At 43.0% G+C, this 144,179-nt stretch overlaps 4 protein-coding genes and 2 long non-coding RNA genes across 8 annotated transcripts; 5 read left to right on the forward strand and 1 right to left on the reverse strand.

Moving 5' to 3' along the window:
- The first annotated feature begins 249 nt into the window (after positions 1-249).
- LOC118388740 (voltage-gated hydrogen channel 1-like) lies at positions 250-10,635 on the forward strand. The gene is made up of 6 exons (XM_035778158.2): positions 250-581; positions 6,806-7,031; positions 7,296-7,400; positions 7,725-7,956; positions 8,164-8,276; positions 8,417-10,635. Exons 2-6 carry the CDS (start codon positions 6,855-6,857, stop codon positions 8,471-8,473), a joined length of 684 nt encoding a protein of 227 aa, XP_035634051.1. The 5' UTR covers positions 250-581; positions 6,806-6,854; the 3' UTR covers positions 8,474-10,635.
- Positions 10,636-34,337: 23,702 nt separating this feature from the next.
- LOC118389517 (uncharacterized) lies at positions 34,338-35,240 on the forward strand. Its single transcript, XR_004826746.2, has 3 exons — positions 34,338-34,576; positions 34,882-34,962; positions 35,088-35,240. It is a non-coding gene; the product is annotated as an uncharacterized LOC118389517 (long non-coding RNA).
- A 266-nt stretch (positions 35,241-35,506) lies between these two features.
- Positions 35,507-41,684, forward strand: LOC118388186 (phospholipase DDHD2-like). The gene is made up of 16 exons (XM_035777002.2): positions 35,507-35,513; positions 35,594-35,790; positions 36,194-36,283; positions 36,452-36,575; positions 36,859-36,948; positions 37,175-37,316; positions 37,487-37,695; positions 37,993-38,054; positions 38,167-38,295; positions 38,535-38,624; positions 38,895-39,041; positions 39,495-39,650; positions 39,756-39,861; positions 40,096-40,254; positions 40,830-40,989; positions 41,096-41,684. Exons 1-16 carry the CDS (start codon positions 35,507-35,509, stop codon positions 41,160-41,162), a joined length of 1,935 nt encoding a protein of 644 aa, XP_035632895.1. The 3' UTR covers positions 41,163-41,684.
- A 367-nt stretch (positions 41,685-42,051) lies between these two features.
- On the forward strand, positions 42,052-83,627 carry LOC118388741 (transforming acidic coiled-coil-containing protein 1-like). 3 transcript variants are annotated; one of them, XM_052527039.1, is made up of 14 exons: positions 42,052-42,211; positions 63,453-63,486; positions 63,727-63,796; positions 70,288-71,659; positions 73,005-73,065; positions 73,689-73,881; positions 77,874-77,926; positions 78,929-79,069; positions 79,411-79,487; positions 79,641-79,684; positions 79,906-80,072; positions 80,686-80,792; positions 81,062-81,182; positions 81,452-83,627. In XM_052527039.1, exons 4-14 carry the CDS (start codon positions 70,317-70,319, stop codon positions 81,518-81,520), a joined length of 2,376 nt encoding a protein of 791 aa, XP_052382999.1. In that variant the 5' UTR covers positions 42,052-42,211; positions 63,453-63,486; positions 63,727-63,796; positions 70,288-70,316; the 3' UTR covers positions 81,521-83,627. The 3 variants fall into 3 exon arrangements, with proteins under 3 accessions (XP_052382999.1, XP_052382998.1, XP_052382996.1); XM_052527038.1 differs by lacking the exon at positions 42,052-42,211 and adding an exon at positions 51,364-51,673; XM_052527036.1 differs by lacking the exon at positions 42,052-42,211 and adding an exon at positions 59,735-60,489.
- A 10,773-nt stretch (positions 83,628-94,400) lies between these two features.
- On the forward strand, positions 94,401-141,507 carry LOC118388743 (lysyl oxidase homolog 2A-like). Its single transcript, XM_035778161.2, has 14 exons — positions 94,401-94,559; positions 99,832-100,170; positions 101,553-101,728; positions 125,603-125,811; positions 126,994-127,210; positions 127,856-128,039; positions 128,756-128,907; positions 130,735-130,902; positions 135,010-135,175; positions 135,393-135,633; positions 135,930-136,045; positions 136,152-136,288; positions 137,843-137,954; positions 139,200-141,507. The coding sequence occupies exons 2-14, from the start codon at positions 99,876-99,878 to the stop codon at positions 139,271-139,273; spliced, it is 2,247 nt and encodes a 748-aa protein (XP_035634054.1). The 5' UTR covers positions 94,401-94,559; positions 99,832-99,875; the 3' UTR covers positions 139,274-141,507.
- Positions 132,701-142,375, reverse strand: LOC118388744 (uncharacterized). Its single transcript, XR_008144617.1, has 3 exons — positions 141,944-142,375; positions 141,668-141,792; positions 132,701-133,735 (listed from the first exon to the last, which is right to left on the reverse strand). It is a non-coding gene; the product is annotated as an uncharacterized LOC118388744 (long non-coding RNA).
- Positions 142,376-144,179: the final 1,804 nt, after the last annotated feature.

Consider the following 144,179-nt stretch of genomic DNA (forward strand, 5'->3'; position numbering starts at 1 on the left):
ACTAGCCTACCCTGCCGCACCGATGACGGGTTGCCACTGGTGATGTGTGGTTATGGAACATCAAAAGGTTCCTGCTCGATCAAAAAACATTTAGGGCTGAAGCCCAGCCCTAGTGATGCCACTGGACAATGGCCCATCACGTCATCGGGAGCTGCTCCGTCATTTTGTCAACAAGGCAGCATGGTCATCATTCAGAAACATTACATCTCTTTTCCATAAAATACATTTTTGCATTTTCAAACTTGTTTTCATTGGGAAGGCAGATAAAGCGTTTATCAAAAGCAATCACATTTGCAAGAATAACACATAATCCTACTCATTAATACACGTGCGTAAATTAGGCTACATCACTTTTGTTTTGAGCCGACATAGCCTTTGAATATCAGGCTCAAATCTGGGAGGCGGTGCAGTTCCACATTTAATGCAGTCAACTTTCGTCTACACGGGCGCCGTTCCTCTTGGAATGTGCTGGTTCTGAGACAGAGGCGGAGTTGAGGACAAAGGTTTTATGGGAAAAACGGAGGACATCAACAACTTTTCAACGGGACTATAAACTATTAAAGCTCTAGGTCTACATTAAGGTAAAACAAATACTTTATTTGTTGAAGGTGGTTATCGCTTTACACTGCAATAGGATTTGGTGTTGCTCAGATGGTATTATATTAGTGAACTGGCTTTCTTTGGTGGATATGAACATATTTTAAGGCGCTACTCTAAAATAAATAGTTCAAGGATGACACGAATGATACACTATGTATTATGCCAGTTAATTCAGTTGATTTGCACATAGTGTAAAGTGCAGAGCGGGCGTTGTTTTTTTTTTATACCAGCAGGAAATCACGAGTTGTCCTCAAGATGCCTGGGTTTGAGCTGTAGATTAGACGGTCCCCGCAAGTGTCGCTCAGTATTCCGAAACATTGTTGCCAACACATTATATGGTTCTACAATAGTGAGTGGCAATTCCAGTCCTCCGTGGACTGAGTGGTGTCATTTCTCGTGTGGCCTCAAACTGATAGCCTGGTCCCAGATCTGTTTGTGTTATCATGTCAAAGCCTTGTCACTCCGGAGTGGTATACTACGAAGTAAGGTAGATCTACTCAGGATTTTATAATACTAGCCAGGTTCACTTAGTTTAACATTCCAGGTCAGGCTTCATCCATACTACGACGGTAGATATGGCTTTTCTACGGATTCACTGCCTGTTCACCCCACCCGGCTACCGCGTAGAAGGTGGAGACAGTACAGGTGCATCAAAGCTGGGACTTAGAGACAGACAAACAGCTTCTTATTTTTGATTGTGTGTATTACTGTAGTGTTGGACCTCCACTGAACACAAATATTACCGTAAAATATGGGTTCCATGTTTCATGAGCTGAAAAAAAGAGCCCATCCAGACATTTTCCATACGCACAAAAAAACGTATTTCTCTTAAACTTTGTGCACACATTTGTTTATATCCCTGTTAAAGCATTTCTCTTTGCCAACTTAATCCATCCACCTGACAGGTGTGGTATATCAAGAAGCTGATTAAACAGTATGATCATTACAAAGGTCAAATAAATCCAATTGTAATGGTCACATACACATATTTAGTAGATGTTATTACTGGTGTAGCGAAATCCTTGTGTTCCTGCACCTTGTCCTGGGGACAAAGTTTTGTCACACAACACAATGCAGCAGATGTGTCAAGTTTTGAGGGAGCATGCAATTGGCATGCGGCCTGCAGGAATTTGCACCAGAGCTGTTGCCAGAGAATTAAATGTTCATTTATCTACCATAAGACGCCTCACAACCACAAGCCGCGTGTGGGTTAGCGGTTTGCTGACGTCAATGTTGTGAACAGAGTGCCCCATGGTGGCGGTGGGGTTATGGTATGGGCAGGCGTAAGCTACGGACAACAATCACAATGGCATTTTATTGATGGCAATTTGAATTCACAAAGATGCCATGATGAGATCCTGAGGCCCATTGTCGTGCCATTAATCCGCCGCCATCACCTCATGGTTCAGCATAATGCACTGCCCCATGTTGTAAGGACCTGTACACAATCCCTAGAAGCTGAACATGTCCCATTTCTTCCATAGCCTGCATACCAGACATCACCCATTGAGCATGTTTGGTGTGCTCTGGATCGACGTGTGTTCCAGTTCCCAACAATATCCTGCAACTTCGCACAGCTATTCCCAGTCATGTGAAATTGATAGATTTGGACCTAAATCGACTGATTTCCTTATGAACATTTACTCGGTAAAATCTTTGAAATTGTTGCATGTTGTGTTTTTATATATTTTTATTCAGTATAGAAACACAAACATTTTGCTGCACCTGGGTTATCTGCATACCTCTGTACGCGACCAATAAACTTTGATTTGAACCTGCTACGTTTATTCTCCTAACCTGCTATGTTTGTTTCTAACCTTCCACCTTAATGATCCTACTCTGCCTAACTGGCTTAGCTAAAATATTGTCAGGTTTCGACACACACCCACTGGTATTGATGATCCGACTTGTTTCGCAATGTTCACGTTCAGACACACCCCAAGTAGGCCTATGCAGTTTCCCATATTTGCGTCCACCTGCCACAAGCACACTTTTTACTGTGCGTGCACATTACAAATGGCTAGCAGCATTTCCCAAACTCTGAGCACATTTTGTTTTTTGCCCTAACACTACACAGCTGATTCAAATTATCAAAGCTTGATGATTAGTTGATTTGAATCAGCTTTGTGGTGCTAGGGCAAAAACCAAACATACGCCACTTGTGGTCCCGAGGACCGAGTTTGAGAAACACAGGAGCTAGTGGAATGCCTGAACATCAACAACCCATGGGACAAGTCCGTGCCACATTTTCATTTGTGTCAAAATGAAATACAAGTTATCTTGCAAATTCATCAGAAAGTAGGCTTTATTTTAATACTTATTGTTAATGGGCATCTTGTTGTGTGATTATCAATGCACAAGCATCATTTCCCCACGGCTATCGCTCCTTCTTCTACACGTGGAACAGCTTGTTGCATTGTGGCCATAGACATACCATCCATAGAAGGGTATGGAAACTGCCATCAATGGATTATAGAGTATGTCTATGGTTGGTTGCAGCTGTGTTTGCCTTTCGCAAATTTCAAAATACAATCTCGTGAAAAACGTACAGTTTGGAATGCAAATGCTGTCATTACTAAATGTGTAATGTGATAGGTATTAACAATTTGTGACCCACCACCTGTATTTGATCCTATGTAGCAAAATTTGAAATGTAGTTTTTTAAATTGGATAAAATTAGAGACTCTGGGCCAGAAAATGGTATGGTACACTGCAGTTGAGGAACAATTACAAAGTAAACCTGTAACCCTACTGTTGAGAAAATGGCCTGGTTCGAGTACAGGCTCTGTCGCAGCAGGCTGCGACTGGGAGACCCATGGGACGGCGCACAATTTGCCCAGCGTCGTCCAGGTTAGGGGAGGGTTGGGCTTTACGTGTGTAGAGTGCATGTGTGATTATGTGTCTGTCGGTCTGTCTCTTCACAGTCCACGTTGTTCCGTAAGATGTAGTTTATCTGTCTGGACTTTCTTGGGCGCCCTGAAGCCTTCTTCACAACAATTGAACCGCTCTCCTTGAAGTTCTTGATGAGCCAATAAATGGTTGTTTAGGTGCAATCTTACCGGCAGCAATGTCCTTGCCTGTGAAGCCCTTTTTGTTGCAGAGCAATGATGAAGGCACATGTTTCCTTGCAGGTAACCATGATTGACAGAGGAAGAACAATGATTCCTTTTGAAGCTTCCAGTCTGTTAATCAAACTCAATCAGCATTAACGAGTGATCTCCAGCCTTGTCCTCGTCAACACTCACACCTGTGTTAATTTGAGAATCACTGACATGATGTCAGCTGGTCCTTTTGTGGCAGGGCTGAAATGCAGTGGAAATGTTTTGGGGGATTCAGTTAATTTGCATGGCAAAGAGGGACTTTGCAATTCATCTGATCACTCTTCATAACATTCTGGAGTATATGCAAATTGCCATCATACAAACTAAGGCAGTAGACTTTGAAAATTAATATTTGTGTCATTCTCAACTTTTGGCCACGACTGTACATACAGTGGGGCAAAAAGTATTTAGTCAGCCACCAATTGTGCAAGTTCTCCCACTTAAAAAGATGAGAGGCCTGTAATTTTTATCATAGGTACACTTCAACTATGACAGACAAAATGAGAAAAGAAATCCAGAAAATGACGTAGGATTTTTACTGAATTTATTTGCAAATTATGGTGGAAAATAAATGTTTGGTCAACTACAAACAAGCAAGATTTCTGGCTCTCACAGACCTGTAACTTCTTCTTTAAGAGGCTCCTCTGTCCTCCACTCGTTACCTGTATTAATGGCACCTGTTTGAACTTGTTATCGGTATAAAAGACACCTGTCCACAACCTCAAACAGTCACACTCCAAACTCCACTATGGCCAAGACCAAAGAGCTGTCAAAGGACACCAGAAACAAAATTGTAGACCTTCACCAAGCTGGGAAGACTGAATCTGCAATAGGTAAGCAGCTTGGTTTGAAGAAATCAACTGTGGGAGCAATTATTAGGAAATTGAAGACATACAAGACCACTGATAATCTCACTCGATCTGGGGCTCCACGCAAGATCTCACCCCGTGGGGTCAAAATAATCACAAGAACAGTGAGCAAAAATCCCAGAACCACACAGGGGGACCAAGTGAATGACCTGCAGAGGGCTGGGACCAAAGTAAGAAAGCCTACCATCAGTAACACACTATGCCACCAGGGACGCCAGATGTGTCCCCCTGCTTAAGCCAGTACATGTCCAGGCCCGTCTGAAGTTTGCTAGAGAGCATTTGGATGATCCAGAAGAAGATTGGGAGAATGCCAGATGGTCAGATGAAACCAAAATATAACTTTTTGGTAAAAACTCAACTCGTCGTGTTTGGAGGACAAAGAATGCTGAGTTGCATCCAAAGAACACCATACCTACTGTGAAGCATGGGGGTGGGAACATCATGCTTTGGGGCTGTTTCTCTGCAAAGGGACCAGGACAACGGATCCGTGTAAAGGAAAGAATGAATAGGGCCATGTATCGTGAGATTTTGAGTGAAAACCTCCTTCCATCAGCAAAGGCATTGAAGATGAAACGTGGCTGGGTCTTTCAGCATGACAAGGATCCCAAACACACCGCCCGGGCAACGAAGGAGTAGCTTCGTAAGAAGCATTTCAAGGTCCTGGAGTGGCCTAGCCAGTCTCCAGATCTCAACCCCATAAAAAATATTTGGAGGGAGTTGAAAGTCCGTGTTGCCCAGCAACAGCCCCAAAACATCACTGCTCTAGAGGAGATCTGCATGGAGGAATGGGCCAAAATACCAGCAACAGTGTGTGAAAACCTTGTGAAGACTTACAGAAAACGTTTGACCTCTGTCATTGCCAATAAAGGGTATATAACATTGAGTATTGAGATCAACTTTTGTTATTGACTAAATACTTTTTTGCCCCACTTATCTACCTGCCTTCATGTACATATCTACCTAAAATAACTCGTACCTCTGCACCTTGATCTGGTACTGGTACTCCCTGTATATAGCTCCATTCTTGTGTATTTTATTCCTCTTGTGTTACAATTTGTTATTATTTTTAAACTGCATCGTTGGGAAAGGCTCGTAAGCAAGCATTTCCACGGTAAAGACTACACCAGTTCTATTTGGCCAATATGACAAATACAATTTGATTTGATTTGTAGTATAGGGCTCTGGCATGACAAGGAGTTGACATGACACAAACAGATCTTGGAAAATAAAGGAGAGCCACACACACTAGGAGCTCAAATGCAGAAATGTTTATGTCCAACATTTCGACAGACAAGCTGTCTTCATCAGGGTACAATGACAAACATTGCGGGGTGACTCATTTATATAGTGTCAAAAGACACACATACAGGTGTCTGTAATCATGGCTGGGTGTGGCCTGATATCATTGGTTAATTCTCATATTTTAAAATAGCATACAAAAAACATGAATGGATAGCGTATGATCATAGATACAATTTGGCTACATAGGCCTACAAACATTTACAATGAATAGCAAAATGACAACAATCACAAGAATGGCTTCAGATCAAAGTCTATGTTGAGACCGAAGGGAGCAAAGGTCTTTAAATTAAAGATCCAGGCAGCCTCTCGTTTTAACAATAAATTGTCGAGGTCACCCCCTCTCCTAGATCTTGGACCAGGCTATAGAATTGTTGACATATGCTTATTATTAGCCTACTATTTTACACTTGTTACATTGTTAAAACCATTTGTTGACCATTATCACTAAATGTATTTAAAACTTTTTGACAAAATAAATAAAACAATTATTTATTGTAATGATAAAATCTATTGGTGTAGATTTTCTTAGGAAATTCAACGTAGGTTGGCCACACAGTTGCATCTTGCATCTTGAGTCAAAGGGTTTGGTATGTTGACATCTTGCATGCTTTTGTAATGTTTAAAAGTAGAAGTATACTCGTATTGTACAGTACAATGAATTACTGTTAGAGCAGTCGGTCATAAGTTGCAATAGGCTGTCTATTCTTTGTGTATATGAACATTTGAGGGTTACAATATGTATCCCAATGCCTAATCAACGTGCTGGGGATGATATGAACCTTGTTAATGCTAGTAAATTGGTTAAACTAACAATGTCAATGTTAGGAAATGAAAACCTTAGATAAACACTAGGGCTATTGAGTTATTGTACTTCAGACAAACTTGTGACATTTGATAGCTTTGGCATTTAACATAGAGTTAACTTCTAACCAGGAAAACCACAGTCTCTTTGTGGTGGGCCACCCCACCCCCCTGCAGCACCATGTCCAAGTACCTGAGGCATTTCACCACGGTGGGTGATGACCACACAGCCCATTGGCACAACGAGGGGCTGCATGAGGCTAGAGAGGAGACGGGACCAGCCACAGGACAACTGCCCCACTTACAAGTCACCTTCAGAGACTCCCTGAAGAGACTCTACAGCTCAGACAGATTCCAGGTATGTAATATGAGTGGAGTAGGCAATGCTCATACTATCTATCCAACACAGTTAGTCAATGTTACCTTTGCTCAAATCAAATGTCAACTGTGGATGGGGAATGTGTGTTTCTCAGTCTAGGCTGCAAATGTGACGGTAAATTCACTCCCCTTCTCTTTTTGTACATTGTCAGAAGGTTGGTCTTTACTGATGTTGGGTGTTTCACTGTGGTTTGGATCGCTATGGTGTTGGTCTTTGATGTTGAGTGTTTGCCTTTTGGTTTAGATAGCTGTGGTATGCCTGGTCATCCTGGATGCATTCTTTGTGCTGGGCGAGCTACTGATCGACCTGTCAATCATCAAGTTGGAGCATGGACACGTTGCCCCTCAGGTGAGATATGTCCACCGAGTGGCGTAGTGGTCTAAGGCAGTGCATCTCGGTGCTAGAGACGTCACTACATACCCTGGTTCGATTCCGGGCTATATGACAACTGGCCGGGATTCGGAGTCCCATAGGGCGGCGCACAATCGGCCCAGCGTCGCCCGGGTTAGGGGAAATGTTGCCTGGGGTAGGCTGTCGTAAAATAAGAATGTGTTCTTAACTGACTTGCCTAGTTAAATTTAAGGAATAGGTTGCCATTTGGCACACGGATCAAGAAATGCGTGACCCAAACCTTCTTTACAACTCCTCCTCTGTCCTTTCCCTCTTCATCAGGTCTTCCACTACCTGAGTCTGGCTCTTCTCACCTTCTTCATGGTGGAGCTGGCTGGAAAGCTCTTTGCCTACCGGCTGGAGTTCTTCCATCACAAGTTTGAGGTGTTTGATGGGCTGGTGGTGATTGTGTCCTTCATCCTGGACATTGTGTATATCGCCAGTGAAGATGCCTTTGACGGCATGGGCCTCCTGATCCTCCTCAGGCTCTGGAGGGTGGCCAGGATCGTCAACGGTGAGAGATCCCCCACTGGTCATGTTCATTTGGCACTCCCTGGACATTTCCAATAACAAACACAAATTTTAAGGTTTCCATTGTGAAACATGTTAAAGCTTGCCCTAATGAACACAACCTTTTATGTCACATACAGTAGCTAGCTAGGTCACCAATGTCACAGAATGGGTTTGTGTCCAACATGACATGGTTTCTTCCACCACCCAGGAATCCTGATGTCTGTGAAGTCACGGGCCGATCGCGAAGTTCAAAAGCTGAAGGAGAGCAACGATCACCTGGTCCAGCAAGTTAACGACCTACAAGAGCACAATGGCAAGATGGTGAGTTGGGCAGCCCCTGGGAACCCAAAACACCACCTGCCCGAGACCTGTTAAGGCGTTTAGATTCTACATCTTATGAAGAGCATCAGTCAACAAACCTGGTTTTAACCCACTCTTCAATCTCTTTCCCCCTTTTTTAGGAAAAAGAGAACAGTAAACTACGAGCTCTCCTCCGACAGCATAAAATTGAGTTCTGATGCAGGAAGAGGAACATGATGGCATTTTTCATTATCCACTTATAGTGTCATTGGAATTGTTCAATAAACAAGGCTATATTCTAAATAGTGTTCACCATCCATACACCATTTCAGTCATTCCACAATGACAGGAGCTTACACTGAGTTACTAGCCTGGTCCTAGAGCCGTTTGTACTCTTGCCAACTCAATTGTTGTCATTGTCAAGCCAAACCTTTGGCATGAAAATAAGTTGGTATGATAACACACTGGCACTCAGGCTAGATACAATTGAGGTTGAAAGTTTACATACACCTTAGCCAAATACATTTAAACTCAGTTTTTCACAATTCCTGACATTTCATCCAAGTAAAAATTCACTGTCTTAGGTTAGTTAGGTTCACCACTTTATTTTAAGAATGTGAAATGTCAGAATAATAGTAGAGAGAATGATTTATTTAAGCTTTTATTTCTTTCATCACATTCCCAGTGGGTCAGAAGTTTACATGCATTCAATTAGTATTTGGTAGCATTGCCTTTAAATTGTTTAACTTGGGTCAAGCCTTCCACAAGCTTCCCACAATAAGTTGGGTGAATTTTGGCCCATTCCTCCTGACAGAACTGGTGTAACTGAGTCAGGTTTGTAGGCCTTGCTCGACACATGCTTTTTCAGTTCTGCCCACAAATATTCTATAAGATTGAGGTATGGGGTTTTTCACACCAAAGTATGTTCATCTCTAAGCCATTTTGCAACTATGTTTGGGGTCATTGTCCATTTAGAACACCCATTTGCAACCAAATGACTGATGTCTTGAGATGTTGCTTCAATATATCCACATAACTTTGTTTCCTCATGATGCCATCTATTTTGTGAAGTGCACCAGACCCTCCTGCAGCAAAGCACACCCACAACATGATGCTGTCACCCCCATGCTTCACGGTTGGGATGGTGTTCTTTGGCTTGCAAGCCTCCCCCTTTTTCCTCCAAACATAACAATGGTCATTATGGCCAAACAGTTCTATTTTTGTTTCATCAGACCAGAGGACATTTCTCCAAAAAGTACAATCTTTGTCCCCATGTGCATTTGCATACCGTAGTATGGCGTTTTTATGGTGGTTTTGGAGCAGTGGCTCAGGTTGATATAAGACTCATTTTACTGTGGATATAGATACTTTTGTACCTGTTTCCTCCAGCATCTTCACAAGGTCCTTTGCTGTTCTGGGATTGATTTGCACTTTTCGCACTAAAGTATGTTCATCTCTAGGAGACAGAACGCGTCTCCTTCCTGAGCGGTGTGACGGCTGCGTGGTCCCATGGTGTTTATACTTGCGTACTATTGTTTGTACAGATGAACGTGGTACCTTCAGGCGTTTGGAAATTGCTCACAAGGATGAACCAGACTTGTGGAGGTCTTGGCTGATTTCTTTTGATTTTCCCCTGATGTCAAGCAAAGATGCACGGAGTTTGAAGGTAGGCCTTGAAATACATCCACAGGTACCCTTCCAATTGACTCAAATGATGTCAATTAGCCTATCAAAAGCTTCTATAGTCATGACATGTTTTGGAATTTTCCAAGCTGTTTAAATGCAACTTAGCGTATGTAAACTTCTGACCGACTGGAATTGTGATACAGTGAATTATAAGTTAAATAATCTGTAAACAGTTGTTGGAAAAATTACTTGTGTCATGCACAAAGTAGATGTCCTAACTCACTTGCCAAAACTATAGTTAACAAGAAATATGTGGACTGGTTGAAAAACAAGTTTAATTACTCCAACCTAAGTGTATGTAAACTTCCGACTTCAACTGTAGATTCCACATCATGAGCCAATGTTAGGTCAACCTTCCAAACATTATCTGCATATTCAAGCTGATTTTAGTTGATTAGTAGGATTCATATCATATGCCAGTATCCTGCTTTGCAATACAAAGTTACATTTGATATTTGTATCAAAATGTATGGATTTGTATGTGCTATGCCTGTATTCAAATAAGCAATGAATTATCATCTAATTTGTTGTAAATAAGACCCTGTAATGAATGTACCATCTGGCTGTTTTTCTGAATACCACTGTTGCCTGCTATGTAAAGACAATACAATTATGAATCACTGAAAATGACATTTTATTAGAAAAAAAGTGTAACTATGTACAAATGAATAAAAACAGGTATTTGCTAACAGTATTTACGTAAGTATTCAGACCCTTTACTCAGTACTTTGTGGAAGCACCTCTGGCAGGGATTACAGCCTCGAGTCTTCTTGGGTATGACGCTGCAAGCTTGGCACATCTGTATTTGGTGGACTTTCTCCCATTCCTCTCTGCAGATCCTCTCAAGCTCCGTCAGGTTGGATGGGGAGCGTCGCTGCACAGCTATTTTTAGGTCTCGAGATGTTCGTTCGGGTTTAAGTTTGGGCTCTGGCTCGGCCACTCAAGGACATTCAGAGACTTGTCCCGAAGCCACTCCTGCGTTGTCTTGGGCTGTGTGCTTAGAGTCGTTGTCCTGTTGGAAGGTGAACCGTCTCCCCAGTCTGAGGTCCTGAGTGCTCTGGAGCAGGTTTTCATCAAGGATCTCTGTACTTTGCTACGTTCATCTTTCCCTCGATCCGGACTAGTCTCCCAGTCCCTGCCACTGAAAAACATCCCAACAGCATGATGCTGTCACCACCATGCTGCACCATAGGGATGGTGCTAGGCTTCCTCCAGACGTGATGCTTGGTAGTCACGCCAAAGAGTTCAATCTTGGTTTATCAGACCAGAAAATCTTGTTTCTCATGGTCTGAGAGTCGTTTAGGTGCCTTTTAGCAAACTCCAAGCAGGCTGTCATGTGCCTTTTACTGAGGATTGGCTTCCGTCTGGCCACTCTACCAGAAAGGCATGATTGGTGAAGTGCTGCAGAGATGGCTGACCTAGAAGATTCTCCCATCCCCACAGAGGAACTCGGGAACCATCGGCTTCTTGGTCACCTCCCAAGGCCTTTCTCCATCGATTGCTCAGTTTGGCTGGGCGGTCAGCTCTAGGAAGGGTCGTGGTGCTTCCAACCTTCTCCATCATTCTTAAATGGAAGGTCGCTGTTCTTGCAGACCTTCAATGCTGCAGACAATTTTTGGTACCCTTCCCCAGATCTGTGCCTCAACACAATCCTGTCTTGGAGCTTTACGGACAATTCCTTCGACCTCATGCCTTGCTTTTCGATCTGACATGCACTGTCAACTGTGGTACCTTTTTATATAGAAAGGTGAGTGCCTTTCCAAATCATTTCCAATCAATTGAATTTACCACAGGTGGACTCCAAGTTGTATAAACATCAAGGATGATCAATGGAAACAGGATGCACCTGAGCTAAATTTCGAGTCTCATAGCAAATAGTATAAATAATTATGTAAATCAGGTATTTCTGTTTTTTATTTTTAAACATCTTTTAAAAACCTGTTTTCACTTAATCACTATTGGGTATTGTGTGTAGATTTGAGGATTTAATTTGTAAATATTTTTTAATAAGGCTGTAACCTGGGGAAGGGGTCTGAATACTTTCCGAATACACCGTAACTGCCCTCTCTTCCGTCTATTGGTCATTTACACAAAAGGGAAGAAGTCGTAAGGCAGCTTGGTGTTGATAGTGGGCCAGGCCTTGTTGCCTGGCCGGGTGGCTGCAGACAGGTAAGAAGGTCATGGAGCTGGTGACTGACATGACATGGCTGCCTCCAGAGAGTAATGCCCAAGGACAGGGAAAACTGGCAATAAAACATATCTAGGGTGTTACATAAAGGTGTCATGACACTGACCAGAGGTCTGGAAGATGGACTCTATTGTGCCATCACTTGGCAACATGTTAAGACAATGCAACTACTGTTGATTGGAGGGAATCTATCAAGGCTTTAACAGTAGCTTACAACCTCTATGGAATCTATTGTTCCATGACAGGGTAAATAATGACTTTGGACTACATTTACATTATGGTCATTTAGCAGACACTTTTCCATAGCGACCTACAATCAGTAAGTCAGACACTTAGCAGTGATGTGTGCTGTGGTTGCTTTTAAGCACTAGTAAAAAGTGTTAAACAAATACAAGCTGATAAAGTTAGATTGATGTGTTTGCTAAGGGTTGTTTTTAAGCACTTAGTGACACATGTTTCTATAAAGAGCACTATACAAACAATGTGGTATACAATCAATATTACATTGGGCATCTCAAATCCAAGCATTAAAACTCATGGATGCAGACTGTTTATGTACAATTGTTGTGTGTTGGTTGTCCTGAAAAGAAAATGATAAAACACTTCATTGTGAGGCGAAATACAAGGGCTGGACATGCAGATAAATACATTGTTTCTGGGTTCTAGGGACTGATAGGGTTCATCTATTACGTTGTGTTGTCATTGGTGTATGTCGAATGTAATGGTCGTTGTCTCAGTATCTCATTGAAAACAAGCTTTTTTTTCAAGTTACCATTATGCTTTATAAGCAAAGAAAGTACAACTAAACCACTGTATGTGGGATAACAGCAACATCTACAGTGCCTTCAGAAAGTATTCACATTCCTTTCATTTTGCAACATTTTGCAGTGTTACAGAATTTTAAATGGATTCCATTTAGATTTTTTTTGGGGTCACTGGCCTACACACAATACCCCATAATGTCCAAGTGAAATGATACAGTTGAAGTCAGAGGTTTACGTACACCATAGCCAGATACATTTAAACTCCGTTTTTCACAATTCCTGACATTTAATCAGAGTAAAAATTCCCTGTCTTAGGTCAGTTAGGATCACCACATTATTTTAAGAATGTGAAATGTCAGAATAATAGTAGAGAGAATGATTTATTTCATCACATTCCCAGTGGGTCAGAAGTTTACATACACTCAGTTAGTATTTGGTAGTATTATCCAAAGCGTTTGACACAGTTGGTCATGTAATATTACTTTCTACATTGCATTATTACATTTTCATGATTATACATATAATTGGTTATATAGTTTATTTATGCAAACGGCTGTGCCATCTACCAGGGCCAAGATATCCTGTGTCGTGCCACAGGGTTCGATAATTGGACCTATTTTTATTCCTAATATATATCAATGACCTTGGTGCTGTGTCTTCTACCGTACTTCCCATTCTCTTTGCTGATGATACCAATTTGATTTTATCACACAATAATATTTATTCACTAATTAATGAAGCCAACTCAACCATCACATTTTGTGAATGGTTCCAGATAAACAAAATGATCTTTAAAATGTTAAAAATCCAACTTCATTGTATTCACGAGTAAGAATAAGAAATATTGTAAAAAAATAATAATAAAGTTTTTTTTAAGAGCCAGAATCTCAATTGGTGGAAATGAAATGGAACAGGTCACATCCACTAGATTCCTCAGAGTTGTAATTAATGAAAAGTTATCCTGGAAAGCGCATAATCAATTTGTCTGCAGCAAAGTGATGAAATCTGTTGGTATCATCAGAAAGATGAGTGGTTTGGTTCATTAGGCTTGCTTCCTAACTCTATAGTATAGCTTAATTTACTCATATACCATTTACAATAAATATTGTCTGAACCAGAACACATGCCTCCAACCTACACAAATTATTAATCGTACAAAATACATTTTCAAGACTAGCCACCACTAATTACCTGGCTCCATCTGTACCTTTGTTTAAGAATCTCAATATCTTGTCTATTTCTGACATTAATGTACACCAACTGTGCACTTGCATCTACAAATACTCATACCTCCCAGACAGTTTACCTAAACCCTTCAATGGATTCTTCCAGGTTCATTCTGAAATCTTATCAGAAACCAGCAACATGTTGGGTCTTTCTATCTTTCTATTCCCTTACAACCAGTTAAACAAATGTCATTTGGAAATGTACCAACAACAAAAAAGCTCAGTGAAAGAAGCAGAGATAACAAAGAAATGTTTAATGAAATTGAAGCATTCATTCTGTAATTTATGACATTCTGGTGAGCGAGAGTTTATTTAGTCTTTTAGTGCAATGTACTGTAATGACAGAAGTTGTGTATAATTAGATACATACAAGTGTCACGAATCCCGCCGAAGATGGTGCCTCTTCCTGTTCGGGCGGCACTCGGCAGTCGTCGTCGCCGGCCTACTAGCTGCCACTGATCCCCTTTTCTGTTTCATTTAGTGTTGTCTGATTAGTTGCACCTGTTTCTTGTTAAGGTTTTAAATTTTGGGCTATTTAAACCCGGTAGGCCCGCCGGCTTTTGTTCAGGCTTGTTTCTCTGTTATTGGTGTGTGTGATTTTTGTGAAATACCTATTTCTGACTGCACATTAGGTACCGAGATGAGATCCTCAGACCCCTTGTGAGACCATAGTGTGTGTCAGCAGTTCCTGCAAGAGGAAGGCATTGATGCTACGGACTGGCCCGCCCGTTCCCCAGACCTGAATCCAATTGAGCATCTGGGACATCATGTCTCGCTCCATCCACCAACGCCACGTTGCACCATAGACTGTCCAGGAGTTGGTGGATGCTTTAGTCCAGGTCTGGGAGGAGATCCCTCAGGAGACCATCCGCCACCTCATCAGGAGCATGTCCAGGCATTGTAGGGAGGTCATACAGGCACGTGGAGGCCACACACACTACTGAGCCTCATTTTGACTTGTTTTAAGGACATTACATCAAAGTTGGATCAGCCTGTAGTGTGGTTTTCCACTTTAATTTTGAGTGTGACTCCAAATCCAGACCTCCATGGGTTGATAAATTTGATTTCCATTGATCATTTTTGTGTGATTTTGTTGTCAGCACATTCAACTATGTAAAGAAAAAAGTATTTAATAAGAATATTTCATTCATTCAGATCTAGGATGTGTTATTTTAGTGTTCCCTTTATTTTTTTGAGCAGTGTATTTGGCTAAGGTGTATGTAAACTTTCCACTTGAACTGTAGATATATTTATACATAAATATATGGCTGTGGATATGTATTACTACACTATATGTCAATGACCAAAAAGAGGGATACTTTTTCTAAGACCACCATCTAAGAAATGTGTTCTCCAGACAAAGATCCACAATTTACAAAGCCAATCAGTGCAAATCTATTTTTGAGAAGATGTCATTATGTTAATGTCTGAGATTGCTATTTGGATCAGTTGAGTAACAGCATCAAGATGCTTCCTTTAAGACAATAAAGTAGGACATAGGTTTGTTGACTGAAATGGTACTTTTAATATTGCAATTAAACATCTTCCATTTTACTGGAGGCATGTAAGCTTCTTATTGATCAGAAAACTGAAGATTGTACCATTTCTGACTGTAATTCACTTGAGGTAGAAAATCACAAGTTAAAACTTTCTGGAAGTCTATACTTGAGATCCCGAGGTATTGAGTTAAATGGAACAAGCACCTTTTGCCTCAGGCTGAAAATTACATTTAAAAACTAAACACCAAAAAGAAAGAATATATAAAAACTGTTTGACAAAAGGTCTGTTTTTGAGCCCTTGGGGAAGCAAACATTGAGTTGGTGGCTTTCCATAGTTGTAATAATAGGTGAGAAATTACATTTGACTTCTGACTAACTTCAAATAAATTATACACATCTAAACCTAAAGGGCAATTGGACAAGTGGTTCTCCCCGAATTAAAAGCATTGCCAATTTATCAACTAAACTTTTGAGTCTCACATGTTTTAGGCAATTTACAAACTTGGAATTGAATTGCAGAAAGGTTAATAAAATAAATGGGTTGTTTTTATAGTGACTTATTGATATTTTTCACATATTTTTCTACATATACATTTTTTTAAATAAACGTTTTTTATATTATGATTTTAAAAACTATATTTTTTAAGGTATTTATCTACATGGTACACAGCATATCATGTTACCCCTTTAAATAAAGCAAACCCAAAATATAAAACCCATTTTGATTCAGACTGCAGGTTTAGCCAATACGCAGACCTGGCGTACATAGTAACCTGGCAACGTAGTAGCAGCTAGCAGGCTAACGAAAATGTCCCAGAGGAGTGAACATTATGTGAACATTATATTCCCCTGTATGAGGGAAAACTCTAATAACATCAAGCTTACCATTAACAATGTGTTCGCCAACCAATAACAGGAACATCCCATAATTTTGTCTTCATAAAACTGTAGTAAGACTGACACCCCTTAGACTAAACTTAGAGTATAGCCCAGTGGACTGCACAAAGCAGACGCGCGTATTTCCATATCATACATTCAACAAATTAAAAAACGTACAGGATACCATTCAGCTAGCATAAATGATGAGACTGGTGATTCTATTAAACATGATATTATACAAAAGATGTGCTGCCGTTACAGTGCAATGTTAACCGTAGTTCAAATCACAGAACATTATGTTCTGATCCAGAGTTAAAAAAATACTGATATGATACAGATCTTACAACTGTAAACACATGAGCAATATCCCGCCAGATGGAGTGCAGCAAATTAACAGTTCAGACGATGAAGGAAGCAATACATTTAAAGTGACCCTCTCACTTCTTCTCCATTGTCGTTTCTTGGGATTTAGACTCGTCCTTCTGGATGACAAGCAGCAAGCCATGTCCGCCTCCAACTGTGTAGCTCTCTCATCCTTTCCTTGGTTTACTTGACTAAAAAGTGTGCCACGATTTCTTCCCTAAACCAGAAGTGAAAGGGGAAATGGGGGTTGGGATTGCAGCTTCCTTCGGCAGTCTATGCAGCTAGTGAGTGTGGGACCCGGTAGAGTAGGCATTGGCAGCCAACTCAGCACCTTTTGCCTGAAAATGGACGATAGATAATATGAGCAAAATCGCAAAGAGCTAAGGCAAGTATGTTCTATTCAAGAACCATTAGGTTGACTAGATATTAATAGATGTTAATGAAAATTATCAGTGAGAACAGCAGAAAATCTAAACTTGAAATGTAATGGTATATAACAAATCATTACTTCCAAAAAGAGTAGCTAACATATTGATGCAGCTTTGTGAAATACAACAGATAAGGGTGGACTCTAACCAAAGGGCCATTACAAAGCCCACTGAATGTCCCTTGGACTTGCCTACCTTCTGCTCCTGTATCACTTTCTTTCCAAAAACTTTGTACACAAAACCATGGAATGAAACATCCCCCACTCAAACTTACATGCATTAACTGAGCTTCTGGTGACGCCATCTTCGATTCCACAATCCTGGCTTTATCCAAAACTCTCTCCACCTGGAGAAAGAAGGGATTCTAAGAATAAGGAAATGTGGGGTGGTGTCAGCGTGTCTGTATGCTTGCACTTTTTGATTTTGGGATTTAATTTCCTAACTTGGGAATCAGAAAACGTTACTGCCGCGCAACAAACACTGCTAGGAAGTTCTCCTGGTGTTTTTCTTAGAGAAGAAGCATCCACATCAACAGAAACAATCAATCCCCATCAATAAAGACACAAATGGACTGAATGGAAGTGGACCCCGTTGACCGTGCAATTTAGAAGTGCGTCCAGCGTGTACCTTCCTGTCCATGATAATGGGGGCAGAGTCCACCAGGACTTCTAGCGACGCAGACACGGGCTTGTCTTTGACAGGGGCCTCGATCTCTGCGGGAGAGGGGGCGGCGACTTGCTGCAGGGAAGAACAAGAAAAGAGGGGGTCAATTCAATGTTGAAATTTAGCCTTCAGTTGCTCGGTCTACTGGTTGATTAGGGCATTGGGTCATTTTAGAGTTAGCAGAAGGAGTGGATGATGCCACAATACAGTTGCGCCTGGTAATGTAGCCATTACATAACTATAGCTCAACACTTTGCCATTGGTCTTATTGTGTCAGATTACTTAGCAACGGTCTACTCTGAGGCATTCTTATCTAGGAAGGTTGTTGAGAGCATTTACAGAAAAAAAATACTTCTCTAGTTTTGCCTTGTCAGCAACATGACTTGCCATTTTCTCCTCAGGTGAAACATTCTCTTTAAGGAGTCACATGTTTCAGGACACAGTGTGCCTAAAATAACCATTATAAAACCTTCCAGTACTATTTCCTCCTCTTAGTACACTACTGTCAATCCCAGTTTGTCAGAGAAAAGGAGTGGTCAAGAAAACATTCACAGAAGATGCTTTCTGTAAGTGAAAACTAAGTTTATATTGAGGCCCTGCTCGGGTGGCAGGGCCAGCACACGCTGCCCAAAGGTAGATTAAATTATTACAATTGAGAGTGCGTTAATAAGTACAAATTCACAGCGCCGACTCGTCCAAGTAGGAGAGGAAAGGCTGCCAGATTTGATCAAATGTTGATAATTTATTGTTCAGAATATATCTAATTCTTTCTAAGTGTACAGTGTTTGCCAATTCACTGAGCCATAATTTGGTAGAGGGCGCTTCCCTCCTTTTCCAAAACAACAAGATTAGTTTTTTTGCCGAGATGAGACCATACGAGATTAGTTGTTTTTGGGGGTTGGTTAATCCGTTTAGGGACTCAGATACTGCCAGGATTATCAGAAGCGGGTCTGGATCTATTGAAGTCTCCAAAACTTCAGAGAGGATCCTAAAAATTCCACACCAATAACCATGCAAGCTAGAGCATAGGGCAAAGCAGTGGAGTAGTGTACCCTGCGTAGCCTGACATTTATCACATGTAGGGGATGGGTCAGGAAATATCCTATGCAGTTTAGTTTTGGAATAGTGTAATCTGTGTAATACCTTGAATTGTATGAGACGATGTCTGGAATTAATGGAGCATGTGTGGATATACTCCAAGCTCTCTTCCCAGTCTGCCACCGAGATGTCAGTCCCTAGTTCTTCCTCCCATTTTGCCTTGATGGCATCAGTAGAAGGTGTGCTAACAGATTGAAAAGCATCATATAGACGCGATTTCAGTTTATCTGAGGTGGGGCATATTTTTATGCATCCGTCAAACATGGAAGGTTTAGCATTCCCAAATGTTGGGAGGTGTTTTCTAACGTAGTCTCTAATTTGTAGGTATCTGAAAAAATTACTTCTGGGAAGATTATAAGTTTCCCTCAGCAACTCAAAGGAAGCAAAGGTCCCTTCTATGTATAAATCCCCTATGGTACTTATCCCCAACTCTCCCCATCGCTCAAAGGTGTTATCAAGGTTAGAAGGGGCAAAGGAGGGATTCCTGGCGACAGGGAGCATGAATGACATTGGTCTAAGCTCAAAGTGGACTTTAATTTGCTTCCAGATTCGGACTGTGCTATGTATAATAGGATTGTTACAATAAAGTGACCTCCAGATTGACAGGCGACAAAATCACAGCGCCACTAGAGAAGGGGTGACACTCCTCACGCTCCATACTATGCCAGCTGGATGCCGGGAGTACGTCATCCAACAGAAACGTAACAATGCGGAGGTTAGCGGCCCAGTAATAAAATATAAAATTTGGGAGAGACAATCCTCCTTCCATCTTGGATTTACAGAGGTGTTTTTTTTTACCTATCCTGTGTGTTTTATAATCCCAGATGAAAGGATTGATTATTGAGTCCAGTTGTTTATGAAAGGATTTAGGTATGAATACTGGGATGTTCTGATATAGGTAGAGCAGTTGTGGGAGGAAGACCATTTTAATGGCATTAATTCTTCCGAGCAGAGAAATTGGGAGAGTTCTCCAAAATAGTATGTTTGCTTTGAGTTTTTGTATCAGAGAGGGGAAATTTTCTTTAAATACTAAGGAGTATTGTTTGGTAACTACAATTCCTAGGTAGGTACATTTTTCTGAAGATACCTTAAATGGGAGATGTTCTAGCCAGGAGGTATTTTGCGACCGTATGGGCATTAATTCACTCTTGTTCCAATTTATTCTGTATCCCGAGGAGGTACCAAACAAATTGATCACATCAAGAATAGCTGGGATACTAGCCTGGGGTTCTGTTACATAGAGGAGGATGTCATCTGCGTGTAGGGAGATCTTATTTAGAGTATCTTTAGTATTATAGCCGTGTATTGCTGCATGAGATCTAATCGTCTGAGCGAGCGGTTCGATAATTAGGGCGAAGAGCATAGGCGACAGCACACAACCCTGCCTTGTCCCCCTGTTGAGGTTAAATCGGGGCGACAATGATTGGTTAGTGAGTATTCTGGCACAGGGGTTCCTATATAAAAGCTGGATGCAATTTATGAACCTATCTCCAATATTAGTGTCAGCTTTTTTAACACATAAGACCAATATGAATTCAAAATAAGTTGTTGCTGCGGTCTTTTATGGATGATGCCATCACCCTTTCTTTTTTGGCCCTGACCTAAGTGGTTGTATTGATCATAAACCTTGCTATAGTTGCCAACTTCAGACCCTTACCTCCAGTTTGACGATGGGGAGGATGACAGAGGACTTGGGTGTGAGGTCGGTCTGGTACATGGCATGGGACAGCAGCAGGAGAGATGGAGGAACATTCTCCTTCAGGTGAAGAGCCAACCACTGACAGAAGAGAGACAGAAGTTACTTCAATTGCTAGAGCATGGCTGTCCCTGGTTGAGGCATGCATTGTCTGTTTTATGTGGTTGTTGTCATCTATGTCATTGAAGATGACAATGAATAACCCATCAGACCAACCCCTGCAAACTCCTTGAAGTTTGCATTTGTGTAAAATAAATAAATACAATTCCACACACACAAACACATGTTCAGTGTGTGTGTGTGTGTGTGTGTATATATATATATATATATATATACATACAGTGGGGAGAACAAGTATTTGATAACCTGCAAAATCGGCAGTGTTTCCTACTTACAAAGCATGTAGAGGTCTGAACTTTTTATCATAGTTACACGTATACTCTGACAGACGGAATCTAAAACAAAAATCCAGAAAATCACATTGTATCATTTTAAAGTAATTCATTAGCATTTTATTGCATTATATAAGTATTTGATACATCAGAAAAGCAGAACCTAATATTTGGTACAGAAACCTTTGTTTGCAATTACAGAGATCAGAATGCTGAGTTGCATCCAAAGAACACCATACCTACTGTGAAGCATGGGGGTGGAAACATCATGCTTTGGGGCTGTTTTTCTGCAAAGGGACCAGGACGACTGATCCGTGTAAAGGAAAGAATGAATGGGGCCATGTATCGTGAGATTTTGAGTGAAAACCTCCTTCCATCAGCAAGGGCATTGAAGATAAAACGTGGCTGGGTCTTTCAGCATGACAATGATCCCAAACACACCACCCGGGCAACGAAGGAGTGGCTTCGTAAGAAGCATTTCAAGGTCCTGGAGTGGCCTAGCCAGTCTCCAGATCTCAAGCCCATAGAAAATCTTTGGAGGGAGTTGAAAGTCCGTGTTGCCCAGCAACAGCCCCAAAACTTCACTGCTCTAGAGGAGATCTGCATGGGGGAATGGGCCAAAATACCAGCAACATTGTGTGAAAACCTTGTGAAGACTTACAGAAAACGTTTGACCTCTGTCATTGCCAACAAAGGATATATAACAAAGTATTGAGAAACTTTTGTTATTGACCTAACACTTATTGTCCACCATAATTTGTAAATAAATTCATTAAAAATCCTACAAAAATCCTACAATGTGATTTTCTGGATTTTTTTTTTTGTTTCCCATTTTGTCTGTCATAGTTGAAGTGTACCTATGATGAAAATTACAGGCCTCTCTCATCTTTTTAAGTGGGAGAACTTGCACAATTGGTGGCTGACTAAATACTTTTTTTGCCCCACTGTAGGGGCGATTCCATGCCAGCACGGCCCTAAACTATATTGGTATCTCAAAAGTACCCTTTTAGATTTAGTTCATTTTTTAGACAGATCATTTTAAAACAATATACACTACAAGTACATCACATACTCTACAAGTACATCAATTTCTATGTATAACATTCATCATTTCTTCAAGCAGCAGAAAAAGAGTATATCCCATCATGAAGGAAAAGCGTTGCCTGAATCAACGAGTCTCCATGGTGATGGATAAACTTTATATCAACGGGCAATTGTATCGGGACTCTGGAGTAACTCCCTGGCTATTTTAATTTAATTTCATTCAAATCTGAGTTTGTGTGTTGTAGTGTACCATGACAACTTTAACTATAACAAATACATGCTCTATTGATCTTCACTTGATAAGGAAATGGTTGCATATAGCTCAGGCTAATGTATGTAGCCTTCCTAACAAAATACATGAGGTTTTTAACTTGGTCAACATAAATCATATTCATATTTTGGCTTTGACTGAAACGCATTTAGATGCATCTGTAATCGATGGGCAAATGAACATTCAAGGATATAGTCTACTGAGAAGGGACAGGAATAAAAAAAAATGAGCTCCTGTATATATTGAGATTTAAATGGTTTTTTAGAGTGAAGTACATCGAAAAAATCAAGAGAAAACTGCAAGACTCAATAGAAGACAAAACAAGGAACAAACCAAAAAAGACAGGCTTTTGAAAAATTAACTATTTTTCATAAAATTGTACAGTTATCTTAGCTAGCTGAATTGCTAGCAGAATTGTTTACTTGTTGCTAAGCAGTTGCTAGGGACTCTCCTGGAAGAAGCTAGCTAGCTTACAAAGAATAACAACAAAAATATCTAGTTAACAGAAGAAAGGAAGACAAAATAAGGACAAAAGAAGGACAGAAGAAAAAGGAAAAGAAAGAGGACAACAAAGTGAAACAGTCAGCACTTCTATTGCAACTTCGTATTTCGTCGTCCTAACGTAGTCTACACTGCTATCTGCCCAGCAGCTAGCCAGCTACCAAACGTCCACCGTCTACCGAATAGCAGCACTGTAGAAACTATTACACTCAACTGAACGACTTGATTAGTGTAGTGTTAGCTAGCTACATAGTTGTCTTTGCTGTCTTCGTATCCAAGATAATTGTGTAGTTTAGAGCGTGTAGTCTTAGAGTGATTATCTTAATTTACCGAGGTTAGCTAGCCAGCTATTTGTCGTCCTTAACGTAGGAGACACTGCTAGCTAGCCAACAGCTAGCCAACGTCTACTGAATAGAACTTCCGCACTCAACAACCCGGTCGCATTCCGCTTCGCTCCACAGGTAGTATCACATTTTCATTTCATTTCATTACAGCACAACGGTTTGATTTGTTTGATCGTAGCTAGCTACATAGCCGTCTGTGTATCAAAGATAATTGTGTAGTCTAGAGCGATTTTCTAGGTTAGCTAGCCAGCTATTGTCGTTCTTTTAACAACGTAACGTAATCAACACTGCTAGCTAGCCAGCTAGCCCCGAATAGCAGCACTGTAGAAACTATTACACTCAACGGAACGACTTGATTAGTGTAGTGTCAACAACGCAGCCACTGCCAGCTAGCCTACAAAGTCAACAACGCAGCCACTGCCAGCTAGCCTACTTTAGCAGTACTGTATCATTTTAATCATTTTAGTCAATAAGATTCTTGCTACGTAAGCTTAACTTTCTGAACATTCGAGACGTGTAGTCCACTTGTCATTCCAATCTCCTTGCATTAGCGTAGCCTCTTCTGTAGCCTGTCAACTATGTGTCTGTCGATCCCTGTTATCTCCTCTCTGCACAGACCATACAAACGCTCCACACCGCGTGGCCGCGGCCACCCTAATTTGGTGGTCCCAGCGCGCACGACCCACGTGGAGTTCCAGGTCTCCGGTAGCCTCTGGAACTGCCGATCTGCGGCCAACAAGGCAGAGTTCATCTCAGCCTATGCCTCCCTCCAGTCCCTTGACTTCTTGGCACTGACGGAAACATGGATCACCACAGATAACACTGCTACTCCTACTGCTCTCTCTTCGTCCGCCCACGTGTTCTCGCACACCCCGAGAGCTTCTGGTCAGCGGGGTGGTGGCACCGGGATCCTCATCTCTCCCAAGTGGTCATTCTCTCTTTCTCCCCTTACCCATCTGTCTATCGCCTCCTTTGAATTTCATGCTGTCACAGTTACCAGCCCTTTCAAGCTTAACATCCTTATCATTTATCGCCCTCCAGGTCCCCTCGGAGAGTTCATCAATGAGCTTGATGTCTTGATAAGCTCCTTTCCTGAGGACGGCTCACCTCTCACAGTTCTGGGCGACTTTAACCTCCCCACGTCTACCTTTGACTCATTCCTCTCTGCCTCCTTCTTTCCACTCCTTTCCTCTTTTGACCTCACCCTCTCACCTTCCCCCCCTACTCACAAGGCAGGCAATACGCTCGACCTCATCTTTACTAGATGCTGCTCTTCCACTAACCTCATTGCAACTCCCCTCCAAGTCTCCGACCACTACCTTGTATCCTTTTCCCTCTCGCCCTCATCCAACACTTCCCACACTGCCCCTACTCGGATGGTATCGCGCCGTCCCAACCTTCGCTCTCTCCCCCGCTACTCTCTCCTCTTCCATCCTATCATCTCTTCCCTCTGCTCAAACCTTCTCCAACCTATCTCCTGATTCTGCCTCCTCAACCCTCCTCTCCTCCCTTTCTGCATCCTTTGACTCTCTATGTCCCCTATCTTCCAGGCCGGCTCGGTCCTCCCCTCCCGCTCCGTGGCTCGACGACTCATTGCGAGCTCACAGAACAGGGCTCCGGGCAGCCGAGCGGAAATGGAGGAAAACTCGCCTCCCTGCGGACCTGGCATCCTTTCGCTCCCTCCTCTCTACATTTTCCTCCTCTGTCTCTGCTGCTAAAGCCACTTTCTACCACTCTAAATTCCAAGCATCTGCCTCTAACCCTAGGAAGCTCTTTGCCACCTTCTCCTCCCTCCTGAATCCTCCTCCCCCCCCTCCTCCCTCTCTGCAGATGACTTCGTCAACCATTTTGAAAAGAAGGTCGACGACATCCGATCCTCGTTTGCTAAGTCAAACGACACCGCTGGTTCTGCTCACACTGCCCTATCCTGTGCTCTGACCTCTTTCTCCCCTCTCTCTCCAGATGAAATCTCGCGTCTTGTGACGGCCGGCCGCCCAACAACCTGCCCGCTCGACCCTATCCCCTCCTCTCTTCTCCAGACCATTTCCAGAGACCTTCTCCCTTACCTCACCTCGCTCATCAACTCATCCCTGACCGCTGGCTACGTCCCTTCCGTCTTCAAGAGAGCGAGAGTTGCACCCCTTCTGAAAAACCTACACTCGATCCCTCCGATGTCAACAACTACAGACCAGTATCCCTTCTTTCTTTTCTCTCCAAAACTCTTGAACGTGCCGTCCTTGGCCAGCTCTCCCGCTATCTCTCTCAGAATGACCTTCTTGATCCAAATCAGTCAGGTTTCAAGACTAGTCATTCAACTGAGACTGCTCTTCTCTGTATCACGGAGGCGCTCCGCACTGCTAAAGCTAACTCTCTCTCCTCTGCTCTCATCCTTCTAGACCTATCGGCTGCCTTCGATACTGTGAACCATCAGATCCTCCTCTCCACCCTCTCCGAGTTGGGCATCTCCGGCGCGGCCCACGCTTGGATTGCGTCCTACCTGACAGGTCGCTCCTACCAGGTGGCGTGGCGAGAATCTGTCTCCTCACCACGCGCTCTCACCACTGGTGTCCCCCAGGGCTCTGTTCTAGGCCCTCTCCTATTCTCGCTATACACCAAGTCACTTGGCTCTGTCATAACCTCACATGGTCTCTCCTATCATTGCTATGCAGACGACACACAATTAATCTTCTCCTTTCCCCCTTCTGATGACCAGGTGGCGAATCGCATCTCTGCATGTCTGGCAGACATATCAGTGTGGATGACGGATCACCACCTCAAGCTGAACCTCGGCAAGACGGAGCTGCTCTTCCTCCCGGGGAAGGACTGCCCATTCCATGATCTCGCCATCACGGTTGACAACTCCATTGTGTCCTCCTCCCAGAGCGCTAAGAACCTTGGCGTGATCCTGGACAACACCCTGTCGTTCTCAACTAACATCAAGGCGGTGGCCCGTTCCTGTAGGTTCATGCTCTACAACATCCGCAGAGTACGACCCTGCCTCACACAGGAAGCGGCGCAGGTCCTAATCCAGGCACTTGTCATCTCCCGTCTGGATTACTGCAACTCGCTGTTGGCTGGGCTCCCTGCCTGTGCCATTAAACCCCTACAACTCATCCAGAACGCCGCAGCCCGTCTGGTGTTCAACCTTCCCAAGTTCTCTCACGTCACCCCGCTCCTCCGCTCTCTCCACTGGCTTCCAGTTGAAGCTCGCATCCGCTACAAGACCATGGTGCTTGCCTACGGAGCTGTGAGGGGAACGGCACCTCAGTACCTCCAGGCTCTGATCAGGCCCTACACCCAAACAAGGGCACTGCGTTCATCCACCTCTGGCCTGCTCGCCTCCCTACCACTGAGGAAGTACAGTTCCCACTCAGCCCAGTCAAAACTGTTCGCTGCTCTGGCTCCCCAATGGTGGAACACACTCCCTCACGACGCCAGGACAGCGGAGTCAATCACCACCTTCCGGAGACACCTGAAACCCCACCTCTTTAAGGAATACCTAGGATAGGATAAAGTAATCCTTCTCACCCCCCTTAAAAGATTTAGATGCACTATTGTAAAGTGGCTGTTCCACTGGATGTCATAAGGTGAATGCACCAATTTGTAAGTCGCTCTGGATAAGAGCGTCTGCTAAATGACTTAAATGTAATGTAATGTTAAATGGAATAGGAATGGTGGGGGTGTAGCACTGTATATTCAGAATCATATACCTTTTAAGAGGAGGGATGATCTTAATGTATGTCAAATAGAGGCACTATGGGCTCAAGTACATCTGTGTGTGTATAGACCACATAGCTCCAAGGTGTCCTATCTGGATGATTTATGTACTGGGTTTGACCAGGCCACAGATACCAACAGAGATGTATTTATCTTGGGTGATTTTAATATAAATTGGAAGGATCACAATAATTTGAATAGAACAAAATTGATGAGATATGCCAAGAACTGTGGTTTGAAACAAATGGTTAATGATACTACTAGATCTTCAATTAAGTTGGGTCATCGTTCAGACACATGCATTGATCTGATTTTCTGAAATATACCATTGCAATGCTTAAAAGCCAGATCAATGCCAGTGGGCTGGACAGACCATAATATTGTGACCATAACCATGAACACCAAGGTTCCAAAAAAACCTCCCCCCCTAGGATTGTGGTCAAAATACATTTTAAAACATTTAATCATGAGCTATTTCTAAATGATTTGGCTGCTGTACCCTGGGAGCTGATTTATCTAGAGGATGATTTAAATCACGCCGCAGAATGTTTTATTGATTTTCTCACTGAGGTAATGGACCATCACGACCCTATAAGAAAGAGTACTGTTGGTGCCCGTCCATTTCCATGGATTGATGATGAACTGCGTGAGGCTTTTTCTCAAAGAAATATGGCAAAGGTCTTTGCAGCCAAATCAAAATTAGAAATTGATGAACAGAATTATAGAACATTACATAATTATGCAGTTAAATTGAATCGAAAGAAAAAAAAGTAATTTTACAACGATGCGTTTATTGATTGTAAAAACGATTCTCAAGAGGTATGGAACACAGTAAAGGGCTTACTTGGTACATCTATCTCATCATGCTCATCTAGTGTGGACGTTGACGGGAGAATAATAACAGAACCATTTGATATTGCCAATCATTTTGCAGATTTTTTTACAAAGAAGATTTTCTTCCAAATTTTCTTCTAAACAAGCTATTGTCCAATGGATTGATGATCCATTGGATCATCAAGATCTGCTCTTTTAGTCTACAAACGGTGTCAGTGGAGGAGGTGTTACACCTATTGAAGTCATTACCTGATGGTACATCTACAGGTTATGGTCTTATGGACAATTTTTTGCTTCGCTGTGCTGCTCCCCAGATTGCAGTTCCACTGAAATACATATTTAATTGGTCACTTGAAAAGGGGATGTTTGCAAATGTATGGAAGCATGCGAAACTGTGTCCTATTCCGAAAGACTGCAAAGAACCCATTACTCCTGCCTATAGTCAACCAATTAGTCTATCCCCTACACTCAGTAAGATATTGGAGGGTATTGTGAGTAGACAAATGTGGGAGTACATGGAAAATAATTATCTGATTACAGCCAATCAGCATGCTTATCATAAAAAAACATTTCACTACCACTGCATTGGTTGACATGACTGACCAGTGGCTCAATGCTATGGATAATGGCAGGTTTGTGGGTGTACTATTTTTAGATTTCAGTGCAGCATTTGATTTAGTGGATCATGAAATAATTTTGACAAAATGAATGCATTATGGTTTTAAGGAGGTAGCATTGAATTGGGTACAGTCATATCTAACTGACAGGAAACAGACCACCTATATCTATCAATGGTTCATTTTCTTCCCCTCATGTGATAAACTGTGGAATACCGCAGGGCAGCTGCCTTGGGCCACTTCTTTATTTAATATATACCCAACAATCTTCCCTATGCCTTAGCTGAAACTAAAGCTTCTATATTTGCAGATGATACTACAATTTATGCAGCAGTTAAACAGGTACAGCAAGCTATACAAGGAGATTTGGAGAATATCAGGGAGTGGGTTTGCCAAAACAAACCTGTTTTAAACATCAAGAAAACCAAAGTTATGTTGGTCTGTTCACCTAGGAAAAGGCCAAAACAGCATGGGATACAATTAAGTTTGGGAGGAGTACAAATTGAAGAAGTGGCAGAAACCAAACTATTGGGAGTGCAGATAGACAACTGCTTATCGTCTCAAATAACTAATCTATGTAAATGAAAATATGAAAACAGCATGCATAATCAGAAGGATAGCTAAATATTTACCAGGAAAAATCAATCGACAGGATAATTGAAAAAAACATGCTTATTTTATTTCAGAATATACATCATTTAAAACGGCCAAGTTCTATTCACAACGGTTCAGTTGGTAAGAGACAGACATTCCGTAAATACTAGGAATAGATTGTCCACCATCTATGCGTTATCCAGACAGAAAAGAGAAATAGGCAAAATAACATTTCGATTTAGAGCAATAAAGAAATTGAATAAATTAACTGAGCAAACTAGAAACCTTTCAATTAAACATGTGTCACGTTCTGACCTTAGTTATTTTGTTATGTCTTTGTTTTAGTATGGTCAGGGCGTGAGTTGGGTGGGTTGTCTATGTTCATTTTTCTATGATTTGGTATTTCTGTGTTTGGCCTGGTATGGTTCTCAATCAGAGGCAGCTGTCAATCGTTGTACCTGATTGAGAACCATACTTAGGCAGCCTGTTTTCACCCTTGAGTTGTGGGTGATTATTTTCTGTTGTGTGTCTTCACCACACAGGACTGTTTTGTTGTTGTTTCGTTCTTTCACTTTGTTGTTTTGTATTTCAGTGTTCCGTTTGATTCATTAAATACATGGCACCAACCCTACGCATGGTCTCCCCGGTTCGCCAGCACAGCCCAGTGCGGTCTAGTCCATCTCGCCGCACTGGCCTGGCTACGGGGAGCATCCAGCCAGATAGGGTTGAGCAGGCTCGGTGCTCGAGACCTCCAGTGCGACTCCACGGTCCGGTCTATCCGGTGCCTCCTCAACACATCATGCCTCCAGTGGCAGGCCCCCACACCAGGCTGTCTCTCCGTCTCCTCCCTACAGGTGCTCCCGCCTGTCCAGCGCTGCCAGAGTCTCCCGTCTGTCCTGAGCTGCCAGAGTCGCCCGTCTGTCCTGAGCTGCCAGAGTCGCACGTCTGTCCTGAGCTGCCAGAGTCGCCCGTCTGTCCTGAGCTGCCAGAGTCGCCCGTCTGTCCTGAGCTGATAGAGTCGCCCGTCTAACCTGAGCTGCCAGAGTAGCCCGTCTGTCAGGAGCTGCCAGAGCCGCCTGCCAGTCAGGAGCTGCCAGAGCCGCCGGTCAGCCAGGAGCTGCCAGAGCCGTCCGTTACTCCGGTGCTGCCGGAATCTCACGTCACTCCGGAGCTGCCGGAGAGAAGAGGCCACGGAGGCGGGTAAAGAGGCGGGCAAAGACTATGGTGGAGTGGGGTCCATGTCCCGTACCAGAGCCGCCACCGCGGACAGACACCCACCCCTATAGGTTCAGGTTTTGCAGGCCGGAGACCGTACCTTCACCAGACAGGACTGTTTCGTTCTTTCACTTTGTTGTTTTGTATTTCAGTGTTCAGTTTGATTCATGAAATATTAACATCATGAACACATACAATGCTGCGCTTTGGTCCTCACCTTCTTCCACCAACAACGGATGTTACAACATGATTTTCAAACAATTTAAATATAATACATAGAAATGTTGTGGGACTATAGTAGATGAAGAATCACTATTATTTAGATTGAGTATTTATTGGGTCATTGTGTTAGTATATTATGTATGTTTGTAATAGTGTGTTATATGTGAAAATGTGTTTGTATTATAAATAGTATTTGAATGTTTAAGGACTTTTGGAAGATTCGTCCAAATGGGGACTAAAAGAGATCCAAATCAAATCAAATCAAACCCACTCTGAAAATTTGATGTGCTGGATGAAGAGTATATAGTCCCAAAGAATTGTATTTATTTTTTGCTAAATTAAAAAGGGTACTTATGGGATATGAATAAATTAATGTGAATTATTATATATTTTTCAGAATATAGACATACTACATATTTTAAAGCACACTATTAAGGAGTTTCATGACACCCAGATGGTGTCTATACCATGTATGTTTCACGGATCATAGGGTCTTACAAGAGGCATGTATAGGTCTAAAAAGGGCCTGAAAGGGACACTTTCATCACGATACAAATGTAAAAAGAATGTTAAACACCCTTCCTCCCAATTACGTTTCTATGTGAGAATTGCCAGAACAAATCTGCAATACAAAAAATATATATTTCGGGCCATAATGGCGCAATCGCCCATAGGTGACATACCGGTAGTTGCTCCGCAGCTTTCGAATGGAAATTGGCAACAGTTACACGACTGCAGTGATAGGGCTAATAGTACATCAACAGGCAACAGGCTGACAGCCAGAGAATCACTCCACTCAATTCTCTAACCTTTCCATGAGTATCAATACAGAGGTGTGCATAGAAGGTACCTGTGGATTAAGTTGCCTTACCTTTCTGCGCTCTCTCCTCGTGAGTGGTTGGCCGTGTTGTAACCTCCACACCATCCTCCTTGCGATGTTCGTGTCAATCCCAAGCAACCGACATCCATGATAGTAGTGCTTTAGTTCGTCCGCTACTCTCTGCCCAATTGATTTAGGCGCTACCACTCAGTCTGGGGAATGTTTGGAGTAGGGGCAGCCTGCGAGGATGTGGCAGTGGGGACTGGGACTCTATTCTCTGCTGGGGACGGGGAAGTTTCAGCTAGAGAGGCCTTAACTTCCTTGAACCTTGCGCAGGACTCATGAAGAATGCGAACTGGAACGCAGCCATGGCGCCACGGGTAGTTTGAGGTACATCCGTATAAAATGAGCCTGGGAGCGTGTGATTGTAGGGCAGTGTAGTTAGAGACATCTGATAGGTAGCGAATGCGTGCCGTGGATGGGAGAGTGGCACAGTTGGGCCTTTTGGACAATACATAGGATCCCTAACAAAAACATGTCAATTATTAGTCCAATATTGTCAGATTGGCATTGTAAATGCAAATGTATCCAAATATACTAATGAATATATTGGAATAAAACATAAAAATAAATTAAACATGCATAACCAATAAGAAGTAGACAACCAAAACAGGGCTCTACGTTGACTTTTTACTTTTAAAAAATATATATATTTTTTAAATTAAACAAGGAGCACCTACGATAAAAAATGTAGGCACTCACAAAGAAATTTAGGAGCACAATGAAAAATAGAGATACAAGTTTAAATCCTTAATTTTTCTAGGTGCACTGGTGCTATGGGTGGGTGTTGCTTGTTGTGACCAGGTAGGGGGGTATACAGAAGATTTTGTAAAAGACCAAGTCGATATTATGGAAAGGTTAGTCCTCTATTACTTAAGACATGAAGGTCAGTCAATCGGGAATTGTTTTTGAAATTTGAACATTTCTTCAAGTGCGGTCGCAAAAACCATCAAGCGCAATGATGAAACTGGTTCTCATGAGGACCGCCACAGGAAAGGAAGACCCAGAGTTACCTCTGCTGCAAAGTATAAGTTCATTAGAGTTCCCAGCCCCAGAAATCGACAATTAAGTGCCGCCCAAATGAATGCTTCACAGATTTCAAGTAACAGACATCTCAACATCAACTTTTCAGAGCAGACTGTTGCAAAGAAACAACTCCCGAAGAACACCAATAATAAGAAGAGACTTGCTTGGGACAAGAAACACGAGCAATGGACATTAGACCGGTGGAAATCTGTCCTTTGGTCTGATGAGTCCAAATTTGAGATTTTTGTTCCAACAAAACGTGGAAATTCTAATCAATAATGAGTAGAGACAGGATCAATCACCAATCAGGATATTACTTTATGCAAACCTTATTAATAAGGAAAGCAGTTCACGCCACACACACAAATTAATGATGTGAGTGCTCTGCAATAACGATGCCTGGTTGATACAACACTATTGACTGTTGGGTTGAGGGCCCAGACACAAAGAATACAAAGATATTTTATATGGCAAAGACACACTCCCGTAGTCTACATGATAAACAGATGTGTGGAATGGGTCACAGGGGAGACTTGGTATTTGAGAAATGAGTATCCTCCAGCCAGACAGCATTTGCTATGAAGACTGTTCTTATTGTACAGAGTTTGGACCCTAAGTCAAGGCTCTTATCTCCATGGTACCTCACAGTACAGAAACACCAACTCATTCTATGGCATAAATCAATTGTCAGCAACAGATACCCCTATCTCAAAAGCTATGTCTTCTTCCAATTACTCTTATGTGTAATGTAATGGAACTGAGAGTCATGATCAAGGGTAGATTTGCATCCACGACAGTGCGTGTGCTTGGCCGGTGAGCGCGTTCCTGTAAAACGTAGAGTCGCAATCTAGTGCGAGGACGCGCTCTTTGAAAGGAGGGAGTAGTGTAACGACCCTGGGTTTATAAGCGCGGAAATCGACTCTGCCACACGAGCATGCTTTTGCGGCACAGTGGATAGCGCGCCGGAACTCGGGCTCAGAGGTCGATGGTTCGAGACCTGCTCCCTGCTGTTTCATTACAGTATGATATTTCGTTTCGTATGTATTCATTAGGAATTACAATCCGTACAATGTTATTGATGCGGCGTTGGTTGAAGAGACCAGACAACTCCGTGTCGGCTTTTCAGGATGTTTAAAAGAAATGCACAAACATAAACATTCTCTTAGACATGTCCATGGGCTATCAGTAAGTAGATATGAGCTTTTCATGTAAAAGCAAACTTATCTTAGTTCTTGAAAATGTCAATAATTTGTGAAATTGTTTATTGCCTTAAGTTGTCTATAGGAGGGGAGAGACTGCAAGTCAACAAAGACTATATGGTCTCACCCCTAACCATCAACAACAAGTAGCCCACTCTCCTAACTTAATCTGTGCAGTCTATTGCAAGAGGTAAAGACAGGGTTGCATTTCTAGATGCTAAATAATATCAATGTTTCTGATCTGGTGATTTCATGTCTATGCACAGTATGCCACACAGGTGGAACATTGTCCTTTGTAAGAGATGATTAATGGAAAGCAGAACCCACTGACCCCTTGTCTGAAATGACCAGGACCATTCAGTTGGCAAGCACCTTTTACACTTTACTCCAACATGTGTGTTGTACATCTGATTTAGATTTGACTACCGTGTAGATGTGGACTGACTGAAGTTAAAGTGTCAAAGACGGACATTAATGCTTATCTTTATGTGATAAAGCGATAGTCATGTAAAACTTTGCATGTGTTTCCATTCCCCACTCTAAGCTTGGAACCAAATTAGCAAATTATTATTAATGAGTTAAAACACGATTGTTAGAGAGATTTGGGTACTTTCTCTCTTCTGTGATTATAGCCTACAGGCCTACTGTTGTGTTGCTATTTCCCCACACCTCTTCATCGTGATTGTAATTGACCTTTGATCCCACTCTGAGTCACTAAACCAGTGAAGTCATTCAGAACACATGAGTGTTGAGACAAGCTTGCAAAGTGTGAAGTCAATCAGAGGACATTCCCCCTTGTTGGAAAACTTAACAAACTGTGCTGTTTTTGTTGTTGCCTTCAAAAATATCTAAATGCTTTTGGATTTGGATATATTCCAAGGACGTCTATTTGAAACTTTCAACAGAGAGATCCACTCAGGAGGAACCGCCATATTTGATGGAGTCCCATACTATAACATTAGCTGTACATTGAAGGTATGTAGCTATTTCTGATGCCAGCTCTCTACTTTTAAAGAATGTGAGTTTCAATAGTATGAGAGGAATTCACGATATTCACTCCTAGCAAACATTCCCAGTATGTTAAGAGATGGTATGTTTTTACTCAGCACCGTCTATCCACGGATAGGACAGAAACATGTGCTTGCTATGTTTCTTGTATTTCAAGGATACAAAATATCCAATTGCCAGCTCTTAGCTAGCATCTAAAACAATGATATCTTCCCTGAAACTTAGCATCAGATGAATGTGTAAATATTAGAAATGCTGTTTGTGCCTCCCAGGTGGTCCGTTAAAGCTGCCTGGGTGATCAACCCGAGCCTCTCAATTTACCCCTCCATCCTCATACAGTAGCCAGACAGTAGGTGAGCTTCTCTCTTTATCTCTTTCTATATTTATTTGATTTAAAAGCAGACGACACATATGAATGTTCCCTATAGAGAAAATCTAAGAATTCTGTTCTGTTCTAATCACTTCCACTTTTTCCTAGCTTCTCTTTATCTAGCTGCCATGAACAGTATGATAGAAGGTGTATATGAGCCGGTGGTGCACCATTGGTTCCACTGCGAGCAGCAAGTGGACTGTAAAGACTCCTGGTTTCCTTTCAGCAAGGAGGACTCACCAAGGCTGGAAGAGGCACACAAACATGGCATGAGACAATTCATCTTACTTTTACAAATAATACAAATAGTTATTGTATTGTTGCCCCTTCGTACTATAGCACCGTATTATGTGGGATGTATTACCCCGAAACAAGAATATAGTTACACTGAAATTAAGGACTATCTAGGCAAGTAATGTTTTCATTGTTATTAATTATAACTTGTTACCATACTATGGAATTACAACTTTTGCTGTAATGTGGAGTGTTATGGTTTTGTTCATTTGGGCTGTGCTGTTCAATCAGACATGGGATGTAATGAGTGATCCCTGATGATAGTAGCAATGATAAAGATGACTATAACCATATCATAATTGTGGGTTTGCTCCTAACAGGGGAGACCCGTGGGGTGGAGGAGATTGTGGTAGCCACAGAGGGTAGGCGTTTCGATGTGAGGCTGAAGGAGAGGCGGCGTTACGCGGTGTACTGGGAGCAGCCCCCCTCGGAGGTCAGGCGCTGCTCCTGGTTCCACAAAGGAGACAAGGATATCTCCTACACCCCTTACCCAGAGCACACCAGTCTCATTCTGGAGGTAGGACACAGTCTGAAACAACAACGTGTTCCCTATATAGTATACAGGGCCTGAACAATAGAAGTGCACTATATAGGTGCCATATCGGACACACACAAATGCCAATCATTACAAATTGATACAATATCTACCTTGATACCTTGGTGTTTATCTTTGTACCATAGTTTTGCGGGGCCAGTATTTACTTCTTTCTACCGTCTGAAAGGGGTATACTGCGGATTGGTAATGACCTTGTTAATCTGTCAATCAAAGCTTGGTAATATTGTCAATAACATATACAGTATGACTGACCGGGTTTGAACCTTGGTCAACCACATAACCCAATACTTGTGTTACCTCCCGGGGCTAATGCCTGGAGTGCAGGAGACCAGGGTCCGTTACATTTGTATCACTGTATTCACAGGAGGCTTACATGATATCAGTGACGCTGAATGACTGGACGAGGAAGTTAGAATTCCCTACTGGAGAAACGGTGGTGTTGCACAGCCGTATGGTATGACCCCCTCTCCCATCCATAACTGACATGTACAGAAGCACAGTATATCTTAGTGACACTATCTTACTGTCACTAGTACCTGCATGGTTTGTCTGTAGAGATGCAAATATTGGACTGTAAAATGAAATGCAACAAAGTTTCTATTCCTTGCTCTGTCTCCATTAGCTTATGACACAGCAACAGACAATCCCCTCGAAGTACTGGATGAGCTTCCCCTCTGCCTCTGAGCAAAGTCGACCCAGGACCGTCAAAAGGGGGCTGGAGGGTATTTCAATAGAGATACCTGAAGGTAAGCCCACAAATGTATAGGCCTACATCTTCACAATGGGCTTTGATTTCTACACCTCTGTGTGTGTGAGGTTGTCACACCTGTACTGTACTTCTATTTGTGTTTCATGCAAACAGTACTGGGAATTGGCCTGAACAATGGATATTGCATTGTTTACAGAGAACTCAAGTTGTGGAGCATCCAATGCATTGGACCATGTGCACGTTGGTGCACATGGACACCAAATTACACCAAATTACAATTCCTTACACAGTAGACCCTATTTGTGTTGTTGGTCATTCAGGAGAGCCTTACCAAGTCGACCACCTTGTCTTCATGGTACATGGCGTTGGACCGGCCTGTGACATCCAGCTGCGTGGGGTCGTTGAATGTGGTGTGTGTATAACCTTTGACCCCTACCTCTAAAACTTTACCTGCACTCTGCTTTTTCCCATTTTCACAATTCATTTTTTTTCTCACAGACATTCCCATACATTGATTAATGCAGACTTGATAGGTTAAGATGACCATATTACTTGAAACAAAAGGCCTACCAGTTAACTGTACCAACATGCCAAAGCATATCATAAACATACTAAAGCACTCTCTACCGCCTGTAGTGAATGATTTCCGCGATGCTTCACTCAGCCTGCTGAGCAGTCACTTCAAGCAGAGCCAAGATGGCACCCACATGGGCCGCGTGGAGTTCATTCCTATCAACTGGCACCGGGTGCTGCATGGGGACGCCACTGGGGTGGATGAGTAAGGCCTTGGACTGTTCCATCATTTGGCTTTGAGTGCTGTTTTTGTGTTGTTGTGTTTGTTGTTTAAATCGTCTGTTATCTGGGTTTTCTGGTTTCTCACACAAAATAATGGCACGCACACAAACACACACACTAATACAATCATTCTTAACTTCCTCTTACCAACAGGGATATCCAGAGGATCACACTGCCCAGCATCAGTCGTCTGCGTCAGTTCAGCAACGGCACGGTGCTGGACCTGTTCTTCTACAACAGCCCCATCTACTGCAAGACCATCATAGACACCGTGGCCTCAGAGATCAACCGCCTCCACCACATATTCCTTCAGCGCCACCCACAATTCACTGGTGCAGTGTCACTGACTGGACACAGTCTGGGTCAGTACCTCATAGACCTCTCCTAACTTTTTCTTCTGACTTTATGAGGAAAAACTGCACTCTTCAGCTGTCCCCATAGGGGAACCCTTTTTGGTTACCAGGTAGAACTCTTTTGGGATATGTGTAGAACCCTCTGTAAAGGGTTCTACCTGGAACCAAAAAGGGTTCTTCAAAGGGTTCTCCTATGGGGAGAGCTGAAGAACCCTTTTTGGTTCCAGATAGTACCTTTTTTTCTAGGAGTGTAGTATTAATAACCATTATAGTAATTCATATTCTTTATTAATATGACTTTTCTAGGTTCTCTGATCCTCTTTGACCTTCTGACAAATCAAGAAATACATAACACAGATGAAAAGATAGTAAGTAGTAGGCAACTGACAAAATGTACAGCTACATTTTGGCCATGGCCACAACCACCAGCATTTTTATTCTGATTAGCTCAATGTTGATCCTATATTTCTTCTGCTTCAGAGTAGCGTCAGCAGCCCAAGTAAAGCAACCTCCATTAACTTTGAGAGCTTTGAGGAAACACTTAGGAATTTCGGATTGGGCAAGTTTTTCCAAATGCTTACAAAGGAGCAAATGGACTTAGAATCACTGGTAAGTGTGTGTGTGTGTGTGTGTGTGTGTGTGTGTGTGTGTGTGTGTGTGTGTGTGTGTGTGTGTGTGTGTGTGTGTGTGTGTGTGTGTGTGTGTGTGTGTGTGTGTGTGTGTGTGTGTGTGTGTGTGTGTGTGTGTGTGTGTGTGTGTGTGTGTGTGTGTGTGTGTGTGTTGTGTGTGTGTGTGTGTGTGTGTGTGTCTGTGACTTTCTAACTGTGTGTCCTCTGTCTATTGACTAGACTCTCTGTTCGGAGACAGACTTGAAGGACTTGGGAATACCCTTGGGGCCTCGCAAGAAGATCATGTGCTTGTTGAAGAGATGGAGAGAGGTATGAAATCCTATCCACTTCCAAATGGTACCCTTCATTGTCAAACATAGCCATCATGTGAAATTTTCCCCAAGCTTCTTTGATCTGACATTCCAGTCTATTGGATCTATTGTGCGTAGCTTCCTATCCGTCTGTAGTCTTAACCCTGACGATATTCCATCCTAACTGTTTGTAAATGGGCTGCAAAGCTGGAACCAGCAGCCTGATGAAGTTATATGGTTTAGATTGTTATTGGAGCTATCTAATCTATACATCCATCCTTCGGCCCAGAAGCAGCAATCCAGGACAGGAACGTCCCAGCCAGTTCCTGGCATTCCAGGTGTGTATTCCCAGGTCCAAGAACAACCAACGCTCCTCTCAGACGCCCCCTCCACCAGCCCAGTGGATTACAAGTACTTTGACATTGGCATTGGCCAGGTAAACAAACAACAACAGTGACTGCATACTGTAACATGTACACATGCACATACAGTGGAGCGAGAGAGAGCAATGCCATGGTGCACATATCTGCACATTTGTGAAGTAGTACACAATTTTTGGGGACCTCTTATGGTGAGCACAACTTTCAGAATTACTGGCTAAAAAGTATACATTATTTTGTGTACAAAACCCAGTGAACAGATGATTTAAACATCAAACAACACAAAAACAGCACTCTAAGCCAAATTATGGATTAAAGAGAATATATTTAATAGAATGTCTTGATGCAGTTATTACAACTGAAAATCTAAATGAATTAAATAAAATGTTAAAATGTTGGTGAGTTTTGATATCCATGCTTAGTTCCAGAAAGTGAAGAAATATATCAGAATTTATACATGGAGCATACTGAATTAGTATTAATCATGTACCCCTGCCCTTCCTGCCCAGGTGTCCATTGTGTACCCTCAGCTGGCCTTCCAGCCGCAGGCCTTCTTTGCCTTGGGTTCTCCTATAGGGATGTTCCTAACGGTGCGCGGCCTGAAGAGGATCGACCCCAAATACAGCCTCCCCACCTGCAAGAGCTTCTACAACATCTTCCATCCAGTATGTTTATGGATCATATGTTAGTAAAAATGCTTATTGGAGCTAAAGTCAATCAAAGCCATGAATATTCATAATGACCTGACAATGTGTTTTTCCTCCTTGCAGTTTGACCCGGTGGCCTTCAGGATTGAGCCCATGGTGGTGACTCCAGGGGTGGACCTGCCCCCAATGCTAATCCCACATCACAAGGGCAGGAAGAGGATGCATCTCGGTGAGACCTGAGGCGTGAAGCTTTGATCTGAACATTACAGAAACATTTCAAGATATGGTAGCCCCACATGTCATGAGCTTTTTGTTAAGACCCTAAGCGAGCATTACTAAAGCTCTGACCTGCCTGATCATTTAAAACACTGACCTACATCGTTGCTATCCAATGAGCGTGTGGAAACTTTCATTCACCTTGTGCTCCCATGCAGTGACCCTGTGTTGACATTGTGTCCCCCAGAGCTGAAAGACAGCTTGAAGCGAGTCAGCTCAGATCTGCTGCTCTCCATCAGTACTCTGCGTGATGTGTGGCAAACCCTCACCACGCTACCAGTCAACACACTGCCCCCAGTGGCCAGTGTAGGAACCACAGCTGCACTGCCACCTCAGGAGTCAGAAGGTGAGAGACTGGTCTCATTTATTTATTACTTTAGTTCGCTCATTAATCTATTCACTCATTTATTAGGAACCATGTGCAATGGTTTTCCATACATGCATTACTTTGTTCTTCATATTCCCTAAAACAAATTCCACTGTTGTTACTCTAGTAATTACAGCATTACTAAACAGGTAGGCCTTTAAAAGCAACTTAATGTTATATTATTATTTTTTCGGTGTAATTTGTCCTTTATGTGACATGTTTTTTGTATGTACTATGTGTATTATCATGTTACCAAATGTCCCTTTATTTTTTATTTGACCTTTTATTAATACAGGTTTTTCTCATTGAGATAACATCTCTTTTCCAAGAGAGACCTGGTCCAATAGCAGCAGGGGGAACAATGTTTCAGACAAAACAACTTACATACACTAACACAATGTTAAACAAAACTATAAACACACATACAGCACAACAATTACATATTACGTTAAAAACACGAAAGTCTTGACTAAAAACAGCTGTCCTAAAGACAAAAAGGAGACAATAACATTTGAACTGTGTTAGCGGAATGTTCCATCAATACTCTTTTCCAGGTAGTAGGGCCCAAAACGGTACCGTCTCACCTACAGAGATGAAGAATATCAGTTTTGGAATGTTGAATGGTGGACGTCGGTTTGATTACGTCCTTCAAGAGAAACCCCTAGAGAGCTTCAATGAGTATCTGTTTGCCATCCAGAGCCATCTCTGCTACTGGTAATAACAACTGAGCTAGTGTTGACTCTGACTCATGCTGTATTGAACAAGCTTACATGTTTTCTTTAGCTTTCTGCAGTATCTCATGTTTTCTTGTGTGTTTCAGGGATTCTGAGGATACCGTGTTGCTGCTTTTGAGAGAAATCTATGAGGGGAAGGGAATCCTTCTCTAGCTTCTCCAAATGTCCATGTAAAGCAGGGGTGGGCAATTCCAGTTCTCGAGGGCCTGATCAGTGTCACAGTTTTGCCCCAGCTAACACACCTGACTCCAATAAACACCGAATCATGATATTCGGTTTAGAATGCGATTTGATTAGTCAGCTGTGTTTGCTAGGGATGGAGAAAAAGTGTGAGGCCGATCAGGCCCAGGAGGAGTGGAGTTGCCCATCCCTGATGTAAAGAATGGATCTTTTGAGTTGTGTATCTACTAGAGGAGACTCTGGATGCATCACATTTTTATGGCTTCATTTGTATTTATTTTTCTGTCAAGTGTATTGAGGCTTCTGGTAAATGCACTTTGAATAAATGGTGATTTTTAATCTGAATTGTGATTTGATCTGGAGATGGCAAATTTACAGAAACTGTTATTTTTACCTAATGCACTGTTTGCATAAGAATGCATTTAAAATGTACTGTAGGATTATGGGCTTGTTCTAATTTGTTTACAAATATGGAAACTGTGACCAACTTTTAATTAAAGCTGCTATTCTGCTTATTCCCACTTTTTGCTGGACCATGTCCTAGTTGCAATTTAGCACGTGTGTGTGTGTGTGTGTCTGTTTACTTTCAGCAAATTATGAACAACAGAAATAAATCCTGCAAGGATTTGACTGTTTTCTGCAGCCAATAGGATTATCTAATAGCTACTGTAGACTCCATGCCACACTGTTGCCTATTTAGCCTTGTTCTCCAAAGAGAGGTGACCACTCATTGTGTTCCTATCTGTAAGATTCATGTCTTACATAAACCGACTGTGTCTTTAAGTCACATTCCTGGCACATAGCCGCCAGAAAGTTAATTTCCCATTTATCCGCGTCACCCACCGCGTGGAATATACGCCACAGGGCAGTTCTCTTTGAAGAACGCGTTGGGACATTGGACTGCCCATCACATCGTGCTTTGCAAGGAACGTTTTCATAGTGAAGAAAATAACTTCATAACACCATCTTTGACGTCTCTTGAAAGTTGGGTTGCGGATTTATCCGGTAAATTCACTGGAAAGGTAGGACATATAACTTTTGGACTACTGGCTATAATCGCCAGCTCTGTGTTGACTGTTTTTGCCTGTAAAAATGTAACGCGCTATACTGTTAGATCGATAGTGATACCGTTGTGTTATGTATCGTGATGGTATCTACTAAAATGTAAGCTCACATAACACATTTAGAATATTAATTATATTACATTTTGAAGTATAATTTTGCTTTAAAAGTTATTTAACACCAAAGACTAGGCTATAACGTAAACTCGTACATCGCCTTGGTCCGTACAATTGCCCTTATTTTAGCGCCCCAAAAACGTAATACTTCCAGATCAACTGTAATGTCAATAGCATTGTAAAGCACAATTTCTCCACTTTCCAACAGAATCAATTACATGACCTAAACGCTGCCCGTTTCTGCATAATTCAAGCAGGCAATGAGCCCCATCCGGTCTTTTTAAAAATTGCGGGTGGTGAAAATTGCTTTTTTTCACTCGATCTGTCCAACTTATCACCTTATCGCCTCTAAAATGTAAATAAAACACTATAAAGAGTTTATATAATGTGTCATTACATACCTATTTAAAGGTTTGTGTCGAATTTGAGGATGCTAAAGTGACCTTAGAAGTAAACAGCAGCTTGTAGAATGATGATCGCTTGCAGTGATGACGCAAAAAATGACTAGGTATCCCCCCCTTACCCCTGTCACTGTCCATTTCTTGTTTTTAAAGGATGAGAGAAGTGTCACACCTGGTGGAGAGAGATTGTAAGACAGAGATAGTTTCTTTATGCGTGCTGTACGTTACGACATGACACGTCAAGATGTAACGGAGGGTCCGTTTTTTCAACTTTTCTCCAATACTATAGAGCCATTACCATGTCGATCAACGCTTGAATAGAAACCTAGTTCACACCCCCGATTTTGAAGTCAACACAGTCGCTACACTTTTCTTTGTAGCCTCGTTTGAATGTTGCGGTTGCATCATTTGTACGGAATGGGGTGAGTTTACGTTAATCGCAATATCCACTTATAGAGTAACGTTCCATGAGAGCAATTCATTTTTAAAACGTGATTTGAAACCATAGTCTCATCTGTTCAAGTTTCCTATGAATCATACATGGACTCACACAGGCCCTGTAGTTTCTTGTTGGATATATAGTTGTGTTTTATTGAAAGTAGGCTATTATGACCATGTAAAGTCAGTTAGCATAAGATCACACAAGTTGGCCAGTCATGACTGTTCATTTGTTGTGTCATGATTATAACAGTTCTTTTGTAGCCCATATAACATAGGTTCAAGTAAAGTGCAACCACATAGGGGAATCAATGGAGCAAATGCATCACGTTACATTTTCACATGCAAATATCTTGTTATTTCTATAATATATAGGTTATCAGTAGTCCCCGAGGAATGAGCCTCAATGAGAGCAAAATATGTCTCCCACTGAATCATTCTTCTTTTTGTAGCCTGTCCATTCTGCTTGAATCAAATGCAAATCCTAATTTTCCAAAACTCTGCATTAACTGTCTAGATGGGGGTTCTGGCAAGGGAGGATTACTATTCAAGCATTTATCCTTTTAATGACTTTCTTTCACTCTTACAGTGTGAGAGTCTGGCTATGTTATAAGCTCTTTAACTCTGGAAACAACTAGCTGAGCTGACACCACAGCCGGTGTCGTGGATCATGTGTGAGCACTGCTAGTTTGTACTTTTTCATGCCCGTAAGCCTGTTGTTTTCGACTTTTCTAACACGTGTTTGTATTGTGTTTATGTAAGTCTTATTCAACCACGGGATAATTCATCCCTGCTCTAATTAAACACACTTGAAATGCTTTCCTTTATTTGGATGAAAAGGGAAGGCTGTGAAATGAAAAAGTCTGAACCAGATTTCTGTGGGGGCAACCCATTATTTACCTAACACCATTAGTTCATGTTTGAGTGCAGTGGCTTAGGTTTCTGCAGGACAGATTTGATTGAATTCTAGGCTAACACAGCCAGGCTGCACTGTTTCAATCCTGCTAGTAAGAAAAACCCATCTGACTGAAAGGTGACTTCATGTAAGGGCAGGTAGCTTGAGATTCTTTGAAGTATGGGAGCTAATAAGAGGACTGGCGGATAGAGTGATAACGTCACTCTATCTGAACAATGTAGAGGGGTTCTAAAACCTGGGTTTTGGTCAAGGATTTCACTTTCGCGTGTACACGCACACGCACGCACTCACAACACAACCGTGTATTTGCTTTTCTCAAAATGTGATTCTCACATAGTTTGATTAATCATTCAATTTATTGTGGATATTGTCTATCAACAGGAAATTCTTTCCACAGATTTTCCACTTGTTGACCAATGACCAACGTTCCAGTAGCCAACACAAGGCAAGGCTCAACCATACACACACAGCACTATACATAAGGCAATGTAAAGTCTGTCTGAAGTGAACAGGGTGCTACTCAGGGCTTACACACGCTCACACACACTCACATACACTGACACACACACACACACAATCCTCCTTCACCGCTCACAAAAACAGCGTATATCCCAGAAAGAGCACAGCTCAGACGGAGGGTCAAAAACTGACAACCAGCATGCTGGAACGTTCATTTCCTTCCATGTGTTTTCTTTCAGTTACATGACTGAATGAATACGGGTGAGGAACTCATAGAAACAATACATTTTGGCTTACTGGTTGCCTCAAACTTGCATTCACATTGCATCATGTGCTGTAGTGTTTTTGGCATTTCTGAGGCCCTCAGAGCTGGAAGGAAGATGAGGTCACTCTCAGACACACCCCAGGCAGAGGCTGAGGCTCAGCTGAACAGGAAGTGGGGGTTAAATGGGCAGGAGCAGCCAACATATGGCTGTGTCTGAAAATGTTACTAAATGCCAAAGCTTTTCTTCCTCCGTCATTTTCTTTCTGAATTCCTATCAAAGCTCATTGAAGGAGGTCAGAGGGGGGATCCTCTCCTCCAATGGGCTTTGAGAGGAATTGAGGAAACATGGCTGGAGGAAGTAAGGATTTGATGGCACATAATAGTTTTAGGTACAGCCCCAGTCCGCTTTTTCACATGTGGAATGGAAGCAAGCTGCGGTTTCTGGGAATCAAAAGAAATTCCCACAAATGTTCCCATTTTGGAGAACTGGAATGTAGAAGTTATCTTGGGAGGTGAAGGAATCCCATTTAATGTAATCCATTTATATTGAGCTCATGAGGCCTACCCTGTTGAGTAACAACTAGGGGATAACAATGGATTATGTGATCAGCATTATAAAATAGTAATTGTAATATGTGAGCAGGCAGTATTAGAAAAGGGAGCTACAGGGAGAGATTCCCAGACTACCATGACCCTGCCATTTATAGACTTGTGGTTTGTGGAAGGGACTTCAGGAGCATGTTGTTTTTAAGTGTTTCCCCTAGCAGTTTGGCTGCGCTGATGTGGGTGAGTTATCATTTGTTGAGTAGGAAGTGCTAGGGAGACGTTGAATCAACACTGTGCTGTTTCACATCCACGCATTGCTCATGGTCCCCTGCCTCGCAATGGAAATGCTGAGTAAGACTGCACTGTCACTGCCCCTGGCCAGGATGTACTGTAGGCCTACACCAGATGTGTCTGGTCTGTGTGTGAGGTTGCCTAGTAACCTCCCCATCATAACACCTTTAAACACGTTCGGAATGGATTTGGATCCCTTTAACATGATGTCACACTAGACCCACACTAGTGGTCATTATTAGTTCCATCGTGGCAAATAGGCCGACTGTATGAGTAGGGGAGTCAACGTCCCTGAAAGCAAGTACACTATAAAGTGTAAAAAACGTTCCGTAATTAACATGTTGAAGATCTTGATGACAAACCTTGGGAAATCATGTCATGCCTGTAACAACTACCAACAATGTTTGAACGGAGCTGAAGGTTGGGGCTAATAACAACAAGATAACTAATGTAAAACATACTGTGTCTGTAAAAAAGTGCATAGGTTCTGAACTTTTTTGAAAGAGCACAGTTTGAAAGATATGACAAATAGAAATCAAAATGGATGGACATCATAAATATATGGGAGGGGTAGAGGAAAGTTAAAAGAGTTAAAAACAAACAAAATAAAACGATTGTAAAATAGACTGTGTCCATAACTGTATATAGACCCAAAAAACAATGCCATTTATCTTAGTTTACCACTAGATGTCAGGCTGTTCATTCATACGTAGTCTTTGCTGACATTTCTTGTCAACCTGTTTAATGCCGCTATATGTAATAACACAGTCCCGAACTGATTACAGTAAAATAACGATTCACTAAATCGATTCTCAAATGGATGGATGGATAAAAAGTTTAAGCAAATTAATTTCAAGCAGTGTTTGATTTGATGTTCTTAAACATGTAACTGAACGTGACAATGATCTATGAAGATCATTGAGCTTCTTTGAAAATAATTCTAATTGTTCTGTGAAAGCAAGGTGGCGAGGTGGCAATGCCATGCCGTGTGCTAAAAGGCTATCTTTGTCATCGGTATTGGGACGAACTGCACAGACAAATAGTCCTCCTACCATGATGTTATTATTGGTCAATGAAGATGCGTTCTTCTTCTTACTGTATCTCTGATAGGTAGTGTCTATAGGAAACATGGATAGGTATGTCTGTAGCAGAGATTTTATACCTTTAATGGCTAGCTATGCATCTTTAGTATGCAATCGGTACAGTAGAGATGGCTAGGTGTGTGTGTGCATGTGTGTGTGTGTGCGTGTGTGCGTGTGTGTGTGATAGAGAGGTGTCTGGTATTTACGACTACAATGTGACAGTGACCTCACTTTGACCTTTGTTATTATGCACAGGTCACCGGAGCAGCATTGTGGCAATGTTGTTACAGTGCTAAGGAAATCGTGCTAATGTTTTCAGGGATTGATATTAATGTCTGAAAGGTCATTTTTGGGTTGCCCGATGATTATGATCGTTTGCACGAAAATACAAAGTAGCTGGAAGACGACCAGACTTACTTCATCTTGGTTGTTATCAGTAAACAAAAAATCACAGACCCAATGGGGCAAACACGGAGCAGTCTCAACTCGCGTGACCACTCAGGTCACCTGCCTCAGGCAATAGGGCAACCCTTAATCTCAATCCCTGTGTTTTGTATTTTCTGACTCTTGAAACTACTGATGAATTCATGAATTGATTGAATTAACACTACCCATTGTTCCCACGAGGGCTCTTCATGAATGAATAGAATTCATTCACTTTCTAAACTGATTGTGTTTGACAGGATTTGACTGCCCAACCCTGCCAGATAGACTGTTAATCTGGAATGAAGCATTATGCTGTGGTAAATTAAAAGCAACTAAAAGGATTAGTCAGTGTGATCAGCCTGAACCTGTTTTTGCTGGCTTGTGTGAGCTTGAATCCTGAAACACGTTGCCTTAAAGTTTTCCCATGGTTCTTTGACAAACAGATATGAGGTATTGGTTTTATTCATGGCATTGATCCAGTGTGGGTTCATAACTGTAAGAAAGGAAGTACATCTTGTGGTACATATGTCTTCTCCTTGTCACACCAAGTTGCGCCGTTTGTCTTACTGTATGCTAACACGTATGTTTTGTTCACGCTAAAGAGCACATATCTGTGCAAAAAAAAGTACCGGAACATTTGAAATAGATGGGAAAAGCATCTATTCCAACGGGGTTCTAAGTACCACAACTCGCAATCGCATTGCAGGAATTGCATGCGACGCATTTTGGTCAGATAATCACTCCCTGATAAGGGATGGATCGAAATGGACATGGAGGGAAATGGGGGAGGGTCATTGCTTTTTCAATTTCAATCAAGGGGAAGGGTTTGGGTATTTAAAAAACAAACTAGTCCAGGGGAGGGTCATGTCATTTGTGATTGATGACATTTCAATATTTCTCAGTGTTTTAGAATGAGTTGCTTATTAGGCTATATATCGGCGACTGTGGGCTATTTAGTGTGGTCACAATCAAATGATCCATAGCCTATAGGCTACGAAGTGCATGCTGGGAGAAGCACAGAGCAAGGTTCCATTTCTAAGATAGCTGCCGGGATGGTGTAAATAAAAGTAGGTTGCATTACACAAGGCACTGGATATTCCAACCCTGAGCCCCGGCCTGCTCTGCTCTTGCTAATCAAAAAAGTTTTTGTGTGCTGCTTAACTTACAGCTGTGCTGTGTAGGGCTACAGTGGCAGTTCAGGGGAAGAGTCAAAAGGTTTCTTTCGATTTTCTTTGAAATGATTAGAACTTGTTCGCAGACTAGCCTATGGCCTATTTTCTCTTCCGTTTGAGAAGGGGAGCGTGAAGTTGAGAAGGAGGACCAGAGGTCAACTTTGATAGCTTGCTACAATTGATTTTTTATTAAAAACAACATGTTTCTTGCCCATGATCTATTCATCAGAGTTACTGACCTTACTGATAAGCCAGATTCAAGTAACTTACATTGCGGTGCTGAAACTTGAAGCGGTAGCCACGGCACAATCAATAGGAAATGGACAGCTCATGGTGCTGCAAGTAGGCAAAATCGAGTAGGTATAATTCAGTTCATCGTCTTCATTAGGCTATAGGGTGCTATATCCATGGATTTGTCGGTCAATTCCTCCATCCACCACGTAGTCTTGAAATAGCCTGGCTCCATGTCAGTGAAGGGCTGTTATGTTAAAATCAAGACTCGAATTGAGCTGGTATGGCTTAGGCCTAAGGAAATGGCTAAAAGCACAGGCCTATCCCTTGTTAGCTTAAGATTGTGAAGAAAATAAAACAGATCTGATGATATAAAGTGATCTATAACAGCGCGTTGGGCCACAATGCTTTATGCTAGAAACAAGCTGTAAAATACCCACGTAAGATGTCACTCCGATGCATATGGGGATATCGTTGTTTCCTTTCTTTTCATTAAGAGGCTGAGCTACAACCTTCTATAGCCAAGGAGACAAAAACATGACTTGGCTTGGGAGGTAATCTAATTCTGTCACTATCAATTGATTAAGCTATTCACTTTCTGCTCAGCAGAAGATGTTTAAACACAGACAGTTTTCAGTGAAACACTTGTGACCTCTCGTTGGGTTAAGCCATGGAAGAAGAGTAGCCAGCAGTTACAGTTGGCATTTTTCTGCATTGGTAGGCCTACTCTGTCTGGGGTGGAAAGGTAGGCTTACTGTCTGGAGTGGAAAGGTAGGCCTACTCTGTCTGGGGTGGAAAGGTAGGCTTACTGTCTGGAGTGGAAAGGTAGGTCTACTCTGTCTGGGGTGGAAAGGTAGGCTTACTGTCTGGAGTGGAAAGGTAGGTCTACTCTGTCTGGAGTGGAAAGGTAGGCCTACTCTGTCTGTAGTGGAAAGGTAGGCCTACTGTCTGCAGTGGAAAGGTAGGTATACTGTCTGGAGTGGAAAGGTAGGCCTACTCTGTCTGGGGTGGAAAAGTAGTCCTACTGTCTGGAGTGGAAAGGTATGCCTACTCTGTCTGGAGTGGAAAGGTAGGCCTACTCTGTCTGGAGTGGAAAGGTAGGCCTTCTCTGTCTGGAGTGGAAAGGTAGGCCTACTCTGTCTGGAGTGGAAAGGTAGGCCTTCTCTGTCTGGAGTGGAAAGGTAGGCCTACTGTCTGGAGTGGAAAGGTAGGCCTTCTCTGTCTGGAGTGGAAAGGTAGGCCTACTCTGTCTGGAGTGGAAAGGTAGGCCTACTCTGTCTGGAGTGGAAAGGTAGGCCTACTCTGTCTGGAGTGGAAAGGTAGGCCTACTCTGTCTGGAGTGGAAAGGTAGGCCTACTCTGTCTGGAGTGGAAAGGTAGGCCTACTCTGTCTGGAGTGGAAAGGTAGGCCTACTCTGTCTGGAGTGGAAAGGTAGGCCTACTCTGTCTGGAGTGGAAAGGTAGGCCTACTCTGTCTGGAGTGGAAAGGTAGGCCTACTCTGTCTGGAGTGGAAAGGTAGGCCTAACTCTTGAAAGTACCATGCTCAGATTCATAATGATGTCTCAGATTTAATAATTTCCAAACAGGGACAATTTCGTTTGTAAACAATACACACTGATTTAGCATTGGAGAAATAAGATAAGATGAACACAGGCCTATCTCTCTAATTTTGGTCATTTGTGGGGGTATTAAAAACATATTCTGCTAATATGTACAATTATGTAGAATTGCATGAAATGTTTATAAAAGGCTTCCCCCCCCGATTGACCTGCAAATACAATGATAGATTCATGCAATGCTTTTAATAATATAAAGGAGATCTTTCCACCCCTGCTCTTGTCCACGGTGGTCTACGAACCCACAACCTTCTGGCCTGCAGCCCTGTGTGCTATTAAAATGTCTGCGTTGCCATGTAATGTTTACAGGACGGAGAACAGTTTCTAAAACTGTGTATCTAAGGCTCTGGTCTGTCCCGGAAGTGAGGGTAAACGGTATACATATCCTCTGCTATCCACTTGGTTTCTAATGATTATTTTGGGTATAGGGGATGGGTCTATTGTATCTTTTTTCAAGCGTTCAGGGAGGGTTTAGGTCAAATATATTTGTATGTTTTTCTCAAGGTAGGGTCATCCATTTTCATTTCAGAGAAGTCCGATTTTCTCCATGTAATAAATGCCGTTCACTCACTAACTGTAATGCTTTGACTGACTGGACTGCTGTTGACATTTAGATTTGAGTCAAAACATGGAACCATCCATCCTTACTTCTGGTTCAACCCGTTGAGCAAGTAACACCATGTCGTCACATCAAGCAGAGTCCTGTTTGCTCTAATGAGTTGTTGTGTGCCTGCTATCTGGGGTCCCAAATGGAACCCCTATTCCTTAAATATGGTCTTCTAATTTTGAACAGAGCCATATGGATAGGACACTATAGTAGTAGTAGTACACTATAGTATAGGGAATGGGGCGCCATTTAGGACGCAACCTGGGTTACCCCTACATGACATCACTTTACGACGAAGAAACTTGACCTGGTTTACGTACTGTACCTTCTAGCCTCCTTCCTTGATTGTCCCCACCTGGATTTAGTATTAGTGTGCAAGAACTCCCAGTCGAATGTTTTACCACAGTCTGTTCCCCGGTGTTTGCGCGTGTGCCGTGTGTGTGCGTGAGGTGAAGGAGGAGGGGACAGGGAGAAAAAGAAAGAAAGAAAAGGGAGGGAATGAGGGAGCAATACGTCTGTGGGAGGGAGGAGGCTTGGGCCAGAAGAGAGAGCCTGGCAGGATATCAGGGCTGTTTCAGATGGACATTGCAGCGTCATTCACTGCAGCAGTAGTGAGAGAAACACGGATGGGACAATACGCTGGGTAACTTGACCTGGGATGACCCACACCCGCACACACACACACACGTGCACACTTAAAAGGAGCACGCACTTGTATAGACTTACAGACAGACAGGTAAAGACCTAGTTCCCTCAGAGGGGTAAAGAAAGCTGCTGTCAACATGGGGGGCTCTCAGTCCCAACAGAAGAAGACTGGAGGGGCAGCAAACTCAACCAAGAGGAAGACAAGTAACATGTGAGTGAAGTAATTGTTCTCTAATACCTGTACTTACAGTAACAGCAATGGACAGTTTGACAACTGTCTAATAACAGTACTTGTCAAAATGGCCTCACTCAGTTGTGGAGTGGACTATTTTAGATTGGCTATTGGGTCAATGAGATTCATGCGGAATGTTTCAGGAGCTATTGTTTTGTCAGAAGTTGTGGCGTCTTGTAGGCGGAATTGACGGTGTACTTGGATGTTCTGGTTTGTCAACTTTGTTGTGGCCTGACGAGGGAAGAAGCTATGCATAGGCTATGATGCATCTGTGACCTGTCACAGTGTTTGTTGACCAGAAAGGAAGTAGCTTAAAACATAGTATATTCTTTGTGTCGGGGAGACTTTAGCTAATCAATGTCTACATTTAAACTATTACAGTATAACAATATCGTCACTATGCTATATTCTACGGATTGATAGTGTAACGTAACGATACAGTCTTTGCTAGTTATGTGTCTTATTATTCAAATCGATTGATATATATAATGACAAGGTAGCTGTGGGAAATGGATGGCGATCAGTTGCTTGTTATGCTGTGTAATATAGGAGTTATGCTGTGTAATATAGGAGTTATGCTGTGTAATATAGGAGTTATGCTGTGTAATATAGGAGTTATGCTGTGTAATATAGGAGTTATGCTGTGTATTATACGAGTTATGCTGTGTATTATACGAGTTATACTGTGTATTATACGAGTTATACTGTGTATTATAAGAGTTACACTGTGTATTATAAGAGTTATACTGTGTATTATAAGCATAAACTATAAGCAAACAGTCAGTGTATGCAGTGAGTTGTTACCTCCATGTGTTTAATACTAGTGTGAATGAATGTTCTGTTCAGACAAGCTCTTGCACACACATGCAAATATTCACACACCCTCACTCACTCAATGATAAGGCTTCAAACAGCCTGGAAATGTACAGTGTCAAGCATGTTTGTCTACTGTACCCTCTAGTAAATCCTTGCCTGTTTTTGTGTGTGTGTGTGTGTGTGTGTGTGTGTGTGTGTGTGTGTGTGTGTGTGTGTGTGTGTGTGTGTGTGTGTGTGTGTGTGTGTGTGTGTGTGTGTGTGTGTGTGTGTGTGTGTGTGTGTGTGTGTGTGTGTGTGTGTGTGTGTGCATGCGTGCGCATGTACTCATCTCCAAGAACTGAGATTTGTCATTTTACGGATGTTGATTGAAACAGAGACCCTCAGTTGTCTCGTCATGTTTTGTTGCCGAAAGGAACATTTAGCTGTACGACTGATTGATCTCAGTAGCTCCCGGGTTTCCTCTAGTCCCCCCGGTACTGTCAATGTTTATATGAGGAGTTGTCTCTCTTAAAGGGGACCACTCTGCCCCCTGCAGGTTATACCCACAGAAATAGAATTAATAGAATAGAGAATCCCACATTCAAGTCAATGTACTGTAATTCTATTTCTATGGCTAATGCCGTCTCAATAGTAGATGAGACAGCGAACGTAATGGGTGCATTTGACCCTCATGCTTTTACCAATACAGTAAACTGTACCTCACACTAGAAGATAAATACATGCTGCATTACTGTTTGTGTAATGGAGGTGTTTGGGAACCTTGCTCGTTTTATGAATAAACCTTGCCTGAGACCCGAAGAGTTGTGTTGGCTCCCAAGGCTTTAGTTCATTGGGCTACCATAGATCAATATTGTGGTAAGCTGTTACTGATTGACTAGGTTAGATAGATCCATATCCGATCACAGTGTTCAATTGTTCAATCCATAAGGTGCTCAGCTAATTGCATGTGATGAATGTGGCAGTTGGAAGTTTAGAGTCGATCACTCTTGATTAAAATAAGTAATTTGTGTATCAACAGAAGTTCTACTATAGACAGTCCTGTAAACCCGGTTAGCTGATCTAATCCAGGCTTTGAAGGGGGGACGACGACGACGACGACATTGAGAAAAGGTGGACCTTTCCTTCTGAATCTTCTGCCACAGGGGACCTTATGTTCCTGCTGTGTGTCAGGTTCTTCCACTTTCTACGGTCAATCTTATAAATACTGTTGCGGGGCTGGGAACTGCCAGAGACCTCACGATACGATATTATCACTATGCTTAGGTGCAGATGCGGTATGTATTGCGATTCTCACGATCCTCACGATTCTATATCGTATTGCGATTCGATACTGCGATTCTATTTGCGACTTGATGTTCCAAACAGATTGCTCGCTATATGTCTGCTTTAGAGAGACAAGAGCGAACATGAGATAACGAGTTTAGGTCAGTCTGGGAAATAAAAGTGCTGAAAGCACGTTGGCTTACAATTTAAAAATAAGATGCAGATACAAGCTATAGGATGAACAATTTCAGCGTTTGGGCGCAGGTACAGCCGACTAGCGCTAGCTAACGCAAACTACAGTAGCAACAAACAAAACAAATTACAGTATATATTGTTTTACAAATCGAGTCAAATATTGATATAATATCTGCCAAAAATAATATTGCAATATGTAACTGTATTGATTTCTTTTGACCCATCACCAATACATAAAGATAGCCGCTAATACTTTACTAAACTCAAACTGTGGTGACTTATTGCTGTATCATCTAAAAGGCTTTTACTACATGGATAGTTGACCCAATTTATACAACAAGTCAGATGTTACCCTGGGTGAGCTGAACTATCCTTCTAAAACAGGATATGCCTATCATTTGATTCCATGGTGTTTACTCAGGTAAAAAAAAAAAAAAATACAAAGGCTCCCACTATAAAAGCATTGCAAACATGGGTCACATCAGACAGGAAGTATCTGTGTGTGCTGTCACATCAGATAGGACTTTGTCCTCTTAGCATTTGCCTCACACAGTGTCCTGGATTGGGCAGGGCTGGCTGGGATAACACCAGTCACACTGCATATAGGTGCTCAAGACCTTGGCTATGTTCCAATATCCATACTAGCACACCCACGGCCTGGTTCTTATAGGACTCACTGTGGTGATTTAGCAAATGTATTTCTCAAGTGCAACACTTGATAACCACCTCCGTTCTCAATTTTGTTCCAAATAGCTGAGTGAATACATCACAAGACTAGTGAAGTACGACTGCGTGAAACCAAAACCAACCTTATTTGAGACTGTTGTATGATTTACCACATTCACATATAGTATCATAAGATATGATTCCATATAGCTGTATATTATTAAAGAGGTAAACAGAAATGCAATTCAGGTCAGCCACAGAATTGGGGTAGAGGCCACTGGAGCAGAATCAGAACTGTTTCTGCCACCAGATGGCTCTCTCATCACACGAAGGTGATTTTCCATGGGGAGACCGTACAAGGCTTATCGTATTTAGGTTTCATCCAAAATGGCACCCCATTCCCTATAAACCTGTAGTTCACTACTTTTGACCACCAGGGCCCAAAACATGGCTTGTCCCAGATCAGTTTGTGCTGGTGTGACAATGACCCTAGCAGCATTTCACGGTAAAGTCTACACCAGTTTTTAATTTTTAATTTGATTTAACCTTTATTTAACTAGACAAGTCAGTTAAGAACAAATTCTTATTTACAATGGCGGCCTACCAAAAGTCCTGCGGGGACGGGGGCTGGGATTAAATAATATATATATTTTAAATAACATTGTAAATATAGGACAAACCACACAACAACAGAGCAAGGCAGCAACACATGACAACACAGCATGGTAGCAACACAACATGGTAGCGGCACAAAACATGGTACAAACAGCTGTATTCGGTGCACGTGACAAATCAAATTTGATTAGATTTTGAGTTGGAAGACGACAGAAACAGATCTGGGACCAGGCTAAATGTAACCTTACATACTAGGTAGACACATGGCTGATAGAACAGACGGAGGCATAAACAGGAAAGGTGGTTGGTCTGCCTCAAGTCATGCCTCAAGTCATGATTGGATAGCAGTTTAGATGTCAACACACACATAGTCATGTCTGTAGGCGGATGTGGTCTCCTCCACTTCCTCAAACTGTGTAGACTAGAAAAACGACCTACATTTCACCCATTTTTTTTTACAACTCTCCAACAATATATGAAGAAAAGAAAACTAGTAGGCAAATGTTTTGTTACAGACACCTGTTATAAGATGTTGTGTTCTGAGGCCTGTGTTTTGCAGTGGGTGGTGATTTTCCCTGCCAGGTTTTTGGACAGGTGCAGCATGTGCTGTGGGAGAAAAGAATAATCGTCTTTATCACTGCGCTCAAAATAGAGTCACTTCCCCATATGCCTATGCAAAATAGGGGCTTACAACAGCCAGCAGGTGCTGGCATAAACTAATAAAATACATATAAAAATGTGTTACTTATTATTATCCTGTCTCTCTCTCTCCCTCTTGTTCTCACTCTTTCTCAGAGACAGAGAGAGGTCACATCCCCTTATGAATACCGTGAATCACACCAAGCAGCTACAAAGTTCCCATCATGAGAAGTTTGGAGAGAAAAAAAAGACTTAGTAAAGGGGAGGACATGACTGTGACTGCAGTGGAGAAGTAGGAAAATAAGGGCCCTGCCTTACATAACAGACCTTCCCTCTGCCTGGAGACAGAAATAGCACCAGTGAGGGCAGACAGAGGGGCTGCCTAATACAAAACCCCACTACGAATGCAAGCATTGTTTGTGTGTGTAGTAAATGAAAGAGTGAGTGAACCTGTTTGAGTGGGTGGCAAGATCAGAGAAAGAGAGAGTTGGGCGTCTCCCAAACATGCCTGTGTGTATGTGTTAACGAACGCGTGTTATCTGTGTTGCAGATGTATTCACCTCCCTAACTAACGGACATCTCAATCTAAGTTCCGACCTGTTTGGTAAAAGAGGACAAAGGAAGTAGCACACGAGGGCATGCAGCCAAAGAGGACTTCTTGTTAATGTTCCTCCCATCTGGGCTCACTGGAGACACGATGTTAGCAGGCTGGGCTGTTGTGCAAGGCCTGCTATACCAGGTTGTTGTTGTTGTTATTGGATGTTCAGTAAGACTGACATCAAGACTCAACATAGATGGGTTTTTAGTTTGGTGACATCTGTGATGAGAAAAGCAGAAACAAGTGCGATGTTGCTGAGGTCAGTGAGGACGTGCCTTGGTGAGACAGTGAGAACGTGTTAGGGGATGTGTTATATTCCTTTGCTGTCTTCTTTACACTGTCTGTCTGTCTGTCTGTCTGTCTGTCTGTCTGTCTGTCTGTCTGTCTGTCTGTCTGTCTGTCTGTCTGTCTGTCTGTCTGTCTGTATTTGGCTCACTGTTGTCTCAGAGAGGATCCCTTTCACCCATACATCTGGAGTCAGATGGTAGTCAGGCCACTCCTCCATTGAAACTGGCTTGTTGGAATTCCTCACATATAGAAACGTCCACCTTTATTCCCCTGCCTCCCCAACAGCAACAAAGGGATCTAACAGATGAAGCCAGGCCAGTGGCTGCAGGCTGGGTGGAACCTGTCTGGAGCTTTAATAGCTAGGGTCTGGTCTGCTCCACTGGAAACACCCTTCAGCCAATTAGATACACAACAAACACATACACACACACACACACACACACACACACACACACACACACACACACACACACACACACACACACACACACACACATACTACACTCCCTTCTTTGAATAGTTTAGAAATCCCCCACAAAGTTGAGGAAAGTCGTGTTTTTTATAACAGGTTTCTTGAATATATTAGACTAGTACTTTGTCTCCAAGTGTATCATCTGTCTTTCCCAACTTTGGGATGAAGTGCTTTGCTCAAGGGCACAACAGTAGATGGTAGCTGGGAACAGACACCAGCAGCAATCTTCAGATTACTACTTCAATTCCTTTTAATGTGAGCCAGAACACCAAATACAATTTTTCCATTTAAGTGTAAACTTAAATGGACAATAAAAGTTTTCTAATCTCTAATCTAATTGCCACTGTCAGCAGTCCTAGCACCCCTTAGTTATTCTACAGGCTTTATGAAAGCTTTACGACAGCTTCCTTAAGCCTCAACAGATATTGTTCGTTTAAAGTGGGACATGATTTCGTAACTGCTCATTTCAGTGGCATGTGGCTTCTGTTTTCCTCAGCTTCATAACTTTCGGTGTGTGTTTGAAATAGGAAGCATGTCTACGTGGCTCTCGTCGGGTTATATAACAGAACGTCAGTCTCAGATCCTCCTGAGCAGCAGTAGTGGACAAGCAGGTAACAGCAGCATACCTTACAAGACTGGGTAGCATCCTGTTTGGAACGGGGCCCATGTGCCCCGCAGACCATTGCCTCACCATTTTCATTGATGTGTATGGCTGTCGTCTTTATACTAGAATGAACAAGCACAGCCTTAGCATTTCAATCAAACGATCCGTTTTTTGACGTTTCGTAATAAAGCAGTGAAGTGGCCATGTGTGACGTGTGTGCGGTTAACCTCAATTATTTTTGCTTTGATGCTGATGAACGTTGTTGATGGAATAGTATGATTGGAGGTATGCTAATATGTATATGGTTTATCGCTAAATTTAGTTCAACGCTTTGGACAGGCTGTTCAGTTGGGCAGTTTTGAATGGATCTCATTGACTGGTGTAGATTAGACGATAATGTGGATCTCCGGTGGCCGTGAGCGGTACATGTATCTGAATGCTGTACAAACCTGGGTCACCATGTGTCACAACTCTCTCTGGATCACTTGGACCTTTTCCTGCTTTTTGGGTTGAACTGTTCTTACACCCCCCTCACTTTACTTCCTCACTGCAGTAGTAGTCGGTAGGAGACGACAGCATGTTGTCAAGACGGGTATTTCAGACAACAAACACTTTTGAGAGTTTGCTAAGGCTTATTAGTCTTTTAATGTAACACAATGGAAAATACCTGGAAAACTGATCAGAAATACAACATTGATAGAATCACCAATACCTCTCCAATGTAGGAAAACACAATAGAATGATATATATTATCAATTGTTTTATTCTGAGTTAGAAGTTCGAACTCTCTCTTTCTCAAGCACATCTTCAAACCAGACGGCAAAAATCTCAACTAGAGAGAGCCTTCACCCTCTCCATGGTGGAAAGAATTCTGGGTAAACAAGTTTTTCTCTTCTACAATGGACAGGCTGCGCTCTCGTGGTTCTTTAACTGAAGCATAATGATTGATGTCAGCTTGAGCATAAATCACTGGAGGGGAACAAACAGCTAGCATCCCCAGGCTCTTCTATTATTTCAAGCAGCCATCAGTGGTATCAGTGAGGTTGTGTCCCAATCATTTAAAATGGCTTCGTCTCCTTTTCTTGGTGACAATTGATCGGCTTGAGGGAAGGGAAGGGAAAGAGGATACCTAGTCAGTTGCACAACTAAATGCATTCAACCGAAATGTGTCTTCCTCATTTAACCCAACCCCTCTGAATCAGAGAGGTGCGGAGGGGCTGCCTTAATCGACTTCCACGTCATCGGCTCCTAGGGAACAGTTGTTGTTCACTACCTTGCTCAAGGGCAGAACGGCAGATTTTTGCACATTGCCGGCTCGTGGATTCGAACCAGCGACATTTTGGTTACTGGCCCAACGCTCCATTACCGATAGGCTAAGAAAAGATAGGGTCAGAATTCGGCCGATTTATTTTGCCAATGAAGACCTTTTCATGTCAGCGTTCATGAAGGACAGGAACATTTCCTAGGGAAATGAGGAAAGGAAAATAGCATCCTAAGGAAATGAGGAAAAGAAGAGAATCGATGACTATTGGGACAATGAGCCAGAGAGTGGCAAGGGGGCCATTGAGTCCGTGAACCAGGGAGGAACTGGGGACTATGAGAAAGAACAGGTTTCCCCGGTCTGGTCCAGTCATGCATGGCTGGCTGTTGCCGCCTTGTCGGGTCGGAGGAGGAGGGAAACGGTTAACGGTTTAACAGCCTGATGGCGGGGAGCTTGGGAGACTACATTCCAAAACCCTCTGCGCTGTAAAACGTGAAGCTCCACCGACTCCACCACTCTGCAACACCAGACTCTCCTCAGCCCCAGTTCGTTTTCCCTCTTCTGCTTTTTGCATGAGTGGAACAGCTGCCTGACTGGGAGCTACCACTCTGTCACCACAGGGGCCGCCACACTCACTGGCCCAGGGAGCACAGCAATCTTTTGAAGATGCAAGCTTCCTTTCTCCCCCATGTTCTTTCACAGTGGACTGGCCCTGATGTAGACAGCATGGGGGAGAGTGAGAGTGCGAGCTAGGCAGCACTCTGGAAGCCAGCAGATCATTGCTGTGGTATTCTGACTGCCACAGAGGCAGAGAGAGAGGGAGCGTGACAGACAGTAAGAGAGAGGGTGAGACGGAGCAAGAGAAGACAAGAGCACTGGAAGCCTCTGAGAAAAGGTTGCCAAACAGAACATCAACAGCCGAGTGGAAGGAACGCCTTCAGGGGAAACTGACTAACATGAAGAAGAGAACAGCCAGGAGGAGCTACTACTAAAGATGTGAAGAACAACTGGTGGTTTATTTTGCCATCTTTAAGAGGGAGAGAAGAAGATAGAAACAACTGGTTAACCATTGAAGACAACTCAAACAGATAGGGTCTATTCAGACACTACAGAACGGATTTTGTCTATCTAGACACGACACAAGGAGATAGTGTCGAAGCTATTCAGACCAAGGGAGGAAGCCGAAAACAGTGCCAAGGAGGATGTCTTGGCTGTCGCCCGTGTCTTGGGCCAAGTGGACGTGGACGGCAGTCCGGGGAGCAGGGGAGGGAGAGGACAGTGAAGAGGAGGAGGGCCAGGGGGTGAAGGAGGAGGATGGACGGCTGCCCCTTGGAGGGAATCGAGAGGAAGAGGAGGAAGATGGTTCTCAAGGGTGCAGGCGAGTGTGTTTGTTGGCTACATTGGAGCCTTGAAGCAATTCCAAATGAGACCCACAATGCAGCTGGGGGAAGAGGGGGCGTCATATGGGGGAAGGATGGGGTGAGGGGGTGTCATGTTGGGGAAGGATGGGGTGAGGGGGTGTCATATTGGGGAAGGAGGGGGAGAGGGGGTGTCATATTGGGGAAGGAGGGGGAGAGGGGGTGTCATATGGGGGAAGGAGGGGGAGGGGGTTGTGGGGTGAGGGGTGTCATATTGGGGAAGGAGGGGAGGGGGGTGTCAGGGGAAGGAGGGGAGGGGGTGTCATATGGGGAATATGGGGGAAGGAGGGGGAGAGGGGGTGTCATATGGGTGAAGGAGGGGGAGAGGGGGTGTCATATGGGGGAAGGAGGGGGAGAGTGGCACCTGCTTTGCCTTTCCACCTGTGGGGTTTGTGAGTCGGTGTTGTTCTAATGTTTCAATCACACCAACAGTGTTGTGGCGCAAAATGGTAGGCAGCATCATCTGGATATGTGTGCAACAAAAGTTCATTTCTGTAATGACGCCTACGCATACAGTTTGACACATACGTTCGATAAATCCAACGTATACACCACAACGAACACACTGCAACTGCCTCTGCAACACGATGCTGCAAGGAAAACACAGCGTTTCATTGGAAATAAATGTACTTCTGGCGTACCAAAATGCAATGACGCTGTCGGTGTGATCAAAGCATAAAGGGGGAATGAGCAGAGAGAGAGAGAGAGAGAGAGAGAGAGAGAGAGAGAGAGAGAGAGAGAGAGAGAGAGAGAGAGAGAGGGGAGAGAGAGAGAGAGAGAGAGAGGGAGAGAGAGAGAGAGAGAGAGAGAGAGAGAGAGAGAGAGAGAGAGAGAGGAGAGAGAGAGAGAGAGAGAGAGAGAGAGAGAGAGAGAGAGAGAGAGAGAGAGAGAGAGAATGCATTTGACCATTACACCGTTTTGTTCTACTATGTGGTTCTTCCAAACAGACATGCCTTTTTGTTGTTTTAGAGGCTTACTGGTTAATGTGTGCGTGTGTGACGTTCGTTGGAAGTATTTCACAATGCCTCAGGTACTTTGTTATTCCCCAGCACCGCAGACAGGTACAACAAGTGATGTAGAGCACACAATGTGCCCTCTGTCTCCTGTTCCTTGTTGGGGCAAAACACTATCCTGCCTTTGATGATTGTGTTATCACTCACGACTTTGTGATACCGATGGAGAGAGATGATCGTGCAATATATGTTTTTATAGCAGTGTTTAATTGCTATACCTATAGCACAACATTGGATCTCACATATACTACTGTGGGTTGTTTATCAGTTGTAGCCAACTGGTTTTGCACATGACAGGTATGCAAACACATTGCATTGAATGAGTACACATACTAGAACATCTGCACTAGTACACATACTAGAACATCTACACTAGTACACATACTAGAACATCTGCACTAGTACACATACCTGAACATCTACACTAGTACACATACCTGAACATCTACACTAGTACACATACTAGAACATCTACACTAGTACACATACTAGAACATCTACACTAGTACACATACTAGAACATCTACATTAGTACACATACAAGATCATCTGCACTAGTACACATACTAGAACATCTGCACTAGTACACATACTAGAACATTACACTAGTACACATACTAGAACATCTGCACTAGTACACACACTAGAACATTACACTAGTACACATACTAGAACATCTGCACTAGTACACATACCATCTACATTAGAACATCTGCACTAGTACACATACTAGTACATACATGCAATTTGCACTAGTACACATACTATCTACACTAGACATCTAGAACATCTACACTAGTACACATACTAGAACATCTACACTACAAGAACATCTACACTAGTACACATACCTGAACATCTGCACTAGTACACATACTAGATCATCTGCACTAGTACACATACTAGAACATCTGCACTAGTACACATACTAGAACATTACACTAGTACACATACTAGAACATCTGCACTAGTACACACACTAGAACATTACACTAGTACACATACTAGAACATCTGCACTAGTACACATTTTAATCACCTTTATTTAACCAGGTAGGCTAGTTGAGAACAAGTTCTCATTTGCAACTGCGACCTGGCCAAGATAAAGCAAAGCAGTTCGACACATACAACACAGAGTTACACATGGAATAAACAAACATACCGTCAATAATACAGTAGAAAATATCTATAAACAGCATGTGCAAATGAGGTAGGATAAGGGAGGTAAAGGCAATAAATAGGCCATGGTGGCGAAGTAATTACAATATAGCAATTAAACACTGGAATGGTAGATATGTAGAAGATGAATGTGCAAGTAGAACATCTGAACTAGTACACATACTTGAACATCTACACTAGTACACATACTAGAACATTTACACTAGTACACATACCTGAACATCTACACTAGTACACATACCTGAACATCTACACTAGTACACATACCTGAACATCTACACTAGTACACATACTAGAACATCTACACTAGTACACATACTAGAACATCTGCACTAGTACACACACTAGAACATCTGCACTAGTACACACACTAGAACATCTGCACTAGTACACACACTAGAACATCTGCACTAGTACACATACCTGAACATCTACACTAGTACACATACCTGAACATCTACACTAGTACACATACTAGAACATCTACACTAGTACACATACTAGAACATCTACACTAGTACACACACTAGAACATCTGCACTAGTACACACTAGAACATCTGCACTAGTACACACACTAGAACATCTGCACGAGTACACATGCTAGAACATCTACATTAGTACACATACTAGAATGACATTTCCACAATAGTTTGTATTTCCAGATATTCTAGTGGTATGACCAAACTCATCTACCTCTCTCTTTATCTGTTTCTCTCTTTCTCTCTTCCAGTTCGGACTCAGAGGGCCACTTTGCGACCCCAGAGGCTCAGAGTCCTGTCCACGCGCCACTCAGTGTCCCAGGAGAGCTGACATTTCCACAATAGTTTGTATTTCCAGATATTCCTAGTGGTTCCATGAGAGCCAAACTCATCTACCTCTCTCTTTATCTGTTTCTCTCTTTCTCTCTTCCAGTTGGAGAGAGCGGACTCAGAGGGCCACCAGACGGGCTGCGGCGTTCTGGATGAGTTGTAGGGGTTTAATGGCACAGGCAGGGAGCCCCAGAGGCTCAGAGTCCTGTCCACGCGCCACTCAGTGTCCCAGGAGAGCTGGAGAACCTCGCCACTGACGGAGCAGGTGAGAGCACTGCTGCTTGCCTTCAACACACAAGGACAGAAAGAGAGAAGTAGGCACAAAACATGCTGAAAATCACTTGCACGTATTTCATTAAGGTCAACAACAAAATTAAAATGAATGAATGTTATCTATCCCCGAAGGGCAATCACTTTTGGCAGTGAGTCAGCAACAAAAACAGCAACATGACATCATACAACTATATCATAATGACATTTACCACACAGAGCAGCTTCACAGTAAGGGATATTGTTGGGATATTATAGCACAAATTGTCCCTCACAACATCTACAGTACAGGGGGAGCCGAGTTTTGACTGGGCAGAGTTGTTGGGCAACCTTGCGAGATAGGGACTTGGGGACATCTGGAGGGGAGATGCACCGGAGGAGGGTGGCAGGTTGAACACCAGAGCAGAACTGAATGAGTTGTAGGGGTTAATGGCACAGGCAGGGAGCCCAGCCAACAGCAGTAATCCAGAACGAGGATCGGATGTCGCCGGACCTTCTTTTTACAAAATGGTTGACGAAGTGCAGAGAGGGAGGAGGGGGGGATGGCGAGGGGGAGGAGGATTCAGGAGGGAGGAGAAGGTGGCAAAGAGCTTCCTAGGGTTAGAGGCAGATGCTTGGAATTTAGAGTGGTAGAAAGTGGCTTTAGCAGCAGAGACAGAGGAGGAAAATGTAGAGAGGAGGGAGCGAAAGGATGCCAGGTCCGCAGGGAGGCGAGTTTTCCTCCATTTCCGCTCGGCTGCCCGGAGCAGCTCGCAATGAGTCGTCGAGCCACGGACCCCAACCACCTCTCTACAGTACATGGCATGGCCTCCACACACCCAACCACCTCTTCAGCACCACCACTGACTGATACTCACGTGTAGAGAATGCATTAGCTGGCTGGCTTCCTTTGGAGTTTCCATGGCAACAAGAGAGATTTTGTCTCTCTGTCTTGCACTTCTTGTGGGGAACCGTGTGTGTGTGTGTGTGTGTGTGTGTGTGTGTGTGTGTGTGTGTGTGTGTGTGTGTGTGTGTGTGTGTGTGTGTGTGTGTGTGTGTGTGTGTGTGTGTGTGTGTGTGTGTGTGTGTGTGTGTGTGTGTGTGTGTGTGTGTGTGTGTGTGTGTGTGTGTGTGTGTGCGTGTGTGTGTGTGTGTGTGTGCGCGCGCGCTATCATGGTGCTTCAACTTTTAACAGTCACCTCAGATGTGGTTTTCAATATGCTGTTTTCATTAAACAAAATACAGTGTTTGGTGGAATCAAGTAGATTAGTCCTTCAGACCTTTTGATGTCGATCAATAATGTTTTCTCAACTGAAACTGCAGATTGCATTTGCTCTCAAAGGACTGCTACTGCATTAGATTAAACTGCGCCTACTGTAAAGCTATTTTAACTATGTTCCGTCTGACATGTGGCCAAACGGAGGGAAGTGTACCTTGCCGCTGTAACTGAAGACAGATGTGCTTTGTTTGCCTACCGTACTTCTCTAGGTATGCATCTGACTGTTAGACATTCACAAAGACCATTAAAGTTACACAGCACTTAAAGCTTGATATTAAACTACACAATTACCTTATTCACACCAACAATTAACGCTAGTTGTGAGAGAGAATCAACGTGGTTGAATCAACGTTGTTTCCACAGCATTTCAATCACTTTACCTTGAACCAACGCAGAATAGACTGTGAATTGACGACTGTGAATTGACGTCTGTGCCCAGTGGGAAGTCATCGGCTGAATACAGGACTTATATTTGCCATTCAGGTCAATCTGAGGTAGGCCACTCCAAAACAATAGCATGTGTGGCTCAAATAAAATGTTAACATTGGAGAAGGGTAGAGAACTGGATCACGGCCTGCATAAGAATTTGCTTTGGACTAGAGGTTGACCGATTAATCGGAATGGCTGATTAATTACGGCCGATTTCAAGTTTTCATAATAATTGGAAATCAGTCATTTTTTTACACCTTTATTTCATCTTTATTTAACTAGGCAAGTCAGTTAAGAACACATTCTTATTTTCAATGACGGCCTAGGAACGGTGGGTTAACTGCCTCATTCAGGGGCAGAACGACAGATTTTCACCTTGTCAGCTCGGGGGATACAATCTTGCAAACTTACGGTTAACAAGTCCAACGCAATAACGATTGCACTCCACAAGGAGACTGAATGCCTGTTACGCGAATGCAGTAAGCCAAGGTAAGTTGCTAGCTAGCATCAAACTTATCTTATAAAAAACAATCAATCAATCATAATCACTAGTTAACTACACATGGTTGATGATATTACTAGATATTATCTAGCGTGTCCTGGGTTGCATATAATCTGACTGAGCATACACGCATACAAGCATACAAGTATCTAAGTATCTGACTGAGCGGTGGTAGGCAGAAGCAGGCGTAAACATTCATTCAAACAGCACTTTCATGCATTTTGCCAGCAGCTCTTCGTTGTGCGTCAAGCATTGCGCTGTTTATGACTTCAAGCCTATCAACTCCCGAGATGAGGCTGGAGTAACTGAAGTGAAATGGCTGGCTAGTTAGCGCGTGCTAATAGGGTTTCAAACGTCACTCGCTCTGAGCCTTGGGGTGGTTGTTTCCCTTGCTCTGCATGGTTAACGCTGCTTCGATGTGGTGGCTCTTGTCATTGTGTTCCTGGTTTGAGGCAAGGGACAGAAGCTATACTGTTACACTGGCAATACTAAAGTTCCTATAAGAACATCCAATAGTCAAAGGTTAATGAAATACAAATGGTATAGAGGGAAATAGTCCTATAATAACTACAACCTAAAACTTCTTACCTGGGAATATTGAAGACTCGTGTTAAAAGGAACCACCAGCTTTCATATGTTCTCATGTTCTGCGCAAGGAACTTAAACGTTAGCTTTCTTACATTGCACATATTGCACTTTTACTTTCTTCTCCAACACTTTGTTTTTGCATTATTTAAACCAAATTGAAAATGTTTCATTATTTTTTTGAGGCTAAATTGAAAATAAGTGTTCATTCGGTATTGTTGTAATTGTCATTATTACAAATAAATGTTTTTTAAAAATCAGCCGATTATTTGGCATCTGCTTTTTTAGTCCTCCAATAATCGGTATCGGCGTTGAAAAATCTTAATCGGTCGACTTTGGACTATGGAATTCGGGAGGTCAGCCGTGAACAAAAGCAGTTGGTCCTCTTTGTTTTCAATTGTCTGTGGGAGGGGTTTCAAGTCATGAGAGTGACTTACCCTGTGAGGGATCTAGAAATATCTCCAATATATTGATCCGGTTTGGATCTATGAGCCCCATTACAAGTCAGTGAAGCAACAGTGGTTTCTATATTACTCCCAGTCCCACTATTTTGAAGGAACCTACTTGAATATACTTGAAACACTTAATTTCAAACCCTGTTATTGTATGATGTCCAGTATATGTTGGCGATAATTTAGATGGTCTCAAAACTCATAGAGAGTGCATGCAATGCAACCACATACCCGTTGGATTTCAGTTTAGTTGGACAGCCGTGCTGCTTTTCACTCTGTCAAAGTTACTTTTAATAAGTATTTCTTCGTCTCTGAGAGCTTTGTTTCGGTTCACTCCACTGTGTTTTGTTATGGGACTGTAAAAGCAAGAGGTCTCAAATTGCTTTGAGTGGGATTGCGTAGCGCAGCCTAGTATGTGTCCAGGCTATCTTTGTTTGCTCTGGCCTGGGGTAGTGAAAGTGTCGTTCGTGAGCCGCGGATTCTGAGAAGGCTGCATTCGCTGGCAGCACGCACCGAGGGAGTTGTCTTCAGTTCTATTCCACAACCACAAACATTCTCCTGATGTTTCCTCACTCCTCCTCTTCCTCACGCAGCCAGCTGTGGAGAAGATTGAACTCTAGCTCACTGTCCCGTTTTGAAGGGACTGTTCTTGGCAGCATGAAGCTAGCCTGTTCCAGGATTTGTTTGTGCTGCTTTGCTAATGGTCCCAGATCTGTTTGTGCTGTCATTCCAATAAAGACCATATGAGTTGGCAAGACAGCACAAACAGACCTGGCAACAGGCTAGGATGAAGCTGCAGGTACTTTTAGAGACGTTTAGTAGTGTACACAGAAATAACCTTGTTGTTTGTCCTACTCTCTGAATACTTAACTCTTAATACTTATCTCTGGCAATAAGTCAAGTAAAAGAATGTTGTAGGGTTTATAGACAGAAATAATGTCTATACATCTAGAAATCCCACACTCCTCCCAGGAGTGGTGCAATTTAAAAATGTGGTGCAATTTAAGAATGTGGTTAGTTGTAAACTGCACATTTTTCTCCGCCCCATGGCAAAACAAGTAAAATTGCATGAAATTAGTTATAAAATTGCTAAATGTTCTCTCCGCCCAATGGCAAAATGCTAAAAAATTGCAGGACATTTTCTTTCAAACTAAAAACAGTATGGGCTCTATTTTAACAACCTAACGTAACGGCTAATCTAAGCAGGGGTGTGTCAGAAATATTTCTGCTATTTTCCCTATCATAATTATCGGCGCACTTGCGAAAGGACTGGGTTTTGATGAATGCACAAGCATTCGCTCTGATATAGGGGCTAGGCCTACTGTAAATTGCATTATGGCTGTGCATGGACATGCCAAACATACAACTTACAAGCACCATCATTTCTCCCTGTGGGCATATAATATTAAAACAGGGCAGACTATGGAGGGTTTTACACACATCCAAACTTTTCACAGTAGCAGGACAAAGATCCAATGTAAAGAGAAATGTCCACTCACGTTGTACTGCTCCCAAATAGGCCTATGTTTTATGAACATACCGGAACCATCTTACAAATCAGATCGCATTCATTCGTTTTTTTTATGTTTCTAAATACAAAGTATACAGGCACCAAAAGCACATTAGGCTACTGTTGTTCCATGCACATACGGGCAGTGTGCATCACGACTGGATAGGCCGCCAAAATTCATGCCATAACCCACTGCCTTACCGATAAAACCAGCTTTTGTTTGGTCTTAAATAAGAGAAAGTCGATTGCCCGTGTTCAGACCTGGTGAGAGAGCTTATATAACCACTCTTAACTTGGGGAATGTATTGTCTTGCCCTACTGTCTAGTCTTGTTCTACTTTAGGTCCTTAGTGCTGCATTTGGCTACTGCAGGAAAAGAAGCGACTGCTATATTGTTTTAGGGTTGAACTAAAAACCCTAGTGCCGACAATAAGTATAACGTATATTATCAAATACATAACTGCATTTTACTTTATACTATGGGTATTTGTATCAAATGAGTACAAAAGTACTTCTGTCCAGTGAGAGTTAGTCTTAGTATTATTGCAGTATCAGGACCGAATGTAATAATGGCATAATAGAGACTGAAAAGTGATGACGCTACAGAAAAAATTCTTATCAGAAATAGGTGTTCTCTCTTGATAATATAGCAATATAGCCATGTTCACCATCTCCACTAAATATGGATTCGATAACTTAACCTTGAATTCCTGGGTACAGGGATCTGAACTTTGATGAACTGACTATAGAGCAGTTCATCAGATCTGCTCTGTCCAAGCTGTACAGATGTAGGATCTTCATTTCATTTTCCACTTTTCAGACTTAATTTTGCCTTATGAAAAATGTATCAACCCCTTCAATAATGTCCATTATTTATAATCTACATAATAATTCACATTTCCTGTTGCTGCAGGATTATTTTCCTACTGTAGCAGACTGGCTCAAATCAAGATCCTATATACTGTACCTCTCTCTGCGGCCCTCTCTTGTTCTCTCTGTCCACACACACACACACACACACACACACACACACACACACACACACACACACACACACACACACACACACACACACACACACACACACACACACACACACACACACCACACCCATTCACATGTACGTAAGCATACTGATGGAAAGATTTGACTTTGCTTAGTGATGATTAGCTCTAAATATTTTGAATAGGAGAATCAACGCTGCATTAAACACTGTAGCATATTAATTCTTCCACTCCACTGAATATAAATAAACTAGGGCCTTTGCTGCCCCCTGTCTCTTAGCAACAGACTGTTGCATGAAAACTGTGACGATGACGGCCATCAGGAAACATTTTGTACATTCCTCTGGGCAGTGTTGCAAAATCAACAACAGCAACAGCTCCCTCAAGACATACACTCTCAATCTGACCTGTTAAGGCTTTTCCATATTCCCTTATTACAGTTTCCTAGTACAAGCAAATGTATTGTTATGTTATTAGGCCTTTAAAAAAAAGCGTAACCATGGAAATAGATGCAACTTTATGTTACTGTGAGATTGGTAGCAACCAAGGAATATTATCATCTCTTAATATTTGTTGCAACCTGCCTTGAGAAAGCTTTTTTGTTGAAATTACATCACACTCCAAATTACATTTTTGATCGTCGTCTTTTGCATTTGTGGCTACGTTTAAAAAAAAAAAAAATTCTGGCAGCTACTACTGGTTTTTGAGTCTTGAGACTTTTTGTATCCTCTCTCCTGCTTTCACCAGATACCCTGGAGGAGGAGGATGAACAGCTGATGGTGTCTGGCCTAGCCGGGGATCCAGTTCATAGCCTCTTTAACCAGAACATGGGCCAGGCTGAGCCCCCCTTGGCTCCTGAGGAGGAGGCCCCCGTGGACCCTAAGGAGGAGGCCCCCATGGACCCTAAAAAAGGGCCCCAAATGCTTCCCAACACAGACACTACCGAGGTTCAACCCTCCACAGCAGACCCACCAGCACATGCCAATGGAGAAGCAATGACCAGTCCTGCTCTGAACTTAGGTCTACCCGATGAGAGGCCAAATGCTACCTCTCTGGACTTAGGCCTACCTGAGGAGAAGCCACTGGCTACTTCTCTGGACCTAGGTCAACCCGAGGAAGAGAGGCCACTGTCCAGCAGCACAGAGCCCATTTGTAATGGACACCCCAATGAGACCATCTCTGAACCGCAGGCCAAACTCACTAAAATCCCTAAAACCACTAAAACCAAGCCCCCTTCCCTGAAGATAAAGGGAGCCCTGAGCGATGCTAGCACACAGGGGGACGGGGACATTGACATCATCACAATCCCTAAGGCTAGCTACAACTTCGACCCGGACCAGTTTGACGACAGCTTTAACCCGTTCGCCACTGGAGGCTCCAAGATACAGAACTCCCCCCCAGCTTTTGCAGCTGATGCCCTGCCCACACTTGAGACGCTACCTTTAAGTAGCTCCTTTCCCAAACTGGAGCCTTTACCTGTACGTAGCTCTTCTCCACCGCTTTGTGGGACTAGTTCCTCACCTAAAATGGAGGTTGAGGAGGTCAAAGAGCCCAAGCCTGTGAAGATGGAGTTTGGGTTAGACGAGGCAGGCGAGGTAACAAAAACACAGCCAAGGAGGCTGGGTAAAAAGCCTGGCAGCAAGCTCGCCACCAAGAAACCAAAGGCCAAAGCAACAACGACTGCACCTGCCCCGATGCCGACACCCGAACCAGTTGTAGCTGAACCGGTAGCAGAGCCAGTTTCAGAAACCGCTTCGGAACTGCTTTCCGTGCCAGGTGCCTCCTTAAGTTTGGATGACGTTCCAATTCCCAAGTCAACTTATAAGTATGACCCCAACCAGTGGGATGACCCTAATTTTAACCCCTTTGGGGCTGGTGGTTGCAAAATGAGCAGTTCCCCAGTTCTTCCTAAAGAATCCTACAGCTTTGATCCTCAGAACTTTGACGACTCAGCTGAACCCTTTAAGCCATCGAACGCCCTGGGCAGTGAAAACCCAACTTCTCAGGATACCCCTGAGAGGCCAGCAGAGGAAGCAGTGAAACCAAAGCTGGATCGCCCCCTGGAGGAGGAGAAGAAAACGCGCCAGCCTCCAAAGAAAAGCAAGGACAGGGTCATCAAGTAAGTCTGCTACACCCACAGCTTGGCATTTCAGCACGTCAATCCAAAACATGCGTTGTGTTCCGCCACTAGTGTAGCCTTCTTCAGGGTAATTCTGTATCCAGAAATGTGTTTTGTCCTCGCAAGAAGAAAAACATGAAATTGTCGTCCTTGTCGTTATCCTACAGTATGTGATATCATGCCTTCCTTTGTGGTTTTCACACTAGTTTAAACTAGTTTTAGATGGTGCTGCAGTTACTGGATCTCTTTTTGCCTTTTGCGAAGTCACTGGCATCCTAATGTTTGGGTCAGTCGCCCGCTGCCAAACCCTCAGCCCTCTAGCCAGCCCCCTAGAAACCTAACTCCATCACTAATGCTGAGCAGAACACCTCGACTCACTCCTCCTTCTCTCTCTCTTTCATCCATTCCCAAAATGCTCTCTGTGCCACCGCTGTACCCCCTCCCATCTACCCAACCAACCTCCACTGTCTGTCTATCATGCACCCCTTCTCTGCTTCTCCTTCCACCTTGTGTTTGTTCACCTCAGGACCACTGAACAAGTGAAGTTTCTCTGTTTTCTATTGTAAGTAGTACTCGCTCTTCCACCACTCAATCCCTCGCTTGGTATGCCGTCTTTGCTTTCTGTCCCATTGCATGTGTTGTTATGATGAGAGCTCAGTGTTGTCATGATGAGAGCTCAGTGTTGTCATGATGAGAGCTCAGTGTTGTCATGATGAGAGCTCAGTGTTGTCATGATGAGAGCTCAGTGTTGTCATGATGAGAGCTCAGTGTTGTCATGATGAGAGCTCAGTGTTGTCATGATGAGCTCAGTGTTGTCATGATGAGAGCTCAGTGTTGTCATGATGAGAGCTCAGTGTTGTCATGATGAGAGCTCAGTGTTGTCATGATGAGAGCTCAGTGTTGTCATGATGAGAGCTCAGTGTTGTCATGATGAGAGCTCAGTGTTGTCATGATGAGAGCTCAGTGTTGTCATGATGAGAGCTCAATGAAGATGCTTTTAGTGACTTGCACTCCTGCTTGTTGGCACGTGAAACCCTCCTTGAAAAACAAAGATTCATTAGCTAGTTGGCTATTTCCTGAACGGTTGCCTTGTTACTCTTTGCAAAGTTAAATAGCAGATTTCAATCAGCATAGGATTTTTAACAGTGTTGTAGTGTGCATCACTGACAAGACCAATGGTACCTGTAGTGTTTACAGTATAATCCATATTTAGACAACAGCTATTCATTAGATACCTGTCCTGAACAATTACATGTCAAGTAAAACATGTCATCTTGGCTGATTGCCCCAATAACCAATGCTATATTTTTTATTCACAAATCCTCTGCCTGTGTTCTTCCTATAGGAATTCTTGTAAGGTGAAGAAGTATGAAAACCAGTCCCTGGTCCTGGATGTCTGCAATCAGGTGTGTGTGTGTGTGCAATATTAGCTGAATATAACCTTGCTGCAGTGTCACTGCAATTGTTATTACTCAGTAGGTTACCTCATCTCATTTACACACACACTTCTCTCTCATGCTGACCAGTGCCTTTCCCTTTCTCACACACTCATCAGTGTGTCTCTAGCACTGCAGTACAACCCTGGCGTGTTGACAGATGCATTACCCATCTCTCAGCACTGTTTATAGAGGCCGTGTGCCATCAAGTCCTTTGACCTCCATTGTACTTCAATAGACTATCAAAACTACTTCAAGTGACCCCCAAATGTAACGCTTTGAAAAACAAAACAAAAAAAACTATAATATCAGAGAAATCAACTACTATTTGCATGTTGAAATGCATATAGAATGCAACTTGCAATATTGCTGCATTGTTTGATTTTTTTGTTGGTGGACTTATTCTCCGAGGGTACAGTATGCACATTTGACAGATTATGGATTTAATTATAGAATGATCTTCACCGCCTATCAGATGGAATACATTGAATTGAATACGGTAATGACAGTTAGTACCATCACGTCAGTGTTCTATCTTCCTCTAGAGTCTTCTAGACTGACAGCACGCTGGCACTGCATTCTCTTGTTTACAGGAAGAGGATGCGGTGGTGTCCCAGGTTCAAGGAATGCCCCGCCGTGTTCGCCATGCCACCGACGAGGAAAAGTTGGCTTGCAGTGGCATCATGGGCCAGAAAGCCAAGAAGGAGGCCGAGGTGGAGGAAGACTCAGCATGTGCCAAAGGCCCAGCCAACCCATCCAATGTCAAAAGCCAGGCGCTGCTGGATGGTAAATTTGGTTTGCTCTCAGGCAGGGGCGTCACTTGGGTATGGCTAGCTCAAGACCAAAAAAAATGTACAAGTAGGCTACACATAAGTAGACGCAAATCATTCCAGTCCCGATTCAAATGTAAAGGCTGTTTAGCATATTAGATGGCTTTAGGACCATGCAGAGCATCGTTCGGAGAGAAGCTGCCAGCCTGCATGCATTTCTCGTACTTTTAGAAACCAGAGACAGAGTTTGCTTTGTCAGTCGGCGTTGAACTTGGCCTTGTAAGCCTCGAGGCCAGTTGTTTTATGCACAGGTCACTTTCACATTGATGTCGGCACAGGTGACACGTCCAATAGCCTAGGGGAAGATAAGCTTCCATTAAAGTAAATTGATTTAAATCTGCCCAAATTAGCGATATAATTACCCGTGCCTATACAGAAATAAATGCAAACTTTGAAAATACTACACCAGAGAGCATGATTTGACCACAGAGAATTATTAGCTTCTTTTTCAAATGAGCTGTGAATCATTTTAAGCGCGCAGCAAATAGCTGATTGTTGAGTTGCAGCTGTCAGAAAAGCAATTAAATAGACCCTGGCCTAATCGCAATATTTCAAAATAGGAAAAACAGTTTAAAAAGCAAATGGCTATTGCTGAAAAGAGAAGACAGAGAATAGACGAATCTGTCTCTAGTTATCAACATTCTCAACTCCCAATTGAGCAACACAATTTATTGGCGCCAGTGAAGATCATTGGCCATATCCCCCGAGTACAAGCATATTCACTGTCTTTATCATTGGATCAGTACCACTGGAATGTTTTGGGGGGGACAATAATGTCCTCCTCCAGGCTAGATAGATGTCATATTGTACAATTTGTGTCTCCCCTTTTCGTAGGCTGTAGATTTCTTTTGCATTCAAGTCATATAAAGTGTAGTAGAATGGCATTTTTCCAGCGCAAAGAAAGAAGAAACATAGCTGATTGGGTTTACTCTATAGGCCCTATTCCCATTACGAGATAAAGGAGAGTCTGAGGACCAGATTGGCGAAAGAGATTTCCAATTTTCACTTCATATTTCACATTTGCCTTACCTTTCGTTGTCGCTGGCAACGTGACATTCTTGGTCCGCAGCGCAAATTGACCGTAAATATCACAGGAGCCAGGAAGCACAAACGATTTAACAATCCAAGCAATTTTTCTTCTAAAACACATTATTTATTTTCTCATCCATACACATTAAATTAGCATCAAATAATGAATGTTTACCCCTCCCTAGCTGAGGAACCATCAACTCCGTTCTCTTATGGTCGTGGGATTTGTTATCAACAACATTTGAGTCACCATCAGTCAATTCTTAACTTCTTGCGGCGAGCCATCCCGGATCCGGGATCGTGAATACAGCCTCAAGCTCATTACCATAACGCAACGTTAACTATTCATGAAAATCGCAAATGAAATGAAATCAATATGCTAGCTCTCAAGCTTAGCCTTTTGTTAACAACACTGTCATCTCAGATTTTCAAAAATATGCTTCTCAATCATAGCAAAACTAGCATTTGTGTAACAGTATTGATAGCTATTGATAGCTAGCATTAGCATTTAGCATTCAGCAGGCAACATTTTCACAAAAACCAGAAAACCATTCAAATAAAATCATTTACCTTTGAAGAACTTTGGATGTTTTCAATGAGGAGACTCTCAGTTAGATAGCAAATGTTCAGTTTTCCTGAAAGATTATTTGTGCAGGAGAAATCGGTCCGTTTGTTGCGTCACGTTTGGCTACCAAAAAAAAAAAAAAAAAAATCTCTTCGATGATATATGGTTCGTGGAAGTGTCCTTTCCCCTCTGAATCGCAACAATTTAGACAAAGGACACCGGGCGGACCCCTGGCAAATGTAGTCTCTTATGGCCAATCTTCCAATGATATGCCTACAAATACGTCACAATGCTGCAGACATCTTGGACGAACGGCAGAGAGCTTAGGTTCATTCATCACACATTCACAGCCATATAAGGAGACGATGGGAAACAGAGCCTCAAAAATTGGAAACAGAGCCTCAAAAATTCTGCTGATTTCCTGTTTGAGGTTTCATCTTGGTTTTTCCTGTAGCATGAGTTCTGTGGCACTCACAGATAATATCTTTGCAGTTTTGAAAACGTCAGAGTGTTTTCTTTCCAAAGCTGCCAATTATATGCATAGTCGAGCATCTTTTCGTGACAAAATATTGCGCTTAAAACGGGCACGTTTTTTTATCCAATAATGACATAGCGCCCCCATAGGTTGAAGAGGTTAAAAGCTTTTAGCGCTTTTTCCTCATTGCGCGTACTACGTAAACTAAGATTCAATTGGGTCCTTGGGATGTCCCTACCCCATTGAAGTTGAAATGTTAAATTATTAATGTAAGGGTTGAGGTTAGGTAATGGTTATGGTAGGGTTATGATTAAGGTTAATAGTTAGGGTCATTTACGTAGCACGAGCAACGATTAAAAAGTCGGTGGTTGTATTCGTTAAATGATTTTGATTAGAAATAGGAATTTCAGCACGCCGAGGAAGGACTGCAAGTTGTACAGGACAAACATCAGTTCAGTGAAGCGTATTCAGAATGTTTTTTTTTTTTTTTTTTTTTACAGAAATCTACTGATTGTGACTCAATGTTGTTGCTAGCAAATCCCACGACCAGTTATCAAAACTCAACACCACCTCAATATAAGAGAACAGAGTCGGGGGTTCCTCAGCTACCCACCCATACGAATAGAAAAGTACAGTAAAGCTAGCATACAGTGTCATGCATATGATATTATAATATAGGCTACACAGCAAGGTAACATTAGCTAGCCAGTTAGCGAAACAAAATATGTTCTGCATCCTCACGTAAACGTGCTAGCTGTAGCTGACGTTTAGCTGAACCATTGCTAGATGTGAGCTCTTTGGCTTACACTAGGTACCGTATTAAAGTTATCTCAGAACAAACCAGGTTTCATTTTTATCAATATCATGGAAGTCATTGTGAGATCCAAGCAAATTGTGAAAATGCTGATAATTCCCCGGAGAGTTACTTCTTGTTTGGACCTCAGTAGCTCAGTGCAGTCAAGCAGAAAATAAACAGGTTCAAAGTCTCAAAATTAAGGAAAATGTCTGTACATTTTTAGCTGTTTCAAAAACATTGCTATGCTATCACTGTAAGAGTGTTGGCTCAACGAGACAATTCTGTTTACACAGCCCTGCTTAAAGGGGGGCAACTGTAGGCCGGGTGTTGTGCGCTCCCTCTGAAGGTAGCACTCGAGGCTTGACAAGTTCGCAAGTTTACATTGCAGTATATGTGTAGCCGAGGGACCCTAAAAGTCTGCTCGCTCAGGCATGCGTTGTTCAGAACTGTCTGTTTTGCTAACAGTGATTGAGTTTAGTTATATTATTAGCTGAGTTCCTTTTTTAAGGAACTCAGTCGGGCTTTCAACTTACTCTTGAACGTTATAATAGTAAAATGCACAAGGTGCAATTTCGAAACTGGGTAGTACATAAGCAGTTTTCCTCTTGTCGTGTTAGTCATTGCAGACCTTAGAGAGCTACAGTATTTTTGAACTTGTCCAGATCAACTAGCCCATTTTTTAGCTAGTTTTTCTTTTACCCATTGATTTTGTTGTGATGTTTGAGTCACTCAGATATCACATGAACACATATAAGATGTACACGATGTTCCCCAACGATGGAAGGGGAACATGAGTGAAAAGCTTGTGAATCCCGGTTTTAGATGTATCCAATAATCAGCAGTCAAAGTATCCAATAGTCATAGTCAAGGGGACCCTGCTTAAAGGGGCAAGAAAACAAACAGCTAAATGCAAAGAAGCAGTCCTAGACAAAGCATCAAAGCAGCTTCTGGCGAGCCTCTTTGGATTGTTGAATCTCACATTAGGTTTTACTGCCACCTATTGGCCATTGAAAATCAAGTGTTGAGTAAAATGACTTTCCATCTCCATCCCCTGATTCAATATTTATTTTTTTTCCCCCTCAGGTCCACAGGCGAGGATAACACACTGTATGGATGAGAAAGACATTTGCACTTCGGTAAGTAGGCCTAGATCAGGGCTGGCCACCTTTGATGGGGGTGAGGCCACAAAGAATTTGAACTCGTCATGAGGGGCCGTAGTGGCTCGTGGGTCAGCGTACCCTCATCCATACCCAGACATACAGTCAAGTGATTTGTGCAATCAATCCATTTGTGCATTTAAACTACTTAACTCTCCTAACTAAATGCATTATACCAATAGCCAAGGTTCTAGCCTTTTGGGGGCCCTAAGCAAGATTTGGTTGGGGGGTCCTCCCAGCTCGCCGACAAATCATTTTACTGGGCCTCTTCTTGACGACGGAGAGAAATGTAGCATTTCTTTCAATTCTACATAGTTTGCCATGGGGCGTAAAGAACATTTTGTCGTTTTAAAACACATTTTCTGCAATTCGACACATTTTCCCATGGGGCAGAGAGAACATTTGGAACTGTTTTAACAAATTTCATGCAATTATAATAATTTTTCCACGAGGTAGAGATAAAACTAATTCTACACATTTTGCCATGACTTACGCCATGTCAGTATGATCTCTGAGTGAGAGCGACTTGCAAAATCAATGGGGAGGTCAGGGCCCCAGGGCACGTGCCCTGCATGCCCGGTCAGCATTTGGCCATGATTACTATTTTAGAAAGCTGTCTAGACTAACTTACCAATCTAAAAATTGTTAGCTGACAAGGCTAATTGAGTGACTGTCAGTGACTAACATAACAAGAGAAAAACTGCTGATGAACAAAGAAATTTCGAATTTGCACCTTTTCTATTCTACTATTTTAACTCTCAACAGTAAGTTGAGACCTCGACCCCAAAATACATTGTGGTCGAGGGCCCCATTTTTGGAAATTGATCCGCGTGCCTTAAAAAGAGGGCCTATGCGGTACACGGGCAGACAGTTACCCATCCCTGGCTTAGGTCTTTTGATTTGTTAGTTGTCATAATTTGTCAATAGAACCCAGTTTGCATTAGAGCTCAGACTGACATGTTTTGTCCTTGGTATCTACAGAGTGAAGAGCTGTCAATCACCCCAGAGCCAAAGTTGATTGGCTGTGAGGGTCATGATGATAAAGGCAGTCCTTCCTCCCTGGAGACCATATCGCAAAGTGAGATGGACAAAGCAGCAGTGCTCACCTTGATCAGAGAGGAGGTACAGTAACTGACTGATTAAACCTGGGTCGTGATCATTAGGCACCAAACGGAAATAGAGAGGGACTACTTTGACTAATAACAAAACACAAATTTTTTGTTTACATTTTTTTTTTCCGTTGCCTGCCCTAATGAACACAACCTAGCTAACACCAAGCTAGTCCTTTGATCTAAAGGCTCAGTTCCTTGATCGCAGACTGTCACTGCAACACTGAACACACACTACAGTGCTTCTGTTAAATTATACAATAGTAAACATGCTTAAATAATCAACAAGTAGCGAGCAAATGGATGCCTGGCTGTCAAGCCTCTTCTAACCCCAGAGTGTTTTCTCCCCAACAGATAATTACTAAAGAGATAGAAGCCAATGAATGGAAGAGAAAGTATGAAGAAAGCCACATAGAGGTGTTAGAGATGAGGTATTATATGGCGCTGTTGCTTTAGTTTGCCATAATTCAAAGATAATCATATTTAGAATATAACAGAGACAAACTCACAAGAAACCTTTTAGACTGAAAAGAAACCTTTTCATTTTTATTTATATCTCTCCTGTGTTTATCTGTCTCTTGTAGGAAAATAGTGGCAGAGTACGAGAAAACCGTTGCACAGATGATTGGTAAGTTCTTGAGGAGTTCATTTTATCTGCACTGATATGAAATCATGGGAGAGGTGAAAGCAATATGGTGGATGTCTACCAGCTTATGGCTTTCACCAGCCCATTTAATTCCACATCAGTGCAAATCCATGGAACTAGATGATAATAACAAGCCGATTTAGACTTTTGAGACACACCCTTGTTTGGATGTCCCTCAACTGTCTGACCTGTGACCTTTACAGAGGACGAGCAGCACAAGAGGAGTGTCCTGGGCTCCCAGAAGAGCGTCCAGCAGGTGATGCTGGAGCGGGACCAGGCCCTGGCTGACCTCAACTCCGTGGAGCGCTCACTCTCTGACCTCTTCAGACGCTACGAGAACATGAAGACCGTCCTGGAAGGCTTTAAGAAGGTAGGCTACGTGTTAACACTAGACTAGAGAGAAGGTTAAAGAATGTGAGTGTAAGGTTAGATGAAGACCAGAGAGGTTCTGTTGAAGAAGTGACCCATTGGGCAAAAACTGGTTTAATTAATGTTGTTTTCACGTCATTTCAACCCCCAACAATGATGTGATGACATTGAATCAACCTTGGAAACTAAGTGGATTTTCTAAAAGCATTCAACATAAGGGAATTTCGTATTTTTTTCGTCCAACCCTTTAACTTAAATCCAATGACATGGCAATTTTTTGTTGTTGATTTCACATTGAATCGCGTTAGATGACAACTCAACCCAATGTAAATCAAAACTAGACGTTGTACTTAACCTTTTGTACTTCCTGTTTTTATTCTTTTGTTGATGTTATGATGTTTGGAAAAGCACTTATTAATGGGATGAAATGGTATTATTAGCATCACTGTTTTTTCTGTATCGGACTGTTGCGAACAAAATTACTATCTGTAATGGAGATACAAGGTTATTCAATTCTCCGTTTTTTTTGTCTGTCTGTCTGTCTGTCTGTCTCTGTCTGTCTGTCTGTCTGTCTGTCTGTCTGTCTGTGTGTGTGTGTGTGTGTGTGTGTGCAGAATGAAGAGGTGCTGAAGAAGTGTGCCCAGGAGTACCTGGTCCGCGTCAGACAGGAAGAACAGAGATACCACACACTCAAGATCCACGCAGAGGAAAAACTAGACAAGTAAGGATAGTTCAGTATTTCTTGTATCTAGACTGCTTTGATTTGAGTCTTGACTCTAGGGATTGAGACGGTAAATGTCTCAATGTTAAATATCTGAGCATGTTAAATGTAAATATATCACTTTATCTAGTCTATTGTTCGTTTGGCTACTATGTACTTTTGAGGCGAGCGACATTATCTTTCAATGGTTCACTCTCTCATTTCTTTGTGAGGTCTTCTATTTTTCTTTCTTTTCTTTCTTTAATGTTCCACTCTCTGCTGTGTTGCAGAGCAAATGAAGATATCGCCCAAGTGCGCTCCAGGGCCGACTCAGAGAGTGTGGCTCTTCATGCCAGCCTGAGGAAGGAGCAGATGAAGGTGGACTCTTTGGAGAGAGCCCTCCATCAGAAGGTACTTGACTTGACATTAGTTAAATTGACTTGACTTGGCTTGACTTTATCCCTAAGGGATAATGTGTCAGTAGGAATCATTGATAGTAAAAGAATAATTGGATACAAGAATTCTGTTTGTTATCAATGGCTCCCAATGAGAGGCACAAGATGGCACATTTCGACCAGGAAGTGTTTCATGATGTCGCATTTGTTAGTGACAAAAAAAACTATTCAAATGCTGAATCTTTGATTGAACAATCTCTGCCTATATCTCTCTATTCTTCACAGAACCAAGAAATTGAGGAACTCACGAAAATCTGCGACGAACTAATAGCAAAGCTCGGAACATTAGACTGATACCTGATATCAGGAACTTTGGAGTTCTTGGATGTACTGTTCCACCAACATCTCTCCACTCTGCCTTACCTTTGCAGCCAAGGCCTAACCATCCCCACCACTAGTAAACGACTGTCCACACATCAACACAATCTGAACCCCTTCTCTGCTATTATTACTTATACACACACACACAGGGAGTGACGGCAGTATTCACCCGTTGTCTCTCGAATGGAACAAATAAACTGCAAAACAGCTATGAGTATATGTTTGTTATGATCAATTGAAGTATTGATGTGGCAAATTGTTATGTGCATGTGCAGCTGTTATAGGCATGTAGTGCCAAATCGTAACTTTTGCATAAATAAAGCATAGTATGGACATTACTGTCGATTTCTCCCTGTCGTGGGGCTATGTGAGGGATCTGCTTGTAACCTGTTGCGTTGCGTACTGTGGGGTGTGTTTGTAAAGTATGTTCCACATCATGGATTATCAGTTTTGAAGAAAGAGACAGACGTGTGATCCAGAAAGGGTTTGGGGGACATTCTTCTGCTGATACAGGGAAAGAGATCAACAATCAATCAGTTGGTGGCTCTCGTTTTGCAATCGCTTGCGTTCCACGGGTTTAGACTTTACACAATCATTCTGCTGCTATTCTAGTAACTACTAGAGATGGAGAGCGATCCATTTTTCGTTTTATAGAGTTACCGTTTCGATCTACTTTCATTTTATCTTCTATTGTTTTGTACCTTTCTTTAGGCAGGACATGCTTATAGCGGTATGCTCGTATACTTTTTTTTTTTTTAAATAGATCAAGGGATTGCACATTTATTTCAATAACTATGTAGCTTCTTGTTATTTGATATCAACTTCAAACTGCAGTTTGTGGTCGATGCTCTAGATCTTTTATGTAGCTCCATGAGATATACTCTATATACCCCTATTAATTATTATTATAGTTTGAAGGCAAAGCACGCGTGTTTCATGTGTACAGCATATGTTCAAGTATCTTTGTTTGCTCATGTCTGTTATCACCACATGTCTGGAGGAGGTGCTTGGTTTTCTGTATTAACAATGCAACATTATTTGGACAAACTCTTGTTACCGTATTTGTTGTTTGAACAAATATGTTTTGTTATATCGACAATATAGGCTTTAATCCATATTCCTTGTGTCTTACCCCTTAGCTCATGTAGCTGAACAAAAGAGCACTATGATAAGAATATCTTAACAAATCCATCAACGGAGTAGTGACATATCCTGTTTATAATTGGACTTTTGCTCGTTTTAAGAATCGTTTGAAACTGACATGTTTTGTTTTCATCTTTCCTTTAGCTACACACAGCATAGGGAGCTGTGGTTGAAAGCTTGGCATTCTGCAGTGCAGCCACAGTTACTCTACAAGACCTTTGGAAAACAGGACAAATATTTTCTACCATCTCCATAATACTAGAGTTGCCAAATCATTCCCTTGCCCTCAAAGCCCATCACTGTTAATGTTGTAGGCTCTGAGAATAACATTTCCAGAAAACACTAAATATGACAGATTATGACATATGTGTAAACTATATACTAATGCAGATGTGGATTCTTGTTCAGATGTTCTCAGAGCGAACAAAAAGCTAGCTAGCTGGTGGCTAAACAGCACAACGTATAGTTCCTTTAATGTTATGGCAATGTATCGGACTGGTTCATTTCAACCTTTAGGTCTACAAGGACCTACAGTACAGTATGTGGACACGGAACTATCCCCAAGCCCACTTAGGTGCTACCTACCTGAGTCATAGTTTGGGAGCCATTGCCTTATCCTACCTGTTTCATGAATCATCATCATCATCCTCATCAGTACCTTCAACTGCCAAATGTTATTATTGTGCCAAATAAAGGGGCTTCAGGAGGAGGTATCATGACTTAAAGGTCTGACTTTGAAGTTGCTTGTCATTCTATCACTGCAGTATGTGTACATTTTATATTGTATGAAAATAATATAATTTTATTGGATTGTTCATACAGTATTTGTAAAGTGGAGGAACGAAACGTGCACAGATTCTATGATGTTTACTGATAGATATATATATATATTTTGTGCAGAAGGCATTTCCTGAATAAAATTGATCATTATTGTGAACTTGTTTTACTTCAGTAAAACTTTTAGGCTGGGATTTCAATTCGAGGCACTCTATTGAGTAGCGCACTGCACAGCCGATGTGCCTAAAGGCAATTTCCCTGACGTTCACATCGAGATCACATTCTGTTATGGTTTTCTTCTGGTGAAAGAGAGGAGGACCAAAATACAGCATGGTTATTTATAAACATCTTTAATAAAGATGATAACGTGAACAATATACTTATACAAAACAAGAAAACGTGGAAAACACAGAGACAGGAACAATCACCCACAAGAGACCTAAAGAATATGGCTGCCTAAATATGGTGCCCAATCAGAGACAACGATAACCACCTGCCTCTGATTGAGAACCACTCCAGGCAACCATAGACTTACCTAGAATACTTAACGAAACACAATCCCATAAACTACAAAACCCCTAGACAAAACAAACCACATAAATCACCCATGTCACACCCTGGCCTAACCAAAATAATAAAGAGAACACAGAATACTAAGACCAGGGCGTGGACCCCACTCTATCATAGTCTTTGTCCACCTCCTTAGCGTTCTTAGATTGGCGACCCTCGCCGCCGACCTTGGCCTAGTAACCCTAACAAAGGGCCCACCTGGACTGAGGGGTGCCTCATTACTGAGGAAGTTCAGGACTGAGAGGAAGCTCCGGACTAAGAGATAGCCGTCAACCTGCCTGAGCTCTGGCAGATCCTGGCTGACTGGCGGCTCTGGCTGCTCCATGCTGACTGGCGGCTCTGGCTGCTCCATGCAGACTGGCGGCTCTGGCTGCTCCATGCAGACTGCCGGCTCTGGCTGCTCCATGCAGACTGGCGGCTCTGGCTGCTCCATGCAGACTGGCTCTGGCTGCTCCATGCAGACTGGCGGCTCTGGCTGCTCCATGCAGACTGGCGGCTCTGGCTGCTCCATGCAGACTGCCGGCTCTGGCTGCTCCATGCAGACTGGCGGCTCTGGCTGCTCCAAGCAGACTGGTGGCTCTGGCGGCTCCTTGCAGACTGGCAGCTCTGGTGGCTCCTTGCAGACTGGCGGATCCTGGCAGACTGGCGACTCTAGCAACTCTGGACAGACGGGAGACTCCGGCAGCGCTGGAGAGGAGGAAGGCTCTGGCAGCGCTGAACAGGCGAGGCGCACTGCAGGCCTGGTACGTGGTGTCGGCACTGGTGGTACTGGGCCGAGGACACGCACAGGAAGCCTGGAGCGGGGAGCTGCCACCGGAGGGCTGGTGCGTGGAGGTAGTACTGGATGGACCGGACCGTGCAGGCGCACTGGAGCTCTTGAGCACCGAGCCTGCCCAACCTTCCCTGGTTAAATGCACCCGGTCGCCCTGCCAGTGCGGCGAGGTGGAATAGCCAGCACTGGGCTGTGCAGGCGAACCGGAGACACTATGCGCAAGGCTGGTGCCATGTATGCCGGCCCAAGGAGACGCACTGGAGACCAGATGCGTAGAGCCGGCTTCATGGCACCTGGCTCGATGCCCACTCCAGCTTGGCCGATACGCGGAGCTGGTATGTACCGCACCAGGCTATGCACCTGCATGGGGACGCCGTGCACTTCACAGCATAACACGGTGCCTGCCCGGTCTCTCTAGGCCCCCGGTAAGCACAGGAAGTTGGAGCAGGTCTCCTACCTGGCTTCGCCACACTTCCTGTGTGCCACCCCCAATACATTTTTGGGGCTGACTCTCGGGCTTCCATCTACGTCGCCGTGCTGCCTCCTCATACCAGCGCCTCTCCGCCTCCAGCTCTTCCTTGGGTCGGCGATATTCACCTGGCTGTGGCCAGGGTCCTCTCCCGTCTAAGATCTCCTCCCAAGTCCAGGAGTCCTGTGAAGCTGGCCGCTGTCCCTACTGCCGCTGCCTGTCACCACACCGCTTGGTCCTGTTGTGGTGGGTGATTCTGTTACGGTTTTCTTCTGGTGAAAGAGAGGAGGACCAAAATGCAGCGTGGTTATTTATAAACATCTTTAATAAAGATGATAACGTGAACAATATACAAAACAAGAAACCGTGGAAAACCGAAAACAGTCTTAACTGGTGCAAAACAGAGAGACAGGAACAATCACCCACAAGAGACCTAAAGAATATGGCTGCCTAAATATGGGTCCCAATCAGAGACAACGATAACCACCTGCCTCTGATTGAGAACCACTCCAGGCAACCATAGACTTACCTAGAATACTTAACTAAACACAATCCCATAAACTACAAAACCCCTAGACAAAACAAATCACATAAATTACCCATGTCACACCCTGGCCTAACCAAAATAATAAAGAGAACACTAAGACCAGGGCGTGACACATTCACAGTAAATGCTGCACATGTCGGCTGACCTTCTGTGACGACCCTCCCACTCTGTCTGCCGTATTCTCTCTTTTTTGTTTCCTTATTAGGATGCTGGTGGGCGGAGTTGGGAGGGTCGTCATGAAGTGGAACGACATTTATTGGATATTTCAAACTTTTTTAACAAATCAAAAACTGAAAAATTGGGCGTGCCAAATTATTCAGCCCCTTCACTTTCAGTGCAGCAAACTCTCTCCAGAAGTTCAGTGAGGATCTCTGAAGGAACCAATGTTGACCTAAATGACTAATGATGATAAATACAATCCACCTGTGTGTAATCAAGTCTCCGTATAAATGCACCTGTAACGAGTTTCCTCCTCTTCTTCCGAAGAGGAGAGGCGAAACGGATCAGAGGACCAATACGCGGCGTGGTAATTTTCCATGGTACTTCTTTAATGCTTTAAGGTACACATGAACAAACTAACAAAACAAGAAAACGTGAAAACTCAAATTACAGTCCTATCTGGTGCATACACAGAGACAGGAAACAATCACCCACAAACACACAGTGAAACCCAGGCCACCTAAGTATGATTCTCAATCAGAGACAACTAATGACACCTGCCTCTGATTGAGAACCATACTAGGCCGAAACATAGAAATTCCCAAAACCTAGACAAACAAACATAGACTGCCCACCCAACTCACGCCCTGACCATACTAACTAAACACAAAACACAGAAAATAAAGGTCAGAACGTGACAGTACCCCCAAAGGTGCGGACTCCGGCCGCAAAACCTTGACCTATAGGGGAGGTCTGGGTGGGCGTCTGTCCGCGGTGGCGGTTCTGGCGCGGGACGCGGACCCCACTTCACGATTGTCTTTGTCCGCCTTATTAACAGAACCACATCCTCCATCTCCACTATCTTACTTCCCACCAGGAACATGATGCCGAACGGGACGTACCACATGATCCAGGACACCAGCACCATGGTGGCTTCATTGAAAGCGTTGAAGAAGCGTATGAGCTCCTCCCCCTCTTCTCCCAGCTTCCTCAGTGCCACACCGAACACCATGGCAAAGAGAACCAGGCCCAAGATGTTCATACCATCTGGTTCTGTGCCCACAGGAACCATGGCAACCCCTCTCAATGACCCCACTGGACAGAGGGGCAGCTCGGGACAGAGGGGCAGAAGCTCTGGACAGAGGGGCAGGGGCTCTGGCGCCTCTGGGCTGAGGGGCTCTGGCGCCTCTGGGCTGAGGGGCTCTGGCGCCTCTGGGCTGAGGGGCTCCGGCAGCTCGCCGGACAGGCGGGACGCTCCGGCAGCGGCGCCGGACAGGCGGGACGCTCCGGCAGCGGCGCCGGACAGGCGGGAGGCTCCGGCAGCGGCGCCGGACAGGCGGGACGCTCCGGCAACGGCGCAGGACAGGCGGGACGCTCCGGCAGCGGCGCAGGACAGGCGGGACGCTCCGGCAGCGGCGCCGGACAGGCGGGACGCTCCGCAGCGGCGCCGGACAGGCGGGACGCTCCGGCAGCGGCGCCAGACCGGGGGGATCGCCGGATGGGCGGGACGCTCCGGCAGCGGCGCCGGACAGGCGGGAGCACCTGCAGAGAGGAGACAGAGAGACAGCCTGGTGCGTGGAGCTGCTACAGGAGGCAGCGGCGCCGGACAGGCGGGACGCTCCAGCAGCGGCGCCGGACAGGCGGGAGGCTCCGGCAGCGGCGCCGGACAGGCGGGAGGCTCCGGCAGTGGCGCCGGACAGGCGGGAGGCTCCGGCAGCGGCGCCGGACAGGCGGGAGGCTCCGGACAGGCGGGAGGCTCCGGCAGCGGCGCCGGACAGGCGGGAGGCTCCGGCAGCGGCGCCGGACAGGCGGAACGCTCCGGCAGCGGCGCCGGACAGGCGGGAGGCTCCGGCAGCAGCGCCGAACAGGCGGGAGGCTCCGGCAGCGCGCCGGACAGGCGGGAGGCTCCGGCAGCGGCGCCGGACAGGCGGGAGGCTCCGGACAGGCGGGAGGCCCGGCAGCGGCGCCGGACAGGCGGGAGGCTCCCGGCAGCGGCGCCGGACAGGCGGGAGGCTCCGGCAGCGGCGCCGGACAGGCGGGAGGCTGACGCGGCGCCGGACAGGCGGGACGCTCCGGCAGTGGCGCCGGACAGGCGGGAGGCTCCGGCAGCGGCGCCGGACAGGCGGGAGGCTCCGGACAGGCGGGAGGCTCCGGCAGCGGCGCCGGACAGGCGGGAGGCTCCGGCAGCAGCGCCGGACAGGCGGGAGCACCTGCAGGGAGGAGATGAGAGACAGCCTGGTGCGTGGGGCTGCCACAGGAACTACCAGGCTGGGGAGACTTTCAGGAGGCTTGGTGTTAGGAGGAGCCTGAAAGACCGGGCTGTGGGGGAGCACTGGAGCTCTGGTGCGCAACCTTGGCACCACTTCCCAGGCTGGACAACTACTCGAGCCCGGACCCTCAAGAGTGCAGGCACAGGTTGAACCGGCTGTGGGTAAGCACGGGAGATCTAGTGCTTACTACACGCACCTCCCCCTAGGCTCCACTCCCACAGTTGCCCGGTACGAGCGGAGCGCAGGCAGAGGACGCACTGCACCCTCCCAGCGCCCCGGAGACACAGCACGCAGAGCCGACGCAGGATAACCTGGACCAAGACTGCGTATGCGACCAGACCCGCTGAGCAGGCACCATACGCCCTGGCTCAATGCCCACACTCGCATGGCACTCTCGGGGCTGCCCTATAGCGCACCGGGCTATGGACACGCACTGGCGACACCGTGCGCTCAACCGCATAACACGGTGCCTGACCAGTAATGCGCTGCTCATAATAAGCACGAGGAGTGAGCTCAGGTCTGCTACCTGGCTTAGTACCACACCTCGTGTGTTCAAAAATTTGGGGCTGCCTCTCGGGTCGCACTGCCGTGCTGGCTCCTCATATTGCCGCGATCAGCTTTCGCTGCCTCCAGCTCTGCTTTGGGGCTGCGATTTTCCCCAGCCCGTGCCCAGGGTCCCTCTCCGTTCAATATCTGCTCCCATGTCCAGAGTCCTGTGATGGTGGCCTCTGTTGTTGATGCTGCTGCTGCTGTCGTCGCTGTCCTTTACCACGCCGCTTGGTCCGATTGTGGTGGGTGATTCTGTAACGCCTCCTCTTCTTCCGAAGAGGAGAGGCGAAACGGATCAGAGGACCAATACGACCATGGTACTTCTTTAATGCTTTAAGGTACATGAACAAACTAACAAAACAAGAAAACGTGAAAACTCAAATTACAGTCCTATCTGGTGCATACACAGAGACAGGAAACAATCACCCACAAACACACAGTGAAACCCAGGCCACCTAAGTATGATTCTCAATCAGAGACAACTAATGACACCTGCCTCTGATTGAGAACCATACTAGGCCGAAACATAGAAATTCCCAAAACCTAGACAAACAAACATAGACTGCCCACCCAACTCACGCCCTGACCATACTAACTAAACACAAAACACAGAAAATAAAGGTCAGAACGTGACAGCACCTGCACTGTGATAGTCTCAGAGGTCCGTTAAAAGCGCAGAGAGCATCATGAAGAACAAGGAACACACCAGGCAGGTCCGAGATACTGTTGTGAAGAAGTTTAAAGCCGGATTTGAATACAAAAATATTTCCCAAGCTTTAAACATCCCAAGGAGCATTGTGCAAGCGATAATATTGAAATGGAATGAGTATCAGACCACTGCAAATCTACCAAGACCTGGCCGTCCCTCTAAACTTTCAGCTCATACAAGGAGAAGACTGGTCAGAGATGCAGCCAAGAGGCCCATGATCACTCTGGATGAACTGCAGAGATCTACAGCTGAGGTGGGAGACTCTGTCCATAGGACAACAATCAGTCGTATATTGCACATATCTGGCCTTTATGGAAGAGTGGCAAGAAGAAAGCCATTTCTTAAAGATATCCACAAAAAGTGTCATTTAAAGTTTGCCACAAGCCACCTGGGAGACACACCAAACGTGGAAGAAGGTGCTCTGGTCAGATCAAACCAAAATTGAACTTTTTGGCAACAATGCAAAACGTTATGTTTGGCGTAAAAGCAACACAGCTCATCACCCTGTACACACCATCCCCACTTTCAAACATGGTGGTGGCAGCATCATGGTTTGGGCCTGCTTTTCTTCAGCAGGGACAGGGAAGATGGTTCAAATTGATGGGAAGATGGATGGAGCCAAATACAGGACCATTCTGGAAGAAAACCTGATGGAGTCTGCAAAAGACCTGAGACTGGGATGGAGATTTGTCTTCCAACAAGACAATGATCCAAAACATAAAGCAAAATCTACAATGGAATGGTTCAAAAATAAACATATCCAGGTGTTAGAATGGCCAAGTCAAAGTCCAGACCTGAATCCAATCGAGAATCTGTGGAAAGAACTGAAAACTGCTGTTCACAAATGCTCTCCATCCAACCTCACTGAGCTCGAGCTGTTTTGCAAGGAGGAATGGGAAGAAATGTCAGTCTCTCGATGTGCAAAACTGATAGAGACTTACCCCAAGCGACTTACAGCTGTAATCGCAGCAAAAGGTGGCGCTACAAAGTATTAACTTAAGGGGGCTGAATCATTTTGAACGCCCAATTTTTCAGTTTTTGATTTGTTAAAAAAGTTTGAAATATCCAATAAATGTCGTTCCACTTCATGATTGTGTCCCACTTGTTGTTGATTCTTCACAAAAAAATACAGTTTTATATCTTTATGTTTGAAGCCTGAAATGTGGCAAAAGGTCGCAAAGTTCAAGGGGGCCGAATACTTTCGCAAGGCACTGTACATGGGAAACACCTGGGCCCGGTGTCGCCCAGGATAAATACACCACTTCCCCATTCATGAAGGAGACTCTCTCCATGCAGAAACCTTTATAGATTTTGTTGTGTTTCTTGGTGGTTTTTTGGTTGTTTGCTTTAGCATCTTTCAACACCCTGCATTATCACATTAATGCATGCAAAACACTCACTTACACTACTGATTACACATACCATTGTATATTATACTTAGTTACTTATTTAATAAATGTATATTTTGTCTCCACGTTGTCTCCCTTTTGTTACGGGCTTTGAGCCGGTTCGTGACACTTCAAACGTGAAGAGCAATGTGCTGCCGTTTAATGCGCCTTGGATTTAATCCCAGCCTTGGTGTATATGTTGTATGTGGACACCCCTTCAAATTAGTGGATTAGGCTGTTTCAACCACATCACGCTTCACCATCTGGCACCATCCGACGAACAAATCTGAGTTTGGCGGATGCCAGGGGGATGCTACCTGCCCCAATGCATAGTGCCAATTGTAACGTTTGGTGGATGAAGAATAATGGTCTGGGGCTGTTTTTCATGGTTCGGGCTAGGCCCCTTAGTTCCAGTGAAGGGAAATCTCAACGCTAAACCATACACTGACATTCTAGATGATTCTGTGCTTCCAACCTTGTGGCAACAGTTTCGGGAAGGACTTTTCCTGTTTCAGCATGACAATGCCCCCGGGCACAAAGCGAGGTCTATACAGAAATGGTTTGCCGAGATCAGTGTGGAAGAACTTGACTGGCCTGCACAGAGCCATGACCTCAACCCCATCACACACCTTTGGGATGAATTGAACCTGTGATAAATGTTTATTTTTAATTATACAAATTCGTGTGCATGTTTAAGCTACATCTGTGATGTAAAGTCTACTTAGTTTAAATGAGTTCACTCATACTGTGTCGACATTTGACAAATAAATGTTCAACAAAGGGAAATATTGACATTACTAACATCAAGGAATTAAAGCAATAGCAAGAACATATCTGAGCTGGGATTCAAACAATGTAGAGGACATCTGTTACCAGAGATTTTATGTACTGTAATTCAGGATTTCAAGCTGAAAGTCTTCACAATAGTCTGCTTCTCATCATCAGCGTCCACCATTTCCTCGTTCTCTCTCTGACTTCAAAATAATTCTGTGTGATCTGAACTCAGCTCATTCCTCGCAAATGTGATGACATTCTCTCCAAGTGACTGAACACACAAAATGTAAAAGTTCAGATCGAAGGAACACAAGTTATTTCAACATATTGTAGAACTATGCCTCCACTGAGGTAATCAAGACCAATATACATCATCTCACTCTTACTATATAAAGGCCAGGTGTGTGATGTTGGGCAGACCGACCACTGGGAATATCTGACTCTGATCTCTGCTGTTGGTCTCTGTGGAAAAAACATGAGATTATACATCTTACTCTGTACATACAGTACCTGGACACACACACACACAGGTATATAAATATCATATGTGCATATGATCATGTCCTGTATTTTAAGATATAGTTATTGTGCCTCTGTTTGGTAGATATGTCTTTCTTGCTGAATTTAAATGGAATTTTCATAGACTGGTTACTCTTCATGGGAGCACAGCTGGGTAGATGGGAGTCTCGTCTTTCCAGCCGGATTGGGCTTCAACACAACAGAGTCAGACCTTCAGTCTCTAGTCTATTCTGTCTAATGATGATGTAATATACACTCTCGGGGCATTAATGCTACAGTGTACTCACGCATGCACCCACCCATGCATGCACCCACCCATGCATGCACCCACCCATGCATGCATGCACGCACTCACTCACTCTCTCCCTTTCCTCCCACCTTTTAGCTTTTGTGTTAGTGTCATGTTCCCCTGAGAGATTCATCTTAGAGGCAGTGCCCCGTCTTCTCTCAACCCCACAGAGACTCATCAGAGGCAGTGTTCGGGCCAGTAACCGAAAGGTTTCTGGATCGAATCCCTAAGATGACAAGGTTAACCCACTGTTCCCCGGGCGCCGAAAACATGGATGTCGATTATGGCAGCCCCCCCCGCACCTCTCTGATTCAGAGGGGTTGGGTTAAATGCGGAAGACACATTTCAGTTGAATGCATTCAGTTGTACAACTGACTAGGTTTCCCCTTTCTGTCCCCCTTCCCTCTCTCCCTAGAGAGCCTCTTTGAGCCTAAACAAAGACATGCAGCGTGTGTTATAGTGAATCAATAATACAGATAGCGCTATAATAGTCATAAAACATATCAGTTGAAGCAAAGTACATTGAAGTACAATAGAATTACCAATAAAAACGTGCATATGGAACCGTCTTGATAGGGATCATTTGGGAATAAGGATGACCTTTTATATAACATTTCTATTGGGAGTTCTGGTTGCCATTCATTCCTCTTATGTAGTGATTTCTTTGTTTCTCTGATTCAAGTTCAGTGATACAAACTGTTGCAAGTGAAGTGCTTTGTCAATGCTGTATCAATAAACCCAAGCCACAGTCCAGTGAAAAAAACTGACACCTTGGCGTAAGTACCACACCAGCGTTTATTAATTTAGCCTTTTCTTGTATTTACTTTACTAGAATAATAATCACTGTCAACTTTTTGTTTGTCGGTTATGCTCTATCTATATATATATTTTTAATGATAATTAATAACTGAAGTAAATATCCTAAATATTGTACCCTTTCAACACCAACCTAATATGCAGGCTGACTCCACTTAGATTGCTTGAGAAAATATTTTTCATAGTATTTTATCTATTTTTTATTAAAAGAAATTCACAGAGCAGGTGTGAAGGCTCCAGCCAAAGTGTGTATTGGGTATGATCACACTCCTGCAGGGGCCTACTCTCTGTCGGCCACTTGATGGGGGAATAGCACGACAATATCAACTTAAGGATAGAGTAGGCTCACTCTATGGTCCTGTTTGAATACCATTTGAATATTTTCCTTCCTTGAGGAAATCACAGATCTGGCATGGAAAAATGGTGAAAGCACTGTGGAATACATGATATCACCTGCTATTGACACACACACACACACACACACACACACACACACACACACACACACACACACACACACACACACACACACACACACACACACACACACACACACACACAGGATCATTGACAGATCACGATGAAATTATGTATTTTAAAGTCAGACAGAGTTAGACACCCGAGAAACTCAACAGAGTAAGGTGCTAGACAGCCAATCTATCTCAAGCATCGGTCTTTATGTTAAAAACTTCCATCACACTTCCCAGATCTACATCCAGGGGTTGTCACTTCAGAAGCTTATTGTTCACAAGATATTGTTTACACTTCTGGAATTGTCTTTGTTTAGCTGTTGGAAAGTATTCTAATTTTAGGCTAATTGAGGTGAGAGAATGTGTTTGCAGCTTATGTAGCCTGTGATGTAGGGCAGGCCTATGCCTACTGGTCTTTTATATTGTCTGGTGCGATGTAAAGTCTATTTTATGGGGATCGTTTTAGCAAGCCTTTATGGAAATATAACCTATTTGTTTTGGTGGAAATGTTGTTTTCTTCCCTTAGCAACTGGCAGAACTTCATACTAGTGCTACAACAAGCCAAGTTCAGTTGTTTCATAACCGTTCTGTGGACAAGGGGGCGGGAAGGATGCCGAAGACGTCATGACTGCAGGAGTCCACTTCCATAGATATTAAGGGAGGAGAACGTTTCGAGGAACGACCGGAGTGAAGGCTTGACGACATCACTGCTGCAGCCTAGACATTGAGAAGCCCAATTCGATTGAAACGCTGCTCTTTTTGGCGCGAGGTCATCTTCGGAATTTCTTCAAGTAAGTGGGTCTTTTCTATGCACATTATAGCTGTTCCAGATGCAGAGCATTTTCATTAAATAACGGGAAAATCTTGAAGTTACCCCGGTACTTTTAAAAAACACTTTTTTTCCTAAAAACAGCAGTTCATGAAATAACAAAAAAAGTGTAAACTGTAGCCATTTATTTCCCTCTATGGTTTATTCGCCTTAGCATTGTTACTTTTTTTTGTGTCAGCAATTAGACATTGTTCTTAAGTGGGGCTAGTTACCCCCGAGTACGCTAATAGCTATCTATCCAAGTCAACTTTAGGAAACTCTACCCTTGCCATAACTTGCTTTATGTGGTTGAGCAGGGGGAACTTGCCATCTGGCATTTCAGGCAAATGCCAGAAGGGCTGGTATACTTTTAGTCTAGTGGTTGGGCCTGTCTACTTTGTTTTTATTTTATTGAAAGCAACCAACAAATGTAAACGCCTGGAGTTTGCTAAACGATATTGGCAGTTGGGTTGAACTGAGTGCTATGGTCAGACGAGACAAAAATAGATATGATTTTTTATTTCACCTTTATTTAACCAGGTAGGCCAGTTGAGAACAAGTTCTCATTTACAACTGCGACCTGGCCAAGATAAAGAAAAGCAGTGCAACAAAAAAAAAACACAGAGTTACACATTAACAAGTCAATAACACAATAGACAAATCTATGTACAGTGTGTGCAAATGTAGAAGAGTAGGGAGGTAAGGCAATAAATAGAGGTGAAATAATTACAATTTAGCATTAACACCGGAGTGATAGATGTGCAAGTAGAGATACTGAGGTGCAAAAGAGCAAGAGGATAAATAACAATATGGGGATGAGGTAGTTGGGTGTTGAGTGATCGGTAAGCTGCTCTGACAGCTGATGCTTAAAGTTAGAGAGGGAGAAATCAGACTCAAGCTTCAGTGATTTTTGCAATTCGTTCCAGTCATTGGCAGAAGAGAACTGGAAGGAAGGCGGCCAAAGGATGTGTTGGCTTTGGGGATGACCAGTGAAATATACCTGCTGGAGCGTGTGCTACGGGTGGGTGTTGCTATGGTGACCAGTGAGCTGATATAAGGCGGGGCTTTACCTAGTAAAGACTTATAGATGATCTGGAGCCAGATTCTAGATAAGGTAATAGGATTAGAGATGCTTAATGTGAATCTGGAAGGAGAGTTTACAGTCTAACCAGACATCTAGGTATTTGTAGATGTCCACATATTCTATGTCAGAAACGTAGTGATGCTAGTCAGTGTTCAAAGAAGGGCCAGATGTATACAGAATGGTGTCGTCTGCGTAGAGGTGGATCAGAGAATCACCAGCAGCAAGAGCTGCCCGAGAATTGAACCCTGTTGCACCCCCATAGAGACTGCCAGAGTTCCGGACAACAGGCCCTCCGATTTGACACACTGAACTCTATCTGAGAAGTAGTTGGTGATCCAGGCGAGGCAGTCTTTTGAGAAACCAAGGCTATTGAGCCTGCCGATAAGAATGCAGTGATTGACATAGACTAAAGCCTTGGCCAGGTCGATGAAGATCTCTTTGGCCACGCAAACCAGCTTGGTGTCAAAAGAATGATGGATGTGCAGAAAATAACCTTATACCTACTGTAAAATATGGTGATAGTTCTTTGATGTTATGGGGCTGTTTTGTTTCCACTGATACTAGGGCCGTTGTTAAGGTCAACTGCATCATAAACTCAACCAAGTACCAGGACATTTTAGTAAAAAAAAAAATGCTTGCCTCTGCCCAGAGGCTGAAACTGTCTACCTGCAAGACAATGACAGCAAACACACATCAAAATCCAGAAAGAAATGGTTTATTGACCACAAATTCTACATTTTGCATTGGCCATCTCAGTCTCTGGACTTGAACCCCTTTGAAAAGCTGTGGTTTGAATTGAAAAGGGCAGTCCATAACCGCAGACGAAGGATATCAAGGATCTGGAGAGATTCTGTATGGAGGAATCGTCTAAGATCCCTTTCAATGTGTTGTCCAATCATTAAACATTATAGAAAGGGGAGAGTGCAAAACGTGTTGAAAACAGGGGTACCAATAATTTTTGACCTGTTAAATAAAATCTATTTCTCTGAGCAATTGTATCAGTATAAAATAATTTGGCTGCTCTGCCATGGAAACTCATTTCATGAAGCTCCTGACGTTGCTTCCAGAGGCAGTTTGGAATTCGTTATTGAGTGTTGCAACAGAGGACAGACCATGTTTATGCATTACGTGGTTCAGCACTCAGCGGTCCTGTTCGGTGAGCTTGTGTGGCCTACCAATTTAACTGTTGAGCTGTTGTTGCTCCTAGACGTTTCCACTTCACAATAACAGCACTTACAGTTGACCGGGGCAGCCCTAGCAGGGCAGAAATTTGACGATCTGATGTCACATCCCATGACAGTGCCTCATTGAAAGTCACTGAGCTCTTCAGTAAGGACATTCTCCTGCCAATGTTTGTCTATGGAGATTGCATGGCTGTGTGCTTGATTGTATACATCTGTCAGCAACGGGTATGGCTGAAATAGCTGAATCCACTAATTTAAAGGGGTGTCCACATACTTTTGTATTTTATAAATGCCCATCCATGTGGTAGGCCCACCATTTGTAAAACTGGCCTTTTCATTGGCTTTATTAATCCTGATTCCTGTGACTAATCAATGTAGCTATTTAAGCCCTGAATATCAGCTACCCAACTTTATCAGCAGTTATTGTGAGCCTATTTGCAATGTGTTTACACAGTGGGAAATGCAGAAGTATTTTATTTTTCTCTATGATCAGCTGGTCAAAGATGGACCTATACAAACTTGAAACCACTGATCATGACAATGGGGTGAAACTCCTGGAAAACAGTTGTGATTGTCCCTTCCATATTGTCCCTTTTACTTTGACCCGTCCTGCTTTTAGGATATGTTGTTTGTTAATGTGACAGTGCATTTTTTATTTGATTGGGCGCCATTTAGGTTAGGCTATTTGTGTCCATCTCATTTCATTGTCGTACATTTTACCTCCAGCCCGTAGACTACAGAAAAGGCCACATACTCGTTCTACCATATCCTATATCTGCTACGTGATTTATGTTAGAATATTTGTTTTATGGAACGTTGGTGGAGAACCCCAGCGGCGAGCTGGGAATGGGCAAGCTAAATATCTTGCGCCCCTGCCTTTGACAAAGTGGCCACTGTTTATCACACAGGGCGGCATTAGAGCTCACCTAAAAAGCCCATATCCCACTGGTTGAGAGAAAATGTCATTTTTTGGGGCATAATTATGTGATGTTTTATGTGTTGTTGTTGGAGGTGCGTCTTGGTCAGTTTAACTCAGAAAATGCCACCTCCTCAATCTGCCGTCAGAGACAGCCACCTAATCCTGCCTAATGAGCGGGCCGGTCTGCGTTATATATAATATTAAGGGAAAACAAAGATATTTAAGAGTATTTGATTAATTAAGGCTGATCATTTTGACCATTGCCCCCCCAAGTTTGCTACCTCAGCAGTTTGTTTGTCTTTACCATGACGTTGATAGGGTTAGTTGCCCCTAGGCTGGGGCTTACGTGCAGGGCTGTCCCCCCCCACTTTCATGGCCTGGCTGAAAAGAAAAGAGAGGTAAAGCAAACATTTCCGTTATCTGGTTCCACAGCCCTGAGGGGTAGTAGGATCTCCGGCCCAGGCATAGATGAAAACATAGGAGCATACAAAACACAACCACATGTGAAACGCATTAGGCCCCCTAAGTTGAGTCCCTGTCTGGGGCATGCCGTTCCCTTCAGCCCAGCAACAGGAGAAAAGCCTGCACTGCTGACAACCCTACACATACCTCTGTCAGTAAATGGCGAAGCAAAGCAGTAACATTGCCATGACATAGGAGCAGCAGTACATTTGTTTTCTCTAAAATGTATTATGGTGTATTGTGGACTTTAAACTGAATGGGGAAATCTTCCCATCCATCCACCCACCGATCTATCTATCAATCAATCCAACATTGCGAGAGATTTGTTTTGCTCCCACCATCCCCAATCCTCCAACATTGCTCACTGCGAGAGATTTGTTTTGCTCCCACCATCCCCAATCCTCCAACATTGCTCACTGCGAGAGATTTGTTTTGCTCCCACCATCCCCAATCCTCCAACATTGCTCACTGCGAGAGATTTGTTTTGCTCCCACCATCCCCAATCCTCCAACATTGCTCACTGCGAGAGATTTGTTTTGCTCCCACCATCCCCAATCTTCCAACATTGCTCACTGCGAGAGATTTGTTTTGCTCCCACCATCCCCAATCCTCCAACATTGCTCACTGCGTGAGATTTGTTTTGCTCCCACCATCCCCAATCCTCCAACATTGCTCACTGCGAGAGATTTGTTTTGCTCCCACCATCCCCAATCCTCCAACATTGCTCACTGCGAGAGATTTGTTTTGCTCCCACCATCCCCAATCCTCCAACATTGCTCACTGCGAGAGATTTGTTTTGCTCCCACCATCCCCAATCCTCCAACATTGCTCACTGCGAGAGATTTGTTTTGCTCCCACCATCCCCAATCCTCCAACATTGCTCACTGCGAGAGATTTGTTTTGCTCCCACCATCCCCAATCCTCCAACATTGCTCACTGCGAGAGATTTGTTTTGCTCCCACCATCCCCAATCCTCCAACATTGCTCACTGCGAGAGATTTGTTTTGCTCCCACCATCCCCAATCAATCCAACATTGCTCACTGCGAGAGATTTGTTTTGCTCCCACCATCCCCAATCCTCCAACATTGCTCACTGCGAGAGATTTGTTTTGCTCCCGCCATCCCCAATCCTCCAACATTGCTCAATCTACCCTGGCCTGGAATTGTGGTTCATTCTAGATTGTTGGAGAAGGCTGTGAGGTTGAACGTCTGCCAAATAGTCCGTCTCTAATGATTTGATGCTGACGACTGCGTATGATGCTCAAAACACAAGAAGACTTATTTATGTCCGATAAAATGCAAAACGGCATGCTGAGTGCTTGACTCAAACCACTCACCACCCAAACTGTAGCGGTCCTGTCTGTTTTCTGTTGGTATAAAGTAGATGTTCATTCATTTTTGAAATCCCTCAATTGTTAAAAGCTGTAAAAAAATATATAATTTCTGCAACCCATAGCATATTACAAATCTGGTCCACGAGTTGATTTGATGTGGCCCGCAAAAGTTGCCTAAATTAAGTTAAATACCCATGACATAATACTTATTATTGCTTATTGCTTATTGCAGTCATTCATTGGTCACTCTGGTCTGTGTCTCCCTCCTCCAGGTGGCCTACAGTACAGTGTGGTGAGTTACCTGCCCATTCCTAGCATGCCGCCTCCTGGCTCTCTCCTGTGCCGCCTGGCCACGCTTCTCTGTGGGTGGGCACTTTGCCAGGCCCAGTTGGATACCAAACTACCCCCTGGCACCCCCATCATCCAGCTGCGTCTGGCAGGGGACAAACACAAGCACTACGAGGGCCGGGTTGAAGTCTACTATAATGGAGAGTGGGGCACGGTGTGCGACGATGACTTCTCCATCCATGCAGCCAACGTCGTGTGCAGGGAGCTGGGCTATGTGGAGGCTGTATCCTGGTCTCCTTCTTCCAAGTATGGCAAGGGAGAAGGTAAGGAACGCAGGGAGAAGAGATGGTTCAGTAACGTGTTGGAATTTGAAATCCACTCTGACCATTAAGACTTTACTTAAAGGGATATAGTTCAGAGAAATTCTATATTTTGAAACAAATACATGTTTTTGTCATTTTTTTGTCATTTAGAAGACGTTCTTATCCAGAGCGACTTACAGAAGCAATTAGGGTGTAGTGCCTTGCTCAAGGGCACATGTTATTTTTCACCTAATTGGCTTGGGGATTCAAACCAGTGACCTTTCGGTTACTGGTCCAACGCTTTTAACCTGTTCTAATACAACTGGAAGAGACATAGGTGAGATACAGTATGTCCCTCTTTGCAGGAACTATGATTAGCATAGCAAGGAGACAAAGTCTCAATGGGAACACGAGTCATTAACAAGGGGCGTCTGTGTTAATAACATTAACCATCTAGTTTTTATAGAGAGCAGCCGGAGCTTCATACAGCTCCATACACACTGTTTAATTAACAACCTTCAATCAGAATTATGGAGTTGGGAAAGTAATTAGACATATGACAGTACTAGAGATCTTCAAGACAAGGGGGTTGATGAGATTATGTCTATGTGTCTGGCTTAGTGTGTTTCCAGTTGTCAGTCATTTTCCCCACGTAGGGTTTGATTGGTGTGATAGACTGATAGACTGTAATTAGTAAAACATAGCTTTTTGAGGGATTAGGGTCCAAGACAGGGGAAACGTGTTGCATCAGTCCCAGGATTTCCATAGGAAAAAATCACATTCTGTTCTGAGCTGCTGAGATAGAAGTCATATAATGTCTGTGGTGTCTAGTTCACTGCATGTGCCCAGATGATTTCTTGATCTTGAAATATGTAGACTGAAGAGTTGTTCGCTTGGAATGCTAGATTTTTTTTTCTCCACAAGTAAAATAGGAAAAAGGTGTGGATATCCACTAGCATAGGCCCAACATCCCAGCAGCAATTCTGCAACATTTAAAATCTCAAAAGGCTGAGTTAATATGCCCTATCAGAATCTGAAGAGAACAGTAGACCATTTAGATTCGTCTAAAGTGCCATAAACATTTGTTTTGACAAGTGATGGCAACTGGAATTCTGTAACACGTATTTCTTGCATTATATGGTCAAATGTGGTCAATCTAACCTAAGCAATAGGTGAGTTGTCATGAACTCAGTAAGCCTAGTCCTGGACTTAAAGTAATGTTCAATAGAGAATATACTGTACATTGAAAGTTGATAACTAGACAGGCCCAAATTGTTACCCAAAGATGTCGTCTGTTGAAGCCTAAAATGGAAATAGGGTGTTGAGAATGAAGAATGGAGAGGGTCCCCTTACCTTCATGTGTGGTCATCAGAGAATATGTCTCTGTCCCCCGTTGTTCGTAGGTCGGATCTGGTTGGACAACGTCCACTGTTCGGGACTAGAGAGAACTCTGGCCCAGTGTGAGTCCAATGGCTTCGGAGTTTCCGACTGCAAACACTCTGAGGACGTGGGAGTGGTGTGTAGCCAGAGACGAATCGCCGGCTTCAAATTCATCAGTACCCTCACCAACAATGTGGAAGTAAGCCTTAAAACATACAGACACACGTGTGAGCACATAGAAATGTGCACACACACACATGGAAATGCACACAAGTATGTACGCATGGCCGCGCACACACGCCATCTACATGATTGCATCTTTGCTTTGATTGGATGCTGTTAACTTCCTGATGCACCCATCCCGTTAGCGGGATCATTTTCGTCAACATCTGCTGAATTGCAGAGCGCCAAATTCAAATAAATTACTAAAAAGATTTAATTTTCATGAAATCACAAGTGCAATATAGCAAAACACAGCTTAGCTTGTTGTTAATCCACCGGCGTGTCAGATTTCAATACAGCTTTTCGACAAAACATTACAAACAGCTAGCAGCTAAGTAGATTGGTCACGAAAGTCAGAAAAGCAATAAAATGAATCGCTTACCTTTGATGATCTTTGGATGTTTCCACTCACGAGACTCCCAGTTACACAATAAATGTTCCTTTTGTTCCATAAAGATTATTTTTTATATCCAAAATACCTCCATTTGGTTGGTGCGTTATGTTCAGAAATCCACAGGCTCGAGCGGTCACGACGGGGCAGACGAAAATTCCAACTAGTATCCGTAAAGTTCGTAGAAACATGTCAAATGTTTTTTATAATCAATCCTCAGGTTGTTTTTACAATATATAATCAATAATATTTCAACCGGACGATAGCTTCTTCAATAGGAGAGAGAGAGAAAATGTCTGCTTCACTCTGTTGGCGCATGCAAAACGCTGCTGGCACCCAGCCATCCACTGACGCGACGTGATCTTTCTCGCTCATTTTTCAGAATAAAAGCCTGAAACTATGTCTAAAGACTGTTTACACCATGTGGAAGCCATAGGAAACAGAATCTGGTTGATATCCCTTTAAATGGAGGCAAGGCATGCAATGGAACAGAGAGCTTTCAGGAAAAACAGCACTTCCTAGTTGTATTTTCCTCAGGTTTTCGCCTGCAATAACAGTTATGTTATACTCACAGACAATATTTTGACAGTTTTGGAAACTTTAGAGTGTTTTCTATCCTAATCTGACAATTATATGCATATTCTAGATTCTGGGCCTGAGAAATAGGCAGTTTGATTTGGGTAAGTTTTTCATCCAAACATCAAAATACTGCCCCCTACACTCAACAAGTTAAGGTACTTGTGCAGCAATTTCACAGCAATGCAGGACAGATGAGAATATGTGTTTGAAGTTTCAATAATAAACAGATGAATACTTACTTGATATCAGAGATCTAGTGTGGAAATGTCTTACAGTTAGCTCGGTTGCGGGAACCGTATTGCGGTCACGAGTCATGACCGCAGTCGAATTCCATGTGACCTTTGAGTCAAGGTAATCTCCTTTTATGCGCTCTGGACATGCGTTGGTAGTACCCAACTTGCTAACGACCGTCTGGTCGCTAATGGCCTGGTACCAAGGGCTCTATTGTCCCTCTAACCACTCTGACATAAATTCAATTGAAAATCACATCAAACACATCATTCTTTAAAAATCACCTCACTGTGATGATCAATTTGAAGAAAGAAGTAAAAAAACAGGTTATAACTGAGTGGAAAACATAGTTGTTGTGGATGTTGTTTCAAAGCGCTTTCTAAGGTGATGATTAATTCAAAACACCTATACAGCATATTAGCACTCCCCCCCCCAAAAATGAATTCAAATAATGATTGTGACGTTATACAATACGTAGTCTAATAGCCAACCGCATATTACACACAGCAGAAGAAAATTGAGGGCCAACAGTTTAATGAAATATGTTTAGTTGTGAAAACATGTTACTATCGATGTTCCTGAAAAGATTTCACTTGTCATCACAAATTAAGCACTGGGTAGTTGCAGGAACAGGGTTGGAGAGCCCATGGCATTCGATTGCATACGGATAACATGTTTTTCCCCCCTGCCCCTGTTCCTGCCAATTTGATAATAGGCCATTCTAAATCGAAACTAATTTTATATTTTTAGTAAAGATAAGATTAAATGAAGTATTGTCTGATGGGTGAAATATGATCGCTTGATGAGAGAACAGGGTGTGCAACATTTGCTACTTTCACAAATCATCAATAGCCTATAGTTGCAACATGCAACCCATATATGTTTTGATTTCTAAGACATTCTAAGGTTTGTATAATTCACTACTAAAGTTTCAAAATGACTCTAAATCTAGCATAAAGGACCTGTTTCAAATAATATTTTTTACGCTCAACATAGCCACTTCATATGCACACTCGTTCCGGAATGGGGGAAAAAATCCTTTCTATTTTATTCAGCTAGGTGCAATTATATTCTTCGTACTATAAAATTATATAATATAACATAATGGCACGGGACTTATAAGCATACCTTGTCTGCTAAATGAAGATGGCGCCAACAGACATGGCAGCTCTGCTTCTAGCTGCTAAAAGCTCCTAAGCAACTTTGCAGTATTTCATTTTTTTGTGTGTGTTATTTCTTACATTATTAGCCCAGAACATTTTTTGTGTTATTACATACAGCCGGAAATAACTTTTGGATAGCAGAGTGGTGGTAACTCATCAGCATTACGACCAGGAATACGACTTTCCCAAATTGGATCCTTTGTTCATACCCCCCAGGGTAATTGAACTTATCCCAGAAGCTGCTCCAAGCCACCGTTGGTGGAGAAGAGGTATTCAGAGTGGACTTCTAGTCCGACTCAGGAGGAACACACACCATCCACCACTTCCGAGTATATTACTTGCTAATGTTCAGTCTCTAGCCAATAAAGTAGACGAGCCCAAGGCGAGGATCTCCTTCCAGAGAGACATCAGGAACTGTAACACTCTGTTTCACGGAATCATGGCTTTCTCCGGATATACTGTCCCTATCCATACAGCCAGCTGGGTTCCCAGTACATCACGCAAAGAGGAATAAAGAACTCTCAGGGAAGAAGAATGGCTACTCATGGTGTGATTGTGATAACGTACAGAAACTCAAGTCCTTTTGTTCACCCGACCTAGAATACCTCACAATTAAATGCAGACCGTATCACCTCCCAAGATAATTATTTTCGGTTATAGTCATAGCCGTGTATATTCCCCATCAAGCCGATACAATGACGCCCCTCAAGGAACTACACTGGACTTTGTGCAAACTGGAAACCATGTATCCTGAAGCTGCATTTATTGTAGCTGGGGATTTTAACCTGTTGCGTCGAGCAATCCCGTATCCGGGAGCGTAATTATAGCCTCAAGCTCATTACCATAACGCAACGTTAACTATTCATGAAAATCGCAAATGAAATGAAATAAATATATTGGCTCACAAGCTTAGCCTTTTGTTAACAACACTGTCATCTCAGATTTTCAAAATATGCTTTTCAACCTACACAAGCATTTGTGTAAGAGTATTGATAGCGAGCATAGCATTAAGCCTAGTATTCAGCAGGCAACATTTTCACAAAAACAAGAAAAGCATTCAAATAAAATAATTTACCTTTGAAGAACTTCGGATGTTTTCAATGAGGAGATTCTCAGTTAGATAGCAAATGTTCAGTTTTTCCAAAAATATTATTTGTGTAGGAGAAATCTCTCCGTTTTGTTCATCAAGTTTGGCTAAGAAAAAAAACAGAAAATTCAGTCATTACAACGCCAAACTTTTTTCCAAATTAACTCCATAATATCGACAGAAACATGGCAAACGTTGTTTAGAATCAATCCTCAAGGTGTTTTTCACATATCTATTCGATGATAAGTCATTCGTGGCAGTTTGGTTTCTCCTCTGAAGCAAATGGTAAAATACACGCAGCTGGAGATTGCGCAATAATTGCAACAGAGGACACCAAGCGGGGCACCTGGTAAATGTAGTCTCTTATGGTCAATCTTCCAATGATATGCCTACAAATACGTCACAATGCTGCAGACACCTTGGGGAAACGACAGAAAGTGTAGGCTCATTCCTTGCACATTCACAGCCATATAAGGAGACATTGGAACAAAGTGCATTCAAAATCTGGGGCATTTCCTGTTTGAAATTTCATCTTGGTTTTGCCTGTAAGCATCAGTTCTGTGGCACTCACAGATAATATCTTTGCAGATTTGGAAACGTGTTCTCTTTCCAAAGCTGTCAATTTTATGCATAGTCGAGCATCTTTTCGTGACAAAATATCTTGTTTAAAACGGGAATGTTTTTTTATCCAAAAATTAAAAGAGCGCCCCCTATATCGAAGAAGTTAACAAAGCAAATTTCAGGAAAATGCGACCGAAGTTCTGTCAACATGTAGTACTCGCACTGCTACAAAACTCGACCATTGCTACTCCAACTTCCGGAATGCCTACATGGACCTCCCTCGCCCGCCCTTCGGCAAATCAGATAATTACTCCTTTTGCTCATCCCTTCCTATAGGCAGAAACTCAAACAGGAAGTACCCGTGCTAAGGTCTATTCAACTCTGGTCTGACCAATCAGAATCCATGCTTCAGGATAGTTTTTGATCACATGGACTGGGATATGTTCCAGGTAGACTCGGATTTATTTATTTATTTTATTTTATTTAACCTTTATTTAACCAGGAAGAGCTCATTGAGATAAAATAACATTGATATATACACAGACACAGTGACTGAGTTTATCAGGAAGTGTTTAGGGGATGTTGTTCCCACTGTGATTATTAAAACCTACCCAAATCAGAAACTGTGGATAAATGGCAGTATTCACTCAAAACTGAAAGCACGAACCACTGCATTTAACCATGGCAAGGTGACTGGGAATATGTTTGAATAGAAACAGTGTAGTTATTACCTCCGTAAGGCAATCAAACAGGCAAAACGTCAGTACAGAGACAAAGTAGAGTTGCAATTCAATGGCTTCGACACAGGGTATGTTGCAGGGTCTACAGACAATCACAGATTACAAAGTGAAAACCAGCCACGTTGCGGACACCGACGTCTTGCTTCCAACGCCCGCATTGAGGATAACACAGTGCCACCGACTGTGGGCTCTCGTTCTTCTTGGCTGAAGTGAGTAAGACATCTAAACGTGTTAACCCTCGCAAGGCTGCCGGCCCAGACGGCATCCCTAGCCGTGTCCTCAGAGCATGCGCAGACCAGCTGGCTGGAGTGTTTACGGACAAATTCAATCTCTTCCTTTCTCAGTCTGCTGTCCCCACTTGTTTCAAGATGTCTACCATTGTTCCTGTACCCAAGAAAGCAAAGGTAACTGAACTAAATGACTCTCGCCCTGTAGCACTCTGTCATCGTGAAGTGCTAAGAGAGGCTAGTTAAGGATCATATCACCTCTACCTTAACTGACACCCTAGACCTAATTCAATTTGCATACCGCCCCAATAGATCCACAGACGAAGCAATCAACATCGCACTGCACACTGCCCTATCCCGTCTGGACAAGAGGAATACCTATGTAAGAATGCTGTTCATTGACTATAGCTCAGCCTTCAACACCATAGTACCCTCCAAGCTCATTATTAAGCTCAAGGCCCTGGGTCTATGGTTCCGTATTTCACTGAAAGAATAAACGTTTTGTTTTCGAAATGATAGTTTCCAGATTTGACCATATTAATGACCTAAGGCTCAAATTTCTATGTGTTATTATGTTTTAATTAAGTCTATGATTTGATATTTGATAGAGCCGTCTGACTGAGCGGTGGTAGGCAGCATCAGGCTCGTAAGCATTCATACAAACAGCACTTTTGTGCGTTTGCCAGCAGCTCTTCCCTGTGCTTCAAGCATTGAGCTGTTTATGACTTCCAAGCCTATCAACTCCCGAGATTAGGCTGGTGTAACCGATGTGAAATGGCTTGCTAGTTAGCGGGGTGCGTGCTAATAGCGTTTCAATCGGTGACGTAACTCGCTCTGAGACCTTGAAGTAGTTGTTCCCCTTGCTCTGCAAGGGCTGCTGCTTTTGTGGAGCGATGGGTAACGATGCTTCGAGGGTGGCTGTTGTCGATGTGTTCCTGGTTCGAGCCCAGGTAGGGGTGAGGAGAGGGACGGAAGCTATACTGTTACACTGGCAATACTAAAGTGCCAATAAGAACATCCAATAGTCAAAGGTATATGAAATACAAATGGTATAGAGAGAAATATTAATATAATAACTACAACCTAAACCTAAGGAACCACCAGCTTTCATATGTTCTCATGTTCTGAGCAAGGAACTTAAACATTAGCTTTTTTACATGGCACATATTGCACTTTTACTTTCTTCTCCAACACTTTGTTTTTGCATTATTTAAACCAAATTGAATATGTTTCATTATTTATTTGAGGCTAAATTGATTTTATTAATGTATTATATTAAGTTAAAATAAGTGTTAATTCAGTATTGTTGTAATTGTCATTATTACAAATAAATACATGTTAAAAATCGGCCAATTAATCGGTATCGGCTTTCTTGGTCCTCCAATAATCGGTATCGGTATCGATGTTGAAAAATCATAATCGGTCGACCTCTAATCCAGAGGGTGGTGCGGTCTGCCCAACGCATCATCGGGGGCACACTGCCTAACCTCCAGGACACCTACAGCACCCGATGTCACTGGAAGGCCAAAAAGATCATCAAGGACATCAACCACACAAACCACGGCCTTTTCAACCCGCTACCATCCAGAAGGCGAGATCAGTACAGCAGCAAACTGCTTTTATACTGTTCAACATACCTTGTGTCAATTGAAGCTTATCCTCAATACTGACAAAACTAAACTAATAATGTTTTCTAAAGCAAGAAATAGACCTCTTTCACCTATTACTACCTGTCAGGGCAAGGAGATTGAGGTTGTAACCTCATATAAATATATTGGAATTTTAATTGATGACGACCTCTCTTTTAAATTGCATATTCAACAACGTACAAAAAAATTGAAGCTGAAATTGGGATTTTATTTTAGGAATAAGGCCTGCTTTTCTTTTGAAGCCAGAAGGAGGCTAGTATCAGCTACATTTATGCCTTTACTAGACTATGGGGATATTTTATATATGAATGCTTCCGCTCAGTGTTTGAGATCAATTGACACTCTTTACCATGGAGCATTGAGATGTATTTTAAACTGCAAAACCCTTACGCACCACTGCACTTTGTATACCAGGGATGGCTGGCCTTCTCTAGTCATTCGTAGGCTCAGGGACTGGTATACTTTTATTTAGAAAGACATTTTGGGTTTACTACCTTTTTATTTGGGCATTTTTATTGTTCAGAAATGTGGTGGGTACTCTTTTCGTTCGCTGGACTTTATCCTGCTAACTGTTCCAAATGTCCGAACTGAATTTGGTAAAAGGGCTTTTATGTACTCTGCGCCATCGTTTTGGAATGCCTTACAAAATACTTTTAAACTGGAAGAACTTGTCCCAATTGGTATTTTTAAATCACTGATGAATGATCTTGAGACTGATTCCCTGACCTGTCAATGTTTTTAATTTTCTGTTTTTTATTTTGTTATACTCTTATGAATTCTATGGTTTTTACTAGATTACTTGTAGTTTTTCATGTTGTTTGTCTGTAATTTTTGTAATGACTTGGTGCTGCCTATCTTGGCCAGGACGCTCTTGAAAAAGAGATTTTAAATCTTAATGAGCCCTTCCTGGTTAAATAAAGGTTAAATAAATAAAGTACAGGTGCATCAAAGCTGGGACCGAGAGACTGAAAAACAGCTTCTACCTCAAGGCCATCAGACTGTTAAATAGCCATCACTACCCGGCTACCATTACCGTGAGACCGGCAGTAATTTGCATGACAATAACCAGCTGACAAAATGTCATGACCGCCACAGCCCTACTTACAGTAAACCGTCGTTAAACCTAGTTTCCATGATATCACATTCCAGCCAGACAAGCAGAAGGGGTTCCCTTAAAACAGGGTTTCCCAACTGGTGGCCCGCGCGCCGAATTAGGCTGCAGGTGGTTTTATTTGGCCCCCCATGTTTTCTGAGCAAAACAATTAAATATATATATATTTTTCATTTTCATTTTTTTTCATTGTTGGACATAAAAGACTAAAAACACCAGGAAATAAGATTCCAAGTGATTTTAATGAAATAAATCAAGTATTCCCATGCATAATAAAGAGACGTGATCGTATACAAGATTTTAAATTATTATGTTTTAGTCAAACATATCTGTTGGGCTTCTTGCAGTTAATTTGCAGTCTACAACTTATTTGTAATTATGTTCTGGCCCCCCGACCATCCACGCAAGAAAAAAACGGCCTGTGGCTGAATCTAGTTCATGATCCCTGCCTTAAAAGGTCTGGACTGTGATTGTAAAGATGAATCAATCAAATTTCAATCAAATGTATTTATTTAGCCCTTCTTTACATCAGCCGATGTCACAAAGTGCTGTACAGAAACCCAGCCTAAAACCCCAAACAGCAAGCAAGCAATGCAGATGTAGAAGCACGGTGGCTAGGAAAAAAACCCTAGAAAGGCTAGAATCTAGGAAGAAACCTAGAGAGGAACCAGGCTCTGAGGGATGGCCAGTCCTCTTCTGGCCGTGCAGGGTGGAGATTATCGCAGAACATGGCCAAGATGTTCAAACGTTCATCGATGACCAGCAGGGTCAGATAATAATAATTACAGTGGTTGTAAAGGGTGAAACAGGTCAGCGCCTCAGGAGTAAATGTCAGTTGGCTTTTCATAGCCGATCATTCAGAGTTAGAGACAGCAGGTGCGGTAGAGAGAGAGAGTCAAAAACAGCAGGTCTGGGACAAGGTAGCACGTCCGGTGAACAGGTCAGGGTTCCATAGCCTAAGGCAGAACAATTGAAACTGGAGCAGCAGCATGATGCGGTGGACTGGGGACAGCAAGGAGTTATCAGGCCAGGTAGTCCTGAGCCATAGTCCTGAGGCATAGTCCTAGGGCTCAGCAGGTCCTCCGAGAGAAGAGAGAGATAGAGGGAGCAGACTTAAATTCACACAATACACCGGATAAGACAGGATAAATACTCCAGATATAACAGACTGACCCTAGCCCCCCGACACATAAACTATTGCAGCATAAATACTGGAGGCTGAGACAGGAGGGGTCGGGAGACACTGTGGCCCTGTCCGACGATACCCCCGGACAGGGCCAACCAGGCAGGATATGACCCCACCCACTTTGCCAAAGCACAGCCCCCACACCACTAGAGGGATATCTTCAACCACCGACCTACTACCCTGAGACAAGGCCGAGTATAGCCCACAAAGGTCTCCCCCACGTCACGAACCCAAGGGGGGTGCCAACCCCGACAGGAAGATCATGAGTTCCTGCAGGGAAAGTTCAGTTCACTTAGCACCAACAGAGACACATTTCATTGGTAATGTTTGTTCATTGAGAGGGTCTGTGTGACTTCAATCAGCATGTCCACAACACTAAAGCTCGAGTTTAGTTTAACTCAAGTTTGACTGTATCTGTATTGATTTTGGCAGTTCGCTGGGAGTTGAAAACAGCCTTAGCTAAGTTTAGGGATCACACTAAGTTTTGACTTGGAATCCCCTGAACTCATAGAGAAGCAGGTTTTGCAGTGGGATGGAAACGTGACATCATAGAATGTCAACAGACGTGACCCAGGTGGGCCACATGTTAAATCTTCCACTAGTGCTCTCACATTTGCCTACAACAGGAAACCAGAGACATTCTAGCCCACTGAGTTATGGTTGGTCTGTGGCCTGATGACTTTACCACAATACACCCTTCTTTCTGGCGTAACCACAGTAACGACCTCTCTGGCATCTGGGATGCTAACCAGGTGACTCACAGAGAACCAGACTCTGACTGGTGTGGAGGAGATAACCACCGTGTGGATAACACAGACAGGCACACACACACACACACACACACACACACACACACACACACACACACACACACACACACACACACACACACACAGGGGGAAAACCATCCCATCCCGTCACTTTAATGAAAGCATCTCTGTGCCAGACGGAAAGTATGCGTGGGATTTATATACCTAAAGGGAGGAGGGAGCGAGGAATAGCATGAGTATGGCCATTTATGTGAGCCTAGCTCATCCAGTAGTGTTTGTGTTTGAATTGAAATAAGAGTTTAAAGCCATCTAAAGCTGAAAGGCCAGTCTGTGGTTTATCTTTTTAACAGTTAGTAGTTGAGAGCAGCAGGATAGTCAAATGCCACATACTGCGCTAGACTAGAGAATTGGCAGTGTTGCCCGGTTTAACATTTCAGTGGATTCTCCCCCAGTGTCTGTGTTTTCACTAGGCTTCATGAGATAACAAAGCTCTGGAGGACGTCTCAGATCCCTGTGTATCTTTCTCATTAATTGACCAACTCCGTGAGAAAGGATGAGGAAGCTGGGGCCAAGCTTCCTGCCATCCAGGACCTCTATACCAGGCGGTGTCAGAGGAAGGCCCTAAAAATGGTCAAAGACTTCAGCCACCCAAGTCATAGATTGTTTTCTCTGCTACTGCACGGCAAGCAGTACCGGAGCGCCAAGTCGAGGTTCAAAAGGCTTCTTAACAGCTTCTACCCCCAAGCCATAAGACTCCTGAACAGCTAATCAGAAGGCTACCCAAACCCCTCTTTTATGCCGCTGCTACTCTCTATTTATAATCTATGCATAATCACTTTAACTCTACCTACATGTACATATTACCTCAAGTGCCTCGGCACATTGACTCTGTACTCTGTACCTCGCTTGTTATTTTACTGCTGCTGTTTAATTATTTGTTACTTTTATTATTTTTTTACTTAACACATATTTCTTTTATTAACTTCTTAAAGTTGTTGGTTAAGGGTTTGTAAGTAAGCATTTCACTGTAAGGTCTACCTACCTACACCGGTATTCGGCGAGTGTGACAAATACAATTGGATTTGATTTGAAAATGGAGAGTGGAGGACGAGAGGCAGTGAAATAGGACACGTGGTCATGACATTTACTCCTTACTCCTTTCAAGGCTTAATAAAGCCTTCATACACCTTTTATAAGGCCGATAAAGATGCTTCAGGAATCTTTCATAAGCTTCAGCTTGGAATCGAAATGGGCAAACGCTAGTTCAATAGATGAATCCCCATCATCAAACTTTACCCTGTCCTTTTAATACCTAGATGCCTGCTTTACAAGGATATGGCACTCCCGCTGTTAATTTGTGCCCTATTTAAGTTTACCTCTCTATGGGTGTTATTACAGCTAACTGTCCCCACCCTGTCAATATTTCCCTGGACTGACCAAGTCTTTCAACTAGCAGGGGAGTGGAATGGGAAAAGGTGTCACTTCGACCCTTCACCAGGCCTGACCTTGCGTCAGAAACAGGCACAAGCAGCTCCTGTGACTGACTGTCTTCCATTCATTCATTCATGGGATGAAGTGGTATTCTATTCAGGGTTTCCGACGACCAGGTCACGCCCTGACCTGACTGTGTCAATATGTCTTTATTTAGCCTAGTTAGACCCAACCAGGCAAACCCGTGTTACATGCTAATTCAGTTATTCATATTCTATCAGAGATATTCCTATCTTGTAATGCCTGTCCTGAAGTTCAAAGCAAAAACAAAAAAGCACTATTTAGAAAGGTCTATGAGTGTTTTGGAGGTTCTCTGCTCATCAAAGGCTTGTTTGTTGTGTGTTTGCGTATGTGTGTGTGTGTGTCTATGTATGCATGTATCTGTGTGTACTTTACACTAGTTGGCTGTCAAAAAAAGAACAAGACCACACAGATTTGGCAATTAAATGAAGCCTTTACCACAAATGATAGGTTGTCCATATTGAAGACATGAGTACTGCAGGTGACTAAAAGTTGTCTTTCCGTCATTTCAAATAAATCAATGCTCTTTCGGTGGAAAGACACTGAATTATTGTAATCTTCTGATAATCGTTTCACAGACTGGCTGACATATTTTTTGGTGAATTAAGCAAAACTTAAATGTCATGGTATAGTAGCTTATGACCATTTCGTCCATCTCACTTCACACTGGGACTTTCAGGTGTCTCCTAGCATTTAGTCCTTATAAATCATCTCAGTTGTTCAGTTCAGCTCCAGGCAGATTCTCCTTGTATGTGTTAGTTCTATCCAAGCAGAGCATCCGAGACCATCACAACGCTTTGCTTTGACCTTGGTCATTTAGCTATTTCCTGTCAGTGACGTTAGCCTTTCTTTGGTGCCGCCTCATGTTGACCTTTTTTGGTCAGTGTCAGCCGTGTTTTGAGAATGGTACTAGATGGATGACTCAGCTCCGCTGTGCTATGTCGCTAATGAGAATCGTCTTGTGTTTACGCTAGTGTTGCATATCTTAGGAGGAGTCGTGTGATATTTGGTCTCTGCTTTGTATAATGTAGGCCTGTTTGTCCTCTGTTTGGTTCCTCCAAGAACCCAAAGAATGAACTGAATGAAGTCATCTAATGGGGGGTTCTCTCTTCAGACCCAAACATTAGGAGGTGGGCAGGAAGCGTTGTTTATCATTAGCTAACTAACGTCATGATTCAACAAGGACAGCTGCTCACGCAATAGTTCACATGCACGTGGGGATAATGGCTTGCCAAACGTGGAACCAATCGCCAAGGTGGCCGAGGGAGTTGGGTCTCAGACGGTTAGCTGGGAGGTGCATCTCGATGTGGAGGGATATTCCATGGGTCTTATTATACGCGATATGGTCAATTAACTATTTGGAAGACTATGGTGTGTCCAAGCCTTAAGGGGGTTGTTTCCTGGAGCCAGATTAAGCCTAGTCCCAGACAAAAAAATAATTCTCAATGGAGAATCTCAATTAAAAGTGGTTTTTAATCCAGGACTGTTTGGGAAATCGTCCCTAAGAGTGTAAAGTCTTTGCCGGTTTTGATGAGCTCTCTCCCGAGTCATTGCGGGTATTGACTGAGAGGTCTTCCCCCAAGTACTTCTGAGTTATCACAACACATGATGTGAAGTTCTTCCATTAAAAAGAGCGAAGCAGCAGCTGCTAACCCTCTCCAGATGTCGATTACGATTTTGTCTGTTGCTCCCGGCCAAACACACTGTCAACAGCAGACCTTTGAGGTCCATATACAGCTACGGGGGGTAAAGGTTGCATTTTTAAACCGGGCAAACAAAGGTGTTTCCAAAATTCTGTGTGACACGGTGGAGTTGGAGAGTTTGAGACAGGCTTCAGAGGGGCCCCGTGAGCGAATTGGAGAAAGGAATGTTGCGTATTTGGCTGAAGAACAAGGAACGTGTATTAGACGGTTGTTTCCCTGGATGGCAATCGGAACAGAATGTCCTCACTTACTGCCTTCCCTAACGTCTCATGTTCGACAGCTGTACCAAATCATTTAAGGTTTAGTATATCCTCCAAATGATGTTGCGCAGCTAGCAGGCAACGGTGTTGTTTCCCATGTGTTCATCCATGCTTGGCATGTTGCACACATAAACAACCCTGGCCTTATGTTCTGTTTTTATCCTAGGGAAAATTGTAAATGAGATGAGGAAACAACAGGCTGTGGAAGTCATTGTGAAGGTTTTCAGCCTCGGTTTATTTACACTACAGGACTGCCTAGGCCTAAGGGGTAGAGGCTAGGGGTCAAACTGCTGCTAGCTCTGAAGATTCTGTTGCTAACAAGACTCCCATTGTTAGTTAGATTCCTCCAGGTATTAGCTCAAGGTGTGTGTGTGTGTGTGTGTGTGTGTGTGTGTGTGTGTGTGTGTGTGTGTGTGTGTGTGTGTGTGTGTGTGTGTGTGTGTGTGTGTGTGTGTGTGTGTGTGTGTGTGTGTGTGTGTGTGTACAACATACAAATAATGATGATAAGACTAATAATATATTTGATAACCGATTTCATATACAGTAGGGTCCGAAAATATTGTCACCCTTAAAAATATGAGCAAAAATGACTGTATAAAATAAATAATTCCAATACTGAGCTATATTGTATGCTCAAAAAAACTGGGAAAGTATATTATTTTATACTAATACAATGCTCAGAGAAAGAGATTTTGTTTAAAAAGTAATGAAAAAAATCTCAAACGGTAGATTATTAACTCCCGTGTTTTCAATACCTTTCAAAACCTCACCTTGTGAGGATAACGGTGCAGCCTTTTTCTAAAATGTTTTATGAGTTGGAGAACACATTGGGAGGGATCTTAGAGCATTCCTCCATACAGAATCTCTCCAGATCCTTGATGTCCTTCATCTGCGCTTATGGACTGCCCTCATCAATTCAAACCACAGCTTTTCAAAGGGGTTCAAGTCCGGAGACTGAGATGGACATGGCAAAATATAGATTTTGTCATCAATTAACCATGTATTTGTGGATTTTGATGTGTGCTTGGGGTTGCTGGAAGATCCGCTTGCGGCCAAGTCTCAGCCTCTTGGCAGAGGCGATCAGGTTTTTAGTTAAAATGTCCTGGTACTGGGTAAAGTTCATGATGCCGTTGACCGTAACAAGCGCCCCAGGGTAAGTGGAAGCGAAATAGCCCCATAACATCAAAGATCCACCACCAAATTCACCCTGGTCTCATAGACTCCACATAAGATAGTACATATAAATCTGGGACACTCAAATTAGTTAGATATGTTACATTTGTATCCCGTATGGCACAGCGGTCTAAGGCACTGCATCTCAGTGCTAGAGGCGTTACTACAGACCCTGGTTCGATTCCAGGCTGTATCACAACCCGGCTGTGATTGGGAGTCCCATAGGGCGGCGTAGACCATCATTGTAAATAAGAATTTCTTTTTAACTGACTTGCCTTGTTACATAAAGGTTAAATAAATAAATAATAATAAAAATGTGGTATGCTTACATAAGACAGAATGTTACTTGTGCTTGGATGAATAGATGGGTGGGTGTATAACGTAAACGTCTAACAACTCAAAGGTCGTGTTTTCGAATCTCATCATGGACAACTTTAGCATTTTAGCAAATAAGCAACTCTGCAAGTACTTACTACTTTTTAGCTACTTTGCAAGTACGTTAGCTAACCCTAACCTTAACCTTAACCATAACCCTTTAACCTAACTCCTAACCCTAACCTTAACTCCTAGCCTAGCTAAAGTTAGCCACCTATCTAACATTAGCGTTAGTGACCTAGCTAACGTTAGCCACCAGGCTATCATACGAGATGGATGATGGACATCCACAACTGAATACACACCATACGAAAGATAACATATCATACTAAATTGAGTATCACGGATTTACGTACAGAGTCATACAAAATGCTCTGAGACGAGGATGCCATATTTTTACAGTAGGTTTGGGGTTATTTTCTGCTATTTTCTGTTATTTTCATTCTCATTTGGACACCAGTCCCACCACTGGTGTGCGTGGCCAACGAGTTCTATTTTCATGTCATCTGACCAAAGCACCGGTTCAAATCCAAGTGCCCAATGCATTTTAGCAAACTCCAGGCATTTACATTAAGTTGACGGGAAAAGAGAGTTCTTTAGCCACATACACCAGTGATGGGTTTGGCATCGAAATGAGAATGCATGAGCAGAAAAGAACCTCATACCTTCTGTAAAATATGGTGGTATATGTTTTACGTTATCGGGCTATTTTGCTTCCTTCCACATGTCCTGGGGCCCCACAAAACAATCTTTTGGTCTTTGTTTTATTAGTCCATTGTTGATATTGTGTTGCATGTCAGCATTCAAGTTTTCAAGATATACAGTTGAAGTCAGAAGTTTACATACACGTTAGCCAAATACATTTAAACTCAGTTTTTCCACAATTCTTGACATTTAATCCTAGTAAAAATTCCATGTCTTAGGTCAGTTAGGATCACCACTTTATTTTAAGAATGTGAAATGTCAGAATAATAGTAGAGAGAATGATTTATTTCAGCTTTTATTTCTTTCATCACAATTAGTATTTGGTAGAATTGCCTTTAAATTGTTTAATTTGGGTCAACTTCAGGTAGCCTTCCACAACCTTCCCACAATAAGTTGGGTGAATTTTGGCCCATTCCTCCTGACAGAACTGGTGTAACTGAGTCAAGTTTGTAGGCCTCCTTGATCGCACAAGCTTTTTCAGTTGTGCCCACAAATGTTCTATGGGATTGAGGTCTGGCCTTTATGTTGGCCATTCTAATACCTTGACTTTGTTGTCCTTAAGCCATTTTTCCACAACTTTGGAAGTATGCTTGGGGTCATTGTCCATTTGGAAGACCCATTTGCGACCAAGCTTTAACTTCATGACTGATTTCTTGAGATGTTGCTTCAATATACCCTCATTATTTTCTTTCCTCATGATGCCATCTATTTTGTGAAGTGCACCATCCCCTCCTGCAGCAAAGCACCTGCACAACATAATGCTGCCACCCCAACCATCACGGTTGGGATGGTGTTCTTTGGCTTGCAAGCTTCCCCCTTTTTCCTCCAAACATAACGATGGTCATTGTGGCCAAACAGTTCTATTTTTGTTTCATCAGACCAGAGGACATTTCTCCAAAAAGTACGATCTTTGTCCCCGTGTGCAGTTGCATACCGTAGTCTGGCTTTTTTATGGTGGTTTTGGAGCAGTGGCTTCTTCCTTGCTGAGCGGACTTTCAGGTTATGTCGATATAGATTTTTTTTTTACTGTGGATATAGATACTTTTGTACCTGTTTCCTCCAGCATCTTCACAAGGTCCTTTGCTGTTGTTCTGGGATTGATTTGCACTTTTCGCACCAAAGTACGTTCACCTCTAGGAGATAGAACACGTCTCCTTTCTGAGCGGTCTGATGGCTGCATGGTACCATGGTGTTTATACTTGCGTACTATTGTTGTACAGATGAACGTGGTACCTTCAGGCATTTGGAAATTGCTCCCAAGGATGAACCAGACTTGTGGAGGTCTATAATTTGTCTTCCGAGGTCTTGGCTGATTTATTTTGATTTTCCTATGATGTCAAGCAAAGAGGCACTGAGTTTGAAGGTAGGCCCTGAAATACATCCACAGGTACACCCCCAATTAACTCAAATGATGTCAATTAGCCTGTCAGAAGCTTCTAAAGCCATGACATAATTTTCTGGAATTTTCCAAGTTGTTTAAAGGCACAGTCAACTTAGTGTATGTAAACTTCTGACCCAGTGGAATTGTGATACAGTGAGTTACAAGTGAAATAATCTGTCTGTAAACAATTGTTGGAAAAATGACTTGTGTCATGCACAAAGTAGATGTCCTAACGAACTTGCCAAAACTATAGTTTGTTAACAAGAAATTTGTGGAGTGGTTGAAAAACAAGTTTTAGTGACTCCAACCCAAGTGTATGTAAACTTCTGACTTCAACTGTATAACTTTCAAAATACAGAAATACAGCCGTTATGGTGCATACCGTCTTACTTTCTGAAAGCTATATATCTTGAAAATGTGATTGCTGACATGAAAAACATTTTGGGACTATATCAACAATGGACTAATGAAACAAATACTAAAAGTTAGTTTTTAGGTAGTTGTCCTTTATGAACTTTAACCAGTACAAGGACATGGTTCCCGTTGCCATAGAAGCTCGAATCCTGACCACATGTCGATCTTCAAGCAAGACAAGACAAAAAATCAGCCCCTCCGTGGAAAAAAATATCGCAGCACCCCCAAACTACTTCCCCGTGGCTATGAAGACAATAACCCCAAGCACAACGTCAACATCCACAAAGAAATGGTTAATTGACCGTCTCTGGATGCATTGAAAACCTGTGGTTTGAACTGAAGAGGGCAGCCCATAAGCACATATGAAGGATACCAAGGATCTGGAAATATTCTGTATGGAGAAATGGTCTAAGATCCCTCACAACATGGTCTCTAATCTCATAAAACATTTTTGAAAAAGGCTCAGTGCTATTATCCTCGCAAGGTGAGGTATTAAAAAAAAGGGTGTCAATCACTACCTTTTTGGGGAGAAAAAAAATGACATGTCAAACAAAATCTCTTTCTCTGACCAGTTGTATTCGTATAAAATAATATAATTTCAAATATTTTTGAGCATACAAAATACCTCAGAGTTTGAATTATTTACTTGATACAGTCATCTTTATCAAGGGTGTCAATCATTTTGGACCCTATTTAATGTGGCACTACCTTTTTCACGACTAAGTCTCCATTCACTCATCGAGGCTCTAAGGGCTGCCGCTGTAAGAGCAGTTTCAGACTGGAATGTGATGACATGCTCTGTGTGTGTTGTGCTGTCCATTGACTGGACACATAATGGTTTAGACTGCTGGTTGGACTGATGGGACTTGGCTTTGCTGGGCTTGTCCTTGTGTGTGGGGGGGTGATGGAGGGGTTCCTTGTACTTTCTGTCTCGGTGTTACACAATAATAGATATTCCAGATGCGAAACACACAAACGTATGCACGCAAGCAAACACGCACACACACACCAGCAGAGCCAATCCAGTTTCCAGTCATTTATGAGGGAAGGCCTTCGAAACGGCAGGGCTAGGGGCAGATGTGAAAGTAATTTCAAATAATTTATGAGCTCTTTTGCTACTAAACTGCTGCAGCATGATTGACATTAATTTCCCCCCATGTTTAGTAAGAGAAGGCAGGCACGTGTAAGCCCAACGTGAAGCACAGTCGGGCAGTGGGGTGAATGAGAGGAAAGAAATGCACAGTAGTAGCTAAATTAGTCAGTTACTGGAATGACCGTGGCCTACCTCACTTTCACATAGACACCTACTGATGGATGGGGAACCCAGACAGGAAAACATTCTTCCTAGTTCCAGATGGCTGCTGTGGAAATGGTTGAGTAATCAGTAGGGTATTAAAAGTCTAACTTACATAAGGACATGTCCAGTCCAGTAGAAATTCCATTTCTACTTTGAGAGGTCCATCAAACTGGCAATGACCATTTTTAGACGTATTTACTTAGACGTAAGAGTTGTAAGATTTAAGTTGTTTGTGAATAGTCATAGGATGAATGATACAAACAGGCTTGCCGGGCCCTAGGTCAGTTCAGGTTAGCATTAGGTTGCACAGATGAGAACTGAAAGGACTAAACAGTAATAGATTAATAGTTTATTTGAGTATCCGTTTTGCGATACAAGTATGTTGACCAAAGCAACTCCCACAAACATATGTTTTTAGTTATGATCTAATTATTATTTGTATTTTTTTTTTATTTAACCTTTATTTAACTAGACAAGTCGGTTAAGAACAAATTCTTATTTAGAATGACGGCCTACCAAGGGACAGTTTGACATTTACTGGGGTGGGGTGGGCTTGTCCAAAATAGGGGAGGATTGTCAAACTTTTTTTTTGCTTTGGAGAGGTTTGTGTGCTTTTTCCTAATTCACATGAGTCATTTTGCAGGTCTACTATACTATATAAGGTCTTCCATATAGCCACATTTCCTCATCTGCTTGCATGCGCCTCCCCTTGACACCGTGAACCCTCTCAGGGCTGGGCGTCTCAGACTTTGCACACTCTTGGATTGCATCCTACCTGGAAGGCCGCTCCTACCAGGTGACGTGGAGAAGATCTGTGTCAGCACCATTTACTACTGGTGTACCCCAGGGCTCGGTTCTAGGTCCTCTCCTCATCTCTCTATACACCAAGTCACTCGGCTCCGTCATATCCTCACATGGTCTCTCCTATCATTGCAGATGACACTCAACTACTTTTCTCCTTCGCCCCTTCTGACACTCAGGTGGCGACAGGCATCTCTGTGTGCCTGGCAGATATCTCAAATTGGATGTCGGCCCACCACCTCAAGCTTAACCTCAACAAGACGGAGCTTCTCTTCCTCCCGGGTAAGGCCTGCCTGCTCCAAGACCTCTCCATCACGGTTGACAGCTCCACGGTGTCCCCCTCCCAGAGTGCAAAGAACCTTTGTCTACAGAGCAGCAAGAGGACCTACCCCCCCCTCCTCTCATACCTTCAGGGCTATGCTCAAAACCTCTCTTGGCCCTCCCATCACTACGTCAAGGCAGCGCCCACTCAAAGCTATTCTCTGTCCTGGCACCACAATGGTGGAACCAGCTTCTCCCTGAAGCTAGGACAGCAGAGTCCCTGCTGCCAAACCCTACCAATTCAAAGAGTATCTTATATAATCCAACGGCACACCCCCTTGTACCACCTCCTCACCTCTTCATTCTCGCACTTGACTTTTTTTCCCCCCACTTACTAGCTCTGACCTTTCTTATAGCTACTTTATTGAGGAAAAATGTATTTACTTCGACTGTGATATGTGGTTGTACCACCTAGCTATCTTAAGATGAATGCACTGTATCTGGTCGTCCCACCTAGCTATCTTAAGATGAATGCACTAACTGTAAGTCACTCTGGATAAGAGCGTCTGCTAAATGACTCAAATGTAAATGTAAAATGACATTTGAATGATGGCGCAAAAGTCCTGTTATTTGAATGTTTCATTCCATTTGGATCAGTTGTGGGTCTTACTCTCGACAGATTATAGAAAGACACGGTAGCAGCCCAGTCTGGCTGTTGCTGATCATCATTCTCCCAAGTTGTCCTATATAGTATGGCCACATACAGTGCCTATGGAAATTCTACACCCTATGGAACGGGGGTTGAAATAGATGTAATTATATGTTCTGGTCTACATAAAATTAAAATCTACATAAAATTCTCCATAATGTCAAAATGAAAGTTCTATCCATTTTTACAAATTAGTATTCACCCCTTTGTGCGGGCAAGCCTAAATGAGTTCAGAAGTACATTTTGGCTTAACAAATCACATAAAAAGTTATATTGACTCACTTTGTGTAAAATAATAGGAGTTGACGTGATTTTTTAATGACTGCCCCTTCCTGCGTGGCCATGTTACAGTTTTGACTTAAATCTGCTTGAAAATCTATGGCAAGACTTGAACATTTCTGTCTAGCCATGATCCCCAACTCTTTGACAGAGCTTGAGGAATTTTGAAAATAATAATGGTTAACTATTGCACAATCTAGTTGTGCAAAAACTCTTGTGAGGCTTACCCAAGAAGACTCACAGCTGTAATCGCTGCCAAAGGTTTTTCTAGCATGTATTGACTCAGGAGGGTGAACAGCATGGAGCATGGAGAGTGAGCTCCTCTTTGGTGGTTGGTGAACCCTCAACCTTCTTGGCCCTGCATTGCATCGACTGTGCCACAAAACCATGCTGAAGTGGTAAAGTTGATATCCACATTCATAAACACAGGGTTTGCTATGGTTCTTGTTATTTATGGTGGTAATAATTCTTTTTTAGTACATTTTATGAAGGGGGAGGGTGCGCAAAATATTTTACAGTACAAGGGGAGGGTCATGTGAAAATATTTTTTACGTTGGGGAAGGAGATGCATTTTTTTTTATGACACCTCGAGTTAGACCTTGAGTATGACTACACTCGTCTGACCCCCGAGATGATTATGAGCTAACCACGGTCCAAAGACAATAAACTTGCTTGGGAGAGGTCATAACACAATCACCAAGGCTAAGGGTGATAACAATATTAGTCATTAATGAAGGTCACTAGTTCTGAGACATTTGTGTCTGAACCTTCCCAAAATAGTGTTTTGATGTTTGTTAAGCACAATTTCCACATTCCTAAACAAGGTGTAGTTTTAGGTGGGCCTTGAGCAAACTGTCTGATGCCGGTGTTATGTCTGGTGGTCTTGTTTCGGGGAAATGAGTGTATATGCACCCCAGCTGCAGGTCTCATGTGTCCCCCCTTGCACATTCTAAGCCCTTTGGTTTCCTTTTGGACCATTCTGCCAAACCAAACACTGAGATGGTTTTAAGAGCCCCCACTTCAAACCGGCTTCCCTTCCGCCCGTCATGTATTTACATTATAGAGAGAAACATCGCCCACTTTGTGTCTAGAACCTCCAAGTCCTTTCAAGGCACTCTCTCCCTTGACCACGTTCACCCTGCCTTGCTCTGCTTTGTTAACGGAAACTCACAGTGATAAAGTGACCGTCGGGATTTAAATGTATGAAAGACTTTCTTCTCTCTTGCCACTGTAGTCAGTAGTCGGGTGACTGGGGTCACTGCAAAAACAGTCTCGACTCAATCACGTCTTTCCGTTCACCACTACATTTTTGGCGTCGAGGGAATACGAACATTCCCAGAGGCTGACGCCATTTACGGAAAACCACCCCCATTTTCACTAAACGCTAATGTTTCTGGATTCACACAGAAATGTTGGACTGTCTTTCTTAGCAGGCGAGATGACTGGCTGTTGAAGAAAAGGCTGAGCTCAGCATTCATGGCTTATCAAATGAGTTTTTAGAGGGTTGGCACTGAGTACTTCATGTCTCCACATACATTACAGCCAGGAGTTAGTCTATGGGTCTATGGTTCTATGGGCTTATGGGGCTGAACAGAGTCAGAGGGGTTGGGTTAAATGCGGAAGACACATTTCAGTTGAACGCATTCAGTTGTACAACTGACTAGGTATCCCCCTTTCCCTTTTCCCTTTTCCTCAAATGTGAAGACGCCTTTAAGGGTTCTCAGGACAGACAGAGGAGGGTAACTGAGGACCATGACCCCTCTACTGGCCGGTTGGGTTTAGGGTTAGCCCCATACTTTAGAATTAGGAGACCACCCTCAGCTTACTTTAGCCCTCAGGCAACAGCTTTTGTCTCGACTGTTATTGTAGCTTGGTGTAGCTTGGGCTCCCGAGTGGCGCAGAGGTCTAAGGCACTGCATCTCAGTGCTAGAGGCATCACTACAGACCCTGGTTAGATTCTAGGCTGAATCACAACCATCCGTGATTGGGAGTCCCATAGGGCGGCACACAATTGGCCGGCATTGTAAATAAGAATTTGTTCTTAACTGGCTTGCTTAGTAAAATAAAGGTTAAATAAAATACACGCAATCCAGATTTTTGTTATGTTGGATCAAGATAGCTTAAAAGCGTGATTTGTGTTTTTGCAGTCCCACTTTGTATTTTAGTGATTGATTATAATTGAGAGAAGATCGATGGGGAAAACATAATTGAATGATTGATTATGCAAATGCCATTCTCCTAGTCCCAATCAATTATATTTTCAACATCTCATTTACTTTCTCAAAAGTTGTGTAACATAGACCTACAGGAAGTGAAAAGTCACCAAGTAAAACAAATTGAGGATGCGTGTGGGTCAAAGGTTATCTCCATGTTGAGAAGCGCCATCTGTGCTGCCACTGTGTACCCCAACCTGGCCCTTGATACACCTTACCCTGAACTCACCTCTCTGGTCAAGTTGATGACACAACAAATTATAGACATTCATAGGGTTAAGTAAGGCATTGCAGTTTAAAAGGATTGGACCCCTTTTTAAAAAAAAATCGCTTAAAATGACATTCTCAAATCGAACTGCCTGTAACTCAGGACCTAAAGCAGGGATATACATATTCCTGATACCATTTGAAAGGAAACACTTTGACGTTTGTGGAAATGTAGGAGAATATAACACATTCGATCTGGTAAAAGATAATACGAACAAATTAACATGCGTTTTCAATTTGTTTGTTTTGTTCCATCATCTTTGAAATGCAAGGGAAAGGCCATAATATAATATTGCAGTTTAGGAACAATTTAGATTTAGGTCACTAGATGGCAGCAGTGTGTGTGTGCAAAGTTTCAGATTGGTCCAGTGAAGCATTGCAATACTGGACAATATTTTGTATCAAGTCTGCCCAAAATGTGCCGAATTGGTCAAGTGATATATTTTCAATATAACTATAGAAAACATAGTAGCTACTGTACAAAATGTAGCTACTGTAAATTTGACAGTGCAGTTAGATTAACAAGAATTTAAGCTTTCTGCCCAAATAAGATGTCTATGTCCTGTAAAATCTGCTGTTACTTACAATGTCATGCTAATCACATTAGCGCACGTTAGCTCAACCGTCCCGGTATAGGGACGCCGATCCCGTAGAGGTTGTAAAGGCAAGTATGTCTTCAAAAATGAAGAATAAGGCCTCAGTTGGGCTCCATGCCATGGCTGCACTGTCCCGAATCTTTCATTGATAATCTTTAATCTGAATGACTGTGGCTGATCCAGGGACTCTGTGTCTCTCTCTTTCTGCAGAGTCTGAATGTCCAGGTGGAAGATGTGCGTATCCGGGCCATCTCCTCCCAGCGTAAAAGGGTTCCCATGACGGAGGGCTACCTGGAGGTGAAGGACGGGGGGAAGTGGAGACAGATCTGTGACTTGGGGTGGACTGAGATGAACAGCCGGGTCATCTGTGGGATGTACGGCTTCCCTGGAGAGAAAAGATACAACACTAAAGTCTACAAGTGAGCAGCATAACAGAAAAAGAGGGAAAGATACATGCAGACTTCATGAAGTGCTCCCAAATGTGTCTCTCTCTCGTCATATTCCATTTAGTTGGATTCGAGCGATAGCCTGTGCGTGGGCACATGGAAAAGTTTTGCTTGGGTCAAACAAAATTGAATATAACGTTGCGATGAAGGTTGAAATGACACAATTTCACGTATACAGCATCTAAAGACCTGCACACCTGGACACTTCTATAACATGCCATTTACATCCAAAATACAGATTTTTAAAAATAGATTAAAAAATGGAATCTCTCCTTTAAATTGGACAGATTGTTTATTCCAGCAGGCAGCCATACCATTCTGGCCTGTATCCCTCTAATGGCCCTCTTCTAGGGGAGGGGGTCGGTCCTTGCACCACCAGATGCTGTTGGAAGTAGTGTGGGGGGCCAGTAGGGGGCACTCATCCCATTTGGTGGCTCTACAAAGGGTCATGTCTCTAATGAGATATTAAACTAAGGCCCTGACTCTCTGTGGTCACTAAAACTCATGTGACACTTGTGAGAGAAGTGGTGTTAACTGGAGCAGAAGAGAAAGTGGTTGGGCAACAATCACACTTTGTGTGTGTCCACTAATATTCTCACAAAATTATTTTGTTTCACATTTGGACCGTGAATGACTTGGACCATGAATGACTTGGGCCATGAATGACTTGGACTGGTAATGGTATCACAGGAGGTGGGACCTTAATTGGGGAGGAGCTTGTGGTAATGGCTAGAGAGGAATCAGTGGAATGGTATCAACTACATCAAACATATGGTTTCCATGTGTTTGATGCCATTCCATTTGTTCCGTTTCAGCCATTATTATGAGCCGTCCTTCCCTCAGCAGCCTCCACTGATGGGAATTGCATGTTATTTTGACTACTATACTGCCATTGTACTTTGTACTAAAACAGTCAATAAAAGAAAAACTTTAAACCTCCCAAGTTCAACTGGGGAAATGTATTAATGAGGGGTAAGGGTAGCATTTTATGTATTAAAAAACAAAAGTTGGTATAATGTTTCCTCATCAGGTACTGTAGACAAGTTCATGTTTTCACAGCAGGCTAAAAGAGAAAAATTAACTATTTAAATTCAGTGCGATTCAACTAAATTCAACTAGACTCAACTCAATCTCTTTGTCTCCTGTCTCACTCAGGCTGCTGTCCAAGCTCAGGAAGAAGAACTACTGGGGCTTCGGGGTGAACTGCACGGGGAACGAGGCCAGCCTGCATGGCTGTAAGCTGGGCCACAAGGTGGAGCTGAGGGGGAATGCCACCTGTGAGAAGGGCTTGCCCGTGGTGGTCAACTGTGTTCCAGGACGGGCCTTTGCTCCCAGCCACGCCCAGGGCTTCAGCAAGGCCTACAGGGTGGAGGTAGGTTGGATCATCTGGAACGAGAGAGAGCATAGAACTGTGATTCATAGGACCTCTGTACAAGAGACTGCTCATGATGGAGATGTGATGTTACTGGAGTTTGAGCTGTCTCTGGCCTTGTATCTTGTATTGAAATGGAAAGCATTCAGAAGAGGAGAAAATTATGAAAGACAAACCTTAGTTGTTAATGTTAATTAATGTAAGGAAACGGTTACAATTACAGTTTGATTTAGTGAAAAATAAAATCCTATAAAATCCACTCTTTGATTTCTGCATTATGTGCTGTGCTGTTTTATATCACGTTGCATGTGATTCAACTTAGAGACTGCAGAACACTGTGTTCAAACCCTTCACAGATGACTCATGGGCTCTGGACAAAAGGGAAAACAGATACACTGAGATCTCAAACTCTCTCTCCCTCTCTCTCTCTGTGATTCACAATAAGCTCAGGATGTATGGAACAATACGATACTGTTTATTTTTGTGAGGTTCAACAAACAAAATGCAAATTTGAGTTACTGGACTGTTTCTGTAAAGAATACATACACACATATCAAAGTAATTGGATATTTTAACTATGCCAAGTGATTGTAAACTATTGTTTCTCAGTAACAGTAGGCCTAACACGGTCAATCGTTTCCGCAGCAACCCCTGGTGCGCCTGAGAGGCGGGGCCAACATAGGCGAAGGGCGAGTGGAAGTGCTGAAAAATGGTGAATGGGGCACCGTCTGCGATGACAGCTGGAACCTGGAGTCAGCCACCGTGGTGTGTCGAGAACTGGGCTTCGGGAGTGCCAAGGAGGCCCTCGCTGGAGGCAAACTGGGACAAGGTAGGTCTCCACTCTCTCTCTCTCCCATTCAAGTACATGAATCTGCTGTAATGGAATATGCAAGCGCTTATCCATAGTGATCCAAGTCTCACACCTCTGCCATCCACTATTCAGATACTGTATAACCACACAGTAACAGAGGATGGTGTCTTTTCTGTTTTCTTGACCTGCTGTCAGTCTGTCTCGGACCACCTTGGCTCTAGTTACAGAGCAAACACTGCCAGAGAAATGTTCCTGTCCTGTCATATGCTGGAGACAGACACAGCAGGAAGGGAGTGATCATACATTATATTGTGGAAAATCCATTTTTATTCACATGAATTATTTCGACTTGACAAAGTTTTAAAAAGAGAGAGGAGGAACAGTTTAATGTTCCCAAGTGCCCCACTTGAATGGGTCAGAGTTGGCTTAAAATTGGCAGGAGAGTTCATATCCACTCTCAGTGGGATTTCTACTCCTGTTAGGCATTATTGCTATTCAATTAAACATAGTGGGCCGGTTTCCCAGACACAGATTTAGCCTAGTCCTGAACTAAAAAGCTTTTTCATTGGAGGACTCTCAGTTTGCTTTTTAGTCCTGAACTACGTTAAATCTGTGTCCGGGAAACCAGTCCAGTGTCTGTATCCTGGATTATTGAAAGCATAGAGATACATATTTAATTCTGTGATTGAGAGTGGGGTGGATCTGACTCCCAGTGTGTCTTCTCTCCCCTGTAGGAATGGGCCCGGTCCATATGAATGAGGTGAAGTGTTCTGGCTTTGAGAAATCCCTCACTGAGTGTTACTTCAATAGAGATGCCCTGGGCTGCAGTCACGAGGAGGACGCTGCAGTTCGATGTAATGTTCCTGCCATGGGCTTCCAGAACAGAGTGAGTAGACCTAGCACATGCAGCACGCATGTTGCTGCAAACAGTGCATTTGAAAAGTATTTATACCCCTTGACTTTTTCTACATTTTGTTATGTTACAGCCTTATTCTAAAATGGATTCAAGTAATGTTTTCCCTCATAAATCTACATACAATAACCCATAATGACGAAGTGAAAACAGGTTTTTAGAAATGTTAGCAAATTTATAAAGTAAAAAAAATGGAAATACCTTATTTACAAGTATTCAGACCCTTTGCTATGAGACTCGGAAATTGAGCTCAGGTGCATCCTGTTTCCATTGATCATCCTTGAGATGTTTCTGAAATGTGATTGGAGTCCACCTGTGTTAAATTCAATTGATTGGACATGATTTGGAAAGACACACACCTGTCTATTTAAGGTACCACAGTTGACAGTGCATGTCAGAGAAAAAACCAAGCCATGAGGTTGAAGGAATTGTCCGTAGAGCTTTGAGACAGGATTGTGTCGAGGCACAGATCTGGGGAATGGTACCAAAAAATGTCTGCAGCATTGAAGGTCCACAATAACACAGTGGCCTCCATCATTCTTAAATTGAAAAAGTGTAGAACCACCAAGAATCTCCCTAGAGCTGGCCGCTCGGCCAAACTGAGCAATCGGGGTGAAGGGCCTTGGTCAGGGAGGTGACCCAGAAACCGATGGTCACTCTGACAGAGCTCCAGAGTATCTCTGTGGAAATGGGAGAACCTTCCAGAAGGACAACCATCTCTGCAGCACTCCACCAATCAGGCCTTTATGGTAAAGTGGCCAGATAGAAACATGACAGGCTGCTTGGAGTTTGCCAAAAGGCACCTAAAGGACTCTCAGACCTGGAGAGACCTGAAAATAGCTGTGCAGCGACGCTTCCCATCCAACCTGACAGAGCTTGAGAGGATCTGCAGAGAAGAATGTGGGAAACTCCCCAAATACAGGTGTGCCAAGCTTGTAGCATCATATCCAAGAAGACTCGAGGCTCTAATTGCTGCAAAGGTGCTTCAACAAAATTTGGGAGTAATGGGTCTGAATACTTATGTAAATGTGATATTTACTTATTTTTTATACTTTTGCAAACATTTCAAAAAACCTGTTTTTGGTTTGTCATTATGGGTATTGTGTGTAAATGGATTAGAGAAAAAAACAATTGAATCATTTTAACAATTGAATCAATTTTAGAACAAGGCTGTAACGTAACAAAATGTGGGAAAAGTGAAGTGGTCAGAATACTTTCCGAATGCACTGTATGGGTTTTACACAATGATTTATATAAACCCTGGATTACTGATGCTATGTATTGACCGTTGAGAGGCTTTGAAGCCACCGGTAGGCATAGCCACGGGAAGTAGGGGTGCCTCCGTGGATTTGCACATTTCTTTTGTTATTCTGATTCCGCTACTAACACCAACCACACATTTTTGCCAAACATTTTCATAGTATAAGAAATATTTGATGTTTTATTGCCTCTGGAAATACTTTAGGTAAAGCCTAAAGATAGGATTTATGGCAAATATTTGAGTTTTCCATGAAGAACAGAATACTTAACACATATGTGAGGGAATATACTACCTCTTTAAATCAAGTGGATTTTTGGCCTCATAATAAACAGATCATCTGTGGCCTAGCGGGTGATCTAGCAGTCTAAGTCGCTGACCCAGAACACATACTGCTGCAGCGTGGGTTTGAATTGGACCCACTGCTATTTCAGCACACTTTCTCCTCCTGTCTTCCCTCTCCATCTCCACCCTGTCCAATAAACACCAAATATATGAGCAGAATGGGACTGCCTTTATAAACATCTAATCTCTGGTTGCAGCTACGTCTGAGCGGTGGGCGGAACCCATTTGAAGGGCGTGTGGAGGTGCTGGCGGAGAAGAACGGCTCGTTGGTGTGGGGTACGGTGTGCAGTGACAGCTGGGGTACCATAGAGGCTACAGTCGTGTGCAGACAGCTGGGTCTCGGTTTTGCCAACAACGCCTTCCAGGTGAGTTTATACACAACAAAATATCATCACATTGGCTGGTCAGCCAGACAATCAAGAGCCTAACATTCTTTGACAAAGGGTAAATATGCTTCTGTGTAAGTATCAACAACATGTAATAATATTAAAAGGGTCAATTATAGATTTTTGGGGGGAAATGGTCTTCATAATACTTCGTAAAAGTACATCATAAAGTGGGCCTCAGTTATATATATGCCACCAGCAAACCCCATATATCCATCCATATGGCTCTTATATACGTCATTTAGCTGTAAACAGCTGGAGATGTTCACTGAAGGAAAGTAAAAGGGGCTCTGACCTTAGAGCTTATAGTCTCCACACTGACCTTACAGCTTAGTCTCCACACTGAATTTAGAGCTTATAGTCTCCACACTGACCTCAGGGTTTATAGTCTCCATACTGACCTCGGAGCTTATAGTCTCCACACTGACCTTACAGCTTAGTCTCCACACTGACCTTGGAGCTTATAGTCTCCACACTGACCTTACAGCTTATAGTCTCATTTACATTTAAGTCATTTAGCAGACGCTCTTATCCACACTGACTTAACACTTATAGTCTCCACACTGACTTAACACTTATAGTCTCCACACTGACCTTACAGCTTATAGTCTCCACACTGACCTTACAGCTTATAGTCTCCACACTGACCTTACAGTTTATAGTCTCCACACTGACCTTACAGTTTATAGTCTCCACACTGACCTTAGAGCTTATAGTCTCCACACTGACTTAACACGTATAGCCTCCACACTGACCTTACCGCTTATAGTCTCCACACTGACCTTACAGTTTATAGTCTCCACACTGACCTTAGAGCTTATAGTCTCCACACTGACTTAACACGTATAGCCTCCACACTGACCTTACAGCTTATAGTCTCCACACTGACCTTACATCTTATAGTCTCCACACTGACCTTACAGCTTATAGTCTCCACACTGACCTTACAGCTTATAGTCTCCACACTGACCTTAGAGCTTAGTCTCCACACTGACCTTATAGCTTATAGTCTCCACACTGACCTTACAGCTTATAGTCTCCACACTGACCTTACAGCTTATAGTCTCCACACTGACCTTACATCTTATAGTCTCCACACTGACCTTACAGCTTATAGTCTCCACACTGACCTTACAGCTTATAGTCTCCACACTGACCGTATAGCTTATAGTCTCCACACTGACCTTAGAGCTTAGTCTCCACACTGACCTTTTAGCTTATAGTCTCCACACTGACCTTAGAGCTTATAGTCTCCACACTGACCTTTCAGCTTATAGTCTCCACACTGACCTTTCAGCTTATAGTCTCCACACTGACCTTACAGCTTATAGTCTCCACACTGACCTTACAGCTTGTAGTCTCCACTCTGACCTTACATATTATAGTCTCCACACTGACCTTGCAGCTTAGTCTCCACACTGACCTTACAGCTTATAGTCTCCACACTGACCTTACAGTTTATAGTCTCCACACTGACCTTACAGCTTATAGTCTCCACACTGACTTAACACTTATAGTCTCCACACTGACTTAACACTTATAGTCTCCACACTGACCTTACAGCTTATAGTCTCCACACTGACCTTACAGCTTATAGTCTCCACACTGACCTTACAGCTTGTAGTCTCCACTCTGACCTTACATATTATAGTCTCCACACTGACCTTACAGGTTATAGTCTCCACACTGACCTTGCAGCTTAGTCTCCACACTGACCTTAGAGCTTATAGTCTCCACGCTGACCTTACATCTTATAGTCTCCACACTGACCTTACAGCTTATAGTCTCCACACTGACCTTACAGTTTATAGTCTCCACACTGACCTTACAGCTTATAGTCTCCACACTGACTTAACACTTATAGTCTCCACACTGACTTAACACTTATAGTCTCCACACTGACCTTACAGCTTATAGTCTCCACACTGACCTTACAGCTTATAGTCTCCACACGGACTTAACACGTATAGTCTCCACACTGACTTAACACTTATAGTCTCCACACTGACTTAACACTTATAGTCTCCACACTGACTTAACACTTATAGTCTCCACACTGACTTTACAGCTTATAGTCTCCACACTAACTGAGGTGATGGAGTGAGGAAAGGCTACAGGCTACATTTGATGGTGGGGAGTTCATTCCTGCTCTTTGAAGTTTAATTGGCCTACAACCATCAGCAAACTGTATGTAGGGTAGGTACGCTTATCTGCTGATTAGTGCTGCTATTTTGATTTTTTGTTGTATTTAAAGGGTGATTCAAGAGCTGTCTTTAGTCCCACAGTGTGATACACCTCTCTAAGGAAAGCACCTCGATACACACCGAAAGGAAAGCACTATCTGCGTTCTTCATACATTTTTTCTTGTGGTTCTACAGTTTGAGAGACTTTCTCTAATTTGCAGTGTACTAACAACTGCTGAATGCCACTGGCAGTGGTGATATATGTCTGGAAAGTATTTATGAATCATGGAAGAACTGGGTTGATGGGTGGGAGAGTTTAATGACTGGAAATTGGACTGGGCTGATAGAACTATTTTGCACAGTAATTGTGTGATTTTGATGATTGTGTACTAATGCCCCTTTTAATGGCAGTTTACATGAAAATTTCATTATGTGTTTGGGGATCCTTTAAATGTATTTGGACCTAGGATACACACCCACGTGCACGCACAGACAGACAGACAGACAGACAGACAGACAGACAGACAGACAGACAGACAGACAGACAGACAGACACTGAAACAGCAGCACGACCAGGTGGACTGGGGACAGCAAGGCGGAATCAGGCCAGGTACTCCTGAGGCATGGTCCTAGGGCTCAGGTCCAAGAAAAGAGAGAAAGAGAGAGAGAGAATTAGAGGGAGCAGACTTAAATTCACACAGGACACCGGATAAGACAGGAGAAATACTCCAGATATAACAGACTGGCCCTAGCCCCCCCGACACATAAACTATTGCAACATAAATACTGTAGGCTGAGACAGGAGGGGTCGTGAGACACTGTGGCCCCGTCCAACAATACCCCCGGACAGGCCCAACCAGGCAGGATATAACCCCACCCACTTTGCCAAAGCACAGCCCCCACACCACTAGAGGGATATCGTTAAACCACCAACTTAGTTTAGAGTATAGCCCACTAAGATCTCCCCCACGGCTCAAACCCGAGGGGGGCGCCAACCCGGACAGGAAGATCACGTCACTGACTCAACCCACTCTAAGGTTGCGTCCTAATGGTACCAGATTCCCTATATAGTGACTGGTCAAAAGCATGAGAATAGGATTCCATTAGTAACGCAGACTAAGTGTTTCTGCAGGCAGAGGGACAGATGGAAGATATGATACCAAAGTCTAAAACTCTGTTCCGTAGATCTCCCTAGCCCCCCTCCTTCCCTCCAACCCACCCATACTTACTCCTTCCGTGGGAGACCCTGGAAATAACGACTTTTACAGGAGTATTCCCTTGGCTTTGGGCGTTGTCAGAGACATACAGATGATACTAGAAAGAGGCTGAATCAGATCCATGAGGACAGATGTAATACATTATCTCTCTCTCTCGACATAGCAACATTTGACTTCAGACGGAGAGACTTTGTGGTCCTTCTGTAGCTCAGTTGGTAGAGCATGGCGCTTGTAACGCCAGGGTAGTGGGTTCGATCCCCGGGACCACCCATACGTAGAATGTATGCACACATGACTGTAAGTCGCTTTGGATAAAAGCGTCTGCTAAATGGCATATATTATTATTATATTACTTTGTTTGCTTAAGGATCTTGCTACTTGCTTTATAAAGTCTCATCAGATACATGAAGTCTAGTAAACATCCTCCAAGGAAAGACTGGCCTAACCAATATTCATCTATGTCTATCTTGTGAGGGGGTTTTGGACAATCACAATCAACTACATCTAGGCAGATGTTCCCGTATCGCAACAACAGCTGTGCAGTCTCATGACTTGCAAGAATGGAAATGTAGATAGGGAAACCTCTTGTGGTAGGATGATGAAATGACAGTTTTCCATTTTGAGTTGGAAGAATTGAAGCTCGGCCTATGTTTGATCGGTTTGTCTGTGTTATTTGTCACTACCAGGAGACGTGGTACTGGCCAGGAGACGTGAGTGCTGATGACGTGGTGATGAGCGGGGTCAGGTGCTCGGGGACAGAGATGACTCTGGCCCAGTGCCTCCATCATGGGAAACACCTCGACTGCCCCCGAGGGGGAGGACGCTTCGCTGCTGGAGTCTCCTGCTCTGAGAGTAAGTCACTTACAGTAGCTGGGTCGCATTCATTATGGCCACACCGTTGCAAAACATTTTTTTTAAAATCATGTTGTTTTTGAACAAGTCCATGTTACCTCCAAAAAGTGTTGGGCGGCCATTTTTCTGTTGTTTGAATCCTTGATTGGGTCTCTATTCAAAGTGCAGCCTCTGATCTCCATATTAACAACAACCTATCCTCTGCCTCGGCATACAGCGGCCCCAGACTTGGTTCTAAACGCCCAGGTGGTGGAACACACCACGTACCTGGAGGACCGGCCCATGTACATACTGCAGTGTGCCAACGAGGAGCACTGTCTGTCCAGCAGCGCCGCCGCCGCCACATCGTCCTCCTACCGCCGCCTGCTGCGCTTCTCCTCCCAGATACACAACAACGGACTGACAGACTTTCGCCCCAGGGCCGCACACAACTCCTGGATCTGGCACGAGTGCCACAGGTATAGAAACATGGTGTCGGACGGGAGGATGAATTCCTGGGTCCTTCGGTTTTAGTCATTGAGTTAAGTAGTGGAAGGTATGATGAAGGAGGGGTTGGACAATGGCATGCAAGCAAGCATCGTTGTGTTGAGAACAATCACTGTGCTGCGATAAAAGTCCTCTGGCGAGGGTGGTCATTGTCGCAGTCTTGTGAGATCATAGATTTGTGGTCTGATTTGTAGTCATGTGGAGGCAGTGCCTGCTGTGGGTGTACAGGCTGGTTATGATGATGGACTGTCTCCGTCTCCCTGTCCAGGCACTACCACAGCATGGAGGTGTTCACCCACTATGACCTACTGAGCCTCAACGGCACCAAGGTGGCAGAGGGACACAAGGCCAGCTTCTGTCTGGAGGACACCCAATGTGAAGAGGGTAAAGAGGATTTAATGTGAAAAACAAATGATGAAAATGATCACAACAAACCTTGTCTATGTTCCTGATTCTGTACTTTAGCACTGTTGTCTCTCTGGCCGGCCAGGTATTGAGAAGAGGTACGAGTGTGCTAACTTCGGGCAGCAGGGCATCACTGTTGGGTGCTGGGATACGTACAGACACGACATTGACTGTCAGTGGATAGACGTGACAGACGTTGTGCCAGGAGACTACATCTTCCAGGTGAGAATCGTATTTAATTTATATAATAATAATAATATATGCCATTTAGCTGACGCTTTTATCCAAAGCGACTTACAGTCATGTGTGCATACATTCTACGTATGGGTCTTTATTTCAAAACATTTTTTTCTTCTTCCATCATTTAAAATAACAATTATGTTAGGATAGGCATGCAAATCTCCACATCCAAATATGATATGGGAGCAAGGTCCTTGTATAACATGTGAATCTTATACTCTGATCAAAAATATAAACGCAACATGTAAAGTGTTGGTCCCATGTTTCATGAGCTGAAATAAAAGACCCTATAAATGTTCCAGATGCACAAAAAGCTTATTTCTCTCAAATGTAGTGCACAAATGTGTTGACATGCCTGTTGATGAGCATTTCTCCTTTTGCCAAGATAATCCATCCACCTGACAGGTTTGATATATCAAGAAGCTGATTAAACAGCATGATCATTACACAGGTGCACCTTGCATTGTAATGGGGACAATAAAAGGCCACTAAAATGTGCAGTTTTGTTACACAAGGCCACAGAAGTTGAGGGAGTGTACAATTTGCATGCTGACTGCAGGAATGTCCACCAGAGCTGTTGCCAGAGAATTTCATGTTAATTTCTCAACAATAAGACCCCTTCAAAGTCGTTTTAGAGAATTTGGCAGTACGTCCAACCGGCCTCACAACCGCAGACCACGTGTAACCACGCCAAGCAACAGGAGCACACCCGGCTTCTTCACCTGCGGGATCGTCTGAGCCCAGCCACCCAAACAGCTGATGAAACTGTGGATTGGCACGCTGGAGAAGTGCGCTCTTCACGGATGAATCCCGGTTTAAACTGAGCGGCTTGCTGATGTCAATGTTGTGGACAGAGTGCCCCATAAGCTACGGCCAACGAACACAATTGCATTTTATCAATGGCAATTTGAATCCACAGAAATACTGTGACGAGATCCTGAGGCCCATTGTCGTGCCATTCATTTGAGCATTTTAATGCACAGCAACATGTTGCAAGGTTCCTTCCAAAATTCAGTTCTTACATGGCCTGCATACTTACCAGACATGTTACCCATTGAGCATGTTTGGAACACTCTGGATCGACGTGTACGACAGCGTGTTTCAGTTAGAAAACCAGATACGGACTAGTTTTCTAATCCACGCCCCTACCCTTTATTTTTAAAAGGTATTTGTATTCCCAGTCATGTGAAACCCATAGATTAGGGCCTAATGAATTTATTTAAATTCACTGATTTCCTTATGACTAATAACTATAACTCAAAAAAATTGTTGCATGTTGCATTTATACATTCTTTTCAGTGTAATAAGCTTGGAGTAGTGACAGTTCATCTTTCCACTTCTTACTCCATGAGGTTAACAGGAGTCGATTCATTTCAATGGAATCCACTTTTAGTCATTTTGCTGGTCACTTTCCCAGCATTTTATAAATGTTAGAATATCACGAATATTTGCTGCCAACACAGATCGGTCTTTTGGTCATAGCAAGAGTATGTGGGTGCTCTGATAACATCATCAAAACGTTGTTTCTCTCCCTAGGTTGTGATCAACCCAAACTTTGAGGTAGCAGAGTCCGACTACACCAACAACGTTATGAAGTGCAGGTGTCGATACGACGGCCACAGGATATGGATGTACAACTGTTATATAGGTGAGAGACCGGAGATTACTGGCTACAACATTATTGAATGTGATGGACACTTGTCTTGTTCAAAGCCATTTTGTCTATGGATGACCACATTCCAAAGAGGTTTAAATTCAGAGAAAATAAATGCGTGAAAAGGCAATTGCAAAATGTAAATACATGTTTAAATAGTACGGCATCCCGGTCTTGGACACAGACTTTTCACCTTGACAGCTCGGACCAGCGACTTTCGATTACTGGTCCAACACTCTTAACCGCTAGGCTACCTACCTCATCTAGTGTATTGCTCAACTTGAATGATTCAGATGTTTGTGTGTGGCCATTTTTAGCATTGAAAAAATATATATATACACACAACTCTATTCGGTCTGGAATTGAATGTCTTTGGAGAAAATAACAGTGCTTATGAAAATACATTTCACTACTCAACACGTTTTTAGTTTATTTTGTCTTCACAGTTAATTGAACATTTCACATGATGCATGCCTAATTTATACCCCAGGCACGACGTACACAACGTAAGAGTGCAAAATGGCGATCCTGAAACGTTGCGTCAAGTTACAAGTGAAGTCGCTGCAGTTTATCAAATGAAACTTTATTTACATAAGATCTTTTTACAAAAAGTACATTAATCACCTATATATTTATCTGAAACCTACAACATAAATGATAGGAAAGCAAAGCAACTCTTAACAAAATTGTCCACATCCTGCCTTTTTATTCCCATCTCCAGACAGAAGATCTCTGTGTGTTAATTTAATGTCACCTTTACTTTTTATTTAAGTCACTGCACCTTTACATATTTTTTTCTATGCAAGTTTGCAATTGGGAGGGCGGGCTCGTGGTAATGGCTGGAGCGGAATAGTATCAACTACATCAAACGTATGGTTTCCATGCGTTTGATGCCATTCCATTTGCTCCGTTTCAGCCATCATTATGAGCAGACCTCCCCTCAACAGTCTCCACTGATAGGAATTATACAACTGGTGCCTGTTTGACAGTTATTTATAGCAAGGACGTCAGTAGGTGTGTCGTCCAGTTGTAGCCTGGCATTCCTGTAGAAGATCATGAAAACTATCTGTTCAGTGAAAAGAGAAGGCTTGTGAAGACTTCAGTGATTGAAGTATTTCTACCATTGTAACTATATAGATTCATTTATATTGACAACCAGTGTACCCTGTGCTTTTCAAACTGTGCCCACGATTGAATGAGTGCAGTTCCTCATGTGTCCCGTTTGTCTCTCCTCTTCAGGTGGCTCAGTGAGCTCCGAGTCAGAGGAATCCTCTTTCAGTGGCCTCATGAATAACCAGCTGGGACACAGATAGTGTGGACGGACTCAATGGAAAGACCAGGAGGAACATTTTATTTTGCGAAACTGATGAATGACCGACCAGCAAGACTGTTGTGAAATGACCAACCGCTAGAGGGAGCGTTGTGCCGTCTGTTCCCTCCCTAACGGTGCTGAATGAAAATAGAAAAGCAAAGTTCACCTCAGTGCCAACGTTTTATATAAGGACGTTGCAGACGAAAAAACCCTGTTTTAAAGATCCAGCTTGAAGAAGCAACTCTGTCTTTACTGTTCTCACAAATTTCTGTCACATGTACAGCAGAGTGCTGGTGCTATCAAATCCGAGCTATTTAGTTACCTGTACCCAACCTTTGTGGTCCACCGTAAGGAAAGTGATATTTTTCGACACCTGCTGCACTTTGAGACAGTGTCCTGTATTGTTTATTTTTTAGGACAATGTGTTGAGCAGGCAATTAACTATGCACCTATGAACACTAGCGTAACGCTAGTCCCATGCTGTCCCCAGAGTAGTGCTGAGCGATTAACTGAAGTCTTATTTTTCGGTTTTTAAACTACAACAACTGACGTTGAATCAATTATTTGTATTTCATTTAGTTACGTTATTTTTTCCTGTAAGCTCAATGCACACAGTTTCTCTGAAGATAAATCAGATCCGTTCTGTGTTTCTGTTATGACTGCGACACAAGAGAGAAGAATGCGCGATCATTAAGGGATATAGAGAGCAGCTGTTGCTCCGTGAGGTAAACACATGATCTAAGTGGTTGATAGTTGGTATTCAGCCGTCATAAAAGTGTGCCTCATTTCATTTGAAGAACTGCAAAATAGTGATTTCTTTTCAGACAGCATTAGGCAGCAGATCTTTAGAGATGAGATGACTTGGAATTAAATAATATATTCATTAAAAAAATGTTTAAAAATTGATATACACCACAACTGAAATATTTTATTAAAGTAATGTGAGTAAATGATGGTTAGTAATTGATAAGCAGTAATGGACAGTCAACCATCATGGGACTTTTATTCATTGTTTTATTCTGTGTAACAGCATTCAACCCACAATGCATATTGCATTGAATGTTTTTAAAAATGAGCAAAACTGTGATTATTTTTTAAATTAATTTAACCGAAACCGAACAGACCTCCAAAATCACTAATCGCTCAGCACTATCCCAGAGCTTCCTATACAGTTAGTCTCTTTCCTTAAAGTGTTGAGGCCGGCAATTAAGGAGAATGAGAGGCTCAATTAAAGATGTGCTTCAAATACAGCTGTTCTGTAACAACTTTCTTCTGCCCAGTTTCCCCTGATGTCGCCACGACAATCAAGATCCCATCCCTCTAACTGTCGCTTCTGCGGAGATTGTTTACTAAACTAAAACTCATAGAACTACCTAAGAAGCATTAGACCTGTTGAAGGGTTACTGTCAAAACTATTTATTCAATAAATAAATAGACATGGATGACAGACACATGGGCCACCAGTGCACGTGCCTATGAAGTGGGGGTGGGGAAAGTAGCGGAATGGTCTTACATCCACAGAGAATATTATTTGCAAGTCTGTGGCGTGATAATGTGGTAGAAGCCATTGTGAATATAAAATAAGGAAGAACTGATTGTTTTCTTGCTGTACGGTAATCACTAAGGATATGGCAGTATTATTACAACCATACAGCTACCACTAAGGAGAAACTTTCCCCCCCTCTCATCAAACCTGCATTTTTACGCCTCTAAAGAGGCAATGAGCATTTAAGGCAGAATCCCCAAGTTAAAATGTACACAAACTTCTGTCCACATTGGCGACAAACAGCATGATTTAGGTGAAAGGGAGTAAGTTATTCATAATTTGTGTTGGGATTCTGCCTCAAGTTAACAGTGTATCTTGCTTCACCTAATATCAACTCTGGCAATATATTTAATACCTTTCATCTTAGGATTCTAAGATACATATGCATTTTAGTCTTATCACCATATTCTGCTCAGCTTAGTTCATTTTTCAAACATCCATTAAATTAAATTATTACCGTCAGGGACTCTTATGTTTGTTTTCTCAATTGTACAAGTCACAAATGACATGTGAAAATGCATCTTTGCATTCTATTTTTGTGACACTGCAACTACAGGGCCCTTTATTTTACAAGGGTGCTCTTTACTAGATGGGTGATTATCCTATACTGTATACACAGTTGAATGTTTTAAAGCATTTTGTGCTTGCTTCATATTTTCTCTTAATAAAAATAAACAAGCAAACCATGACATGTTCTTGATTTCCTAAACAGAGACTCAGCAATATGATGTGATGATGAGCAACAATGTGAACAAAATATCTTGCCGAAACCCGATAACGCAGTTTATAGTCGTCCCGATTCTGTGGTTTACTTTGCATCTCTGTGCCTACGTTGAAATGTCATCTCACCTGCTGTAGCGGTCAGAAATGTTGTGAGAGCGCTCCACCTCTCCGCAGCCCCAGGGCTGTGGTCATCATTCTCCGGGCCACCGCAGAGTCTGTCCATGGCCTCTCCTTTACCGGCTGGATAAACTCTGGAACATACAGAAGGACTTTACATTATAGCAAGGAAAGAGGTAATAACATGGTATTAACATGGTAATAAGTTAGCTATTAACAACGAAATCACGACAGACCACATACTTTCTGTTACAGTATAGATGGATCAAAAAACAAGAACAATACCCGCGCTTCTCATGGCTTTCCCTTTGGCCTTCCTGCTCCCGTCAGACAGAGTGCGTGTCTTCAGGAGAGGGTGCCGAATGGAAAGTGCATGGAGGGCTAAACAAACACAGGAACCGATTCAAAGATTTTCATCTCTTTTGTCATAAGAAAGAACACCAACTTCCCTTCACCGATCGTCAGAAGGTCACACAACCAACTCCAATGTGCCAAAGGGGACTCGTGACTCATATTGGAGTAAAATATAACTTAAAGTAAGTGTCTAGTGTTTCCAGATTTCTATGAAATATAACTACTTACAAAATGAGAGTGAAATAGTTAAATAAACAATATTGGAAGGGAAGCTATGTTAAAAAGCAGCTATTCTGTGTGGGTGTACACTGGTCATTAAAATATTCACACAAGTAGAGCGTTGATTGGTCAGCTCATCCTCTAGATCACTGACTGGCCAGCTCGTCCTCTCCAAGGAGATGACATGTTCTATGAGGAAACAGCAAGCATTTATTAAACACTCTGAGATAGAAGTTTGAGGTGGGATTTTTGAAGTGTTTTTTCTTCTTAAATTTATGCTTTAGCCACACAAAAATAAATGTCAACATTATTTGGATAGGAGTTCATAGAATATGAACTTCAAATAAAGTTAGATTTACACTGGGCAGTTACTTCAAATACGACTCAAAAGATGAAAAAAAAAGATATACTCAAAACCCATACCTGCAGATTGACTGGAGAACACGCCTAGGGCGCGAGTGTTGTCCATCCACATAATCTTCATGCCCCAGTCACTGAAAGACAGACCAAGATAAGACTGGGAGAGAGACAGACAGCCCTTGTGAGTGTGCTGTCGGCTTTAGTGAGGGGCATGGGGAGGCTTTCACCTGTGCTGCGGGGTGAGGTTTCCCTTAGGTACAGATCCAGGATAAGCTTCCCTTCCCCCAATCCTAACCATCAGTGAGGAAAAGGTAAAAGTGATCCAAGATCAGCATCTAGGGGGCAACGTCACCCTACTCCAAGGCTTTTATCTGTAGTCTGAAAAGGCATCCAGCAGGTCGTCTGTTTTGAACATGGCCGGGAAGTCGTAGATCTCGATAACGTGGGCATACTCGTCCTGGTTGATCCACACGTTCCCAAAACACGAGTAGTCATTGTGGGGGTGTGTTCGATGGCCACGTGTGTCTCTGTCAAGTGGGCTGTGATCTGACGAGAAATTCAACCAGTTATTGACAGATATACCTATCCCAGTGAAGTGTTTCTCAGTAATCCCTTTAAATATAATACATGTTAAACATAGCCTATATCTGAGACAATATTGTATATAGTCTATGCCTCCAAAGTTGATGTATTTAACTTGAGGACAATCTAAAATGTCATGGTAATTTTTGTTCCATTTTCATACAGATTTAGAACAAACAACAACATTTTAGTCACTTGAAGAACAGAAATGATACACTCCCCATAGATCACCCCTCCCCCACTCTGTTGTCATGGAATTTGTCAGCTCACGACACTAAACAGGTTTCCATCCAACCTTTTTATGTGCGTAAACTACAGACATAACCATAAGTGAGTAAACGTTTCGACATAACCATAAGTACAGTTGAAAATGTGATGTAAACCCATTTAACTGGTCTTTTTTAATATTCTGTACATGGTCATTTACCCACAAAAGTTATTTTTATGTGCACTACGTCATCATGCACAGTTTTTTATCTGCAACAAGTCAATTTGATAGAAACTCTGGTGAGAAAATTATTTTAATGCCGATTTTAGAATATTACAATGAAAATCAGTCGCTAATTGGATGGAAACCTAGTTACTGTACCTTTTGGCTAAAATCAGCAGTGTCACGAGCAGCACCCTTGGCTGGTGTTGTATGCGAGGCATGGTGTTGGTGGGGGGCCACGTTTCTACTGCACACAGACTCCACCTCCGTCAGTACTTCTTCCTCCTCTTTCTCAGTCTGGTCCTCCAGGGTTACGGCCAGACAGTCTGGTCCCATGCAGGGGGCCAGGGGCAGGGCTCTTCTGCTGAGAAGCGAATAAAGTCGTCCTCCTGCCCAGCGCTAGAGGTAATAGAGGGCACACTGTCCTGGTTGGAGCTGGAAGGCGTTTCTGATGGCGTTCCCTTTGTGGTGTCTGAGGAGCAGGGGCAGGAGCAGCAGGACTCTGAGGGCGAGGTGCAGCCCGAGGAGGTGCAGCTGAGAGGGGGCAGGGGCAGGTCGAGGTCCACCCCTGCTGGT

This window comes from Oncorhynchus keta, chromosome 10 (genome assembly GCF_023373465.1).
Source record: "Oncorhynchus keta strain PuntledgeMale-10-30-2019 chromosome 10, Oket_V2, whole genome shotgun sequence".
In the NCBI taxonomy this organism is placed as follows: domain Eukaryota; kingdom Metazoa; phylum Chordata; class Actinopteri; order Salmoniformes; family Salmonidae; genus Oncorhynchus; species Oncorhynchus keta.

Coding starts and splice junctions, on each gene's coding strand:
- LOC118388186 (XM_035777002.2), top strand. Junction 36,284..36,451: donor TGGTGTTGCACAGCCGTATG/GTATGACCCCCT, acceptor TGTCTCCATTAG/CTTATGACACAGCAACAGAC. Junction 37,696..37,992: donor ACTGACTGGACACAGTCTGG/GTCAGTACCTCA, acceptor TGACTTTTCTAG/GTTCTCTGATCCTCTTTGAC.
- LOC118388743 (XM_035778161.2), top strand. CDS start 99,876: ATGCCGCCTCCTGGCTCTCTCCTGTGCCGCCTGGCCACGCTTCTCTGT. Junction 130,903..135,009: donor TTGCCAACAACGCCTTCCAG/GTGAGTTTATAC, acceptor TGTCACTACCAG/GAGACGTGGTACTGGCCAGG. Junction 137,955..139,199: donor GATGTACAACTGTTATATAG/GTGAGAGACCGG, acceptor TCTCCTCTTCAG/GTGGCTCAGTGAGCTCCGAG.
- LOC118388741 (XM_052527036.1), top strand. CDS start 60,314: ATGTCTTGGCTGTCGCCCGTGTCTTGGGCCAAGTGGACGTGGACGGCA. Junction 73,882..77,873: donor AAGCCAGGCGCTGCTGGATG/GTAAATTTGGTT, acceptor TTTCCCCCTCAG/GTCCACAGGCGAGGATAACA. Junction 80,073..80,685: donor TCCTGGAAGGCTTTAAGAAG/GTAGGCTACGTG, acceptor GTGTGTGTGCAG/AATGAAGAGGTGCTGAAGAA.
- LOC118388740 (XM_035778158.2), top strand. CDS start 6,855: ATGTCCAAGTACCTGAGGCATTTCACCACGGTGGGTGATGACCACACA. Junction 7,401..7,724: donor ATGGACACGTTGCCCCTCAG/GTGAGATATGTC, acceptor CCTCTTCATCAG/GTCTTCCACTACCTGAGTCT. Junction 7,957..8,163: donor GGTGGCCAGGATCGTCAACG/GTGAGAGATCCC, acceptor TCCACCACCCAG/GAATCCTGATGTCTGTGAAG.